Consider the following 144,179-nt stretch of genomic DNA (forward strand, 5'->3'; position numbering starts at 1 on the left):
GCCATCTGTTATCGAAAAATTACCACAAAATTGTCTTTAGTACGGCCTTAAATGAATGAATAATTGTTTGGAGGAAAAGGAGCGTACATATTTGAGAGAAAATCTTCATAATTTTTGCTGTTGGTTTATTATGATGTGGATTAATTTATTATGTAATGTATTTAAATAATATATGTTGTATATATATATGTATTAAAGAAACTTTGAATATGTACATACTTTAGTGTTAGCATGTTGCATATATGGACGGGTTAAAGTTACAGTGGTGTTAGTCACTTTGAAAAAAAAAAAGAAAGACAGACAGAAACCACATCGAGATAAGTCAATCTGTTAACAGAAAACGTGAACTAAGTCAGAGATTCATTCAAATGGCAACAGAATACAGTTGAAATTCTAGTGATAAAAGAAACAGCTGCTGTGTTGATCAGCAGAGTGCCGTGAGTCAGACTATTTGCTTTTTTAAAAAAGTGACTTACACCACTGTAACTTTAACCCTTCCATATGTATACATATATGTATTTTCTTATTTAACGTCGCTCCATATTGCACATGTGTAAATCAAATACATATTGTACATGAAAATGATACATGTAAAAAAATAATTATATTCGAAATACATTTTATCATGCATTTTACGTCTTTAAAAAAAAACATTACACACCGCTGGGTCTCCAAAATTTTAGTTACGACAGTGATTTTATGACATATTGTAGGACCGTAGTTTGTGAGGGAAGTGTGCTGGGCGCCGAAAGTTCGGAGGGGCGCCGTAATGGCTACCCGCTCCCTCCAAGAGAACGTCTTTTATCCGCCACTGTGTTAAACACACACAGATACGGCAGCAACACAACAGTTCGGCACAGTCACAATATGCAAGGGCAACTTCTCCCAACTAAAAGGAACACTGTTCAAAAGTCTGTAGCGGGAAAATGAACTTGCTCTCGATCTCGACGCAACCACAAGGGGGTCCCAGGAAGAACATGTCAATGTATGCACATTACGCTCATAATTTTATAACGCACATTAAACTCCTAAAAAGTAGAAGACTGGAAATAAGTGTAAATGAACTGTAGGAAGTTCCTGACTTCCTTCATGGAGGAATCGCCCCCGTCGTGAAGTGAAAAACGTAGTGAAATTGAAATTGAAGTAAACATAGTCATCATCTCCATGTTGAAATGTAGTTTAGTCTATCTTACCAATACATAGCAATATATGAAAATGAATTGATGATTATGGGCTGAAACTACCAGCACGAATTTCTACACATATATTTGTATGATTATTGTCCCTTTGAAATGATACACTGCTGGACAAAAAAACCCGGACAAGTGCATTTTTTGTGATAACGCATAAATTCTGATTCGAAGGCTAACTAAATTATTGGAAATATATTCAAAAGAAAGCAAACTTTAATAAGTTAAATTAGAACAAAAACGAAAGTTACAGAAAACTACCAAACTGAGAGCGTAATTCATAAGTAATTGCAATTCAGATGTCAAATATTAAGGTGTCCGGTTTTTTTGTCCAGCAGTATATTTGATATTCTAAATATTCGAGCATATCACGCTCGAGCGTGAGATTCAATCGAGTATTTTCGAGCGATGTGGTTCAATGCAGTGCTCTAGTCGTAGAACAGTGGGATCTATGAGTATTAGAGTGCAACTGACTATTTTCATTAATTTTTCTCTTACATCCAATATGATTTTAAGCGATGGATTTTTATGCATGCTGGTGCAGAGTTTTCAACAGTTTGTTTTGAGTATTCTTTTAGTTCTTGAAGCTCTGATTGTATCAAATAAAGTGCACGAACATGGAGACGGACAATTTGGACGGTGGTAATACTCATGAATCCCATTGTACATTGTGATGAGAAATGCGAGCGAAGCGAGCTAGAAAATTTTCAGGATATTTATTACGAAACTGGCAATAATACAATTTAATACGGAGTCAATATTTTCACAAGTCACTCCTTCCACTTTGCCTTGGCGATTGTGCCGCCCCCTTGCATTTACCCGTAGGCGTAGCTAATGCTGTGTCTAACCATCACTCATCCTCATTATCCTAAAGTGACAGAAGAGCGACGTAATGTAAATGTAACAAAAATACTTACCCGTGGACTTCAGTTTAGTAGTCGAAGCTATATTTGACATCAATGCATTTTCATGTATTCAATGTTAAGTTTTAGGAGTGAAGGAACAAAGGCGGATTGTTATGACACCCACCGCCTAAATTGTTTAGTTAGGCGTGTTAGGTTTAGTTCTCTTAGCATAAATAATACATTTCCAGTGTATTTATGCTAGGAGAAACAAATATAATATTACACGATAACACCTAAACCAACGTAGCCGTCCACTTCTGACGACGTCAGAGGTCAGAACACGAAGTTGGTATCTCGTTGTGCGATAAAAGAGACCTGCCCCTCCTGTTACCGGAAGTGTCGTCTGCTTCCCACAGGTGATTTCCGCTCTTGCACGCCGCTTGACCAAGAATGCAAGAATGCTTTTCTGTGGCTTTTGCTTTTGAGTTGGGTTGGTTGGCTACCATAAGTGAGACAGACCCGCAATTACTTGTTTCTCTTTAGAATAGATTATGGTATACCTGATTTGGCAACCCCAACCTGTCAGACATGGAGCGGAAAACTATGACTGTATGTAAATTAGAGCCTTCACTAGAATTTCTTAACAGCGAATGTTTGTTTCGCATATCTCCAAATCTGAGAACATTTTTCACTCGAATAAAAACACAAGAGTTATTGTTGTATGTATTTTCTTCTAACGACGTCATTTCATCAAGATCGTCACCTGTATTGAGATATAACAACGTTCACAAGTAAGTACAAGTATATATGGTATGAGTTTACTATATCGGAAACACATTAAAATCGAATATTTTGTGTTTCGAAGTACCTAATTTGGTACCAGTTAGATATGCCGGAGACACATTTAACTCTTTTATTTTCAAATGAAAATAATTTCTATTTACCTCATATGCATAGCGGAACATTTTTCAAGTTGGGATCACTTTTTTTTCCCATGAAAAACGTTATTTTTAACATTATAATTATTTATTTGTCGTTGCTAATTCGGCGGGCAAATCTTGACTCATGTTGTCTGTCGTCAGCTGATATGCAGTATCGTCAGCTGATGTGCAGTGTTTCCAAACCTATGAACCTATAAATGCCACACAAGCTATTCACAAAACGTTTTGAATCGAGAATTGTTCCACAAACCATTCACGGAAGGTTAGGTTAGGTTCAGTTAGGTTAGGAAAATTTAGAAAAATAATTTTAAACAAAAGAAGAAAAAAAAAACTTTCGTACATATATAGAGCCACTTCCCATCCCATGCAATGTGTAGCTTACATATACTAAGGTCTAAATCACAAACCCTGACACCTTCTGTAAACAAACGGTCTCACCGATTCGATGTATCACTCCGCGTCAGCTGATCCATGACCGCAATCATCTGCTGTTACACTCATAGTTCGCCGGACCTATTCATTTTATATAAGAGCCTCTGAATGTGAGAACCCGCTCTCAAAACATCAGACGAATATGCAGCCGCATACATTGTTACTCTCCCGGTCATTCTCTCTTTCATAACCCTTAAAACTGCAGACACTGACACACCACTGCACTGGGATACCAACTTAACCACTTCATTTACTGGTTTCTCAGGATACCACTGACAGAACGTTACATAAATATTGAGTAGAATTTGTTTCTCACCCCTTTTCAAAGGCTGTCCTTGCTGGTGTTTTGAAAACAAGCTCGGAGAACACTGAGACCTTCCCGCACGCACAGAACTCGGCATGTTATTTTTCTAAGGATAAGTCAGGCAATATTACTAAGTTGCACTACTTCCTTGCTGTTCATATGATTATTTTTAGAAAATAACCAATGTTATAAAATATCATTATGTACACAAATCTCTAAGCTCATTGAAAGTTACAATGCATATTACTACAAAATGTTCACACTTATCTTGCCTTGCCATGTCACCAAGTTATTTTACGAAGTGCACTATATTTGGCGGAACAAAAATCGTTATTAGGATGCTTGTCAAAGTTTCCAACCGCAATAAATTTACGAACTTTCTTTGTCATCATCATCAATATATTTATTGGACTTACAGCAATGCATATGGCTGTTTATGCCCATTATATATTTTAATAAGATACAATTTACATAAAATCTACAAACAAATTTCAAATACACTCCTATCTATATCATCCTTAGAAATATACATTACCATGTTATATCATTTTGTCTAAAGAAATGCAAGTAAAATATATTCAATTCGCATGCAAAGAAAGAAGCCAAATTTATGGGAAATGATTACTGGTGCAAAGAGTTAATCATAAATCAAAAATCATAATCATAAATTAAAAAAATCTCGTGGGTCTTCAATATCCGGGAACATTTTCACAACACAACCTTGACATGTCATCCTGTCAAACTACCGCATGGTTGCTACACTGACAGGGGGTTACATAACCGAATGCACGGAACATTTGATTCACGTACTCGATGGCAATGGTGGCATGAGCTATCATGCAACGGAGATGCATTAATGACGAAAAATACCTTATTTACAGGCCAAATAAGTTACACGATTCGAAAAAACAATTTCCCCGGCTTCAGAAAGTCCACAAGAACTCAATTCCGTAAGTACTTTCTCGTCTTTTCTCCTGTAAATTTCAAGAAATGTGTTTCCGGCTTATCTAATCATTACCAAATTTTTAACTATGTTTGCCTAACCTAACGGAACCTAACCTAACCTTACTGTGAATGGTTTTTGGGGCTATGCGTGAATGGTGTTTGGGGCTATGTGTGAATGGTTTGTGGAGCTATCAGTGATTGGTTTTTGGGGCTATCCGCTATTATTTTCGTTAGAAAAGTTTAATTCCACCCTAAAGAATGTTCCGCAATGCAGAATACATAAGTAGGAATGTTAAAAAGGATGAAATAAATGAGTTATAGGTGTTTTCACGAGATCGAAGTAGTACCCTAAGGTAACTAAACACCAATTACCTGCTGGTTTATGAGGAAGAATATGTACTTGGTATTTTTATTTTGTGTTGCTCGAACAGGAATCTTTAGTGTTCAAAACAATAGGTAACAAATGATTTCATTGTGAACTTTTAGGTGATTAGATTCGATTAGATTTATTTTCGTTTACGAATCACATGTTTACACATACATTGTGTGATATCTGACATTTCAAATGAACATTATAATGGAATACTAAGGATGGAGGATATTAAACAGAATTATAAAGGACAGGGATAGATTGTTGGATTGAAACAATTTTTTGATTGGAGGAATACGAGGGTAGTTCAGCATGCTCCACCCCTGACCCATTTCCATTGATAGTAGAGACCTGTAATTTTATATGTAACATTGTTCATTGTTTAGACTAATATCCACAAAGTTTCAAGAATTTACAACAATTTCTCTTTTTGTTACACGTTGATGATCAGTAAGAAGTGTAGCCACACGTGAAACAATGGAAAAATCTGAGGTCCGAGCAGTGATAAAATATTTACTCAAGAAAAATCTAACACCGAAAGACATCCATGCAGATATGGTGGGAACTCTTGGAGACTCTAGCCCCTCATATGATCCAGTGAAGAGATGGTGCCGTGAATTTAAATGTGGTCGGCAGACCTGTGAAGATGAGCATGTTGGTGGCTCATCTGCAACGGTGACCACAGCAGAAATGATTACAAAAGTGCATGACATGATTTAGGCATACCGGCGAGTGACTGTCCGCCATATAGCAGACACATGTGGCATCTCAACTGGCAGTGTGCATTCAATTATTCATCATCATTTGTTAATGAAAAACAATCTTTGCACATTGGGTCCCGAGAATGCTGACGGTCAACCAAAAGAGGACACGTCGTGTTACAAGTCAGAACCTGTTGCGGACAATAAAGGCTGACAAGCCAAAGTTTCTGAAGAGATTTGTTACAATGGATGAAACGTGGGTTCACCACTTCGATCCCGAAAGTAAACGCCAAAGCATGCAATGGAAACACCCCCATTCTCCACCCCCAAAGAAATTCAAGGTTCAACCATCAAAGGGCAGAGTGATGTCATCTGTGTTCTGGGATGCAGAAGGAATCCTTATGATAGATTATCTCCAACAGGGAAAGACAATCACAGGTGTTTATTTTGCAACCCTAATTGAAGAATTACGTACTGCCATCAAGGAGAAATGCCGCGGAATGTTCGCCCGTGGTGTGTTGTTCCATTGTGACAATGCTCCCGCCCACACCTCCGAAGTTGCGGTGGCTGCAATTCATGCAGCAGGGTTTGAAATTGTCCCTCATGCCCCTTATTCTCCAGATCTGGCCCCCAGTGACTTCCACCTGTTCCCGAACATGAAGAAACACCTTTGTGGAAAACATTTTGCCAGTGATTCCGGGGTTATGGATGTTGTGAATGCTTGGTTGCAGGACCAACCAAAATAATTTTTTTCTGCTGGGATTGAAGCACTGGAAGGCCGATTGGAAAAGTGTGTTAATGTTGCAGGGGACTATGTTGAAAAGTGACAGTGATTTGGTTTTCCTACAAGGGTTCCTTCTATGTCAGGGGCAGAGCATGCTGAACCACCCTCGTACAATGATGGGTTTTGTACAATGAAATTTAAATTCTCTAGCCAATATTTTGAATGAACCTAATATAGGAGCATTAATATAGGTATGTAATTAACTAAATTGAAACAAAAGTGCCCCTCCGTATAAAGATACCCCTAGACAAGTCAGAGCAGAGTACAGGATGCAGTGTTACTAAGCTGGTTAGACAGGTTAGTAATAGATATGATTATGACATGTAGTTTAACTTCAAATCATTGCAGATGTTCAGAATACATTTCGGTAATGGTTCCAGATGTTTAATGTTTTTTTTTTCTTCAAAATTTCATAGGAGAAAGACAAAGTAATTACCACTGTTTGGAGTTTGGAAAAGTGCAATTTATTGATGAAAAAAATTGTAAACGCAAGCATCAATGTTTCCCACTGACAAGGCATTTTTCATTCTTGGTGAAAAAAATCACAGAATAGTGATAATGATTGTGAAAGAAAATTAGAAGCTTCCTGAAAGTAATTAGCACTGTTTGTACTTTCGAAAAATCCTATTTATCAGTGAAAAGAAAATGCAAGATTTACCTCATGCAAACATTCCCATTTCCCATCGACAAGGCATTCTACAGACTGTTCGTATTTACTTGCTGCTTGCTCTCCACATGAGGCTTGATGAGGTGTCGAGCTTGAAACTCTTCTAACCTAACTATGAAAGCATTTAGGGATGTTATTTTGATGCTAAAAGCCCTTTACCTGACATGCCTAACCTAACTACGAAAGCATTGAGGAATGTTTTTGGCAATTGGAAACTACATAATAGCTCACCGAACTGTAAATGAACCAATTCAGAAAACCCTACACATATGACCTAGATGACAGCAGCAAGCCACAAGTAAGACGACAGAAAACGAATGGCTGGTGGAAACAAAAGTATTATATAGGACTATACAGAAGTGAAAATCAATTCTCAAGGAAACAAAAGTATTATATAGGACTATACAGAAGTGAAAAACAATTCTCACAGTAAGCTAATCACTAAAACTTTGAAGTGTATGTTAACAGAAATAAATAGATTTCAAACCGTGTAAAAAATGTGCACGTAGCATGATGAAATCACAAACAAAAGCCCCGTCTAGTTGGCTGCACTTTTTGACTCGATTTGACTCTGTTTGCACCGAAGCGTCTAGTTGGTTGCACGGTGCAACACAGAGTCGTCTAGTTCGTTGATTTGGAGCCATGTTGTATATTTGGTGTCTGCACTACCTTCTGGACCGGTGTATGTTTGGTGTATGGTCACGTGGTGCATGCTAACTAATCAAATGACCGTTTAAAACAGCAGACAGGCATTTGTTTAATATTCTGAACTTGAACACCGCTTTCCGTCTAGTTTTCATATCCTTGCACCAACCTGACACTGGATGCACCTGCACTGCACCGAGTTTTAAAAAGTGCAGCCAACTAGACGGTGCTAAAAGGAACTTGTTCCTACATTTCTATGCATAAAACATTTTTTTTCCCATGTTCAAATATTTAGTGCATGTCATGCAGCACAAATGGGAACTTATGTCAAAAAGAAAAGTCGAAAGTGAAGGATCAAATTCACCGTATAATGATAGAGCCAAGTGATTTGCAGATCACGAAGGCTTAAATGGGACTAGGGAGGCTGGGAATTATACCAGGAACATCTATCATGATTATACCTTACTCTGTTGTTTTCTATAAAATAAATTAATAAATAAACTGCAAACTAAATTTACTCTTGGAGGATTAATCTCGGTGGCCAAGGCTCCACCTCGTCTGCCGGTCACAAGAGGTTCCAAACACATCATGTGTCCAGGGATTGAAATATGATTTAGTAGGTTACACACTACCCTGAAGACGGAGGCAGAATCAGCCTCCTAAATGTTGGTGTTTTAAAATTAACACTGGTTAAAAGTCCAAAACCAAGAATAAACACCTCTATGTTTTTCTGGGAATAGTGCAGATAGATGACCTGGTACTTGCATGACCATTATTGCTCTGGTAAGGAAAATAATTCAAAATTTTTAAAAAGTCAGACGAAGGGTTAATGAGGATGGGGCAGAACCAGGCGCGGTTGGCCCTATAGCGCACAGGATCAGTGAACCCCCAGTAATATACGATAATCACCTCGAAAATGAACAATGAACAATGTCTTTAAATTTTCACATTATTTCGCTAAAAATTCTACACAATAAGTCATGTATTTGTGCCCGTAACACGGCGAACTCTCTTGCTGAGAAGAAGAAACCGCGAATCGGCCGCCCTGATACAGACCCTCAGTTGAACCCCCACAGGACAGCTCGTGCCATTGTGAAAGCTTCGTGCGGGAGCAGAAGCGCGAGGAGGGTATAGGACAAAATACATGGGAGATGAGATTCCAGAACCTATGTCTCTACCCAACGGTCATGCGCAGTTCGTTCTCTCGCAGAAGCCGCGGGACAAGGCTCCTTTCTCGCTGCTTCCTCCCTTCCAGTGTTGCTGCGTGCGGTTCAAGTTTGAAGCGCACACATTACATATTCAATCTTCTCTTGTATCATTTTTGCACCGAACTTCTTGGAATAAATGCAAGATTGTGTCAGAGATGGATGAGTGGAAACAAATAGAAGCTGGAATTAGATGCGATGAATTAAAATAAAGGAGATACATTACCAAAATACCTTGTGCATGCATTCAGAGGTTTTTCCTTAAAGGTGGAAACACTTCGGGTTCGCGAAAGAGAAAGAATGGCGGGAAGACGTGACTCGCTGTCGCTCGGTGTCAAAGTCTCAAGTTTTTTAGTTTTTGAAGTGCTTGGATACTTGTTGGAAAGTATTAAGTGATGCTGCGAGTGAAACGAGGGATGGACTTTACCTAGGTTATGTCATGTGATGCAGTGTAGGCGTTGCTGTCCGCGCAGGTAAGAAATGACCGATAGAAATGCACATAATTAACGTAAACAAACTTCCTTGTCCACTGAAAAAAAGCGTGTGCTGGTCGACCAGCCCCAAATTTGAACAAATAGAAATGCACATAATTAACGTAAACAAACTTCCTTGCCCACTGAAAAAAAGCGTGTGCTGGTCGACCAGCCCCGAATTTGAACAAACCTGTCGCGTATAAATGAAAGGGTCTCAGGTTCGATTTCTAGTATGCGCATGCCATTAGTTGCCATTTCCCTTTAACAAATGTAGGACCAGTTCTGATTAGTCAGCATGGACGTCCGGAAGGGGAAAAGGGGGCCGCCCCCCATGGAAATTGAATGTAAACCAAAAATTATATATTACACGCATATAATTTAATTTCAGTCACAGTAATTTTTGGTAATTATTATAAAAGCGTTGCAGTAACTTCAGACTGAAGGAGTGTTTTTTGCTCCTCGTGGGGAAAAAATATATTACTTGCCCCTACTTGAGGACGTCCATGATATTCCAACAAAACTCAACTTTTTTCATAAAGGCACAATTTATTGTAGTTTCAGCCCTAAATTTATTCGCACACCCCTACAACAAAACCTTATACTCCCAGATAAAAAGAATTCTTGACAAAGCTTTTAAACCCTCCCCCATCCTTTTGTTGGGCGAAGGAAGTATATTTTGCGGAAAGTGAATATATGTCACATCACTTCAGTGAACCCCCGGGTAAATAATGCACGAGCCGCGCCTGGGCAGAACAGAGCCCTGCATGATAACATAATGGCAAAAACTCCTACCTTGTAATCCTTGAGTCCCTTGTCCTGTTCCTAGTGGAGACACCCACTTTAAACTGTAGGTCTAGTCCCAATTAACATATCTAAGAATTAAAACAAACTTTGGCAAACTATTGATTCTCTACATTTAATTGGTTTAGATGCTACATGGGTTGGAAAGTGTGGTTACAAGTTTATCGTTTAATCATGGCATGTGTAATCTCTGTTATGTCCATTATGAACTTTTTTTTTTTTTTTTTTTCATGTAACTTGCATTACTTTGTATTTCAGTGCAATGTACTCAGAGGATGGCAAACTACTCTTCATAATATTGGAGTCACGGACTTTCCAAGTTCTTCAGCTTGAACAACAGAAACCTGAGGTGCAATTAGAAATTTCTTTGGCTTCACTTCAGGAATGTTTTTCTGGAAGTGGGATAGGTAAGTTAGTGCTTATGAGAATTAGATATATGTTAAAACATTGCCAGTGTATTTAGACATTTTGGTAATGATATACCACTTTCCCTGTCAATTTAGTTTTCAAAGTGGGAAACCCTGGGAGATAAAGGCAGTCAGGGGCGTGATGCTGATCACATCACCCCCACTCATGACCGGACCAAGAAAGTGTGGGGTGTTACCTCCACACCCCCTATATGCCTTCATGGCATGGTGCCCTTTTTTTTATCTTATTATTGCAGTGAAAGGTGCCTTCAACAAAACTTATTATAAACAATAGTCATCCCACTTGTTGATGGCGCAGTGATAGCGTCATCACCTTGTAATGAAGGAGTTCCGGGTTCGATACCTGGTAGAGGCACATAGTGGTTCGGATCCAGTGCCGATTAGCCTTATGTGCATAAAGTGGACTTAAAACAATTCAAAACATCAATCGTCCCACTTGTATCTAGGAAAGATCCAGAAAGAAACTTTCACCATGATAATATGCTTCAGAACACACTTTGACACGTGCCGGTCCCCATGCCGGAGTGATTAGAATATCGTGCTATGAAGCCAGGGGTCCTGGGTTCGAATCCCGGCCTGGGCATGGATGTTTGTGAGTGTTCATTCATCAATTTCATCATATCATTACTCATCCCCATCTTTGCAAATTAGCCAAAAGTGGCACAAAAAGTGAAGTAAAATAAACCAAATCGAACTGTGACATGCACCTCCACTGGTCCTCTAGGGCCTGTTACTGGTCGCAGCTGGGTCACCCCAAATCAGACTTCTCAGTTTGGCTAACTGGGTAACAGATGACCAGGTCCTTACTGGTCACTGGTGTCGCATTTATACCTTTCTTTAGTTTGGAATTAAAGGTTTTGGAAATTTCTTCCAATGAAGTTGTATTTGTTGTCTTTTTGTACAATTACAATGAAACTTAATAACTGGCAATCATGAATCAAGTTGACAGATGCAGATTCATTCCAGAATGTTGGAATCTCTTGCATGGCACAGATTAATGAATCCACAAATGCTGCAGTGCTGTTTTACAAATGTAAACATGACCAGATTAAACGGGAGTGACACAACTTCTCAGAAGCATGCATGCCTAACCTCTTATCTAAGTAGTTTTTAACCTGGGGAAAAAAATAAAAGACAAAGGAACAGAGTTCGGATTGAGGAATTCCAATATCATCATGCTACTCAAGTTTTCTTTATGATGGAATTCTATACATTGTATAATCACATACTGAGGATTTTTTATTTTGTGCATAGCATTTTTTTTTCCAATCCCCTCTTTGTAAACTTTAGGTTGTTAGGAAGATTACATTTGGTGCTCTTGGCTTTATAATTACACCCCTCTGTGATTATGGTGGTTACTATTTATTATTTAAGTGGGCTATTCTCCTTACAGTACACAATGTTATTCTTTCGAAAATAATAATTTTGACAGCTGTAAGATACAAGCTTGGTTCCTTCCACATCATACTTTTTTTTTACCTTATTTTGTCAAATTAATGCTTTCAGTGTGTAGAACTCACTTAAAACATTAGGGAAAGAAAGTTCAAAGGATAAATTTTGTTACAAACAAAGCTTAAGACGACTTGTATTGTACCATTAGCCCCCTCCCCTTTCACTTAGATAAAAATATTCATTTACTAGTTTTCTTCAAAGTGCCATACCACAAGTAAATGTTACTTTGAACAAGAGTTCTCGGGTTACCACTCTGGTTAATTTGGCATTAGAATGCAACGTTTCAAGCACATTGTTCTCATCATCAGGGAATGTTGATTGGAAACCAGAAGAAGGTTAAATATGTGTGTATGAAGCAGAGGAGCTTAGACTTTGTCCTTTGATTGGTTCACTCTGGATCCCAGTATTTTATTGGCCATTGTATGCTAACGCCAGATTAACCTGGCTGGTAACCTGAGAACCTTGTTGAAATCATGTTGCCAGGATACAATTCCTAAATGATTTTTATTATTATTTGTTTCAGGTTACAATGGAGAGTGCAGTATAGTACCATTAAAGCTCTCACAAAGGACATTAGCTCTGCTTATTAATCAGAAATGGCTGTCCATTTTGAGGTTACCTAATGGAAACAAAACAACACTTTCAAGTGCAATAGAGATTCCGCAGTTTGAATGCTTCTGTACATCGAAACATTTTTTGCATTGCTTAAATTCTGAAGGAAGACTGTGTATCCTTTTGTTCCATCAACATTTTTATGAATATTCTATTTTTCAAACCTTAACCTGGCATAAGTTCAAGGTCTGTTTGAAACTTTCAAAAATGCTTTCAAATACATATAAGTGTTCGCTTACTGTCAGTACCACAACATAAAACAGAAATCTAATTATAATAATCATAACACCATATTGTCATGTGAGAACCAGAGAGACGTAATTCCAATTTATCATATTTACAGGAGAGAGGAAATAATGTATTCTTAGGAATATGTCTGACACTTAAATTGGAGGTATGGGATTCCAGTTTACTGCTAAAGATTAGAAATGGAGATGTGTCGATCTTACTCCAAATAATGGTCTTCAGAGGAGTTTATTTAAATGAAACTCAGTTCTTCTGTTTCTCATATGACGATATTAGTCTGTTGGCATTTACATTTTGGTAAAACATTTTTTTTTCCTTTGTGAAAAGTTGGAAAAGAGATGAGTAGATAGCCAGTACCAGTACCCGTACCTCATCTTATCAATATGTGCACAGTGTAGCAATTTCTAATTACTCGGAGTACTTTTTAATGTAGAACTGTAAGTATTACATTGCGTGTATCAACCAAATGAAGGCTTTACTGCATAACTTATGTCATAATTAGAATATTAAAACTATGAGGGTCATTTTTCTTGAAGTGGCAACATATCTGGTATATAGCATATTGGTTACGTGCGTGTTACTCACTATCTATAAACAAAACAGTGATCCTATAAACAGTGAAAAAGTATTGTGTGAAATGTGGGACGAAAGCCCCTAGAAATATTGAAAAGCATTTCACAGATTATAAGAGGGGGGTAAAAATTCGAACAAAAAGGGGTTTATAGGATCGAGTGTGACTGCGGTATGAAATATATTGGACAAACTGGCAGGAACATGCATGTTAGATGGGGTGAACATGATAAGAATATCAATGAAAGGGATCTGAAAATGGGGCTTGCAGAGCATGTAATAGACAGTGGGCATAGAATAATAAAAAGGGATGTTATCAAAAGAAGTAACAGTAAAATGGATAGGAAAGTATACGAAACGGCACTTATTTGTGTGGGAAACGGAAATAAACTGAACTGGGACGACGTCAATTTGGATGATGTATGGATTAGCCTTTTTAAAAAGTGGGACAATATGAATGACAAAAGTGCCCCGATAGGCTTCCATGTCACCTCGGAGGTAAAGAAAGCAGCCGAAGTGGAACGCAAATTCTCCTTGGATTGGTGACAAAAAAAGGGGGGGAGGGACCTCTCATGGTAGGGGAAGTACCCCACAACTCCATAGCACGGCGCCAGCTGCTCGCACGCTTCACCTTGGCAGGGAACTAGGGCTTTCAACGGACACTCAAGTACACCATGGTGGTGATTTTAACATGTTTTTTCGTGTTTTAATTCTGTATATGTCAAGCACTATGAAGTGTTTTTAACCCAAACCTTTCACCTAGTATCCTCGCATGACACTTCTCCGACATGGCTTAATGTTCTGAGCCTAAAATACGACCACCTGAAGAAGGAAGCAGTAAAGCTTCCGAAACGTAGTTTACAACGAATACATACCCACTTACGTAAGTAGACGAAATTCAATACTCTAACGCATTTTGTTTATATCTGGTATATAAATAATATGACAATAACTGACCTGGTACAATTTTCTCATTTGTTTATCCATAATATTTGTTGTTAATCTATTAATATCAAAACCAATACACAAAATAGGTTTCCTTAATGAAACTACAGTTACATATTCTCTTGAAGATGCCAGAAAAGTTGCTGTGTATGATTTACAGTCAGTAATGCCAAGTATCACCAGCATGGGAACATGGAAGATGGTAGCTGCATCCGAAGACAATTCCATGGTGGCCATTATTGATGACAAAGACGTGGTATATTTCATCAATATAAAGGATATAAACATTAAAAAGTAAGTACTATATTCCAATTTCTGACACACAGGACTTAAAGTGAGCCAGAACTCCGTTCCGGCAAATCAGTTTGGTTCCGGTACTCAGTTTCTGCTGAAACATTGAACTAAAGAAGCAGCCAATATTATTTCACTTGTAAGGAATGTTATTTACAGATCCACTACTGTCTATAGTGTTGCTTATTTGAAACTGCATTAAAAATATACCAGTCTTTATCTTGTCCACAATGTCATTTGTCATGAGAATTAACATTCCTTTCACTAATGGAACAACAAACATGTTCCAATTGTAATATAACACATGGAAAACATGTGCTAATTTTAGTGTGCAGTTACACTTGCCCCTGTTGTAATTCTGTGCAAGGTATGATGTCAGATTCTACAAAACTTTGCCTGTATATGCATTTTAATCTGTCGAATGAGAGACAAAAAAATGTGATGTCTTCATTGTTTGTAAACTGGAAAGCAAATATTCACACATGAAGTAGATACTTGAGTGAAAGTATATTATTCAAAACAGCTGCTAATAGTTCTTTTAAAATACTTTTCAGACTTGATTTTGGAGACAGTACCATGTCTGCCAGTTCTGAAGTGTCTTATTCATCATTTCAAACCAGTATTACGATGAAAAGGTAAGACTCATTCGTTGGGAGGGTGGATAGACCAATATACGAAGTTCAAAATTGACTTACAAAATTTTTTATTTTTTGACACATTCAGATTTTATCTGTTCATTTGTACCATTTGGATTGCTTTACACCTTACGTATAATATTTATGTATATAATGTACATAATTTCATTTGTCTTTGTTGAAGTATCGAAATTGAAAAAAATAAAGATTATTTCTCATAGTAATAATTTTTAAAAAGAAAAAATGCATTATTTATTAGGTCATAATGTGCACACATTACCAGATCAGTATTGACATGCTCACTGTCACAAATAAATTTCACGAAACTTTTGTTTTTTGTAACCAAATGCAAAGAATTTCTGTGGAGTACTAAATTTGTTGTTAACAATATGTACACTATAAAAACATATTTGTTTTGTTCTTCCATTATATATTAGTGTCTTTTCCCCTAAACTATGCATTGTAAATAAAGTTGTAATAGTTCTTATTTTTATTTTAGCAGTTACATGGATTCAGTTTCTATTAGTGCAAGTTCATCTAAGCCTATTCAGAAACCAAAGCCTGTTACTTGCAAAACATTGTGGAACATGCAATTAGACAAGTTGCAAAATAGAATTCCTTGCAAAACAGACAGATCAGGTAAGACCATTATTTTAGTTTAATTTTTAAGAAAAATCTTTCATTTTTCTACACAGATACAGCAGTTGACCAAGAAACTAGAGCACCTCATGGATCCCACTTTAAACTGTAGGTCTAGTACCAATTAACCTATCTGATCACAGAATGGACTTAAACAATAAATAATGGAACACATCTGTTGTTAATGGACACAATTCAAATACTAATAAAATAACCAGAACTGCTTTTTAAAGACATGGAAACACCTGGCTGCTTCAAGATGAAACTCAATAATATTTTTTTTAAGTCAGGAGAGAGAGAGAGAGTATATGGGTTGAAAGAATTATAGACGGAAGACGAAATGTCAGTGATGAACAGCGAAGTCAGGCAGTGAAACAGCAAATCGATCAACCTATTCATCAACCTATTCATTAATTTAGTACACTCTCCCCTGACTTAAAGAATTGTTTCCATATTGAACCTTCATTCTGCTGTAGATTTCAGAAGGTTTCACTCCCTCTGACCACACAAAACGAGTAACACTTCATTTCTCTTCTACAGTGCAAGTCAACTGTGTAGTGGCCATGTTGTACAAGGTACTGTGCACATGCATACTGCTCGATCATCACGACACCTTTATGGTGTGTTGCTAAGGAACCTTTTTGAATACCAAAACACAAATTTTCGTTATGCATAGATCTCCATGAAATCTAGAATAAAATTCTTGTTATTTAATGACTTCTCCTTGTACATTTTTCAATTTGCTTACCTGATATTAAAAGTGATAAATTTTAGGCATTTTCATGTTATTTGTATCCTAAAAATTATAAAATAGACTAATATAAAGACCTCAACATCAACCACTCAGCATAGATTTGTGGTTTTAACATGGAAGTCAAGAAATTTAGCAAACTCCGCACACATTACAATACAAAAAAAAAAAATTACCACAGGAACCCATTGCCGTCCGATTATGAAATTTTGCATACTAATAGTTAATTGATATCTTCAAAACATATATTTAAAAACAAAAAAAAAAAATTGTGATTTTGAGATTTTCAAAAGAACTTCTTTTCAAGTCTTTTAAAAATTACATAATTCAAATTCCAGAGTCATGTTGCATTTTGAAATTAAAGGTCATTAAAAGCAGAAGAGAGTGACACCAATTTGAACTCTCTAGGTCAAATAGTTTTTGATCTACAGCTGTTTAAAGATTTCAAAGTATCGTAAAATTTTTGGGAATTTTGCTTTTTTAAAAGTCAATAACATACATAACAGGTTTTTTTTTATAATGTGATGTATTTTTTAATATTTCAAAAGAAAACACTGGTAAATTGATGCCTCTAATTGGAGTATAATACTCACCCACTAATATTAATCAATATTTTCAACAACTTTTAATTGTTTGCTTTTCTTTCAAGGCTATTTTAAGGAAGAATCCCACCGTAAGTCAAAATACAACAGGAGATTGGAATTCTCACCAGTTCAGATGATCAGTGCAAAGCAGGACCATTGTATTAGAAGCATTGTAATCTCACCGATGGGTGTGTCTGTGTGGTATTCACATTGTGAGAATCCTTCTTCTGCTGGTGGTTTGTATGCTGTTTTTGACCCTGGAACCGGCATGTGCATTGCAGAAGAAATCTTACCAGATGACAGTATAATGGTACTGGGAGGCTTCATGGGAATGATGGATGCCATTCTTTCGCCAACCAGCATCAAGCTTTTTCTGTGTAACATAACAAAGGATGTATTGGTGAACAAGGTAATTCATGTACCCTGTTTTAAGGTGATGGAAGTGTTAATTCTGTGGTTTTTGCATGTAATGGCAAGTACAATTTAAAATTGTAAATTGTAAAATTACTGGTAACTTTGTTAAAGGAAGTTACAAGAAGACGACTCCTTCAGAAATGACATAATTTTGTAGCCTTTGTAGAAATTGCAGCAAAAAATGCAGGCTCAACCAGGACTCGAACCCACTTCTCTAGCATACCGTTCCATTGCTCTACCAACTGAGCTACCGAGCCAGCCCTGGGTTTGCCTGATATTTCACTGTCGCTGTTTTACCTGTGTGGAATTGTCTCTGCCAGTATTACTGCGATGGGAGCTGTTGCTTTTGAAACACTGATGTCGACGTTTCCTTGTTTCTACCAGCATAGAAATGCACAGTAGATGTACTATGTAGAAATTTGATCCCACAGGTAAAACAGCTACAGTGAAAATTAAGGTAGGTCTGGCTCCGTAGCTCAGTTGGTAGAGTATCCCAGAGACCCCAGATTCAAGTCCTGGTCGATGCTGTATTTTTCGCTGAAATTTCTACATAGTACATCTCCTGTGTGTGCCTAATCTTAATGTAATTTTTAGACTTTGTGATGTGAGATGAAATATATTGTGGGATGTGAATTTTAGAGGAGTTGTTACTGGCTACTGCACATTAACAGATAAAACTCAGTCTATTCATATTCTGCAAAACTGAACTGCTAACCAGTACTGCAAATTGTCCACAACCGAGCCTAGAACATGACATGCATTATTCATCAAGTAATTATAGGCTACAAAATTTACACTGTGCTTGTAATAGCAGTTATTTTTATATAATGGTGCCAAGAGGGCTTATTCTCTGAAAATTATATTTTCATCTTTTACCACTCACACTCGCTCGCTCGCTCGCTCACTCACTCACTCACTCTCCCCCTCTCCCTCCCTCCCTCCCTCCCTCCCTCCCTCCATATGAAATACTGTGCGCAGTACAGTGCACAGAATTGTGTGTATGACTGCACCACAGACATCATAGAATCGTTATTCTATTGATGAACTTCAAAACAAGAACTCCATATATACTTGTGTGCAATCACTCCATTTCAACAATCTACTACTAGTTTATATTCACCTATTTTATAGTCCTGTAATCATTTTTTGTTATTTATAAACTTTTGAAAATAATTTTTTGCCAAATTAGAAGTATATTTCATATTTATGCATTATTAATGCCAAGAAACCTGAAGAAATGCTTGCCTTAATTTTAACATTACTAAACTATAAGACTTTGCAATTTTTATGTTAGAAAATAATTTAAAGATTTTCACATTTTGCAAATATGTTTCTATACAATCCTACTACAATGAAAGGTTGTTACTAAAATAAACTTTTTATATTTTTCCTAATCAAAATTTGCAATAAGAAGGAAACAATAATTGTTTTTTATTAGTATACATCTGTATCCATCAAAATTTAGTCTACCTCTATATTGCCCCATAACATGTTCTGGGATACCAACAGTAGCATATTCACGGTTTTTAAAGGTGGAGGAGAACTTACATATACTATTTTTTAGTAGTCAGCCTTCATTTTACCATCTTTTCCAGCCTTTGACATTATTTTCTCTTAGGAATACTGGACCAAAGGAGGAGGGGAGTGGGTTATGACCACCAACCCCATCTTGGACACTGCACTGAACGTCGTCAAGTCTTCTGCCTGACACATGCACTTTTTCTTTATCAAATCTTCACCACGATCAATCATAGCTTTCTGATCATTATTTTCATTTTGCCAAGCATTAATCCATTATCCTTAACACCCATGGGATAAACAAAGTTCCACATAAACCATGACACCAAGAAACTGCTATAGCCCGCTAGGCTTTGAGGCATCGCATTACAAAGTGCAAACACACCCTGAGCAGTAAGACACAACAAAAATTTCAATAGCAATAAATGGGTGTAAGGTTCCACGTAGTACACCCAGTTGTCAACCTCACTTCCACATAGTTCACCCTGGACTGCTGTTTGCAGGCTAACGAGGCACTTGTATCTGGACCTACAGCCAGTATAATCTTCGTAGGATTGTTTGTGTTGTCCTGTTATTTTGTCCTTATGTGTGCTGAGTGCCCCTTTACAGCCTCAGCTTTTAACTCAAGTGAGAATATTTTAAAATTTTATTAAACAACATTACAGTTATTTTAGTTATGGTAAGGGGCAGGACCCTGTATAAAGTGATGGGTGCAAAATAGCCTAAGTGCTGATGCACCCAAAGATTTAAATTCACTAAAACTCAAAAGCAATAAAAATGGTGGAAACTCACAATAGTCACAGTAAATACCAATGTAGATATTCTTATTGATCCATGTTGAGCCAAATATTGATACTAGAACATTGTAGAAACATACAATTGTTCAACATAGTTGGTGCTATAATTCTCACAAAATAGCTTTCTATTGCAGCTTCTGCAATGTGTAGGAACTGAACCAATTAGCCGTCTATTGAGAGGAGATGAACAGGGTGATTTAATGATTCCTCTTCCAGCTTTGATGGCTGGCTTACGACAACACCAGTTGGAAGTAGCACGGTTGGCTCTTCATTCTCAGGTGCAAGGTATGCAATTAGTATAATATGTATATTGATATTTGATATTCTCACATGTACTTAACACAGGAGTCATGGCATGCGGAAAGGTATTTTGGATCCAAAACTTCTCTTCCTGCCATTCCAGAACCACCTACATTTTCCATTCTATTTTGCTGACATTCTCTTATGGTCTTGCCAAGAGAAGAATATGATTTATGTGATGTTTTTGAGATTTAGAATGCGTAGAATAGAATTAAAAAGATATGCACTGATAAGTCATGGTTTTTCATTTGATGAGCATTGTTATTTAGCGTCGCTACAGCACCTTGAATAACGTAGTGTGGAAAACGATACAGTTCTGTGTGCTCTGGCTGGTTCCACTCGAAAATGATCCACTAGAGGTGCTGGTGTTGAACCCGGTGCTTGGTATTCGTCTGCTTATAATGGAAGTAAATGGCGTTTTCGCTGCAACGTTTGATTCTTTTACATGAAGCATTTCTATGAATATGATAATTGCTATGATATTTGGTACAGTGGTCGCGAAGAAATTAGCGAACATTCTAGACAGTCGACCACGTCCTGTTATCGTCATACTTTCGGTAATAATACAGGAGAAAAAAATACGCGTCAAATGCTCTTGGAAACTAAATTTTTGTGTATTAATTAGGTTCATTATTATTATCATCATCATCATTTCTTTTAAAGATATACACACTCAAGCATTTGTATTTTGGATATTTACTGTCTCTTTTCTTCCGCTTTAAACTAATCGCAGTGATGATGATAATGATGATTCCATGAAACGACAAAGGGAACCGCACAAAACTTTCTTAGTGGCATCGACATGAGTGTAAGGAAACTTTCAAACCAATGGGACAAGCGACATGGGATGTTCACACTGTCACACTAGTGACACACACTTCCAGACTGTAAAATAGCATTCATTGCACACGAGGGTCCAAACAGCAAACGACACGTTCATATGGCATATTCGCGTGCTACTTGTTACTTCGGTCGGAAAGCTCCTTACAGGAAGGGTGCTCAGACCGAAGCAACGTGCCACAGGGGGAGTTCCCAACTAAGTGACAAGCGACATGGTGCCTTCAGTCTATTGGCAAGCGTTCGCTGCTAATTGTGCGAACAACAGATAGGCGACATGAAAAACCGCACATTACAACAACAGATCTAGGCGACACGATAAGTCACACGTGTCGCTTTGTCGCTTGTGCGTCGCTCAAACTGGGCCATTTCATCAATAGCTTGCAACATGTTACCGTGGTTTGTTGTTCGCGCATGCGCGATGCAATGAGTGTCTTGCTTTAGGTAGATTGTGCACCAAAGCGACAAGGGGCACGCGACACTTGTCGCTTGAGGATTTCACCAACCGAATGCTGGCCTGTGCTTCCCATCATACCGCTACGATGTGAAATGTTGCTCTTGATTGGCTTGTTTCCAAGCAACATGTGTCGCTTCGGTGTGAAAGTTGCCTTGAACCAAAGGACCCGTGTCGCTTTTGTGTGAAATCCTCGTATCGTTTGTCGCGTGTCCGTTAGGTGTAAAATCTCCTTGAGGAAACTGTGCAGTCAGAGCTTGTGTTCCTACGGTTCGAAAGGCTGCATTGATTACGGACTGCTCGCTTCCAAGCGACATTTGTGGTTTGTCGCCTCGGTATGAAATATTTCTCAGGATACTATTTATATTCTAATAACATAGAAAAATAAACTCTAGTACACAATACAACACCTGACATCCGGAATCACTTTGTGATGTTTCTTCTTGTGTTACGCATGCTATTTATTTATTAATTTTATTTTACTTTTCTTTCCAAATTAATGTCATCTTGTGACTGCAAATCACTCCACAAATATAACTGTTTCCATCAATTCACTTACCGCCTTTCAAGACAAACAAATCTACATAATATATTCCAAAAACTAACAAAACCGCATTACTTTCATAAGAAAAATAGCACAGACATTGATCGCACTGCCATCTGTTTCTCATCCGTCTGGGGAACCAGTTTCTTGGGTCGTTTTCCACACTACGTTATTCAAGGTGCTGTAGCGTCTCTTTTCTTCTGCTGCCAGATTCAATTCTTCAACTGTGAAGAATTTTATAAAAAGTCGAAAATAAATTACTTCGTTCCCAAGGTTGTTCACAATGTTTCTGGATTACCTTTGTTCACAAAATCTTAAAGGTAACATACGTAAGAAGTAAAATCCACATGGTGGGCCTATCAGTCCCCCTCTTCCCCCTCTGAGATGTGTGTTCTGCCACGATACTCTTGCCCGTGACAGTGTACAATTAGTTGGTAATGATGGTGGCGCAGTGGTAGCGTCTTCACCTTGTAATCAAGGGGTCCCAGGTTCGATACCTGGTGGAGGCACAATAAAATTTTTTTTTTGTAATTATGTAATTATTATAATTGCTATATAACTGCACCTATATAAACAAAAAAAGAGCATTGATGCAAAATTATAAGGTTTTCTTGAGGTTTAGTGAATGATTTTTTTTATTGATTTGGTGTTTTAAGTCCACTTTATTCACAGTAAGGCTAATTCGGGACTGCACCTACAGTTTAAAGTGGAATCCAAACCAGTACGTGCCTCCACTGGGTATCGAACCCGGGATCCCTTGATTAGTTTAGTGAATGATAAAATGTGGGTGTGACACTTGTGCAATAATTGGTTCTTGTCTTTTATTAATAATGGTAATTTTTGTAATAATCATATAACCTTGATTTAACATTTTTTTCAGGGGACCAAATTGAAAAGATTTAAATGCAGGAAAATGTAAAATCTGATAAGTCCATGAAGATTGATAGTTTATTGGGGGAAAATGTAAAATCCAGTAACATAAGATAAGGGTTCCACTGTATGCATAATTGGAGTATTACCTTATTTGATAATTTAATTTTTGTGATCAATTTCAGCTTTCAAATCTGCCATTGTGAAGAACCTTTCTGAAGATATGAACATGTGGCATAGAAAAATAAATGAAGTTTGCATCGGAATGGATCAGTTATTCTCAACACTAATCCATGCAGTTCAGGATAACATGAACAATATCACATTTGCAGAACAGTTGGTTGTTCTAAGTCTAGACAGTACCTATGAAATTCTTCAGTGTCTTCATGACAGTGAGGTATATGCAAGTACATCAAGTACTGATGTGAGTGGACTTTACATAGACGAAATCACTTCTGCCACCAAGATCAAAGTCATGAACTTCATTGTTCAGTTGAGAAGTTACTTGTACCACCACCCAAGGGATACAACCACTGTTTTAAATTATGAACCTCTGTCATGTGTGGATACCTCATTAAAAGTCATGTGGAGTACGTGGGATCATATAAGTGAAGCAGAAGTTATCCAGGAAGCAATCTTGGCAAACACAGTTCCTTTTGCCCAAGTGTTTTTCACTACGTATAAAAACTGGTCAGAGAGTAAAGTGCAAGGATTCATACAGAAAGTTGTAGAAGACTGGACTCACGATTTACTCAGGAAGAGAAACATAGAGATGGTTCAAACTGTTTTGAAAAATGTGGTATGTGTAGATTATATCTTCAGTTAAAAATTAAGATATGACATGGGTTATAAAATACCAACCGTTTACAGGGTGACATTTTGTAGGTTATGCTATTCATTCGTAGCTCCTCAATTTCCTCATGATCGTTGGTCGCCACCAGCCCCATACACTGGCCGAAATCTCAGGAGAAAACTTGTTGCACTTTCCCCAGGAGGCTTGAACCTGCATGCATCCTATAGCCAGAGCCCAAAGCAAAACACCTTAGTCTGAATTGCAAAAAAATATAAAATTATGAAGAAATCACTACTTGCTATACATGTCTGTGTGTCAAATGCATAGCTGAAGGGACATAGTGGTTTGGATCCCCCTTTAAACTGTAGATCCAGTTCCGATTAACCTTACTGTGCATAAAGTGCATTTAAAAGAAAAACTCTAAACTTATAGCTATTTTGTATTATCTATTTAACATTCACAGGGATGCAGTCAGGACCAGATGATGTATTTTCAGATTTGCTGTTCAGATATTTTTTATTTTTATTATATTTTTTTTTGCACTTTGGTGGCTGAGCTCATTGAATACTAATTTTGCAACTAAAAACCTGGATCTAAGCATGTGTGTTCCTTCATTTTTCCCCTTTCATCAGTTTCATATAATCATCAGTCATCTTCATCACCACAATTAGCTATGTAAGGAAGTACAAAATATAAATACATTATTATCATGAGTTCACAGAATGGGTATTTTTTTAGCATATTTTTATGTTTCGTTTAACACTGAAGAAGACTGGCCTTATTGCTGTGAACATAATGCAGTAAATTCAATATTTCTTTCCTCTAAGTAGAAACTTTATTTTTTTTACAGTACTCATTTACATCAGCTCATTTACTTATTACCATGTTCATTTATCTTGTGGGATAATATCTAGATGTAAAGTACTTGTTTTAATCACATCCATATGAAATCAATGAAAGATCCCTTGTTCTCCAGTTTCTTCTTGATTTCATGGTGTTCAGAAGCAAAACGGGGGATTTATGTTTAAGGAAGAATCATAACACATGGAAGCACAGCATAGAAGAAGCAATTCAAATGTAGAGGTTAAAATAAGGATCAGTGTCTCTACAAGATCTTTCATTCTTTTTCTGTCATTAATTGAACACAGCGCAGCAATCATATTTGTTTTTCAGGGCTATAATTCATCTGAGAAGCTGAAAGAAATATGTCTCAACTCGGTGGATAAGGAACTCAGGGATTATTTGGTTCATTTTCTAATGGAAAATATGCTATTATCTGAAGAGGAACAGGATGCTTGGAAATTTCTACAGAAAATTGAGGATTTCTTACCGAGCATTAAAACGCTAGAACATAGGTAATGCTCACATTTGTTTGTGACGTTTCAAATATGCATGCTACAGGTGACACTGCTCTTTCTTCCATTTATAATGAACCTTTCTCTCCCTCTCCCCACACCACACATACAATTGTGATTCATGTTCATTTTACATACACACTCACTTGAAACACAATGAACCATGTGAATTTTTTTTAATCTGAAGCTGGCTATAGCCGTGTATGTTTCTTTCCCAACCTCTGAAGTGCTACACAAACATTAGAGAATAGATATTTCCAGCATTAAGAAAATGTAATTTAGATCAAATATCAAATTAAAATTTCTCTAACATATAATTATGCAGCAGAAATCACTTTTGGAAGACAGAAATGTGCTGATTGTAGTTTCATAGTTCCAATCTTTAAAACTAACCACTAAAATAGATAAAAGTCTAAGCGTTCCGTCATTTTTACAGTTGGTGCTAATATATATATATATGACACATTACAATGCCCAAATATAGACTAACAACCTATGAAATGTGAAACATGATTAAAATATAAAATATTCTTTATCATTCGCCGCTAGGAAAGCTTCAAGATTAAAATATTTTGTTCTGAGTGAAGCAATAGGCTTCACATAAGCTTTCTTTATATCCTGATATGGCAACACGTACAACAAACCAGGTTGTTGTACACAACACACTAGCAGATGATATTCCTGAGCCGAGACCCTACAGCAGTGGTTCTCAACCTTCATGAGCCTGCAGTCCAGTAAATACATTTTTTAAAAGTTAATGCCCCAACCCTAACAATTTTACTCTGAAATAGCTTTCTATTTTTTTAACTTTGTGCAATAATTTATATGTGCCCTTGAAATTTAATATTAATAAATAAATTTTGCCATATTCATAGAGAGTATTAATTCAATTACGGTATATCTAGGCTTGTTGACAAATATGAAATTTGTTTTCAATTAGTTTGCAACAACTGGATCTAATGGAATCTTCCTCTGGCCAATATCATTAAATTTATTTGGTAAGTGCTGATTTTGATTGACATGTTTCATTTAGGACACCAGAATATTATAATTAATCAGAGTATTTTCACTTCAATATACATATTTGTTAATAAAAATTGTTGTGCAAACTAAATTGACTGTGGTGCCCACCTGGCAACCTCCAAATTTGGAGGCAGGAAACAACATGCCTCCAGTTAGATCATTTGATGCCACATCGCCACTCTCACAAGAGCATTTTCTGTTATCGCAGTGGAAACCTGAACCAAAGGCCAGCTTTCCAATTGTTTGCCAGCTTGGGCTGCAAGGTGCTTCATTCTTCTGGCTCTAACTTGAGACAGACCCAACTGTTAAGATTCAAATTTGGAGGCTGCAAGGCAGACAGTACGCTTTCAGTGACTTTGATTTCTCACCAGCACTGGCAAGAAAGGATTTTTTGTTATCGGTGGTGAACCCCGATGTGTATGTTTTACCTGTTATGCATGTATATTGCAGTATTAATTTGCCACTACTATTTTACCAGGGGCAGTGGCCACTGAAATTAATAGAACAAAGTAAAAAAACAGCTTTGCGGAAAACATGAGTAATTCTGTGTAATTATTTACTACTGCCTCTCTCATTTCTCAAAATATGAATTAAATATTATATTCAAATCAAGTCAATAATCATTTTTTTATGTTATTGAACCACTATGTTGAAAAATCAATAATGACTTGATTCGAATGTACCCCAAATGGATATTTTTAAGCATATTATATTTTTAGAACAGTTTATTGGAATGCATATTTTTTTTTGTTTTATTCAAGGGAATTTTGTGGTACAGTCTTGGAATATCATACAGATGTTCCTCCTTATGAATTCCCAATTCCATGTGGAAAAGGAAAGATAAGCATTCAAACTATTCTGAGTCAGGCAACTGAATGGAAAGATAGAGTGTTTGTGGACTTGTTCTTTGCTGCAGGAGGTATGTATACTATGGGTTTTGAATAATTAATTTGCAGTGAAGAATGAAAATGTAGACAGCAGATATTATTTTGCTCATCATTTGCAGATATTATTTGATGAAGGATAAATTCACAGAACATGAACAGCAGCTATTACATTCGTTCATCTTGTTTATGAGCAGAAGTCTAAGTACCGCAAGTATTTAGAAGATTCTCTGACTTTAGAAAGTTCTTTCATAGGAAAGTTCCTTTCTCCCCTTTAGACAGAAATTTCTTCCACATCTGCATTAAAGGTCAATGGCTCCCAAGGTTTGTGAAGGAAGGTGAGTTTTATTGCTTCAGCTGAGGGTGGAATGTATGGTAGGCACTATAATGAATATTTGTGCTTTTTTCTTGTATGATATGAATATCTGTATTGTCAAAAGGTATAGAATGTGTAGTAAGGGTTGATGTCAGTAACAGTCAATTACTAGAGGCACATATTTTTGGTAAATAAAAAAGCAAAATTTTGGTTCAAAAACAGAGTCAATTTTGGGTTCAAAAGTGGTAAATAAAATGAAATTTTGCTGTTATAGTGGTGAAAAAGTGCCATATAAAATGACATTTTGGTTTTACAAAATGTGAATATAATCCCAAATTTGATTTAAAAACTGCACTATTACACAAAATAAACATATCCCTTCTAATAGCACATTAAATCATTACCAGAATGTTAAGTTTATTCCTGTATAAAGGAGTCCATTTTTGCTTCTCAAATATTTACATCAGAAATAATCAATTTTCCATGAATTGCATAACTCACAGGATACTTTAGACTTCAGAAAGTTCCGCGTTGGTATATAAACAGTAAATTTCATCTTTATGAGTCTATTTCGCATTTTTCCGTTCATTTCGCATCATTTCATGATAAAAGAGTGTGGGAAAATGCACCTCACACCTTTCAGAAACATGAAAAATTAACATTAGAATGTGTTATTTCACATTTCGTGTTTTCATCAAAAACGAAATATGCATGCCTCTATCAATTACACTTCTAAAAGATTTTCAGAAGACGTTGCAAAGACTGTAGTATTTGTATTATATTTCTAAATTTTATGATTTATATTAACTTAAGCCCCCCCCTCCTCCCTCTCACCCAAGACACACATAATTTACCTTAATTTAATACTGTTAAAGTTGTGGAAAAAGGACTTAGTTTACAAAGCTCCTTTCCATGATAACGAGTGAGCATTACCTGGAGATCAGTTCTAGCTACAGGTCTCGTAACCTACTCAAGCGAAATTGGGTTTGGCATCTTTTAGTATATTCTGAAGTGATAAAAGAAAAATGTATGAGATTTTATAAAATGAAACACCAGTATGACCTTTGAAAAATGGTATTTTTTAAACTTGAATCACTTGAGTGATTAAGAAATTGAAGCAAACACTATTTGTGTAGCTTCATAAAGAAGGTGCAGTCTTCTTGTCACAATTGCTAGCATTTAGATTTTCATAATGAATGTTGTAAATGTAATATGTATAAACTAGGGTAACCAGACATCCTGATTTTCGAAAAAGTTTTTTTAAAAAAAAATATTATTTTTTTATTTCTTAAATTTTTTTTAGTCATGTCCTACCATCTGCGATGATACTTCAAAAACCAAATATGTCCTGTTTCAACAGTCTCCTGCGAAATGTCCTGCAAATTGTTAACCTCAATAAAGTCCTCACTCTCATAAATATACTAAACTTTTTTATGTAAAGTGGTGGCATACATTCATGTTCACACACATGTGTGTGAGATCAGTTCATTTATACAAGTTCGTGTACACAAAGAAATAGTTGTATTTCTAAAAATGTTTCTCGTTTGCTACGCTCTCAACATTACTTATTCACGTTCGCTACTCTCGCGACATTACTTTTACCTTAGAAATAGATATTGCATTCGATTTGCTCATGACGAGACCCAAGTCATGACTAGAAGTATATGCATGGGCACTGTGAGAATTTAAGATGGTTTGATGTATTGATGAGGTGATTATGGAGCAATATACTATAGATGGAGCAAGAGACAAATATATATTCTCAGTATTGATTAATAATATTTTTGTATTATTTCACAATGCATGGAGGCCTCCCAGATGGCACAGTGATAGCATCGTTGCCTTCTAATCAAGAGGTCCCGGGTTCAATACCCGATGGAGGCACATAGTGCTTCTAATCTTACTTTAAACTGTAAGTCCAGTCTCAATTAGCCTTACTGTGCATAAAGTGGACTTAAAACACCAACTCAATCAATTACAATGCATGGATATTTTATGGGATCTTGAAGTTGTTTCAGCATGAATATTAAAAAAGACATGTAAGCTAGGCGAATTAAACTTGTTTTACTGAAGAGTAGGGGACTGAAATTGGGGGCAGAAATCTATCTGCATACACTACTTGCAAGTGATAATTTATAGGGTTTGAATTGTGTATTTTCAGTAATGAATAACATTTGTACAACAAAAAATCTAAGGTCGAAATCACAATTTTCATCGTGAAACAGAAATATAATGACTTTTTGTGATTGCATCAAAAAAACATTAGTTTAATTATTTATAACAATAAATAACTTCCAGTGCATCCAAAAATCCCTAAGACATGGAAGAAAATGAGTGAGATTGGGGGGGGGGGGGAGAAAGTAGGAACAAGAAAGTAAGTAAAGATCCACATAAAAAACATGTAGAGCAAGAGACATAGAAAGGCTGATCTCTAAAATGAACAAGTATAGCAAAAAGAGGAACTAAAAGAAGAAAAATAAATAGAAATGAATAGAAGGAAAATATATAAGAGAAGAAAACAGTAAAAAACATTACAGTTCTCTAATGGATTGAATTGACTAGAGCACCATCTTGTATATGTTATTTAGCCATGTTACTGACTTGTAAAGCAGAATGTTCAATATTACAAGCTACAAAGCCCAGGATTCTAGATTGAAATCAGTATCGATATAAAATTTACTGATAACCGATATTCTACAGATCCGATATAAAATTTCAAATGGTCCTTAAGGAACCTGAATGAAAATGTATGTTACAAGGTGATTGAAATGCAAAAGAAACTGCATGCTTGTAAGTACAGCATGGAGGTTAACTAACTAACTAACTCCCTAGCCTTCTTAAACCCGAAGGTTCATGGCTGCAGCAACACAGGCCTTCCTTCCATCTTTCCCTATCTTGAGCAAGATCTATATACTCTTTTCCATCCCTACCGATTTCCTTTAGGTCCATCTCAACGTTGTCCATCCATCTTTGTCTTGGCCTTCCTACAGGTCTCTTACCATCAGGTTTCCCAACAAGAATCCTGTAAACTCCTCTTTCCTTTCCCATTCGTGCCACATGTCCTGCCCACCTAAGTCTTCTTGATTTAATTATTCTAATAATATCTGGACATGAATACAAATTATGTAGTTCTAAATTATGTAACCTTCTCCACTCACCTGTTTCCTCATCCCTTTTAGGTCCAAAGATTTTCCTAAGGATTTTATTTTCAAATACTCTCAATTTATGTTCCTCTTTCAATGTAAGGTACCAAGTTTCACATCCATATAATACTACAGGCGAAATTACGGTTTTGTATATTTTAACTTTTAGTTTCTTAGATATTAAACGAGAAGACAAAAGTTTATGAAGAGAGAAGTAACATGCATTTCCTGAATTAAGCCTACTTTTTATTTCCTCTTTAATATAATTTTCATTTGTTAATATTACTCCTAAGTATTTGAATTTGGAAACTGGTTCAAACGAGTTGTTATCAATAATTAGATTTTGATTATTACCTAACACTTGGTTTCAGCCTGTAAGCATGGAGGTTATCCATAAATATTATAACAAAATGGCAGAATATTGCCCTAAATTATAAGATATTTATAGATATATCGGATCAGTAAAATTATCGGTAATTTTACCAATAAACCAATACAGCAATATGTCTATATCGGCTGATACCATTAGAGTAGCGATTAATCTGTCCCATCCCTATTGGAATTCTCATGTTGAACATACTGTAGAGTTTGAATATGAAGCAATAGGAAAGGGTTCCTATTTCCACGTTGCCTATTTTTTTTAATAACCTAGTAATTTTGGAGAACTACTGCCTCATCTACAGGACAATGGCTTCTTGAATGTTCGAGATTATTCAGAAAGATGCAACACAGAAAAATTAAACTTGTGTATCATATATTGTATTAGCAAATAATTCAACACTGTTTACTTCATTTAGTGAAATTGTTAGCACATGCATATTAAAAATTGTCCAGTTCAGATGTTTGCTTTGATTATTATTCTGCAGCTAACTTGGATCAAACTCTAAGAGAATTTACAAGTATATTTTGGAAAATACCAAACTTTGTCAAAGTTTATTTTAACTCCACTTGATGCTTGTGTATGCTACTTGGGACTGGACGTATAGTTTAAAGTGGAATCTAAACCACTGTAAAATATATCTGCACCAGGGATCTGTGCTGCAAGTGCAAAATGAATGGAATTTTCATGGCAGAAACATGGTTCAAGTTTGCTCTTGATTGCAAACATATTAATTTATTAATTACTTATCAGTTTTTTTGTGGTGGTATATCAGCATTCATATTCTTGTTTTTTTTTTAAACATAAGAGTGAAAAATTATAAATGTATTACTTTTATTAATATTTCAGAATCTGATTTGCAAACTGTACTGAAACCAGACGTAGTATGGAGGTACTTGTTGAAACACAACTCAGAAGAAATGTTATTCTTGTGGATTGACTCAAAATTTGCTCAGAAATCAGTATTGGAACTACCTCAGAATGATATGCAAGAAACTTCACTTGTTGAAAGTGATAGAGAAGTTGGAATGATAGTACCTATAAATTCTGCTGAATCCAGACTGTTGAATGTTAATATAAGGAATGTGTTTGCAGTGTGGCCCATATCCCAGGAGATGGTGGATGAAGTACATACTGCTGATTGCATGCAAAATACGAAAGATGCTGTTCTGGATCGTCTTTCATTGTGAGTGTGGATGTATCCATGTTGTGCTATCATCTATTTGATCATTCATCCTCATTATGATGGTTAACATAGAGAAGTGTAAAAGCAACGTAAAGTAACCAAAATATAAGGGTCATTTGGAAAGTAAAGAAAGTCACAGATATTTATTTTTAATATTGCAGAAACAGAATATACATGTTTTGCCACATACTTTATCTACTTCTCCACATAGTCATCTTTGACATTGAAGCACTTCTCGTACCTTGACACTAGTTTAACTACCCCCTCTTACCACGTTACCACCTGGCATCTTCGGAAACAAGGAAAAAGTCTGAAGCTGTGTTGATTCTCTTGAATGATGTCAAACTTTTATAATTTGCCCGATCCCCCCTGCAAAAATTTCTGGCAACGCCCATGGATGTGACCCACCTTTTGTTACAGTGCATGCGTGATGACAGAGGGTTGCCCTGATCACTCCAGGTCATAAACATCTCTTTGCCCATTCTTGAACATTATGCACCATTTCCAGACACTTGCCACGTTCATAACACCTTCGCCATAGATTGCAACAAGTCTCCAATGAATGTGATAGGTTAAAACGTTTTCCACGTGCAAAAAAACTAAAAATGCATCTTACAGTCGGTGGGATTTGCAATTGGCACTTTCATTGTGACAGCTTGTTACTCACCACGTGAACAGATCAGCGGCACCAACTGCACCAGGCAACTACCTACACCACACTGAACACAGTGAACAAATGACCTGCTGCAACGAAACAGTTGCATGTGTTGCATGCACAAAAAACGTTCTTTATTTTCCAAATGACCTACATAGAAAAAAATCTGTTAGTGATAAGTATAATTAGGTTTCTACTATTGTGGAGTTTGTTGTATCCTAATATTTTGATAATTATCAACCAAAGTAACATTACTTCAAAACAGCATCCCATAAAAAATATTTAGTAATATGTAAAGTTGACAAAGACAAGTTTGTTTTGTTTCAGTGTAAATTAATAATGGGGTAGTCATATGTTATGGACATTTCTGAAAAATTGCCAAGAAACATAGAGATTTGTAATGTAATCACGCAATTCCGCATTTTGTTCTTTTTATGAATATAGAAATATGAATATGAAATATATGCTATACCGATTTACAATTTATTCATACCAATAACTAATATGATTCTTATTCATTATAAATATTCTGTGAAGAACCTGATTGGGTCATTCACCTCGGCAATAATTGTATGTGACTAGATGACTCCGGTAGGTTTTCTTAAGAGAAAGATGCTGCAAATTTAGACATTTACTTAAAAAAAAAAATGGTATATGAATTACATATTTATATTCATAAAGTAACAAATTATGTACTAAATTACAAATTACCGGAGAAGATAAAAACCATTTCCACTAAGACTTTTTAAAAACTAATTTCTAAATATACAGTTTGCTTTTTCCATTATATATTTGTCATTTTATTGTTGCTTAATGCTGTCTGCCACATCCCTGTGACAGTAGAAAAATAAATAATTGTAATTGTTTTTCTCTACTCCAGGTATGGAGTGTTCAGTTCCAGGGAAAAAGAGAAAATATGGCTAATTCTCTTGAGAATTATGAGGACCAGAAATCTATCTGATTTGGAATCAGCATTTGTTCAATCTTCGTCAAACGTATCAAAAGACAAATTCTATGATTTGTTAACCAACTACTGTCTTCAGCACAATCTCTTTAATGTGCTGTTTCATTTTATTGAACAATGTGATTTTTCTAGTGAACTCTGTGCATCTCTGCAATCCAGTGTGAAGCAAGAGTTGTGCGAATTGTACAAGACATTCCAACATTTGTTGTCAAATCCTTCAGATAAGGTATTCCTTCAGAATGCCATTGTGAACAGTGCCAGGTACTTATCAAGAAAGCAGTACAGAGGAGACATAAAAGCATACATTAATGATCATCCTCTTCTAGTCTTAGCTGTGATATTGTTCAGCGAAACGTGCCTACAAGATATTCTTACAAGTGATCTTTCTCAGGATAAATTCTTAAACAAAGATGCACTTCAAAATGTTGTTTCTAGATTTCCTGTTTTAAGATTTGCATTTCAACATGAAAATGCTCAATCTACTCCACAATGTGATATTACTGTGTATGAACTTCTTGACGGATGCTCACCGTTTGATATCTCGAAGCTGTTTGGTTGGCAGGAGATGCATAGGTAAGCATGGAATTGGCAAATGGTTTTATTTGATATTATGCAGAGTTCGTTCAGAGAAGTTATTTAATCATATTTCAGTATTATATGGTGTGGCAATAAAGTTTCCAGATTGATTTACTTATTCACTTCAGGTCAGGTTGATAAAGAGCTGGGTAGGATACTGATCTGTGGACTATTCTCTGCCTGTGCACAAACTTTTACGCACATGCGTGGAACAGTCTGGCTGTAGCATTTGTTAGAAGCGGACTGTGCATCTGAGCTCTGTTGGAATCATGCTAAGTTCGAAAGTGGAACAACGTGTTAATGTCACAAAACTTTTGAAATCCGCCACGGAAACTTACAATTAGTTGAAAGAAATTTATGGGGATCAGTGTTTATTTCGCACACGAGTTTTCGAGTAGTTTTAGAAGTTTAAAGAGAATAGGGAAGGTGTCGGGGACGATCCACGATCAGGTCACCCTTGCTCTTAGAAAACTGAAGTCAGTATCAAAGTTGCTAAAATTGGTCGTTGATTGGGTACCTGGAGGTCAGACTGTCAATGAGTTGGATCATAAGAATGTTTTGGGTATCGTTCGTGGACGGGTGAGAAGGAGACCAGATATGTGGAAGAATGGCTCATGCATTCTTCATCAGGCCAACGTGCCAATTCATAACGTGCTATCTGTGAAGAAGTTTTTGGTAAAACACAACATTCCAGTGTTTGAATATCCACTGTACTTGCTGGACCTAGCCCCGTGCGACATTTTCTCTTCCAAAAAGTCAAGTCTGCACTAAAAGGAACCTGGTTCGAGTCTGTGGACGCAATGAAAGCATATCAGAAAATGACCTGCAACACTGCTTCTAGCAGTGGGAGATGCTCGTGGAGCAGGGTAGGGATCAGGGAGGGGATTACATTGAAGGATACAATATTTCGAATGTCTGATTTTTTCAATAAAAGAGTTACAGCTTGAGTCCGGAAACTTTATTGCCACACCTCGTATCTCTGGAAGATTCTTATTGTGTTAAACTGTGCGAGTGTTCCTTTATTTCTCCTGGTTAACCTATCTTAGAGCAGATGTCTTCCTTTTCTATATTTCAATTTGCTATATTTGTATCAATGTCTTAGTTGAGTTGCATGAGGATTTTATGCTCAATTCAGAGAAGATTTTTTGGTACTCAGTGTGTTATATTTATAACCACTTCTAACTGAATAGGAGAGTGATTTAACATAATGCTGTAGTGTTTGTTAGTACAAAATAATGAAATAATTTACTTAAAAGTGTCTCAGTTAGGGTTGAACTGTTACTCAAATGAATGCCAATTTCCGATCAAATTTCCACTGAAACTGATGCTCGAAAATGGTAACAATTAAAAGTTGTTGAAAATATTGATTAATATTAGTGAGCGAGTATTCCTATCCAATTATAAGCATCATTTTAGCAGGTTTTGCTTCAAAATATTCAAGAATTACATCAGAATATTAAATTATGTGTTATGGGATCACAAAATATAGTTTTTAACACAATATTGGTGCAAAATAAATGAAAACTTTGTATTTTGCATACTTTCCCGAATAGTTATACTCTGTGAAAGTATCGGGGATATAGGTATATAAATTCTAACTGATACCACTAGTATCGGCCAATACTGATACATAGATATCAGCTCAGCCCTAGTGTCTATGCTCTCTTCTTACATGTCATGTTTGTACTGTCTAATAATCACGAAAGTTTGAACTATGTAGTCTTTTGAACTTGTGAAAGCAGTCACACTATTTAGTTTTAATTTTTTTGGACTGAACTAACATATATTTCATATTTGGGGAATAAAATACATGGTAGTATAATAAAATGCTGTGCGACAGCTTTGCAGTCTAATTGTCCTGGAAGATATGTAAAATTCGAAGTTTTTTTGGTTTTCTACCAATATTTTGAGAGAAAAATGTATTTTGTGATTACATAACTGGTATTTTGATATTCTGATGTGATTTTTTAATATTTTAAAGCAAAACTCTGGTAAATTGATGCTTCTATTCGAGTGAAATACATACCCACAAATATCAATCAATATTTTGAACAACTTTTGTTACAATTTTAAAGCATCGGTATTGGTATCGGTGGAAATGGATAAGAGAGATTCATTATTGGTTCAAAATTGTATCAGCCCAGTCTTACTTTCAAGATATGTAATTTTCTGATCTGTTTGTTACTAAATTTATTTGTGTTCTTCTTGAAGGTTCGCATAACCACTTTTTGTACATGCAAAATAATCTAACACAGTTATTTTTAGTGGTTTTTATTGATTTTATCTGCGACGTTTTGTTCTGGTTTCCCAGAACTTTCTCAAGCTACACTAAGATATACATACAAAAAGGCAACCTCACATGGGTAGTCACTCTACACTTCTAAGGAAAGAAAGTGTGTCCTTATTTCCTCCTAGGTAAACTGGTTTTTCCTTGCAGGTGTTTCTTACAGCTGGCTGTTTCTCCCCTCCCCTCCATCCTGTAACCTACTCTTCTTGTCTTCCCTCCCCTCCTCCTTCTAGTGGCACTGACATTCCCTTTCTCCTTTAACTCATCTGGCAAGTTGAAATCTTCCATTTTTGTGCAGAAAATTGAAGGTGGCTCGGGAAATTTAACTAACTTAATTTCCACATGCTTTTTTATCAGTTCCACCCATTTGATACCAATTTCCCCTTCGTTTTTGTTTATTTTCTCTCCCCTGTTTATGCATATGTGCTTTGTCTCTGCTACTTTTCTCTCTATTTCATTTTCCCTCTTCTCCTATGTACTTGTTTGTACATCCACCACATTATACTTCATATACCCCTCCATTGCCAATTCATCACTCTCTTTCTCCTTTGTATTCATTAAACCATTTCTCAATGCTCTTTGCATAGATGTTTCTTATCTTTTTCTCCATCTTTTTTCTGGATGGCACGCTCACATACTTCTCTCCCTGTCCATTCTTATCCTCTTCTTCTTTTTCTTTATTCTTTGTCTCTTTTTGCATTTTCTTCTCTGTTCTTCTTATGACGTGAACTATATCCCCTGCTTTGTATCCATTTTCCTGTGCTGCCTCCATTATCCACTTCATTTCTCTATCATAGCTTGCTTTGTTGTTGCATAATCTCGTTGCTCTCCGTACAAAATTCTCCCAAAATGTTGTATTTGGTTCTCCTTTCATGTGCAGATTCCTTGTGGATATACTTTCTCCTGGTAACTTTTTATGGTACACCCCGGTTTCAATCCCTTTTAACTTTAATGGATATATCCAGGTAGTTAATTTTTCCATTGTCCAGTTCTTCTTTTGTGTACTTTATTTTTTCATGAATGAAGGTCAGAACGAAACATTGCAGATAAAATCAATAAAAAACACTAAAAATAACTGTATTAGATTATTTTGCATAAATTTATTTGGTCATGGTTTTCTTGTTTTTATGACAAATTGACAATAACTGACAAATATTCTTTTTTAAGGTTACTTATGTATAATTGTGGTTACATGCTACATTTCAGAAATAAAGGAGATGATACAATAAGAGAATTTCCACACTTTTCCCAAGAAATGCTTGTTGCCAAATATGGTCATAGAACTACAATGACGTACCTGGACTACTTGAAGCAAGGGAGACCTGTCTTTGCTGCAAATTTGTGCCTTATAGATCAATACAAATCACATGGAAGGCTTTCGAAAAAAATGTAAGTGTATACAAGTACACTCCTGTTCAGATAAAGTGGCACATACATAAAATGCCCAACCTTATAAAATGTGCCACTTTACATGAACAGGGGTGTACACAATTACGAGGTTAAAATAATTTTTTAAAATGTGTATGTTTAAAATCAAGCAGTTAATTTGTATTTTTCTTAACGTGTTATTCGATGTATACAAATATTTTGTTTTCTTTATTCAGGAGAAACCATGCATGCAATTGTGCTCATGGATTGGCTTTGCAAAAATTTGGAGATTCCAATATTACTGCAGCGTGCATTTCTTTCGTAGAGATGTTAGGAGGCAAGTCTGAAACCTTAAGAATTCATATATTAGCTGCGAACAAGATTTTGTCTTCCAAAGAAGGGAAGAAAATATGTGAGCGTAAAGTAGGTAAGTTAAATTGCATGCTCTTGTATAAATTTGTGAGATCTTCAATTCTATCTCCTTATCTTCGCTGCTGATATCCTTAGATGTACTTGGTGCAATTTCTTTCGTTGCATCATGCTCAGATTGTTATTGAGTCCTGTAGAACATTGGCATTGCATCGTTATGACTCAAATAATTGCACACATTTTGTGTAAAACTATTCACATTGTCCATCTAAGGTAGATGGAACCGCACTGACCTCATTTAGCTTACGAGTGATTTTATTTTTCCAATATACCTCTTTTGTGTGCGTCAAAGTACTTCATAGTGATATTTAAATTCCTGAAAAGTTAAACCTGTTTAAAATCTTCCCAGAACATCCAGAACAACCTTATGCTCATTTGCACCAACGTCGATTTACTTGTAAGAGTGAACTCACAGTTAACTCACGAATTGGTTGCACCAATGGAAACATCTGGTAAGTTGAGAGTAAAAGGAGGGTGAACTTTACCCTCCGAGATTGGCGAGTAAAAGTGGAGTTAACCCACGTGCAGTGCAGTAATGGCTGCCATTTGCAATTGGTATTGCATCACTTCAGAATTTCAAAACTAAACAAATGTTTTAAAGGAAGTAATAGACTCAAACTATGCATGTAAAAAGTGAGAAATATGTAGTATGTTACTATATACACACTTTGCGAGATATTTATTGTGCACATTCTGCAGTTCAGAGTTTGTAAAATTGCACGTACAATACAAACATAAACATACATCCAGAAACCTGTAGCTATGTAAATATTAGCTATAAAACGATCATGAATGCTACGTGGAGATACATGTATATATATCGAAATCTACCACAACTATAACTGTAACACTACTTACTATGATTACAAGCTGCTCTAATATATCAAAATTTATTCACATAAATATGTTTTCTCCCATCTATATTTAGTGCTTGAAATTTTCTCATGCCCGTTGCTTGTCACTGTTTAGGATATCAATGTTCCATTACTTCCATCCTTTCCTTGTTTCCTACCACACCACGTGTAGAATCGCGCCAACCACGTCTTCTCGAAAGAGGTAACCAATTGCACACTTCCATCTGTATGACGTTTAGGCACTTGCTTTGAGGCTAGCCACGCTCCTAGGGTTATTCCAGGGTTTCGTGACTCGCTATGTTCATGGCACCTTTCATGTTGGTGCAACAGAAGACGATCGTTACTTGAGGATTACCATGACCTACAGATCTCTTTACTCTCGACTTAGTGCAACGTTAGTGCAAATGGGCATTAATGTGGAATGCATGCACACACTATTTTTGGATAGTTCTAATAGTTTAGAAGTCCAATGGCATCAATAACTCCGGGATGTAAGGAGTGGCCTTTTGAGAAGGCACCCTAAAGTCAGCCTCATTTCCACGCAGTACACCCCAGTAACCGCTGTCTTGCAGGCCAAGAAGGCTCTGGCGTTTGGACTTATGGCCAGTATAATCCTCTGTAGAGTTGTCTTGTCCTGTGTTTTGTCCATATATGTGTTGAGTGCCCCTTTAGAGCCTCAGCTTTTAATTTGGCAAGTGTTGATTTTAGTTAAGTAAAGGACTGGGTAATTTGGGTTCAAAAGTAGTAAATAAAAGTAAATTTCAGTGTTATAACGGTGAAAAATTGGATCAAAAGCAATATATAAAATTACATTTTGGTTTTAAAATTATGACTAAAATCCTAAATTTGATTTAAAAACTGCACTTATTACACAAAATAAACATACCCCTTCTAATAGATGTAGTTACCATAGTATTAACTTTATTCCTGTTGTGAGGCAACCACCAGTTTAGTATTTCTTTTTCAATAATTATATACATATTATTTTTTTTGTATGTGTTTCGTGTGTAGTTTGCGCTCTTCTCTGGAGTGTAAGTGATCCAGTCAAGGAGGACTCTGGCGAGAAGGTGCGGGTAGAAATTTTGTATTTTAATTATATATGTTTTTCTTGGGTTTATATTAAATATTAATCTATTCCTATTCTCCTTGGATATTTGGGTTATAGTTAGGGATTAGTTGAGGTCCAGTACTACCAGTGTACCCTCATATACGGTCCATAACAGATTACGGGCAGCTAGATGTGGAATTTTAACATGTAGTGTAACAAAATACGCAAGAGGGCAGCACCTCGTGTGACTGACCAAAAAGGACTCTTGTTGGACACCCCCTCTGCCGGTCAGTCCAAGAACCACCCCAGGAGAGAGAAGGGGGAAGTTTTTTTTAATGTTTTTTTTCTCTCTCGTCGAGGAGAGAGTCTACAAAAGGAACAACAAAGATATAATATGGCGGAGTAGAAGGACATAGTAAAACAGCCTGTAGAGAGTGTGCGAGTGTGCATTGTGCAAATAGTGCGGATAAGGATTTTTTGACATGTGTAATATCGAAGCAAGGATCTTAGGAAAGGATTGGACACAGTGAAAGAATGAAGCCGCAGAAAGAAAGTGTGTAAAGAAGAGGACTGGACTAGCTTAGAAGGAATATGCAGGTGAGAGTGCAGTGAATAAGGGCCCCAACGAAAGGCGCCGGGACTTAGTTAGTGTGTGTGCATGGGGTAAACAAAACAAATAGTAGAGGCCTCTAATAACTAAGACGGAACTGTAAATACAACAAGAAGCAAAAGTATATACTTATAATGTTCACAATCATTTAATCATATTTTTTCAACAACGCAGAAATAATAAATTCAATATTTGTATAAATATTATTGTACTAATTGTTTTTTATGAACAAATTATAGTGCTCACGGCGGCGAGGTGGGGAAAGGGTTAACACCTACTTAAACTTTCATAAAGAGTCTCATGCCATCCCTTTCGCCTCTCCCCGTTGTGCGTCACACCTGTATAAAGGGGTTCATTTTTTCTTCTCAAATATTTACAGCAGAATTAATAAATTTTCAGAAAGTGTTGTGTTGGTAAATAAACTCTAAATTTTGTGTTTGAGTCTATTTCGCATTTTGCAGTATTTTGCATAATTTCGTGAAAAAACAGGGTAGGAAAATGCCTCACACCTTTCAGAAACACGAAAAATTAACATTACAATGTGTTATTTCACATTTTGTGTTTTCGTCAAAAACCAAATATGCATGCCTCTAATAATTGATAATTTTTCAGACACTGATCTAATCATAGTAAATATGAAACATGACACAATGTAGAGTACCACTAAGAAATTGTGCTGCTAATAATTTATTATATTTCACACAGGTAGTCTGATGTACGGTTTAGTTTCAAACAAACAAGATGCTGCAGAACAAGTACTTGCATATCTGGAAGAAGCTCTACCGAAAGAACTTCCAAAGTGCGACCTAGATTCAGTGGAAACAATTATGGAAATGCTGAAAGCATGGTGTGTAGCAGTGAAGTTTGCCAGGATTCATAACCTGAAATTGCCAGAGGTTTTCGTGAAGGAATGTGCCAGGAAAGACAATTGGTTTTTGTTCATAGTATTTTTGCAGCTGTATCAATATCCTTTGAAGCAGGTGTGTAACAATACTTATGAGTGTCTTTTGTTATCAGCAGATTCAGTTCTTTTGTTTGGAACAGAGTGGAACTTTGATTTTTATTCTTGTTCCCAAAGTCATCCCAAAATGAAACTTACTCCAAAGAGAGATTAAATTTAACTGATAACATACCTTTTTCCACCAAAATTGAAGATACATTCTTTTAGGTATTCAAGGTCAAAGGTCACATCATGTGTGCTTAAAATGAAAATTTCAATATTTTCATGTTAAAATTATTTTTTGCAAAAACTACGCTCCCTTAGCTTCGAAACAAGCCCAAGTTATACTGTAATTAGAAGAAAAGATATGATTTTTTTTTATCTTGCAAGCATATACAGTCAACTCTTGATTCTACGACCCCAGATATAACAACCCTCTCAAAGTAACGACCCTTTTCCCGGGAAACGTGAAAAATTTGGAAAAAAGTTGAAAACTTGAAGGAAATCGGCCGAAAAATAAGTTTTTTGCACTTGTTTTATTCACACTCATTCCCTTCACGAGTGCTCTACCACTCGCAAGTGGGTCTGATCTAAAAATAGATACCAGCACACCAAGCTTGAGTGATATCCAATAGCACTTGACCTCTATCCTCCCCTCCCCTAAGCATGCCAACGCCTGACGGCTGCTACCCAAAACACTAGGCTTGTTTTGCCTTTGTGATTTCGCTTGCTCTTGGATACGCGAGAAGAGATCAAATGTTTTTGGATGTTATTTTAAATCGACCTTGATTTGTTTCCTTGTCCTAAGAGCTGCTGACAACTGAATGGTGGGGGGAGGGGGAGAAATTAGAGATAAGATCGCAGGCATGTTCCAAAATTCAGATGCGTGGTGCCTGGAAGTCTGAACCGTCTGTCCAGTTCTGACCTAGACTTCAGTAGGTCTCTGAGTGAGCAACTCTTGGCCTTGTAGCCGACAACTTCCGGTAACCGTTTTCATTCAAAACACGTTCTTTGTACCCTGTAACACTTCATAAAAAAGCGAAACTGTTAGAGATAATCAAAGCCACATAGGCCAACTTAAGATTGTCAGGCCGCTTAATGATTTGTCATCCAAGCTTCCGCAAAAGTTTACTTCGATCTTACGTGCATCATAACTCTCGTTTTTCACTTCATACACAATTTACTAACTGTGCCAATGTCATAATATTTGCCAAAAAAGTGTTCCATTGGCTCTCTTTTTTCCTCTCAGCAAACGTGTAGGGGGAGGGGGAGGGGCAGCGATGACAATTGTTTCAGCCACAATTTTCTTGCTCGTGTCTGCACACGGGGTGATTTCAGGCAAGGGTGGAAGTGGACCGCTCTTCCTTTCCTTTGATGTCTAAAATGAAGCAACCAGTTCTGGATACATTCTTGAAAACGAACAAAAAACATAGGACAAGTATTAAAAAAGGCAGCCCCCATTCCCCTTCCCAGCTCATTCTTCGCCACTGGTGTGCAAGGGAATGTCAGAGAGGCAATGTTATAATTGCAGAATTCAGGTCCTATTTTTTCTTTTAATGCTATTTACTGCATAGGAAATATTGCCCGTATTATTGTCTGTTGCATAGTAAAACATAAAGCAAGGGTCATTTCTTTCTTCTTCACACTGCTGATAAAAGTTCCATCTTCGACAGTTGCGTTATCTTAAATTGCTGAGGATTTTTCTCTTCGGCCACCTGTTGCTCAAACTTCCAGCGGGTCTCCTTGTTTTTAGGCTGCAGCTGGCGCCAGTGTTTTGTCTAGCATCTGCAAGCTCTGGCTTGCTGATAACATTAATGACTCATCCAGTGGAAGCAAAAAGTCATTGTTTTGAATCTCGCAAAGCTGTTTTGATTTGAAGATAACTGAAATTTGATCTCTAGAAAAAGAAAACAACAGTTAATACAACTTCATGTTCTGCACCTTCTGATAAGCAAAACTGTAAATTTTATTTTACATCTGACAAGAATAAACTTCCTCAACACTCGAGCATGTTGGAAGGAAATGCGCACAATATAATCACCACTTTTCTTCAGAACCATTCATGTAGGAGAAAAAAAAATTGCTCAATGTAGGAATGGGCGCTGAGACCGATTTAAAGAAACATTATTCAAGGGGAAAAGTTTGGAGGATCGGTTGTTTGACATTGATAATATTCCTAAATCTTAACATTAAATCGTCGATTAACGTGCAAGTAAATAATGATCTCCCATTTTGATATCTAAAAATGCGCACGTTTCATAAAGCTTGTTTTGAGTTCATTTTATGCTGATGGGCTAATCGGGACTAAATATACAGTTTAAAGTGAAATCCAATTCCAAACCCGAATGATTATCGACTGCGACCCTGTTGCTGTTTAATGACTTGTCCTAAAATATGCATTGGGTGAAAACAGATCGCAAGTTGCATGTTTCCTTTTTCACGTTCGAGGAAGGAGTTTGGACTGTTCCCTTGAATGGGGTAGTGGGTGACTATGAAGTTGGTTGAAGCAAAAAAAACGTGACTTTTTTTTTTACGATGTATTTTACACAGCCGAACGAGAACTAAATTTAGAACCCCACCCCTTTTTTTTGTCTGGTGCCTAGAAAGGTTGTGTTGTTTCTCCCGAGAGATCTTATCTTACCAGTCAATCTTGTAACAGACAATGCTCCAGTAGACCCGTATAAAATCCAACATTCATTCTGCCCTATTTTCTCCCGACTTTTGCTGGCGCCAGTCTGACTGGTGTCAAGATTCTTCGAGTTTTGCTTGCAATAAGCGAGAGATTGTTTTCCTTTCCATAGGTCTCAGTGCAAATGGGTTTCTCATGAACTAGAATTGTAAGAATTTCCTGGAAGAGCAACAGCCATAGGTCTCAGTGCAAACTGGTTTCTTATGAACTAGAATTGTAAGAATTTCCTGGAAGACTTTTCTCGGGAACTGTGAAAGGTCGTTGTATTGAGAGTTGACTGTATTTGACATTTTTAAAAGTTGGCAACCCTGACGTGCCAAATTTTTACACATGTAAGTTACTTCATGTCATCTACCATCCTACCAAATGTCATGAAAATCCAAGATGGTTGAGTTCATTTTTTTGTGATGATTTGGCATGGAATGACCCAACATATGTTTTTCCTTTTAATCATTTTACTAATTATCGTATTGCATTAGAGAGCTATGGTGATTATTTAATGGGCCACCTGACTACCATGCAGGAGACCCAGGTTCAATTCTTGGGGTGGCTGATATCAGGTGGGGATTCTTTGGTCATCAGTGGATACTTGGGGAGGAAGCAAAGATGGTTGGAGCACAGATTCAATTATCAAGATTGAAATTGTGTGGAGCCCTAGTTCCCCCCTCCCCCTTGTACAATCTTTTTTATTTATAACAAAATATTATATTTGTTTCCACAAGAAGTGCTTTTATTGTACACATGCACTTCCTTCCTTTTCAGTCCATGTTGTGGAGCTTCAGAAACATAAGGTGCGGAAAAGGTTTTGGTCATAACTTAATTTTAAGAGAATTATTGGGGATATTTTGTAACATATTGCTTTCTTGCAACCAGAAAAGTTAAATAAATGAACAAAAATGTAAAAATCTGGTAACATTAAATCAATGTTGCAGTGCATTTGAATAATTCAGCATCACAATATGCCTAATTTATTTCTTTCTCTTGTTTTCTTAGGCTGTTGAGCTGGTGAAGGAATTCAAATCAAAAATTCTGGAACAACATCTAAGACATGCATTTATTCAGGACACTGAAGAGAGACAGAAACCAACCGAAGACCAAAAGCTTAAACCTAGAGACTACAGAAGAGTCCTGTATTCTACAATTAAAGTGAACATGGATGATGAAAGTATTGTATGTATTCAATGTGCATGTATACTTAACTTTAGTATAGGCCAAAATCTTTCTACCTAATGTCCATTCACTTACATATATAAGGATATGTTGTGTAGCTTTTGATGCAAACATTGAGTACGAAATTGCACGTTTTATGCAACTTCAAAGGTAGGAATCAGATATATTTACCACATTTGTGCAAAATATACCCACATTGAACTTGCCTTGCATCAGATAATTCAGCAAAGGCATGGGTAAAAAGCAGAACTGAGCCAATACCAATTTGACAGATGTCCATACTGATGCTTGAAAATTGTAATAATTAAAAGTTGTTCAAATTATTGATTAATATTTTAATATTGGTGAGTGAGTATTCCACATTAATTTATCGAGAGTTTTGCTTTAAAATATTCGTGAATTACAGCAGAATATTAAAATTATTGTTGTGTAATCACAAAATCCAGTTCTCCACACAAATAAAGTAAAAAAAAAAGTGAAGTGCTCCCCTGTCCTTAGCACCACGCCATGAAGGCGTATAGTGGGTGTGGGGGTAATGCTCCACACTTTCTTGATCCGGTCGTGAGTGGGGGTTATCTGATCAGCATCACGCCCCTGACACCTTTACCCCCCCAGGGTTTCCCCCAGGTACCCATTTCATTCGACGCTGAGTGGACGCCGGGGCCGCTTCCAACGTTAGGAAACTTCCCAGATTTGAACCGGCCGGGGATCGAACCTGGGACCTTTAGCATGGTAGTCAGACACGTTACCGACTGAGCCAGGTGCAAAATAAAAATAAACTTCAAATTTTGCCTAGTTTTCAGGATAATTGAACTCCACAAATGTGTCTTGTGCAATTTTTGAAGACAATGGGAAAGACTAAAACACCAGATAAGTATCAACTAGTTAATGGTAGAGGGACAATAGACTTCAACTTTGCCTGGTTCCTCCCAGCGTAGAGATGTTAATTATTGAAGACTAGCTGATTACCCAGCGTTGCCCAGGTATTTATTTATCCCAATCTTGTATTAGATAGGAAAATAATGAATTCTAACTATAATGTAAACTGTAACTAATTTTGAATGTGATCGTGAATGTCAGCAATTAGCTTAGCAACTCCAAAAACTATGGATTCGACACTAATCTAGGTCATTTGTGGCATTTTATTTTCACCCCCTCTCACCCCCTCTCACCCCCCATGTCATTGTGCGGATTGCATAGAGTCACGGATGTCTGTTTGTGCGGAATTTAATATCGGTGGTTCTCGATTATTTTTACATGTCACCCCTTCCCACCCCACCCCTAGGGGTGCCAGCAGTGTTTTACCCGAAAATATTATTTCCAGATTGCAAGTGTACCAAGTTTGGTTGAAATTGCTCCAGGCGTTCGAGAGTTATGCCGGAACAAACATGTATACACACCCACACCCACCCACACACACACACATACATACATTTTTATATATATAGATTAGGCACACACAGGAGATGTACTACGTAGACATTTTCAGCGAAAAATGCAGGCTCGGCCAGGACTCGAACTAAGGTCTCTGGCATACCATGGGAGGAACCAGGCAATGTCGAAGTCTACTGTGTTTCAAAGGCAACAGATCCCGTGGCAGAGACGATTCCTCGCAGGTAAAACAGTGATAGCGAAAAATCAGGCGAGGCCAGGCTGGCTCAGTAGTTCAATGGTTAGAGCAATGGCACGGTATGCCAGAGACCCGGGTTCGAGTCCTGGTCAAGCCTGCATTTTTCACTGAAAATGTCTACGTAGTACATCTCCTGTGTGTGCCTAATCTTCAATTATTTGTAAACGTTCTGTTAATGTAAATAACTTAAGCTTCGAGATCCCCAAGTAGATGGTGGCAGAGACCACCTAAATTAATAGAACATTTACAAGTAAGTTGCGTGGAAATCTTTTTAGTACCGTATCACGCCGCAGGCATGAATCGAACCTAGGACCTGGGCAATGATCTCCGATCTCCCTTAGCAATGAACGCTCGCCATTGCGATTGCTAATGGAGTATCCTTCAGCTGTGCATAAAGAATGCTAAGTGTCTTTTTTTCTGTTTCCTTAAGCCAACCAACATTTCGGTCAGTACTGTATGTCAAAAACACAAACTCGCAGTGTAACATCGGGAAACAGTTTTCTTTCAGACCGGCAGAAAGACTTAAACAATTTCAACATAAATTTCTGCCACTAATGTTAATCCTTTTTCAAATTATGTGTATCATATCAAAAGACAATGTTTTTTTGGGGAGCAAATCGCCCCATGTACATATATCAAATATTTCAATTTACTTTCTTTGTGTAGGGTATTTAAAGATTTCATTGGTTGTGAACCCTTCAGGTCTCTACTTTTATATTATTGCATGATTTTTTCTTGGGTCTTGATACCAAGTTTTTTTTTTAGGGTGATATAGACATCACTCCCCGTTAAAGGTGTATAAACAATCTCCATGTTTTCTGAACAATGCGCAATGGAACTATCCTTGCCCAGGAAGCGAGGATACCTTTTATCTTCAGTGTTACAGTCCTTTGGTGTGCTCCGTGTGTTAAGTGCTTCAGCGCGTGCCGAGTGAAATGTGATAAATAAGTTCGTCATCAGTGCTGACACGAGAGATTGCTCTGTCAGCGCCACCGGAGATTCATAAGATGCACGCCGTCAGTCTCGCGAACCACAAATCAGTTCAGTCTGTAACTCAGCGGTTTAGATTTAGGCTCTGCATGATTTTATGTTGTGTTTATTTTTTGGTTCTATACCCATTATTGCCTTTTTGTCTGTTCTCTGTTTTTTGTTCAAATATACTTTCTTCTATCCTTGACTAGACAGGATGGGTAACTGTGACAATTTTTTTTTAGGTAGCTGGTTTACAAGAAATTAACTTTCCTCCATGAATCTAATTTTTTGCTCCGGAGCAGTGTGCCGTATCACGCTGCAGGTGTGAATCGAACCTAGGACCCGGGCATCATAAATAAATAAGTTAATCAAGTTATAAAAAGGGTCCCGCTGAAGCATTGAAAAAGAGCTTCTTAAAAGCTCATCGTGACAGCAACCTTCAGTGAAGTTGGAAAAACTCCGCTGACATTGCATTAAAAAATGAATTCAGGAATCAGAGTTTACCCTCAGAATTGCCGTTGCCAAAGGACGCAATCGAGGCAACCGTCGTAACGGCCGATAGTTCGAATTTCATTTAAATAGGTCGCATGAGAAAATATCTTTCTTAGTTGTTTTCCGTTTTTCATCGAAGTCAGTAGTTGTGAAAGAACTCAGTCTTACAGTCGGGCCGCGATAACGAGCGGTGTGCAATCAGAACGCAGAATGGCAGAACGTGACCAAATTCTGTCTCCTTGTTGGCTGCCATGTGGCTGGGGTTTTCTGCATTGCCACGTTCGCACAAACAGGCAGATAGGTTAATCAGCTTTTGGCAAGCTCGGGAAAAAACGTCACGCGAAATTAAGCACGTACGTATCAGTATGCTAATATATGTTATTACCATCGTTAAGTGATAAATTAACGAATCTAGAAGATTGAATCTAAAGTTTCTTGTAGGTTAACGTTAACTTCCCGTGTGAATTTTACTTTCGGGCAAGCATGAAACATTTTATCTTCCTGCTCTACACAGCAACCGAAAACCTTCACTGAAAGAACCTCTGTTGTGTTTTTATTATGGTACATTGCAGGCATGATCTACCAGCATCTTTTTACTTGTGTTGTATCGTATCACAATTACCTACAAAAGAAAATGCGTCTTGTGTTATGAACAACTGTGGCAAATCGTTCTCCTTTGATTTCATGCCGCCTCTCTTTGCCTTTGTCACACCACGACGTTCGTCTTTTTTGCAACTCGATACCGACCGCAGCTATGCCAGCATATTGTTTTTGTATACGAAACTCACCCTTTGATATATAACGACATGGAATTTATTCTTCTGTGACATTGTTGAAGCTTCAGAACGTATGTATTTCTTGGAAATTATGTATAAACAAATTACGTACAACTTGGTTTCGTTAACACATTTGTAAATTATATTTTGCGGAACCTACAAAAATTTACCTCTGAAACAGAATTTCAGAGAAGTGAGTTACTGTATTACGGAGAATAATTTATGAAGAACAAATCAATTGTGTGTGATATTGAGTTGGTGTTCTAAAGTCCACTTTATGCACACTACGGCTAATCTGGGATGGACCTACAGTTGGAAGTGGGATCCTGTGTACCAATTACTTTCTTTCTTCTCTCCGACATTGCAGTACAATTTCTCCAAACAACTCTTACAAACACACACACGAACGCCCGCTCACGCACAAAAGTATTTAATACAGAAATCGGACTGAATATTAAGAAAAACTCACTTCGCTCAGCCAAAAGCTCTCCGCATATTAACGTTGTTCCTTCAAATATGAACAGAGTCAGAATGAGAACAATGAAAGTGTCCCGTTGTTGACTGTTTAACCAGATGTTTAATCCTACACATGTTTCTATGGGCTCGCGAAAATTCTGAAGGAGGTCAATCCGGCAATAGCACGTCGCTACCAGAGTGGGTGGTTCCACGCCGGTTGCTAGCGCGTACTGACTGTAGTTGCTTTCAGTTAACGCCAATTCAGTTATCGTGAGAGAGCTTCTTAGTTATTATTAATTAAGAAGGAGGAACGAACAATCGGAAAGTTGAAGAATATTATTCAGAACATCGGTATACGCGAGTCTAGAGTTTAGGAGCCCCAAGAAGCGCTCCTGCGTCCGTGTTTATTACAGGGTACGACCACATTGAAGCAAGGACCTCCAAGGACGAGAACCTCCAACGAATGTCAGGTAAACGAACATTCCTTATGTCTTTTCTCACCCAGTCTGTTCAGTCAAACATAGTGTTTTTACATAGATGTCCGTGTGTTCTTATTCCCCCTTACTTGGTTAAGTGTAGATGTAGCTCTTCAGAGCAATACTTGCTCTTACGATACACCTCTCGCAGATAATGAACTTCATATATCAGACTTCACATAGCCTATCAACTATCCCGAAAGATAAACAAACTCTTGTTTATACGGTACTCATTTAAAAAATAATAATCCGTTGCGCAACAGCCCATGAAGGGCCTAGGCATACCTACCGACTGCCGATCTCCCTCCCACGCTTTCCTTCGTCACCTCTAAGCGTGGAGATCTTCAACCGGTATTGGAATAGTCGGGGGGTCAGCCCGACGTATCCCCAGCCGTTATAGTAGGTCTCCGTGACCGGATTACGCTCACTCACTCGGAGCTCCCCAATTTCCTCACGATGGTGGGTTGCCACCGGCCCTATACGTAGGCCGAATAAATTCCGACCAGAGCCGGATTCGAACCTACGCCGTCCCGCAGCGAACGATCTCAAGACGAGTGAACGCCTTAACCCGCTCGACTACGGAGGAGGACACGGTACTCATTTAGGTCTTCTAAATATCAGCTAGTATCGGTACATAAATTTCAACCGTTACTTTCTGATACTGATACTTTGCTGATACTGGTACTAGGCGATATTGATACTTTGACATTAGTATCTGCTCAACCCTAGAAAAAATTTCAACCCTGGATTTGCAGGGTTTTTACCTGTGTTCATGCTGCCTTTTTGTTACCAGATGTTTATTCTGATTTCTACTTTCATATTTCCTTTGTTGTGATTTCTACTTATTTTCTTTGTTCTGATTTCTACTTATTTTCTTTCTTCTTATTTCTACTTTCTTATTTCCTTTGTTTTGATTTTTACTTTATTTTCTTCTGATTTCTACTTATTTCCTTTGTTCTGATATAAACTTTCTTACATTTTTTGTCTGGATTTCTACTTTATTATTTTCTTTGTTCTGATGTCAACATTCCTATTTTCTTTGTTCTGATTTATACTTCATTAGTTCCTTTGTTTTGATTTCTACATTCTTATTTTCTTTGTTCTGATTTCTACATTCTTATTTTCTTTGTTCTGATTTCTACATTCTTATTTTCCTTGTTCTGATTTCTATGGTCTTATTTTCTTTGTAGAGCTCCAGGAGTACCTCCAGCAGTTCTAGGACTGAGAGCTTAGCATCCTCCTTGATCAGCAGCAACAGCAGTGAGGATTCATTCCCTCAACTTCAAGCTACATCGTATAGCAGAGATGATTTTGCTGTCGATATGGAGCCACAGGATTTGTTCAGTACTCTCCTGACGTGTCATGGAAGCCAAGATCCACCACGTGCACTTCTATCTTCCTGCATTAGCTTGAGGAATCCTATATTTGCCGTTTTAGCTGCCTGTTATGAAGTGAGTTAGTTACAACACAAATTTAATTTCCAGTCAATCAGTGCTAAGTTTGAAGAGTTTTTTATGCTGGTCAGAATATGTAGAATAATCCATGAATTCATTGCATGATTAACTGTACCTTTTCCAGTTTTTTTTATTTGAAAGAATCATGAAATATGAATGCATCTCTCTCCCTGAGCGTTAACTGAAATATAAACATATGCTGTCTCCTTAGCTGAACTTTTCGTCCACAAAGAGGTTATGGATTACAAACTCATAATATGCTTTGTAGGGTTGGGATGGATTAGTTGCTCCATTATCAGTATGGACCAGGTAAGTATGTCAGTATACTGACAAAATTGTAGCTAATTTTACTGATAGCCCTTTACAAATAGCCTGTATTTGTATGCAATATATGATTTTATGATTGTTTTCATGCAAAAAGGCATGGTTCATATATCTCCTGGTTTTATAAAGCAAATTTCAAATTATATGGTTTATTTTTGTAAGCGGACCTCCCCAGTGGCATTGTGGTAACATTGTTGCCTTGTAATCAAGAAGTCCCAGATTTGATACCCAGTGGAGGCATATAGTGGTTCGTATCCCACATTAAACTTTAGTTCAGTCCAGATTAGCATTAAATGGACTAGAAAAAATCTTTGTAAGCAAAACCCTTTGCACTCACATAGTTACATGCCTTACGGAGGTGAATGAACCACTCAGGGTCTTGTGGAACATTTGTAATTTTACATCAGAATGGTAGAATATCATTTATTGGTATCAGTAAATTTTATATCGGCAGTTTTATCTGTATTGATTAAAATTCCATTCCAGTCCATTCCCAATGTTAAGCAGAGAAAATATATTGCAAGTTGAAGCTTGTCAGTTACTTTAATTATAAAATGATTTATTTTGCATTATAACTATCCAAAAGTACAGAATTTTAATTGCTGTGGCATGTAGTAATAAATTAGTGACCAGGATATAAAAGTAAACTTTAAATGCCTTGCTATAGCAAATTTTTGAAAAGTGATATTGTATGCCCTTTTCATTTGACTTGCAGTGAAATTTTACTACAAGAGAACCATTTCAAATTTTGTGTTTGCATAACACTAAAAGTAATGCTTCTGGTACATTAAAAATGTAATAGTAGCACTAATAACTACATTTAGCTGTGTTAGTTGATTTTTTGCGCAGAATAACTTAAAAATGTGGATAGAAACAAAGTTAGAAGGTTGATTCAAAAGAGAATGTAATCTGTTTAATTTCTTCGCAGCCATCATCAATTCTGTCCTGTTTTTGCACATGGCTGTTGACTTCTTTTGTTGAAAATGTACTTCATGATGCAACATCAAAAGTCCAAACAGCACTGCAGCAACAGTTGTGGTCAGCCAGAGACGTGGAATTCATTTTGAACGAAGCTCTGAGGACTGGGCATGTTACAACATTAGTTCGTGCATTCAGGATTTTTCTTCCAGTAAGTTACATTAAAGATTTTGTATCTAACAGGCTCAAGATAAATCTGATTTACATATTTTGTTATAAATTGCAGTATTTTTGCAATTATTCAAATAAATGAAGAAATATTGAAATGTGCATGTTGGTTGTGATTGTTGATGAAATATTCATCGATTAACCAAAATTTCATACATAGTTTATCATATCTGAGGGGAGCAGGGTTGGATTTAAAGAATTGTCGTGTCTAGACAAGTGTGCAAAATAATATATAATATTTTAAGCATTTTTTATTTTATTTTTCATTCGGTGTTTTATCCTGGTTTCCAACAACTTTTTCATGTCAATGTAACGACCCACACAACACACAATCTTACATGACTAGTCACACTACACTTCCAAGGAATATATTGTTTTCATCCTTGTTCCTTTCTAGGAAAAATTCATGCACCTTTAGGGTGCACCTCCCTGGGGAGGAGTAATGTATTTCAAACTATGTACATGAACATTTATAGTGGCTTATTCATATATTTTTTTTATTGAAGTCACATCTTGGGCATACCTGGACTAACTAGACCCATTTTACTTCAAGGTCACAATCACCCAATGGTGTTGACAGTGTTAAAAGCACCACACGACATGTACCACACATGTGCGATATTGGCTGCTAATGGCAACAAGGGGGTGCAATGAAATGTATCCGAATGCGAGCTGGATGTGCATCTATTAGACGTAGTCGAATTGCAAAATCAAAGCATGCAGCACAACAATGCTATAATGCTAGTAGTGTTGACATCAAAACAAAGCAAAGGCAGTCCTAAGCAAAGCAAGCATTGAATTATACCTACAGCAACATTTGCCAAAGCTGACATTTCAGCTGAAAGGGACGCAAGCAATTTCTGACAGTGAGAAGGAAGTGGCAGATGACATATTCAGTTGCATGCCATCACCTTCCATCAGTTCTCATCACCACGTTATACCAGTATCGTTGTCTGTGCATTCTGCAATAGTGGGTACACTAGCTGATCGTCCTGAATGCTTTACAACTCCAAGGAGTTCACCTTTGATCTTGCTGACGCAAACTTTCGTGATCACTGTGGCATGTCATTATTCATTCGTTGCTCATGGTGGAAGTTAATGGTGTGTTTTGAACATTTTGTGAATGTCGATGATGTCCATGTTGTGAAGTGTATTACATACATTCCGTAGAAGGTTGCTCTCTGCACCTCCAGTACGTTTACTATCCATCGTTCTCCTATGCACATGGTGAGTCATTAGCAGCTACGATTTTGCTGTCACCATGTTTCGTGCTAATGCTTTCGAATGGTCCTACTTAGATATTGCACTTGTGACCTTGAAGTCAAATAGGTTCCTTGTAAGTATAACTTTTAATGTTCAGTCATTGTTGTCATGATGCTTGTTTAATTTATCTAATAAAAGCTGTTTTATATTAGTTAAAGTATTATATATATTTATATTTTGAGCTGAAAGTATAAATTAGTGTGAAAATAAGTATATTATATACTAGGGCTGAGCCGATACCGATGTATTGGTATTGGTCAATACCAGGGGTATCGGTATCAGTAAGTATCGGTTCAATTTTTTTTGCCGATACACCAAAGATTGATTGATTGATTTGCTTTATTTTACTTCACTTTTTGAGCCACTTTCGGCTAATTTGCAAATATGGAAATGAGTGGTGATATGATGAAATTGATGAATGTACACTCACAATCATCCATGTCCAGGCTGGGATTCAAACCCGAGATCCCTGGCATCGTAGCACGATGTGCTAACCACTCCACCACGGGGGCGGTGGTGACACCAAAGATTTTGAGTGGCTAGAGCGGCCAAGAGAAACAACTCATTTGTCAAGATTGTCCTTTTCAAAGGTTCGTTCACCCTTGCTTGTGACAGGCTGGGGTCCCGCACAAGAATTCCATGCACATTTCCGAAAATGATGCACCCTCCTGGGAAGCAGATGACAAGATCAAATGGAGGACTAAAGTGAAAGCGCTGAACTCAAACGTGACATATGTGGAAATAATAGAAACCATTCATTGCCAATTCTTGCTTGCAAACTAGTGGGTTATGAACGTGATGTTTTCAAAACCAGCATTATTATAATGCTAGGCTCATTCCTGAGTTCCTGGGAAAGGGATGAATGTCGCTGTGGGAGGGAGAATTGTGGATTTTCTTCTTGTGCTCTACCCTTCTGTGTGACTACTGCCCGATGCCGACACTGCAGTGACTTGTTTTTCATTGCAAATGACAGAGAATAATGGACAGCAGGACATGTACAGAGCTGCCAAATGAGCATTAAATATATGTGTATTTGTGTATATTTTAACGTCGTTTTCTTCCGTCCCAGGTTAATCCAAACTATAAGAATGTTGTTTACATTTGTATTTATTTTTTGCATTCCTTGTGCAAGCTGTACGCTATATGCACTACATACATTTTATTTTACACACTATAATTTTCTATGCCAGGGACACTTATAATAATACACAGATTTTTTCTGTGTATCTGCAACACTTTAACAATTCTTGCAACATTTCAAAAACTTCGGCTTTTTTTGGCATCCACTGGGGGTAGAAAGAAGTTCACATAAAATGTCACAGGACATTTTAAGTGATATAATGTTATATGAGAATAATTTAGGAGTATTTGATATCATTAATGCTAATGTGATGTGATGAGTTTTGTGACTCAGTAACTAGCCTTTGTTATTGTACTGAAATTATACAAGTATCAGTATCGGCAATGGTATTGGTGGGTATCAGTCATGATATCAGTATCAGCATCGGTATCGACAAATGGTGGTATCGGCTCAGCCCTTTTATATACTTACATCATTGTTTGATATTGCAGCCTAAGCGTGTATGTTTAGTTTCTAAATTGCAATCTATATTAACTTTTTCTTTTGTCTTGTTCAAACCGTGTAACTGATAAATATTATTTTTCACAGGAAAATCCATTGTGTGCATTTACTGAATTTTTGGAAGGCTGTGTTGTGAAAAAACATTTTGAAGATAGTATATTGAAATTGAAGTTATTTAAGGCATCGTGCATCAATCTACCTGTTAACGTAAGTTGAGGTTGATAAATTTTTTTTTTTTTTTTTGCTTATATGACCATGTAGACTGTTGTACTATGTTGCAATATTTGTGATGTTGGCACTTGCATTCTACTCTCATGTTGACAGTGCCTGGAAAAGAACTAAGAAACAAATGCTTAGTGATGTCATTGGTAAACCAACATCATATAAATAGTTGCTACCATTCATTTGAAATGAATTTTTGTTTCACTTTAATATTAATTTCTTTCACTCAAAATAAGGAGTTAGGTACCACTTGTAAAGGGTGTCTAAAAAAAATGGGACATTTTGAAACAGAGGTATTGAGAAGAGAATAAATAGTTGAAAGAGATTTAATCATGGAAATAAATAGTGCAGAGGATGGCATTATGTAATTACATACATCTGAAGAGTTTGGTAGGATTATGACTTGATGATGACGTTCAGATTATCACCACCTTTTCTAAGTAACCATTCCTGAAGTTGTCGAGGGACATCCTGCATAGCTCGATGTAACATGATCTATTGGACATCGTCATCAAACCATAAACCTACCCATCTCTTCAGTAGTATGTAATGGCATCCTCTGCATTATTTATTTCCATGATTTAATCTGTTTCAAAATGTACAGTTTTTTTGAGACACCCTTTATTTTTAATTGGGGTTCCCATGTAGCCAAATGGTTAGCACTCTTGCCTTTGGTGTGAGTGGTCCCACGTTCGATTCCAGGTGGGAGTCCTCAAAATTTCGGCATTGACCCAGCATCGTGAGGACAATTGGGAAGCTACTTAAAAAGAAGAAGTAGCGGGCTCCGGTCACAAAGGCCAAAAAACAGTGGCGATGGGATCTGATGCGCTGACCACTCATCACCCAATGAAAAGCCACTGTGGCAGGCCCTGGCTCTTCGAGGGCTGTTGCGCCATGGAGTATTTTTTTGTTTGTTTAGTTTTATATTTAATCAGATGAACAAAAAAGATTAAAAAGTGCCATCAAGAATCAGCTTTACAGTATAATGAAAAGTAGTTTTGCAGGACACGATTCTCAATAAGTTGTCATGCTATGGGTTTAATGTAGTTAGTTGGTTGGTTAGTTAGTGTGTTTTGTGGATCGTGTATCTCTCTCTCCTTCCCTCCCTCAAGTGCAACATAATGAAGACGATAAGATGGAGGAGGTTTTCAAAAGAAAAAGTTATGTGCTGTGATCTAGAAAGGTACGAAAACAGTGATGGTGCAACAGGATGTCTACCAGTCAAAAATGTCAAGAAAGTGAAGTAAAAGTCAAGAAAGTTACGAAAATGTCAATAAATTATGCTTGGTCAAGAATGTTTGCTATTTTTTTACAGTATAGTGAATTTACATTGTTACATACCTGTGCTGGGATTTGATAAAATTGGATATTTGGAAATCTAAAATTGTATTTACTTGGGGTTAAGGTTTGTTCACTTAGTTTCTTAAGAATGACATTCTTGTATGATTGGAACTTTGTAAAAATATTAAATAAAATAAAGTGGCTATTCCCCATCTAGAATAATAATTAAAATAAATAGTGATAAAATAATTAAACTCTTGTTAAAGTGCAGCTTCAGTTTACATCTTAACTGGCCTTGTGATACGGATTTTTCATTGAATAAAACTAACTATTTTCTTAATATTCAACTAAACCTAAGTAGGGGATGATTATATAAATGTTAAGAAAAAGGAAACAAAGGTCATGAAAAATTTAAGAATTTTGGATTTGTTATTTTGGTAGACACGCTGTGTATATTGTGCTAACCATTCTTCGTCCAACATAAAACTTCTAGGGAGACCTTTGCCCATAAATTGCGATATAGTTGTCTGGACAGAATATTTTTGCAGCTGTGTTCTTTTTAGTTTTAGGCATGACGTACCACTTTTAGAGGTATTGCAAATTCAGTTTTTTTTGTTCAGCTCTCGAAAGTAATTATGTGCTCTAATGGTGATTTTATTTTTTTATTCTCAGCCTACAATAACAGATGTTGATGACAAAGAAGGGACCTTTTTGGCAAACCAGCATTGGATTGCAAGTATGGCAGTGAAACTTACTTGTTCAGCTGTGTCTAATTGTTTCTCATCATCATATCACCAGTTGAAGTTCCTAGAGGCCCTGCATCAAAGCGCTTTCAATGATCAGTTGCCAGGTGAGTGTTTCAAAATGCTCTTTTTGTCTTTGTTATTGCTCTTGTGTTTACTCTTTTAGTATTGATAGTTACCTGATGGTAAGAGACCAGTAGGAAGGCCAAGACAAAGATGAAGGGATAACGTTGAGATGGAGGACCTAAAGGAAATTAGTAAGGATGGAAAAAATTGGATTGATCTTGCCCACGATAGGAACAGATGGAAGACGTGTTGCTGCAGCCATAAACCTTCAGGTTTAAGAAGACTAGAAAGTTAGTTAGTATTGATAGTTTATGTTCTTAATAGGTCTGAGCTGATACTGATAACATCATATCACATATGAACCACATATTCATGATTAAAAAAAATATATATAAAAATTTCGGTACAAAAATGACACATTTTGGGATCAAAAGCGGAATATACAAATTTCGGTATTAAAATGGAAAGTAAAGTCGTAAATTTGATTTGAAAACTACCCTTATTACACAACATTTCCCTTCTAATAGCACATGTAAGTATTCCTGTCTAAGGAAGTTCATTTTTGCTCCTCAAATATTTACAGGAGAATTAATCAAATTTCTGCAATTTGCGTAACTCGCAGGATAATTCAGACTTCAGAAAGTGTTCTGTCGGGAAATAAAACTCAAATTTCGAGTTTATTTCACACCCTGCAGCTCATTTTGCATCATTTTGTGACAAAACATGGCAGGAAAATGCACCTTTTACGAGTACCTTTCAGAAACATGAGAAATAAACATTACAGTGTGTTATTTCACATTTCATGTTGCCGTCAAAACTAAATATGCATGCATCGGTGTTGGAAAGTATTGGTTGATATTTATTTATTGATACTGGCCAATATTTTCTGAGTCTGCAAATATTCCATACTACATTTTCGCAGTCAAATTATCCTGGAAATTATGCAAAATTCTAGGTTTTCATTTATTTTGCACCAGTATTGTGTGAAACACTGGACTTTGTGATTATGTAACAGAATATTCTGATGTAAATCTTGAATAATTTAAAGCAATTATCTGGTAAATGCATACATACATTTCAGCGGCGTATACTCTGGGTCATCTAGGTAATCGCAGATGACCCGGCTGTATTTATTTCTTTAAATATATATATATATACACATTTCTTCGCAATATTCTTCCAAACCAATTTCGATGCATACATTTCTTTGCTTCCAGCGCGCGAATGCTTCCAACCGTTTGCCGCTGAATGTCCGGGAACCTTCCTCCTGCTTCCTCCAGCCGGTGGAATGACTTCAGGCAATCTCACCCTGACGTCATTCCACCCGCTTCCCTTACAACCCTTGGCGACGAAGGAGAGAGGAAAGAGGGAGAGGAAACACTGCTTCTCAGGCGCGGTGATTCCGTGGCCAGGGTAAGCTCCTTCTTATGAGAGTCCACCGGTCGCACTCTCAACCTTCAGAGCCTCCCCGTTCCCTCCGCTGAACTAGGGAAAACATACCCGGTAGAGTGCGAAGAACAGGAAAATTGAATAACATGGGCAAACCAATTCTACGCTAATTTTCACTTTACATTTGCTTCTGTCTTGCTGATTTCTGTTACTTGAACATAAATTTATCAAAAGGAAAAAGCTTAAATATTGAAGATGAAGCAAACTAAATTAAAATTCAAAGCTTAAGCAATTAAAGCACCTACATGCTGACTCCCCCCTCCTTGTATTACAAAAATAGTGATTGTTTCTCCTCTCTAATCTTCAAAAGCAGCGAGAATACTTCTTTCACGGAACTGAATATTTTTTAAAGGGAAAGATATCAAAAATAAATTATATATATACTATTAGTTCATTTAAGTTGCTATATTCCGCCTCTATAGATTAATAGTGATGAAGATGAACGAATTAAACATAAATGGAAAAAACACATCAGGCACGTAGCCAGGTGGAGGACTCGGGGGGCTGAAACCCCCCTCCCTGAAATCCTACAAATATCTAATTTAAAAAGTGTATAGTGGTAATTAATTTTACTTCATTATCAGGATTAAACACCTTGCATAATACGTTGTAATAATCTGAAATTCATCTTCAGGACTTCTAACCCCACTGTTTCAACTTTATGTTTCGGCTGCTAATAAGAGATGATCCCCATCCCGAAATAAAATTCTGGCTCTGGCCTGCAATAATTCGAACTTTTAAAACCTGTCATTTCGAGCTCGGAAAGGGATTTTTTTTATCATTCATATTGAATTTCATTCTGAGCCAGGAACACAACAACAGAAGTTTGGCGCGTGAAACTGAATGCGTGTAGTCGTTGGCTTCATGCTGTGCTTCTTGTTTATTATTTATTTAGGTGTTAGTGTTTGTCGTGATAGTGCTGTGTTAAAGGGTAATGGATGTGATACGAGATTTGCTGGTGAAACCTTTTGGAACAAGATCTTTTCAGGAGAAGTTGCAAATTGTTAATACAGGTAGGCCAGTGCCATCGCTTGAACTTATTTCTACACACAAAGACAAAAATCGGGAATATGTGAGGCATTTTCGCAAGCAAATTATGACAAAACACCATGGTTGACAGGAAGTATAAGTGTTAATAAGCTTTGCTTTTTGTTGGTCGTGCTTACTTTTCGGGGCTGAAAAGAATGTATGGATGCGTGGCGGATACTGTAATCTAAACTATCTTTACAACGCTTGTGCCAAACATGAAAAATCCGAAAGTCACATAACTTCCTTTGTTAAGCTGCAATCTTTCGCACAGACACGTATTGACGTGCAACTGTACAAACAGTGTGCTTTGGATGTGGTACGGCACAAGTAATCTGGTCCTGGATTAAGTTGAATTTTTCACTTAAATTAATATTGCGGGTTTTTATTTCACTAGTGCACGTCTTTCATTTTATATTTTATAACCAACCAAAGGTTGGGTATACATCCCCAATACATACAGGCAGCACTCCACTCCAACCAAAGTACAAGGCCAATTCAATTCAGGTAAAATTAATAGGAATAGACATTCCCAGATATGTTAAGATTGACAGAAATTAGGCCTAATTAGTAAAAGTATGATATAACATCGAAATATTAAGTAATTAATAAGCCCCAGACCAAAATTCATTGGTTATCAAAGAAACAACCTTTGTTGATAGGTAGAATTCAGAGAGCACATGTTACTTTTCATGCAAATTTTTTATTAATACAGATATTTCCAGGATAATATTTGTGCAAGCACAAATTAACTTGCTTTCCCTGAAAATAACTCCAAGTCACAATTATATGTGCAAACAAACCACAAAAACATCAAAAAATCGATGTTTTTGGACAAAAGACAATCGGTCTCACAGCACCAGAGCCATCTGGTGAGAGTCAGTGGAACTAGCCCTGACTAGACTGCCATCTATTGGGCTTCTCAAGGTACTTGATGAAGGCAAGTAACCCAAGGTGCTGTGGACCAATCAGATGGCCTCATGGGCGTGGCTACCAGACAATGAGTCTGTGATAGCTTTTAACATGAGAGGAAGCCATCTTGATTTCACTTCTTGCTAACAGTTGGTACAGTTAACATCGCTCCAAGTTTTGGGCCAGAGTAGGCCAGTGGAGAGAGGACAATGGAGTCACCAGTGTGTGAAATATCCAATAAGGGCTTAGGAATAGTCCTGTAGTGTATAATATGAACGAATTACAGCACTGGAAGTGTCTTAAAGTGCATGGAACCAATATCCATGAAAATTCTGAAATTCTCAAAAGCACATGGTGAGGACAATGAGCCTCCAGGAAGCCATGATGCTTTGTATCCAAAGACATCCATAATTAATCGGCACATCCTTTGTGATATAGCTCCCTGAAACCGTTCATTTGCAAGACAATATCCATATGTCTTAAGATACCGCTATATTTTTCGTGTAAATTCACAGAAAATCTCCCCATTTATAGTTGGAGTGACAAGTGCAACAAGGCCCATGTGTGGTAAGGTGAATGCAGAATATGTAAGTACAGTGTTTTTATTACCCATTTTGTTGGTTCCAATTGTAAAAACAATCTTATAAGTTTGTGCAGTGCTTGTATATAGTTAAATGTATTAGTACCCCGAATATTAAATGTGTCTGTCCAACATCTTGATTTATCAATTCATATTTGGGCGGGTAAGTCCGGGAAGCGTACCCCTCGCTCCGGAATAACTAGGCTGAAAGTCCCTATGATACACCAGCAATCATTCCTCGGAATGGATGCTGGTCTACTGGGGACATCCTCCATGTTAATGGTCACTGGAGGACAGCGTAGAGCTGCATGGGGATGGGTGCGTCCAGGTTGCACAGCAGAGTAGTTTCATAGGTTCAATCAAGCCCAAAGTGGGTGAGTAGGTTAGGTTAACCTATCCTATTGTTCGGCAACGTAACCTGGAGGCACGTATCCCTGGACCAGCCGCGTAGACAAAGCCATTCAACTCCCGAATCCATCGTCTGTCTTTATGTCTTTGTCTTTGTCTCTTGCGCGGATCGCAAGATTATGAGACTCAATACCGGCACTCCCCAAATATGAATACCAGATCAAGGTCGTTGGAACGGCCAGCAGGTCGTGGGTTCCCACCCAACGGTAGTGCAAGTACCAGTAGTAACCCCCAACTTGACCTCATTGTGGCAATGCTCCAGGAGCAAGCGAAAGTCTCTGAAAATGTTAGTCAGAAACTTGAGGCACAGAGTCAGAAACTTGAGGCACAGGGTCAGAAACTTGAGGCGAAAATTGATGTTCAGGGCAGGGAATTTGCCAAGGCATCGGCCGAAGTAAATAAGAAACTTGAAGCCGTAAGGACGGAATTCCAGGCCAGACTGGACTCCATCCACAATGCCACCACGAAGACCTCAGAATTGTTAACTAAACAAGTAGCGACCAACACCAATAGAATTAACCAAATAGAGATGCAATGTAATGATCTAGAGGTAAGATTAGGTAGGGATTTTACACAAGTGTCAGGCCAGATTTCGCAACTGAGGGAACTCGTTAGCGAAGTGCAAGGCGGTGACAATCAGACCACCACAGCTCAGATTCTAGGGAGGTTAGATGCCCTAGAAAACATATGCAGAGAGCTCACTTGCAGTGACCACATGGTCACGATCGAGAACAGGGTTCTCGAGCAAGTGAGGAAGGAAATGCCGAACTGTCAGGCGGAAGGCCGCAGCTCGCATGTATGCATTTCCGAGGGCCAAGTCACTGAGCAGCGCACCTCCTCACAACAAAGGGTTGGTGAGGAGCAGCTGCCAGCAGAACAAAGGTCTGACGATGCAAGCCTGATGAGGATTCTTGCTTGCCTGGAAGGGATGGAGAGACGAATAACTCAGTCCGCCCTTCCACTTACGTCAGCCACCATGCCCGTCTCACCTGCACGGAATGTGTCTGTCTACCATGCCTTGCACAAAACCAAACGAAGACCTAAGGGTTACGAAAGCTCTGACCAGAGTAGTGGCTATGTGTCTCCCCCTAACAAGTACCACCCACTTGGTAACTCCCCGGAATCCAATTCCGAAAGCTCGGATGCCGAAGTCCGCAGCCAGAGGAAGAGGAAGAATCGGAGGAGGAACAAGAGCAAACCTAGGGTTAGGTTTGCTGATCTCAAACAGCTCCCAACCTTTAACGGGCAGGGGAACAGGCTGGCCTCAGATTTTGTGCAGGAGTTTGAGAGAGATCTCACTCTCCTGGAGGTAGATTTGGCGGATGCCCTCCAAATAATCTCGTTCTGTCTACGGGACGAGGCAGGGCAGTGGTACGAGAGGAACGAACGAAAGTTCAAGTCCTACTCGGATTTCAAAAGGCAGTTCCTCTCATATTTCCAAGGGGATGGGTGGAGAGCTTCTTCCCTTGCGAAGGCTCTCAACGAAAGGTATAACCCATCCCAGCACAGATCAGTGCACAAATATTTCTGGCGACAAGTCAAAATGATTAGGCTTGCGTTGCCAGAAATCGCCGACAACCAGGTTTTCACCCACGTTGTGCAACAGCTGCCGCGCAGCTTGAAGGACCAGTTAATCCTGGCTCCCTTCGTCTCTCTTCAGGAGGTGGCCAACTCCATACTTCGGTATGAGAGTGTGCAAGTGCCACAATATCCTGAGAGGGAAGTTGCAAGGCCAGCACGACCCAATTACGGGAAAACTACGACTCGCATTAACCGGACCTATGTGAGTCGTGGTCAGGGTGAAGCGAGCGGTTCATCCAAAAAGGAGGACGCTCACATGTGCAAATCTGCGAGGGGCTCCCGGCTTAAGGAGTACCCAAACAGAAAGGTAGACCGGAGAAAGGGTGGAACGTCCCAGCGTAAGAGTTCCACCAGCTCACACGGGTCTTCCGAGCATCTCGCTGAGGTGCATCCAAATGTGCACAACCAGGGAAACTAGGTAGGCAACGTCCTGACGTGGGGAAGGGCGATGCCAAACCTAAACCTGTCCCACAATGTTCAGATTCATGCAAGCACACTCCACTGATAAATCAATATCAGGCAGTGGGTGATTCAATGTTGTCACGTCTTGCGCAAAGAAAATTCGGGTATCCTGTCCAAAGAGACAGTGATGGTAATTACCACATCGGACTTTGCATATCTGGACAAACCTCAGCGCAGTTGCTCAGTGCTTTGAGAAGGGAAAAGTGTGTTCATAAAAATGTGTTATTAATGGTATCCACAAATGATATGCTCCGAGGGAAGGACACCAACCAGGTGTTCCGGAACCTCCAGGATATCATTTACACCCTAAAGAGGAAAGGTGCTCAGAAGGTCATTGTTCTGACTCCTCCACCAGTTCCCAGGTTAGCCAATGAGAACCGACACAGGTTCTGGGCCATGTATGACTCACTAATTGCAAAAATATTATCCCTTGATGATAATAGCAATGTAAGGGTTCTGGATTCCTCATCAAAATTTGTGCACAAGGGCCAAGAAATGAACATGTCGCTGTTCGAAGAAACCATGGGTTACGGTCAAAACATGAGACCCGACCTGGTTCACTTCAGCCCACGAGGTATGGTTGCCATACTCAATGCACTCGATGAGGTAAAATGGTTCACCAAACCAGGTCACACACCCAAGGGTAAACAAATGGAATCTCAACAGAGTGAGATGAATGCCATTCTGCCCTATGAGCAACCCTCGGGAAACTAGCCTGTGCTATTCTCGCAGGGGGTGATGGTGGCCAGGGTGTAACAATTCCTATTCGGTTAGTAAGCATGGAATTTAATAGTGAGGAAACTCATTGATATATGTTTTGTACATTTTTCACTTCCCCAAAGAATCATAGTAGACAATGGTCCCCAGTTAGGGCCAAACAATTCACTCAGGAACTCCGTTATGGAACACTTTCATATTCCGACAGGTGAACAAACCGAATGGGATCAGCAATTGTTCATGGCTGTATCCCGGACGGCCGAAAGGCGAAACAAAGCCAACAATAAGGTAAATGAATCACAGCAAAACAGGACTGTGATCAAAGTGTACGACTTAGTTTTTCTTAAATCCCATCTCCAAAGCAAAGCTCTAGAGGGACAGACCCACAAATTGTTCCACACCTTCTTCGGTCCATTAGTTTGTAGTGATCAGGTGACGGATAACATATTTAATCTTGTTCATTGTGTTAGCGGTAAGAGCCTACCCAACCAACATGTCAATAACATGAAGTTGTGGAGGTGTAGCTATAAGGTGTATAGTCATTACATTGAGAAGCTCAGACTACTACATCCGGTGTTAGCATCGAGAGTACCTCAAAGAAGTTAATTCAAGCCAAGGGGCCTCTGAATTCAACGAGGACTCAACCTCAATCCCGACGGGGTGCAGCCGTTTCCCTACGACTTGCTTAGTCTGTTGGTAAGACGAGTAACTGCGCACAAATGGCTCCACCCTCGTACCCTTGTGATACTTCCCCATGGAAACTGTAGATGTCTGCTCGTCAGCTCTACGTTTCTTCCTAAACCCGATATCAGTAGGACCTAGGAGAGAAGTACACGACGGTACGGCTCCTGCGCTATAGTATTAGTCGCATAAGAGGTATTGGTATCCCTCTAGCGCATCCAGGGTAAGACGCACGGATAGGAGTGTACAACAGGTACAAGATGAGGAGAAAAAGCTACACATTTTTCGAACACTAGTATTAATATATGTTAAAGGTCAGAGGTTTTGTGGATGAGGTTCTGTCTGGTCTGGGACATTCACCCATTTGTACATAGGGTAGAAATTTTTTTGTCAAGATCATGTGAGGGATTACTTTATCATTATATGCAAAAGTCAATTTCAGTGTTGTATACCAGAGTATTTCATTGTTATATACAAAAGCCTATTTCATTGTTGAGTGTAAGAGTCAATTTCATTGTTGTATACAAAAGTATTATTTCATTGTTGTATACAAAAGTATTACTTCAGTATTATATGCCAAGGCAATTTCATTGTGGTATAAAGGGTAATTTCATTGTTGTCTACCCAGACCATTTCTTTGTTGGACACAAAAGTGAGTCCAACCATCATATAGAGGTTTATTTCCCTATGAGTACAAATCTATGCTAGATCACTCACTACCAATCAAGCAAAATATTGCTTAGCAATCATTGGGTATTTGCACTACCGATGGGTTAGGTTCGACCAAACCAGGGTTAGCAGTAATGGAAATATGCGAGCATCCCCAAACATATAGGGTTGTTTATAAGGAACAACCCAAAAACCAACAAGGGTAAGGTCAAAGCCTGCGTGTGAAGTGGGGCCAGTGAGTACATCACTCCAACTCCCCCTCAGTGTCACCACGAAACCCCGGAGCAAACATACAAAAGTGCATGGTGTCATAGGCAGCAGCAGACCCCCAAGCATATTATACCAGGAACTAGAGACAATCTTTTCAGCGTTCCAACAATATGGGGAAGCAGGGAGTGTGTCAGGGGTTCGTAATCGAACAATGACATCCAGAAACGAACCACCATGACAATCCTACAGACTTCACAAAATGAGTGCATTCCACAAATTGTACACAATCCCAATGGACAGCCAGGTCGAAGCATTGTTCCGCTAAGCGAGCAACAAAAACAGTTGATGGCAACGCAAAGTGCACAAAGCCAGGCGACAGCTATCTCCACCTAAGGAGATATTGAAGAACAATTGTGAGGTGATCAAATGTGGACAACATACCAAGGCGTATGGTGAACATTTTTTGAAGGTACTGCACCCTCAAGTGAATGAGGGGCAGAGACATTAGATACGTACCTAAAAACTACTAAGCAGTTCGAATACAAAAACTGTATTCAGTGCGGCAATAAGCAGATATAACATGAATGACTAAAATCATTTATTGAAAACTTTTAAGTGTGTTATATTAACCATGTATATACCGTCTAGGAAATCGTTCGATATATCGGACAGAACAATATCTCAAACATAGATCCAAGTGACGGGCAAGAATAATTGCAAATTTATTTTCTTTCATGTATATGTTCTTTTCGGACCAGCGTGGTCTTAACAATTCAGTGTGTATATAAATATTTTGTGTATGTATTTGGGTATAGTGTAGTAAAGGGTAAAGAAAAATGATCCGCTTCACGTATCCTTTTTCTTTTCCCGAGGGCCCGGGATATGTATAACCAACCAAAGGTTGGGTATACATCCCCAATACATACAGGCAGCACTCCACTCCAACCAAAGTACAAGGCCAATTCAATTCAGGTAAAATTAATAGGAATAGACATTCCCAGATATGTTAAGATTGACAGAAATTAGGCCTAATTAGTAAAAGTATGATATAACATCGAAATATTAAGTAATTAATAAGCCCCAGACCAAAATTCATTGGTTATCAAAGAAACAACCTTTGTTGATAGGTAGAATTCAGAGAGCACATGTTACTTTTCATGCAATTTTTTTATTAATACAGATATTTCCAGGATAATATTTGTGCAAGCACAAATTAACTTGCTTTCCCTGAAAATAACTCCAAGTCACAATTATATGTGCAAACAAACCACAAAAACATCAAAAAATCGATGTTTTTGGACAAAAGACAATCGGTCTCACAGCACCAGAGCCATCTGGTGAGAGTCAGTGGAACTAGCCCTGACTAGACTGCCATCTATTGGGCTTCTCAAGGTACTTGATGAAGGCAAGTAACCCAAGGTGCTGTGGACCAATCAGATGGCCTCATGGGCGTGGCTACCAGACAATGAGTCTGTGATAGCTTTTAACATGAGAGGAAGCCATCTTGATTTCACTTCTTGCTAACAGTTGGTACAGTTAACATCGCTCCAAGTTTTGGGCCAGAGTAGGCCAGTGGAGAGAGGACAATGGAGTCACCAGTGTGTGAAATATCCAATAAGGGCTTAGGAATAGTCCTGTAGTGTATAATATGAACGAATTACAGCACTGGAAGTGTCTTAAAGTGCATGGAACCAATATCCATGAAAATTCTGAAATTCTCAAAAGCACATGGTGAGGACAATGAGCCTCCAGGAAGCCATGATGCTTTGTATCCAAAGACATCCATAATTAATCGGCACATCCTTTGTGATATAGCTCCCTGAAACCGTTCATTTGCAAGACAATATCCATATGTCTTAAGATACCGCTATATTTTTCATGTAAATTCACAGAAAATCTCCCCATTTATAGTTGGAGTGACAAGTGCAACAAGGCCCATGTGTGGTAAGGTGAATGCAGAATATGTAAGTACAGTGTTTTTATTACCCATTTTGTTGGTTCCAATTGTAAAAACAATCTTATAAGTTTGTGCAGTGCTTGTATATAGTTAAAATGTATTAGTACCCCGAATATTAAATGTGTCTTTCCAACATCTTGATTTATCAATTCATATTTGGGCGGGTAAGTCCGGGAAGCGTACCCCTCGCTCCGGAATAACTAGGCTGAAAGTCCCTATGATACACCAGCAATCATTCCTCGGAATGGATGCTGGTCTACTGGGGACATCCTCCATGTTAATGGTCACTGGAGGACAGCGTAGAGCTGCATGGGGATGGGTGCGTCCAGGTTGCACAGCAGAGTAGTTTCATAGGTTCAATCAAGCCCAAAGTGGGTGAGTAGGTTAGGTTAACCTATCCTATTGTTCAGCAACGTAACCTGGAGGCACGTATCCCTGGACCAGCCGCGTAGACAAAGCCATTCAACTCCCGAATCCATCGTCTGTCTTTATGTCTTTGTCTTTGTCTCTTGCGCGGATCGCAATTTCACAGGTTCTTTTTTATAGCTTTATAATACTGTCTTGTTTTATTATTTGAAATTCTACACGTATATTAAACTGCAATAACGAGAATTAATTGATTGTGGTCGTAGCAATAAGACAAACATTCCGACACAATATTCCTAAATCCAATATGGATCCTGACATAAATTGCACGGAAACTTTTGGAGTTTGAGGATCAATGGTCGGAGATTACCCACTCGTTAGAACCAGCATACGCCACTGATACATTTGGACTTGCACACCAATGTTAATCAGTGTTTTGAACAGCTGCGTCCATGCTGAACCATGCAATGTTAACATTGAGTATTTTCTTCCAGTGGATGCACCTGATTTCTACCGCATTTGCTTGCTGCAGGAGTGCCTCTCTGATACAGACGTCAAACTAAACTGTAGTATGTTACTAGAGGGAAAGAGCAGTGTGTGTGAAAGAGCTGAGCTCCGTCATTGTCTAAATCTATTGATACAGAAGAAGTGCTTTGAACAGGCACTCAAATTTGCCAATGCTGCAGGTCTACCCAAGGACAGTATTGTAGTTGCAAAGGTTAGTTAGCCATTTTTAATTAAGTGAATGTTGTGCAGTATCACCATACAGATTATTTTTTGTATCTGCTTCATAACAGGATGTCTACCAGTCAAGAAAGTCATGAAAGGAAAAAAAAAGTAATGAAATCAACAAGTAGACCAAGAAGTCAATAAAACGTCAAGAATTTTTGCTATCACAATAACTAATTAACCCCTTCCCTGTGAAGTTTTCTGACAAAATGGTTTCCCGTTCTGTGTATTTTTTTTTCTGAGTTTGCGTAGTAATATTTTTAAGTAGCTACTGCTTCAGCACAATTCATCCGAGTATCATGGTTCATACGTCTTTCTCTTCAGAATAGAACAGGATTTCAAATGGTACCACGCACATGTTTACATCAAGTATGAGGAAAGGAAAATCTGGGATAATTCGGGAAATTTCCCTTCGAAAAATCCCTTTTGGTAACTTTGGGGCTCTCTGGACCTGCCCTGGATATAGGTACCCCATTATAATCTACCTTGGTCTATACGTAATGCATCCACCAAGTTTCGTTGCAATATCTTCAATAGGTATGAAGGATGAGGGAAAAAAATGTTTCACAATCCTGTTTGACAATACTATTAGATACTATTAGAAACTCACAAACTCAAAAACCAAAAATAAATCACCAACAGTTCAAATAATGCAACACCAAAAAAAAATGTACATAAAGCAACTGACTAAACGTGCACACAAATGAACTCATGTTTGCACTTTGTCAGCATAACACAAAAACAGTTTACTTTCCTCTGAACTACTACTTCTTCTTTTTCATCTTCTTCTTTGTCGGCTCTAAAAATCGTGACTAAATAAAAGGTCGTTCTCTCTTCAATAGCAAAACATATGTTTCACCAACAAAAAACGTATTATTCCATTCAACACAGGTTACTTCAGTCAGAGATATTTGCGAGCGTAAGATTATGCCCAACACAGAATAAGCTATAGTGATCAAGGGCATAATATTACGCCGAACACAGGGAAGGGGTTAAATGATTTGACTTAAATTGCTTCACTTTCTGCCCATTTGGCTAATCATGAGGATGAATGGTGCTAAGATAAGATAAATGAAGGGACAATCACAAATATATAGGGACGACAACACAAGCCCCACATAAGATTATACAAGCTGTAAGTCCATATGCCAGAGCCCTGCTAGTCTGCCAAATGCCGTCCCGGATGCATAAATAGATAAAGCAGACTTGCTCTTTCTCTTGTCAAATACAGCTTCAGTTTTCATCTTATCTGGCCTTTTGGAAGGGGTTTTTCATTAAATAAATATTTATTTTCTAATTCTTAATTTCCAAATTTACCTAAGTAGGGGTCGTATAAGGAAAGGTTAAGATAAACAGTAAAAGAGGCCATGAAAATGTCAAGAATTTTGGATTTGTTATTTTGGTAGATACCCTCATAGGCAAGCTAAATAAGTCACTGATATTATGCTGTCACATATTCAAGAAATAATTCAAGTAGATGTAGACAAAAGTAAGATAATCCATTTATAATTTTCCTAATAAAGTGAAACTTGATTTTTGTCTCAGGTTATCATTACTGCAATCACATTCAACATGTGCCCTAGCATGTTTAGTGGCTGGCTCAGTGGGTGACTGCATTGAGTGGTTGACTTTCAGATTTGCCACCAAAGATTCCTGTCACTTTATCAGTTTCATCTAATAATCAATCCTCCTCATCTTGGCAATTAGCCAAAAGTGGCAGAAAAGTGATAAATATCAAAAATGCAATACAAGCTTGATTAGTTTTGGGCTTAATCTTGCCACCAGTGGTTCTAGATTTGAATCCTAGCCAGTGCATACATATTTTCAGTTCATTCTTTCATCCATATCTTGTAATTCTCATCTTTATTATTGGGATTAACCTAACGAGGCACAAAAGGATATTAAATTACCAATGCAAAATAATACAAAACAAATATGAAGTTACAAATGCACAAATATTAATACAATTACAAATAATGTTCAGTTGTCAAATTAATATCCTTTGCAGTTACCATTTTACAAAAAATTGTAAGTAATAGAGTTCAGCCCAGGATCTAGGAATGAAAATGTATTTTATTTTTCTTAAACCATGTTTTTATGCTTTATGCATTTAATAAATAACCCATAGTGTTAACAGCCTGTGAGGTCTAGTCAGTGGCATGCCTAAGGGGTTGTTGGTAGGGGTTATAACTCCCCTTCTTGACCCATTATTCATAAAAAATAGAATGCCAAAGGCAGGAAAATATGACAAAATGAGGGCTGACTACCAAGAAACCCCTTGTTTTCGAAAATCCTGAGCACGCCACTGGGTCCAGTGCCTATCTACCAACTGTAGGCCTCACTTCCACCAGAGGTGGGACATCCAACCAGTTGCAGGGTGATGTGTGGTCAGCATGACGAACCCCCCTGTCATTGTTGTAGGTTTTCATGACCGGGTTACACTACTTATTCGTAGCTCCCCAAATTCCTCACTATGGTGGGTGGCCACCGGTCCCATGCACAGACCGAAATCCCAGGAGAGATTGTTACGCATCCCCCATGAGACTCGAACCTGCATAGCCAGAGCCCAAAGCTTACACGTTAGACTGCACTAACATGGTGCTGGACATTTTTTTATACATTTCAACAATGTTGAATGAACTTTGTTGCTGTTTTTATACTGAGCTGGGAGGGAAAGGTGGGGAGGACCTCAGTCTGATTTAAGTCTGTGCTAAAAACCGTAAGACAGGTGATTCTTCCTGTGTGATTTACAGCTGTTCCTTAATGGGCATCAGCTGTTCTTTTCTGGAATGAGCTCCTTGTTGCAGATGCCATCATGCCTATTCTCTTCAAAGAAGTAGGACTTTGATTGGGATGAACATGTAGCAAGCACTTGTACAGCTTGGTCTGTTGTCAAATCAGTAAATGCCTTTCTCCTCCTTTTTCCCTCCAATTCTATCTTCGTTACTTCCTCTTTCTACCATTTTTTTCCTAACTATTTCATGTTGCTTTTCTGATACTTTTTAGTTAATTGTGACGACGAGAATGAGTGTTGATTAGATGGATTAGTGTAAGGATAATCACAAAGAACATCCTTGGCTGCGATTCGAACCTGGGAACTTCAGTGCCAAGCTTGAATGTTGACCACTTAACGTGCTTGGCCACTGAGCCAGTAGATAGACTTTGTAGTTTGACACTAGTTGCTTGTGACCACAGAATGATCTGAAAATGTTTCTTTCTTTTTTTCTTTATGAAACCTGAAAAGTTGGAGAATTTGTTTTGCCAAAATTAGAGGAATCCCTGATACCATTTTCAGTTCTACACAGGTTAAGAATGCTCAGATTCTTATGTATTAAATATTTGGCATTAGTGATGATAACAAACAGTGTGCACTATCAAAAAGAATTACAATTATATGATATGGCTCAGGGAGATCAAAGTCCTTCAAGAACTATCTCTGAGGAGTTAATGTGGAATAATATGATTAACAAGTATCTCTGAACTGAATTAAAGATTAAACAATATTTGTAATAATAGTAATTCTCATTATTGTTTTCTTTTAAAGTGGTCTTTTGACTTCCATAATGCATCTGATGAATTGAAATCGGAGAATTCTCGTGTTGAATTTTGGTATGCATGCGACAAGGCTTTCAGAGATGAAGACACTAAAGCAGATGTTGCTGCAGGATTCTTTCAGGATCATTCAAAGAAGATTCAGTTGTATAATGAAAGGTGAGATGTTTCTTCATGAGAAGTTCCATAGCATTGCATTCTTTTAAGTATTTAATTGCAGTCACCTTATACTATCTTGAAGGTAAGATAATCTAGATAATATGATATATCTAACAAAAAAATGGTTATATTTATGTAGACATATGTGATAGTCTATCTGGCAGGTATATTACTCTTTACATTGCAAAAATTTTGTAAGTTCTGTTCTTCAAATTTTTAAAGTTAAATATTTATGCACCCCATCCCCAAAAAACTTAGATTTTGTTATTCTACAGTTAACACATAATCACTTTTATTTGATGCATAACAGGAAAATGATGGTTCATCAAAATTTATCCTGTGTTACTCTAGAAGTTTGTTTGAAGTAAAAGAAGCATCAGGTCTTGGGAAATACAAAATCATAATTTCATCATGAATCACAAAGTAACTGTAATAGGAAAAAAAACCTTCTGGATATCCCAATAAGCTTCATTGTTATAACCATAAGAACATTATTGTTAAATAGGAAAGGCTCACAATGCAGGTGGGCAATTGGATAGGAATCTATTGTGTCAAAATTATACACATTTTCAACATTTGTTTCTTTTGTGTCTCCAGGTATCATGTCCTCAAACTTGCTCTTGAATGGCTGAGAAAATCAACAAATGATGATGATGATAAAAATCCATTCACAGAAGAAAGCACAGAATATAGGAGTAAACATTCTGAAGAAGAATCAATTGAATTAGAAATGTGGAAATGCCAGTTGAGGTTATCGACTGATGAAGAGGTAAGGAAGGTAAAAATCTTGACTAATTTAAGTCTGTATATTTTTGCATCATGCAGTATTCACATTCTTTGGATATTGATGGAGGATCAGTAATTTTTTTCTTTGCTCTGTATTTTGGATTCAACTTTTGTTTTATTTAGCCCAAATCCCAAATTCAGAGCCAGTCACAGTAATATGCTTTTGGTGAGGGTCAAAGTGCTATACATTTATTATTATAAACTGTTGGATAATGGTAGGTTTACAAATACCAAAAAAATGTTTTATAATCCCTGCTTGTTTCATTATATGTTATGTAATCTTACTGCTTCTACAAAGTCAAATTTTTGTTTGTTTTCTGTTAAGGAACTGAAATGGAAAATGGATAGAAAATTTGACCTTCCGTGATCTGTTGTGAAATAACATTTAGACATGCATATTTTGATGCATTTCATGACAGCAAATTTCTGTTTATATTAATATCATATTGTATCTTGCTAGTTGTAAACGTTAAGAGGAGGAAAACGTTGGATTGGATTGATTTGTTGTTTTAAGTCCACTTTATGCACAGTAAGGCTAATCAGGACTGGACGTACAGTTTAAAGTGGGATCCTAACCACTATGCGCCTTCACCGGGAATCGAACCCGGGATAAGAGGAGGAAAAGAAAAATAGAGAATTCTCTTCCTGAAATGCACTTATCAAATAATTATGAAAATATACATTAATAAATACAACCATTTTGAAAAGCTGTTAAAAGTTATTATGCTCCCTCAGAGGAATTGGACTGACAAAGTCCATTCAAGTTTCCATTCAACCTCTGTGTATGTTATGTCATGGTTGAACCACAACTTTGAGTTAGTTTGCTTTGTTCAAGTTGAAGAAAGTTAATTGCAACATCATGTGAGGGAAATAGGTATTATTGCATTGACTAAGAAAATAGTCGCAACAGATTCCTTTTTTTGGTTATCCAGATTTTTAGTTCGACCTCAATTCTTCCTTGGGACTAAAATATTTAAAGGAAAACATGATAAAAGGTCAAGGCATGAACAAAATGTGTTTAAGATTGGACTGAGGTGCAAAAGCTTGATCCAAGGTTGCATCGATGGAATGGTCAGCCATATCCTGATCTTGAAAATTTGTGAATAATTAACCAGTTTTGTTCATGTCATAACCGTTTATTGTATCTTGCTTTTAACGATCTTTAGTTACAGTTTGAAGTAAATGAAGTTTGTTTTAAGTCCACTTCATGCACAGATAGGCTAATCACGATTGGGCTTACAGTTCTTGTTCTTGTTCTGCTTGTTCTTAACCACTATGTGGCTCACTTGGGACCCCTTGATTACAAGGTGATATCTTTATCACTACTCAAGTGGAGAGGCAACCATTTCTAGTCCTGATAAATTACTCGAGGCCAGTCGAAAGTTTCGGTAACAAAAAAAGGTGTGCATTGTGACTTCTGCCTTGGTTTAATTTTATGATATTTACTACATGTTGCTGTAAACGTTTAATCGTACATGCAACATCTCTTTGTGAACCAGGGCCTGCCAAGTAGCTTTTTATTGGGTGGTGTGTTGTCAGTGCATCAACTTCTATCACCACTGTTTTCTGACTTCCTACCCTCTATTTCACTCTTACATTTGTATACAGGGTGGCTCAAAAAGTCACTTAACACCCTCGGTACAAGGCCACTGCAGCGCACAATGTGGAAATGGTGATGACCAATCGTTATCAGGCCAAGGGGGAACCACATTGACGCCACCCGCGTGGTCGGTGGCCATCTTGATGTCCGCCATCTTGAATTCAACTTCAGAATTTTAAATGGGAAGGGGGTGATATGATATATCAAATCAGGGCTAGAATTTCATGAGAAATGCAATGGTGAAGGTTTTTTCGACGTATCTTTAACCAGTAAAAAGCTAGGATGGAATTCTTGTACCAATTTGCTCCTTTTTTGGTGTTAGAAAAATGCCTTAAAATTTGTTTAGCGCATTGGTAATGCATCGAGATCAAAGTGATGTCTAGGGAGAGAAGTTCTCATGCCATTGCACACGATTTTAATCGGATACATCCACGGAGAGCTGCGCATTATGAATGGTTGTCGCAAACAATTTTCAGTGTGACGCTTCCATTGAATTAAAAGTCTTTGACAGTGACAAGGCTAATATTTATGTTCTTAAGGAAGTTCATAAACAGAATATGCGACCCTTGTCATCTGATAACTAACTTTGGACAGAAACTGCTTCCCAACGTTCCCATAGCGTTCTGGTGTTCCTCCCTATTGAAATAAACTCTGTAAAAAGTACCTTCTTCCATAAGCAAGGATGAAAAAACCTGTTTATTTAACAAATCCAAGTAGCCCTAAGCATTTAAGGTTCAGTTGATGGAAAATTGACTAACCAATCGTGTTCCACACAGCACGCCACAGCATTAACTTACCAGCACTAACCATTCAGCTTTGATCTGTCGAAAATGGGTTATCAGATAAAAAGCGTCGAATATTCTGTTTATGAACTTCCTTATGAACATAAACATTAGCCTTGTCACTGTGAAGGCCTTTTCATTTAATGGAAGCGTCACACTGGTAATTGTTCGCGACAACCATTCATAATGCGCATCTCTTCATGGATGTATCCAATTAAAGTCTTGTGCAATGGCATGCGAACTTCTCTCCCTAGATGTCACTTTGATCTCGATGCGTTACCGATGCGCTAGACAAATTTTAAGGCATTTTTCTAACACCAAAAAAGGAGCAAATTGGTACAAGAATTCAGTCCTAACTTTTTACTGGTTAAAGATACGTCGAAAAAACCTTCACCATTGCATTTCTCAAGGCAGTGGCCTTGTACCGAGGGTGTTAAGTGACTTTTTGAGCCACCGTGTAGAATTGGGGAATAACTAAATATTGTGGCCTTTCTTTTGGTGGTCACAGGATTACCACATCATGGTAGTTGCCCTATCTCTGTGCTCGGTAGGGTTGTGAGAGTCTCCTTTATGTTATGGCTGCAATGAGCCCTTTCAGGACATGTTGTTAAGAAAAAATAACTAACTTCTTGCCGTTGTAGAAGGTTTATTCAAGTCATATCACTTTAAACATTCACTGTAATATAATACCACTGTATGAGCGCTTACGCAATCACAATACAATAAGCTGCTTCTTTTCTTTTATCATCTTGTCCAACTCAAACAACTTTCCATCTTCTCACACACTGTTTTTCTGGCAACCGATTCAACAGAAATGTCTTCCGCTTCCGGTATTAAGTTTAATCAACATGTAGCCAAATACTATGAATTTAATAACAACACTAACAACAATATTAAAATGAACAAATAAATCAAACATATTACTGTGAAAATAACAAACAAATAAAACATATACATGGTAAAAATATACTAGGGGTAGCAATATCATCCTAAAATTTGCTGCATCAATTACTATTACAGTCTGTATGTAATATGTAACCTACTGGCTGGTTGATGAACTGTACAATATCAAAATAATGTACTTGTTTTCTTTTTCACTGTACAGGTAATCAGCAACATAAGTTCGCAGGACAAAATACTGTTAAAAAGTCTCAAGACAGAAGTTCTTGAAATGTCGGGAATAAAAAACCTACAAACTCATATTATCTTAAACAACGAGCAGGAAATTTCTAGACTCAACGCACTGATTGGTTCCTTGTTGGACAAAGGCCACTTATCTACTGCTGTTAGGTTAAAGGAGATGTTTTCTCATGAACAGCAGGTAAGTAAACAAAAATTACAGCTTACTCAATATAAGTCCTGCACAGTATGATTACAAAGCCTCCCTTATGACCTAGTGGTAAGGCGATTTTTTAAAAAAAATCAGTGATTTAAATCACTTTAAATAAATAATTTACAGAATAATGTACATAAGGAATTTGTAGATATCAGAATCACTTTTGGTGAAATTACATTAATCACATAATCATTTAGGGGTCCCAGGTTTGATACCCGGTGGAGGCACAAGTGGTTCGGATCCCACTTTAAACTGTAGGTCCAGTCCCGATTAGCCTTACTGTTCATAAGTGGACTTAAAAAACCAAATGAAATCATAATCATTTAATAGAAAGGAAAAGAAGCAAAATATATGTACTGATGAGGTGAAGCTTATACAAAAGGAAATGTAATATGTAAACTGTAAATTCTCTTGATTTAAAATTCAATGATTTTTATAGGCAAAAATAGCAAACATTTTGTGTAGAATAATATACAAAATGCATTCATGTTATACCATAAATAGTGTCATTATCATTAAACTGTAAATAAAATGGCACGTTGATATTTTGCATATCATTAAAACAATACCTAAATTTAGCTACAAAGACTGTAAAAATATATATTTTAAGTTACAATTATAGAATACATCCAGAATGTTTTATTTTCACTGGGAGAAATGTTAGTGAAAATTATAGTGTCATTAATAGTCTCAGAAACATAAAAATGTATATTTACATGTATCTTTTTATTTGCTTTAATGAAAGTATTCATATGTTTTACAGAGCCGTTTACTGGAAAATGCATTTCTGTAAAAAAAAAAAAAGAACATTTCTATATGTATGGTGGCAAAAACCATACCAGCAATTTTAAGCGTGTTTTTTTTAAAAATCGATTTATATAAAAAAAAATCATCAAAAATTATTTTTTAAATAAAAATCATGATTTTTATCCACACTGCGTAGTGGTATTGCTGTCGTATTGTAATCAAGTTCTGGGTTCGATCCCTGGTGGAGGCACATTTCATAGTGTTGTGGATCTCACTTTAAATTGCAGATCCAGCACTGATTAGGCTGAGAGTAAAGTGGATCTCAAGCAAACTTTTGGAAATATGATTGTAATACTTTAGTGCTTAAATTATTTTTGAATTAGGCAGCAATAAGAAGAAATGTATAAATGAGCAGCTCGGGAGTAAAACTTGATAACCCACAAAAGTATGAAATCGAGAAAAATGCAAGTGAAATTTCGTCCATTGCAGTGGCTTATGGTTTACCCTGCTGTTCCCGTTTTTTTTCTGGCTATCAACGGCTACTGAAGGAACTTCATTCACTATTGTACAGCAACTTTAGACTGTGCAGCAACTGCATCTGATGTTAACTCAATTTTGAACATAGTGTGGGTTATCAAGTGTTACTCCCAAGCCACTCATATGTAATATTCAGTAGTAGTGTTTATTATTTATGTAGAAAAATCAGTGTCTTTAGAATAATTGTATGTGTTGCAATAATGTGTAATTGTTCTTATTGGATTCCAGCATTATTTTCCTGTAGTTTACGGTTATTACAAGCATAAGAAAACAGTTTTTCGTTGTGACGTTTCAGGAGAACACACACTTCCTTCATCAGACATTTATTTTCATTTTGACTACTCTTTAATTAACCCATCTTTAGTCAAAATGAAAATAAATGTCTGATGAAGGGAGCGTGTGTTCTCCTGAAACGTCACAACGAAAAACTGTTTTCTTATGCTTGTAATAACCGTAAACTACAGGAAAATAATTCTACAATGCAAGCAATGCGTACATACAAGAAAAAACTAGGATTCCAGCATGGTTTAATACTTAATGCTCTTGCTTTGTTAGGAATAGCACAAGTTTTGATCGCCAGTGAGGTTCTCAGATGCCCTAAGGGAGATTTCTGACCAAAGTGCCACAAACTCCTTCAGTCTATGAGCAAGCAATCACTGTACATGCTCTACCAACAGACCTAGCACGATATTAATGGCATGTAGGAAAGGTTCCCGCGAGGTTCTTCCCTCTGCGGGGGCTTCAGAGCACCGTTGCCAACTTAGCTCTTTTGCAGCCAGATCTGGCTCTTTCATGCACTCGTTTAGCTGTGAACTGGGACACCTTACCCACTGCCCCGCTATATGCCTCACAGACTCCGGCCCACATAGACCAACTTTTGCCATGAGTATATATTTTACATGTGATATTGTTATAGTGGCTGTGTCAGCACAGCCTCTCTTACCTCCACGGCTACTTTTTATAGTATCATGGCTGACATGAAGATGATGTAATATTGCTATCCGGAAATCTTTTATTTTCAATTTCATAGAACCATCAGTGGATTATTGAGATGGGTGATGCTGCCAGATCTAAATGGTGAAAACTAAGAATAAATTGTCATCAGTTTAATGTTAATAGCAGCACCCCCCCCCCCTCCATCCCCAACACACACCTTTGTTAAAACCTAAAATTACCCTAGGAGGCACTTTATCCAGCCTTCGTAAATTTAAATCTTTGAAAGTCAACTTTAGCTCTATTTAAGGTGAAATTTAGCTCTTTTATGTGAATCATGTTTGACAACACTGCCAGGATGGCTATAAAAGGCAAGGAAAAATGTATTGCACTTATGGGAGCATTATTTTATTTGTTGTCTCGGGACTATCAAACATCCAATGGCATAGAAAAGTACATGGACGGAAAAAGGACATGTTGAACAATTTCTTGGTCGTCAGAAAACTTGAAACTCCTATTTGATTAGCCCTAACTTGAGGTTGAAGAAGTTTATTCCCCATAATGAATACATGGGATTCTGTAAATACTTATTCATCATATTTTTCAAACATCATGTCTAGCTTAATAATAAACTTAGAAAATTGCTTCGACTTGCAACATGGAGAGAAATTCATACTCTCTTGTCCAGCTGTTTTTTTTCTTAGTTTTTTTGTTTTTTTTTTAGTAAAAGTGCCCATTCTGACGATATTGAAATAAATGCACAACTGGTGTGAAACTGTCACTCTTCCTCTTAAGGAAATGGCCAGATCCAATCAACACTCAAGCAACAAGTGACACATGCAGCTTGTCGTGTCCAGTAGCATACGCAGGATTTTATCAAAGGGGGGTATTTTTAAAACTTTCTCCAAATTCACATTACCATTATTTTATTATATTTTAATTAAATAATAATACTCATAATTAATTAATAATACTTATAATTAATTAATTAACTGAATTACTACTAATAATACTACTAATACCACTACTACTATTAAGTAGTAGAGATATACATACTAAATATAGTATTTTTGAAAGAAATAGAACGAAATTACTACCAGTCATTCGATTTTTTTCAAATCCTGGGAGCATTTTTTTGTTTCTTTGGTACGAAATAATTGTCTGGTCAACGAAGTGAGACATTTTAAGGATGAAGAAAATCCAAAAAACAAGAAAATATATTAAAATAAATTGAAATAATCACAGTATGGAACTCATCCAAGGAGCTGCAGTGGTGTGGTCGGTAGAGCATCTGACAACAATGTGGGAGATCCGGGTTCGATTCCCGGAATTGGTTGAAATTTTTCCGGCTTCTTTCCTGCATAAATGTCCCCGATAATTCACATCTGGATTGTCTTGCTGTTCTTACCAACAAAACATTTTGCAATAGTTAAGCTTATTGTCGTTTGAATAATTGTCTAGTCAACATGGTGAGACATTTTAAAGAGAGACATTCAGAAATTCAAAAGTGCCACGGTAAACAATGGGAAGGCAGACTGGTGACTGTATTCTTGTCCGCCTCGCCTAGCTAGCCACTTAACGAACCAAGAACTTTATTTAGTTTATTCTCATTGTCATTGTTCACACAAAATATACATGTTCATTGAACATTGGCATACATAGAGGGTTGGCTGATGATGTTACAGCCCCTACCGAAGTTTTGAGAAAATCAGAATTTTCAAATCAAAATCAAAATGTGTAAATGCGAAACCTCTTTTAAAGTGAGTCCAGATTACCATTTTTGTCCTTGAATACAATTTTAATAGACTGAAAAGCTCCAACAATACGAAATAATGAATTATGCAGCCTGCCCTCCAAAACGAAGCCATGTGCTATCCACATTTACTATTCCAGCCCCTCCCGAAAAAGAATCCTGCATACGCCAGTGTATTGAACATTGTTGCAACTGAGATACAAAACAACTTTTTTCTCTTTAAATCATAGTTACCCTCATATTTTATTTTCAAGAATTTGTGTTTATTTTCAAGGCATCACTCGGAAAGATGATGGAATGATGTGCTTTTCTCCATGCTGCATCGAAATAATTATTCAAATTATTATTATTATTATTATTATTAGTGGTGGTGGTGGTGGCGGCGGCGTCGTCGTCGTCGTCGTCCCAGATCTTTGACTGTGATAAATTGGCAATTTAAATTTTTTTCCACAGCATTTTTCATAATATTTCACAAGCTCAAGGGGGGATTTAAACCTCGTAACCCGCCTTTGCTTAAGCCACTGGTCGTGTCACTGCAGTTTGGAAGAGTGCATTTATTACTGAGGGTTCGTTCCAATCAATGAGTGTTGGTTATCGCAGGTTCTTAAGGCACTAAATGATAGGCTAGTTTAGCTCCAGTGCCATTTATGCAAAAATGTCAATGGAAAAATTCCTATTTGAGAACTCCTACCTTGGAATTGAACCCTTGTCTCTTGCATGTCTGAGGGATCACCTGCCAACTGACTGGAGTATTTTTTAAGCACCGTACATAAAATAATGTGGTAGAAATGTGATGCAAAATAAAACAAATGCAACACAACATAAAGTAACACTTCACTTGCATTTATTTACAGGATCTGGAAATTTTATTGACATGCATGGCTTTAGCTGAAGAAGAAATCACTCCATATAAATTGACCACAAAGCACCGAGCCATGCTGGAATACAAGAAGTCACATGGCCGCTTTGTTAGAAGATTAAGCAGACCTTCTTTAAGGATTTCTACATCGTCAACAGGTAAATATTTATTAAACGTTTGGCATTTTAAACATTTCTTTATGCAAGTAGAATTTCTCAGATGTTCATTTTGACAAATTATCTCCACGTTTAAACTGGGCTAGACTCGCATGATTTCCCCTGTGAAGATTCTGGGTTTGATCATTTGGTCTATTGTTTGCTCTTCATCCTACATCACTGCAATAATTCAGAGATAGAAATAACCAACAGTAACTAAAACAAATGTAATATTAAAAAATTAACATATGAATGTAAACAATTTTACTCATCTTATATCAACAGAAAATATTAAAGTCTTCATGTTGAGGGGAATAAACCACACAGTTGATAATATAAGACGTAAGTGAGTTACTAAAGATATATCCACGAAACTTACTTGTAAATGTTCTATTAATTTCGGTGGCCTCTGTCACCAGTAAAGCATCGAGTTCCCAAGTGGATGGTGGCAGAGGCCACCGAAATTAATAGAACATTTACAAGTAAGTTTCACAGATATATCTTTAGTAACTCGCTTACGTCTTATATTAAAGTCTTGTAGGTACCTTAATCTATTTACATAATTTGTGTACACTTTGTGCCATGGGTCCTATTCTGCCAGTTCTGAATTTTTTTGTTCATTTATACTTGCAGTGATGTAATGTGTTTTAATTATTATTTTCAACTGATCCTAAGTGTAGTGTTGGTCAAAAGAATTATTGCAAGCCTAAAATCATCTTTACAAGATTTGCTATGTGTCACTAGAGGCCTAGATGTTTACAGATCATCTGTGTGGTCATGGTCATAGCAGAAATATTAAATTTTATATTTTAAGAATGTGTTTTCCCAATTGTTTTGACATGCTTATCATCAAGAATTAGAAAAGGATGCAGTGGGATGTGTAAAAATGTTGGGGAATATATAAAAAAGTGTTACTACCAGCAGTTACAATTTGCATTAATATTAATAGTGCTTGTGGTAGTAAAACAATTGAAGTGATTCACTGTACAGTGAATTAAAAAGGTTGCCTACAATGCTCAATTGCTAAAGAAAAGTTTCTACTCAGACAATTCCAGTTATAGAATTTTCTATGTGAAGTTTTCTGTCCTTTCTAGCATCACAGTTCAGTGCAGTAAGTTGGAATTTGCCAGCAGACTATGTGGAGATCCCTTCGCGGGAAAAGCAAGATGCCTTAATGACACTTGATAAGTTTGTAGATGTCTTAGAGCATGGAAAGGACATAGGGAAGAGAATTATTGTGAGCTTTCGGGTTAGCATGAACACAGACAAGACATACAAGGTAAGATACAACTTTATTATTTTTTGATACACTAACATAAAAGAAGCTTGTTACTATCGATACAATTTCTGAACAATAAAGAAGCTAGGATATATACTTGAATGCCTTTACATATAGTTCAATAGATGCAAGGAAGTTTACAACATTGAAAGTGACATTGTTAGTCAATAAATCATCATTTTATGTGTTTGCTTTTATATTTTTTTTGAGAAAACATACATTTTGCATTGTTTAAAATTCACAGTCAACTACAGTGATGATTGTTCTTCCTCTTTTTTTAGGAGATCATTACACACCCAGATCCTATAGAGCTGCTCAAAATATGTTTGAGAAATGACTGTATTAACAAATTTGATGTGGCTCAAGATTTGATGTGTGCTGCTCAAATAAGTGTAGATGATATAACAGAGTTGTTGTGTGAGGAAATTGTTGCGGCTGTGAGTAGGGGACATATGCAAGGTAAGTGATACACATCTTGATTGATTTGCTTTATTTTACTTCGCTTTTGTGCCACTTTTTGCTAATTTGCGATGATGGGGATGAGTGATGATATGATGAAATTGATGAATGGACACTCACAAACATCCATGTCCAGGCCAGGATTTGAACCTGGGACCCCTGCCATCGTAGCACAATGTGCTAACCACTCTGCCACGGCGGCCGACAAAGTAATACACATGTGCTTGGTTTAGTGATCAAATGTGATTCCCTGATCTTGAGTAAGTTGGCTGTGAACTATTTGAAAGCTCATGGTCCGTTTAAGGTAAAAATGGGGGAGGGAGAACAGGTATTCCTGTATATGTGCACACATACCATGAAGGCATATGGGGTGATGCAGATGTATAGAGCTCCACATATTCTTGATCTTGTCCATAGTTGGGATGATGTGATCAGCATCATACCCAGCTGCCTTTACCTCCCAGGGTTGTCACCAGGTACCCATTCTACAAGGCTGGGTGGGCCTCAGAGTCATGCAGAAGATTCCTGGTCCAGATCACCTGCCCTGGGATCCGAACCCGGGTCTTTCATGTGGTAGCCAGATACTCTACCAATTGAGCTACTGCAGCTCACAAAATCTTTGTTTGTAATCTTCATTCACATTTTTTGGGGTGTTAGCTTTGTTTCAGTTCACAGCAGAGTGCTGCATGGGACCACTTTCGCTCGCTCAAACTTATCCGAATCTCCCATTCGAGTGTACTGCACTCGTAGTAGAATGATTGGCAACATCCCGTATTTCAGTGCCTTGCAGCACTGTCAACCTAAAACCCATACATGGAAAGAAACCACTCTGTCCAATTACAATTCTAAATCATAATTCCGTATATTATTACAGAAGACTCAAATACAATACCTAAGAAAGTATGCGTAAAGTATTTTCTTAATGTTTCCTGTGCACAAGACAGGATGCAAGATTATTTTAATTATTGCTTTATTAATTAATTAATTTACACCCAGATAAAAGAAAGGGCCACTTTTTGAGTAACACATCCTTTGGCAAAAGGGAGATAAGTTGTAGAAATAGTGACATAACTGTGCTTACCGTATGAATAAAATTATCTAGTGTAACAGAATAATAAATACTATACATAATACAGCATAATACAGTGAAACCTCGATTTTATGTTTTTCGGGGGATCAAGCTGAAAACACTTAAAATATGGGAAAATGTAAAATCCAGAAACTTAACCTTTTGAATACCAAGCATCTTGGTTGAGATACCCAAATGTAACCGTCACGGTCCCAAGCGTCTCGATCGAGACGCTGTGTCAAGGTTGTAGTTTTTTAAAAAACAGTATTTTTCGGGGGATTTCCCCCCTTTCCCCCTCCATATGTATGCCGAATGTGCATAAATTATATATCGTCTGAATCTGTGATTCATTCTGCGTACAACGGTATAACTTTCATATCTCTAGGGCATTTAGTTTCTGAGCTATCGTTATTTCAATGGAACTCTGTATTTCGCTCAATTCCGAAGCTTGAGACAGTGGCGTACAAGCCTTTTGTTTCAGGGGTACAACTCGCATCACATTGGTCATATGACAATGATGCAAATATTTTTCTGTTTCTTACATGCCAGCGATAATTTCTATGTGCATTTTGAACTTTTCATGTCCTTTTTTCCTGGGGGGGGGGGAGAAACCACATTTCATTTTTAAAAAAAGTACTTTTGTGGGGTTTCCCCCCTTTCCCCCTCCATATTTTCGCCGAATGTGAATAAATTATATATCGTCTGGATCTGTGATCCATTCTGCGTACAACGGTATATCGTTCATATCTCCAGGGCAAATAGTCTGAGCTAAAGTCATTTCAAGGTACTGCTGCATTTTGAAGCTTGAATCAGTGGTGTGCCGACCATTCCTTTTGGGGGTACAACTCACGTTACATTGGTCATATGATAATAATGCAAATATTTTTGTGTTCCTTACATGTCAGCGATCATTTTCATGTGCATGTTGACACTGTCATGTACTTTTTTCTTGGGGGGAGGGGGAACCCCATTTTTTCCCGAAATTTTGGAATTTTGAGAGTTAGCCCCCTCTCCCCACCACATATACACCAAATTTGCATAAATTTCATATTGTCTGAAAATCTGGTTCATTCTGCATACAACGGTATATCACTCATCTCTCTAGGGCAATTAGCCTCCGATCTACACTCATTTAATTGAAACTCTGCATTTTGCTCAAAATCGGCTCGGGACCAAGGGGGTTACATGTGAAAATGGCCTTGGGACTCAAAAGGTTAAACAAGCTTAAATATAAATGTACAATGTGTATATAAATTACAATATATAGTATGTCTGTCTGATATATAGGTGTGATAGTACATGGTGACTTTTTTTTATTATTATTGCATAGGAAAGTCAGAATCACCTTCTTCATCAAGAGCCATTTTGTGGGGCTCTGACCTAGGAGCAAATTTCCACATTGTTCTGCAACTTGCTGAGGACCCATCTCTGCTAGGAAATAAACTGCTGTCTGTAGCAAACCGTTTCGGAGCCTCACATCCTGAAGGAATGAGGGAAGGTAAGAGATTCAGCAAATGTAAATTTGAAGTACCTCCCCTGTACTTTCTAAGAAAGTAAATGTTTTGATTTACCTCTATAGGAAGCATACAATGTAAAAATAAAATCAGTTGGAAATACTTCTGGCAAATACATGAATTTAATTGCTTGCAACCAGGGGCAGAAATTTGGCTACTGATTTTGCTCATGTAAAAATTTCATATTTCACATAAGGGACTTAGATTACTTATTACGAATTTATTGAGAAATCTGCATTGAAAGGCTCAACCACGTGCAAATTTTTTAAAAAAGACTGCCTTCAACTTCAGCTTCATTATCACAAAATTCTGAAATTGATAGTTTCTAATTTGATAAGAAATATGGACAAAATGTACACCAGTGTTCATCTATAAAAAAGCTTCTTATTAAAATGCCAAAATATATAAATGTGGGTGAAGACAAAGAATGCACTCCCATTTTCACGCTATTGTTTTCTTTTATAGAAATAATGAAAATATGTCTTACAATCACAGTATGGGGAGAAATATCTAATCTAGAATACCTCCTTGGAACTTTTTTGATATTTGCATATATTTTGACAATATTGAAATAAATAGTTTATATGCTCATATGTACATATGTAGAGTAGTAGAGTTACTGTAATTTGAACTTAGATATATGTTCGGTTCTATTGGTGAATGTAAACATCAGAACTGCGTACATTTTTTGTTTTCATTAGGTAAATACATCACTGTTAATTCATTTCAACATAAAAAGCAACAACTTTATTGCGTATACTGGGAGTGGAAAATCATCTGTGTTTAACAGAATAAATGTAAGAAATATGTTCTCTAGGAAGCTCAAGTTATTGTTCGAGCAAATGTAGTATGGATTTCTTTGGCATGAACAGAAACCTTTCTGCAAACAAAATCAAAAACGTATGATGGATTTATCTAGTTGTGGAAGTGTCTCTGTGTATGTTTTAGCCACTTTTTCTGAGTGAGTAGTACTCAAGTAAGAAGGAAGTTCATGTGTGACTTTCTGAAATTTCATGAGTCCCATAAAGATGATATCTTCAGATTCTTAACAAACAAGCTTACAGGCAGTGATCCATATGTGGACCAGATATCTGACAAAGGTTACATGTTAATTAGAAATTACTTTCTTGATATTGCAGTTCATGTTGTGGTGGTGGAACTTCTTATAAGAGCACATGATTGTTACACTGCAGATTGCAATATGGAAGGAATATCGCAGGTTTTAAAGAAGGCCCGTACTCTCATTACAAGTTTGACTCAAAATGAAGAATGGGGATTAATGGTGAGTAGAAACTCAAAGAAAATGTGTATTGCAAGTTCAGATTTTCTTGTCAATAGAAGCTGGTACTCTTTGTAATGAAGACATTTCATAAAGTAATTCAAAATTAAAATGTCAAGTGGACATATTTTTCTTCTTAATATTGTACAAATGAAATAGGTAATTAGTTTTTGTTATCAAAATTGTAACATTTCCATCATATTCATTCAATGACTATGTGCTAAAACATGTGCCATATCAAGAATTTACATAATATTGCAGGGCTTCTCCATTGGTGTAGTGTGAGCCTCCCTGATGGTGCAATGAAAACGTCATTGCCTTGTAATAAAGGGGTCCCAGGTTCGATACCTGGTGGAGACACAGAGTGGTTTGGATCCCACTATAAACTGTAGGTCCTGTTCCGATTAACCTTACTGTGCATAAAGTGGACTTAAAACACCAACTCAATCAATCAACCATTGGTGTAATGGTAATGTTGTCACCCTGTAATCAACAGATCACAGGTTTGATACCTGGTGGAGATGTATAGTGGTTCAAATCCCACTTTAAACTGTAGGTCCAGTCCCATTCAACGTATTTGTGCATAAAGTGGACCGACAAACAAAACTCAAATGTAATTTTAGATATACAGTATTGGAGAGTTAGGACACAGAGATCTGTAGCTCTATGATTACAAGTTCATTGTTTTCAGTTATACAGTTAGCTTTTTTGGCTCTTCAAAGAAATAGTTGCTTATTTTACCTGAAATTTGCCTTTTAATACATAATTATATTATTCTTACAGGTTCGTCTCTTAACAGGAGTTGGGAGATATACAGATATGAAATATGTATTCCAGATATTGAAAGAGCATGAACAGTTGGAATCCTTACTAGGAAAGGGAATGGATAAGGTAAGTATGCATATTTACACAGGCTTATCTCAATTCAAAAGTGTAAATAATGTAATGAAATTTTCTTTCTTTCCTCAGCTTTCAATATTTAGTGGTAATTAAAAAGATTATACATTTATATTTGTAAAAATAGTAACAAAATGGCACCAATGTGGTGGTCAATTTTCGATCTCAGAATTTACCCCGAGCCTAGGTATGGATATTTTTTGTGAGAGTCCCTTTATCACTTTTACCTAATCATCATTCATCCTCATCATCACAATTAACAAGCCAAAAGCAAGAGAAAGCAACCCTAAATAACAAAAATACAAATGCAAGTAACAAAATGCCAGAATTTCTCACAAAATTACAGGCTATTTATGGGTATGTCCTTCTCTGTGACCGTCTGGTCTAAGGTGCTGTGCTTTGGACTCTACCTGTGGGGACAGCATGAGTTTGAGTCGGCCTCAGTTCAGATCTCGGTCTGTGTATAGGACCGGTGGCAACCCATCATGGCTGAGGGTTCGACGTGCTGACCTCACATCACCCCATTACCGGTTGAAGATCTCGACAACTCTAGGTAGGATTGTGGGAGGGAGACTGGCAGTCGGGGGACAGCCTTACAGGGCTTTCATGCCATGGGCTATTATTATTTATTAATATATCTGTAATTTTATGGATACACAGATATGCTTCTGATCATACTGGTAGAGTATTGATTAATCTGTCTTATCTTTAATAAAAATACTAAAGAAATGGGTACTTACGTATTTGTTAACACTTTTTTGATACAACAGTTCCTCATATGCAAAAATAAGTTCTCAAAATGTGTTTTCATTTTTAACCCTTCCCAAGACTTCCATATTTCGTCTCTAAAAATATGATTGGAGTTAAAGAAATTTAAAACTGTAGTCTGAATATTTATTTTAAAGTAGGCAAAAAAATCGGAGGAATTTGTTTTAACAAAATGAATGTGAAGTCGCTTTTATCATACAGTAAACGAGAATAATAAGTATTCCAAAAAAATATTTAAAAAGAAAATATTTAAAAAATACTGAACCTGTTTTACGTATGATTAGTGAGTATGTAAAATTTCCAAACAATGTTTCAGGAATCAACTGTTCCTTCATCAGGTTCCTTCTTGACTAGCGAGATCACCTCATAGCCACGTCAAATTGAATTAAATACAAGGATAAAGGATATAGGAATAACTATGATATAAAGGAATCCTAAGAGTCTGTCCAATCCTGTTAAAACTTCCATACCCACTACTATCCCTAGGTAAAACCTCAAAAGTAAAAAAGACATTCTTAAAAGAACATTACGACTTGAAAAATTAAAAAACTCATGCCAATTCACTTTCGCGCGTGAGATATTCTGGATTGCCTTGTCACAGAATGCAGGAAGTTGTCGATTTCCACTCCCTGCTCACAAATTTCCCCTTACCTCCCCCTACCTGCTTATGTCACTTTGTACTCAGTCACGGGTTACCCGAGCCTCGCGAATTACGTCCGGGGTGACATGAAAACCTATTTTTTTTATAATCACGCTTTTCCCATCTTTTGAACATCCTAATCCAAATCTCATCAACCTTTCCATCATCCCTATTTAATTTATTGGTCCTATCTTTGCAAATGTGTGCAGCCTCGTAAACATTCCTGCTAATTTGTTTGTTTTCATTCCGAACAACCTCCCTTTTCTTAATATTATGCCCCTCCTCAATAAGACAGCCCTGATGTAGGAACTCCCTCCCTGATATCTTTATCATGCTCACTCCATCTTATATCCATACTTCTACCCGTTTGTCCGATATATTCCTTATTGCACACGAATCTGATACTATATACCCCTTTCCCCCCTCGTTTTCCCTAGCCTTTCCACCCTTTTTGCACTCAGTGAAATGTTTTTCTCGGAATCTTCATCCCACATTTGATTCCATAGTCCCTTGCTACTTTTTCAACCCTCTCGGAGACCCCTTTGAAGTATGGGATCCCTATATATCTATACTTCAATCTCTCCTCCTTCACTTCCATCTCAACCTCTTCCGTTTCCCTTTCCTTATTCTTTCCTCCAATCTCTCTTTCGGAAATTTTGCGAGCCCTCCTTAGATTCCTCCTCAACTCGAACTCCTTATATCCATTCCTTTTGCCCACTTCCATGATCCAATTCAATTCATCCTTGTGATTACATAACCTTATTGCCCTTATGAAAAAGTTTAGAAAAACATTGTTTTTAGTTCTCTTTGCGTGTGCAGATTCATTATTAATGTATAAATCCCCAGCTAAGGCTTTGTGGAAAACTCCCGTCCTATTGCCCATTCCATTGTTGATAATCCGAAGATCCAAAAATCTAATCACGTCATCTTTCATTTCTTCCTAGTAAATTTAATACGTTCCTCTTGTTCACCCAATATACTAAACATCTTGTTTAAACCCCTTTCCTCTCCTGTAATTAAAATGTCGTCAACATACCTCCCAAAATATTTAATATCACCTTTCATTTGGTTCATAGCCGCACTCTCGATGTAATGTAGGAAAATACTAGATACAATTCCAGAAATCGGGTTCCCCATGGTCAACCCTTCCTTTTGCACGTAAATCTTACCATTGAAACAAAAATAGTTATATCCTGTGCACAAGTGGAACCACCTTACATACTCCCATGCAATAAAGACATTTACCCCTTTTCCCATTAACCACCTTTGCAGGCAATCTGCTCGAATACAAGTTGACAACATCGAAGCTCATAATCTTATCCACGGTTGTGAATTTCGAGTTTTTCTATTTAATTTTTACTTCCATTTAGATTCCTTTTGTACCATAGTTATTCCTATATCCTCTATCCTGGTTTTTAATTCAATTTGACGTGGCTATGAGGCGATCTCGCTAGTCAAGAAGGAACCTGATAATGGGAACAGTTGATTCCTGAAACGTCGTTTGGAAATTTTACATACTCACTAATCGTAAGTAAAATAAGTTTAGTATTTTTTTAAATATTTTTTTGGAATACTTGTTATTCTGTAATTTTGAGTAATTCGCAGAAACACAAGATATGAGGTCATACAGTAAACCTTCCCCTATTGTTCTTATCTTTGTTCAGGTTCCGGGGTTAAAATTAGCCCTGTTGGAATTTCTCAAGCAACACCACCCAGACGACAGGGAGCTGTTCCGCATTGTGGCTCTCCACTTCCTCCTCTACTCCGAAGTAGCTCAGATATGGGAAGCCGAGGCCAAAACAGGGATTCATAGGTTGTTGGAAGTGACTCACTTGGAGCTTTCTTCATCAGAGTCATCAACCCAGACACATCCAGTCCTTGTCAACAGTGAGGATAGCAAGCTCTGTTTGAATCTAGCCATGCAGAATTTCGTTCATGCAGCAGAATATTATCTTGAGGTAAGTACTAGAGGTAATTTTTCTTGTATGTACATATTGCTTGCATTGTAGAATTACTTGCCTTGTAGTTTACAGTTCTTACAAGCACTTAAACACAATTTTTTAGGCAACTTTTCTGGAGAACACCTGCTCCCTTCATCAGACATTTATTCTAAGTCTTATAACAATGTGTAGAAGGCTTCGTTCATTGCAGAAGAATACTGGAAGAAATTTAATAATGAGAATGGCAATATAGACATTTTAAACAGCATATCTTTACATTGATTATATTGATTCATTACATTAATTTATCACTTGCTCTCATAATGCGTCAAATGCTGAAAAAATATAGGAGAGAGCTAGAGTATCATTTTGACATCTGCCGAGTTACAAAAGGTGCCCGCCCACATTGAACTTCATTGACCAGCATCAAAACTTGGTGACACTTCACATAATAATCAAAGAAATGTATGTGAGACGTATGTATTCATTTTTGGGTACTTTAAGCCTGGACACCTTTCATTAATGTAAATATTGAAAATAAAAATTCTCATTCTCAGTGTTTCAAATTAAAATAATAATTCTCATTCTCAATGTTTCAAACCAAGAGCTGTAGTTCTTGTTTAGATCTGCTTTGTTCAATAATTAAAGTACATATGTTAAATTGAAATGAAACTTCATAAACTTGTAGAATTCTACTAGAAAGGTTAGACAGGATACACCGACTCTGAAAAAACTTGCAAAACTTTCAGAATTTCAATTCCGTAAAAATATTTAAAAACCTAAAAAATGGAAATTCATTTGAATTTTTCATATATTTGTAAACCTTGCTTTGATGCAACAGATGTTTGTTATTGTTATTACCTGTGAAAAGAAATGCCTCAAAATTGCAGTATTTCTTGCAATTGGAGAAATTGTATTCATATTTCTGACAATTTTTTTTTTGTGCAAACAGGGCTAAAGCAAGTCAGGATGTTCTGGAAATGTATTTTTAAATATGGAGAAGTTAGGGAATGTGTTTAGGCAAATGGTGGGAATCGTGTTTGAGCATCATGAGTTCATCAGATATACAGTTACATTCAATTCAGAACTTGATTTCTTTTTGTCTTCAATCTTATTCAATATGAAACAGAATCAATAATAAACGTTAGTAGCATTTTTTAATATGATATTATTAAATATTAACAGGCTAACAAAGTGAAGAGAGCCCAGTCGTGTGCCCATCAAGCCGAACTGGTTGCACTTCAGCTTTCTTTCTTGAACACTGTCCAAAGTGGCCAAAGTGTGGAGTGTTTGCTGGAATTAAATACTCAGCAAGTAACATACCTTGTTACAAACAAACTGAGGTAAGAATTAACAAATGTAAGTTTCATTGAAATAAATTACCATGAACACATATGGTATTAGAGTTTCATAATTCCAAATTCACTATAGTACCTTTCATAATTGGGAAAAGAGAGACGCGGTAGTATATGCAAGGGTCGTTCAAGGTTGACCGGGATTTTCGTACGTAAAAAATCGATGAATAGCCGGATCATGATGAAACGTGCGGGTGACGTAATGTATTCCTTCGCGAGTAACTAGCGCCCGGCATGACGTATTTCGCGCATGCGCAGCAGTTGCAGCGAACATGGCGGCAAGCAGTGTGTCTGTGGCTGTGGAGCAGCGGTGTGTAATCAAATTTCTCGTGAAGGAGAAAGTGAAAGCAGCTGAGATTTTCAGACGATTGCAAGCACAGTATGGTGAACAAACGATGTCGCGGACAAGAGTGTACGAATGGTGTGAGCAGTTTCGCGAAGGACGGGAGCTGTGGACACATTCGCCTGACTGCAGTCACACCAGGGAATATCGCACGTGTTGAGCAAATGATTCTTGAGAACCAGCGAGTAACAGTGCGGGATATTGCTGCCGAGGTGAATATCAGTGTCGGGAGTGTTGAGACAATCATTCACGACCACTTACGCTTCCGCAAAATCTGTGCAAGGTGGGATCCCCGCCAGCTGACATTCGATCAGAAGTGGACATGCAGGACGGTCTGTGAACAGCTTCTGAATCGGTTTCGAGCAGAAGGTGATGAATTGTTGCAATCCATCATCACGTGTGATGAAATATGGTTGCACAATTCAACCCCAGAGACCAAAAGATGCAGCATGGAGTGGCGGCATAAAGAAAAGCAAAACGCAGCCGTCCGCTGGAAAGATCATGGCAAGTGTCTTCTGGGACATGAAGGGCGTTATCCATGTGGATTTTCTGGACAAAGGGAGCACGATTAATGCCCAGTATTACTCCACATTGTTGAGTGGTGCTGTACGAAAGTCCATTCGCAAGAAATGACTTGAGATGTTATCTGGAAATGTCATTCTTCTCCATGACAATGCCCGCCCTCACACGGCCAATGTGACAACAACAACTCTGGCCGACATGCGCTGGGAAGTTCTGCCCCATCCCCCGTACAGTCCGGATTTAGCCCCCAGTGATTATCATTTGTTTGCACCCCTTAAAGACCATCTGGGAGGGAAGAAATTCACGACAGACGAAGCACTGCGGAGCGATGTCTTCCAGTGGCTACGACAAAAACCAAGTTCTTTCTACGCCAAAGGAATTCGGGAGCTGCCAGAACGATGGCAACAGTGCCTCGGCGCGCATGGAGAATACTTTGAAAAACTGACATAGTTTGGTGTTTCTTCTGCTACCTATTTCCTCTGCAGAAATATAAGTCCCGGTCAACCTTGAACGACCCTTGTAAGTACGGAGAAACTAGTACTCACTTTTATCCGCGAAGCTGTTTTTTCTTCTTTTTCGATTAATTTCAGTGGCCACTGCCACCATCCTCGTTGGAACTTGCTGTACCGTTGCTTGGCGTGCATCTTTTGTTCGTAGTTTTCTGGTTGCCGCTAGGTGCATTGTGCATCTGGGTATGTCGTCTGCTATTTCCGGGCGAAAACTGCTGTAGTAGGGGAATCCAAGTGTGGTGCGCTTGCCCGCTATCGATGTTTAGTTCGTGCAGGAAGTGCATTATGGCGTGCGTTTCCTTGATTTTGGTGTCTACGAGCGTGTGGGCAGTGTGTTTGACTTTAACCTTTTGAATTTTATGGCTATTGTATTTGATATGTTTAGCAAGACCAGTAGTGGGTTGGGCTTTTTTCGCATCTGCTAGGTGCTGTTGGATTCTTTCATTGACAGATCTGATGGACCTGCCGATGTAATGAGCCTTGCATTCACACTCTGCATCGTATACACCTGGGTTGTCAAGGGGGAGAGGAAGTACCATTTGTGTTTGTTCAGTTTATCGGCTATTTTGGAATTGGGTTTGTGCGCTACTTTGATGCCATATGGGAGAAGGGCTTTGGCTAAGCGGTTGGAAGTGGTGGGATGGTAGGGGAAGGCAAACCATCGGGCAAGCGCACCACACTTGGATTCCCCTACTACAGCAGTTATCAACCGGAAATAGCGGACGACACAGTAGACGACGCACCCAGATGCACAATGCACCTAGCGGCAACCAGAAAACTACGAACAAAAGATGCACGCCAAGCAACGGTACAGCAAGTTCCAACGAAGATGGTGGCAGTGGCCACTGAAATTAATCGAAAAAGAAGAAAAAACAGCTTCGCGGATAAAAGTGAGTACTAGTTTCTCCGTATTTATAGTACCTTGTTGCTGAAAAAAAACATGTGTAAATGATATAATATTTGTAAATGCAGCACAGAAATTAAAATATTTTGTTTCCAATTTCTTGTTTGAACCCTCAAGGACTGAAGAAATTGCATCAGGTGATCAAATCCATTCCTTGGGGACAAGTCATCTTGGATAAGCACAAAGTGGGAACATTTTGAGAAAAAACATAATTATTGACAGGTCATCCATTTTGGATTGTTGTGTGTTTGAACAATACAAGACTTGCTTCATATTCATCACCTCCCCCACCATTCAAATCCCACTGCTGGCAGTTCACCCTTCAGCCGAATGTCACATACATCTCGTCCAATCTTGTATTACATTCTTATCTGCCAAATCTGTGGTGAATTCTACCTTGCTGAAACCTCTACTCCCCTGAACTTCAGAATCAATTCATACATTTTCTTCTATTATATTATTATTAACGAGGTATTCAATGGTTGTATTATATTTAGTAATAATAACTGAATAATGCTCTGTATTGAACGATGAGACTTGCTGAAGTACACAGACTCCTCTCAGGTACAGGGGTAGTGTTATGCAACGACAATATTTCACAACACAGAGGAATAACACCACATAACTGCCGTAGATGAAATGAAAGGTTTCATTATTTATTTATTTATTACAATTATAACACAAACATACTTTGAACGAATGCGAGGATTTCGCTTTATAGGTGTCTTGACTCAACTATAATACATAACCTCAATGCGTGGCTGTCGGTGTATCTATGGTTGCATAGGCCTAGCTTGCACCCCGAACTACCACACCAAGATGTATGTACAATACCGAGTAGTTTCTTTTGGTTTGAATTCTATCGACGATCTCCAGTGAATGTTAATTTATCATGCAAAATCCTCGCTTGTATACTTTTTCAAGATCACAGATCAAATACAGATGAACCACTTGCTAATTACAAAAAAATGTTACAAACGAAAGTGGCATCTACATGGGTTTCTATCACAGATTATATAAACACTTTATAAAACAGTTACCAAATGCACAATAAACATACAATACAATAAATATTAAACAAGAGATATACATTACAAGCAAGGTGCGATTTACATACAATGACAAAAATTACACTTTCTATCACAAGAGTATACCAGTGACATATGTTTTGTGGTGACATCGCATAAAAAAATGTGGATCATATCACAATAACCACCTTTCCTCAACCCAAAACTGACCTCACTGTGGCAATCCACACCAACAGCCATAACACTACCTTTAAGGACTGTTTCTGTGTGGCCACTACGTACTTGTTACCCCCATCCACAGACACCTCCTCCCGCAGGCGATGGTAAGAAGCCTACATATCGGGTGTGCATGCCACTAACCATCCTGGACTAAACCTAGCCACCCAATAATTGCTCCCCCTCTTTTTCCTTCCCAAACTTCACCTTTCACCAACCATGCAGTAAACACTGGCTAAAGTACTTTTCTCGTTGGGCTACATTGCTGCAAACATGCTGTCAGGCTGCAAAATATCAACTCCTTATTTTTGTGTTTGGTAAGTGTTTACAGTCTCCTACTCTACATATTTTTGTTATCCGCCCTTCCAGCTCATTTCCTCATTCTATCCCGTTATTTTGTGTATATATGTATATGTACACAGGGTGATTCATAAGTGATGCTTCAAACTGTGAGGGTGAAAAATATGCACTAGTACAAGAAAAAAGTCTCTGTATACATGGGTCCGCAAATAAAAATACATTCATACATTAGGAATGTACTGTTAGGATCTACCACTAGTGTGTTTTTCTTTAAAAAATACACAAAACAAATAAACAGCACGATAAAAAACACTTCGAAAATCTTTCCAAGCTTTCGACTCCATCTTGAAGTCATTATCAGGGCTGGTCGAGAAACAGCAAAGGTTTTTAACAAGAATGTTGCTGGCCCATGATGTAAGAAGTTTTTTGAATGTCACACTAACATGTTTGTTAATACAAGTGTTCATTGTGAGCTGTTCTCCTTGCACTTGTCTTCTAAGTATATACTAGGTGCTGTAGTGCAGAATGAAATATCAAAAACAAAACATACACCAATGACAAGTTTGTTGGAAGAACCCAAATGCATAGCAAATAAATAAATAGCACTCCTTGCTAAGAATTGTGTTAATTTAACATACGATTCCAAGTGCACAAGATTGTAGAAAGCAAGATATTACGTGTCACACTGTGTTACAGAAGGTATTCAAAGTGCTGTCCTTGCATTTGTATGCAACATTGTACTCTTCTCAGCATTGAGTTCCAAATTCTTTTGAACACACCCGGTTCATTTCTTAATTGGTAACAGGCTGATTGATTAATTTGATTTGCTTTTTTTTACTTCGCTTTTTGTGTCACTGTTGGCTAATTTGCGAAGATGGGGAGAGTGATGATATGATGAAATTGATGAATGGACGTTCACAAACATCCATGCCCAGGCCGGGATTCCAACCCAGGACCCCTGGCATCATAGTGCGATGTGCTAACCACTCCACCACGGGGTCTGGCTGAATTTGTAACAGGCAACCTCAATCTGGTGCTGGGATTGTGCAACTGCCTCAACAGGAGAGCTTTACACTATGCTTTTCACATGACCCCAGACACAAGAATCCAAAGAATTCAAGCCAGGTGATCTGGGAGACCAAGTTACAGCCTGTCATGCAGTTGACAGCAAAATGTGCCAGTGCACCATCATGCATAAACCAGATCAGTGGCGGATCCTAACAATACAAAGCTTTTCATTCTCACAGTTTTGAACATCATTTTTGAATCCTCCTTTGTGTGTATATGTATGTATTTCTGTGTTTATTTATTGTGTTGCAGTCTAATTAGGGATAGGAATTTTATGCAAGTGCATAGTTAATATGTTTGAAAAATTTATTCATGGCTCTTGTTAGTTTTCCACAGGCCTCCATCGTTACACGAGCATACAACCACCAGACAGACTGGAGTGCTGCCTTGTATCAACATTTTGTTGTACAGCATGAAGTCAGTTACTTCACAGATTTAACCCAAGTGATGATATTGTCATCAACAATGGTGGAAGATGCAGTTAGAAGGTTTGTGTCTTAAAATATGTTTACCGATCGGTTTAGAAACTTTTTGACATTTTCAAACAATGCATTACATTACAGATAATTTGTCCACCTTGAGTGGACAAAGCCTCATGCACATGTCCGGACAGGACTTTTCAAGCATGTGCTTTTCAAACTTGCTGCGATGTGCAAAAAAAAACGTAGCTTGAGATCTCATTGTCATAGAGAGATGAACTATTTTTCTTCTCTCTCAAAATGACAAGGCTTTTAGCAGAGGTGAAATTATTATGCTTCCCAATAATGAAAGTTAGAAGAAGAAGAAAAATAAATTTGAAATTTTACAAAAAAAAAAAAATGTTTTCGGCATGCCCCTGTTGCCGCCACAATAGACCAAAGTGAATTAAAAAGATGCAGTATGTAGCATTGGTACATACCTACAACTGTGTTAATTTAGCATTGAAAATAGACTGATATCTTGGGGGTGGAAAATAATAACAAATGTGTAAGAACAGCAGTGTTGCCAGCTTATGGAAACAATTTCAGAAAATCCCTTCTAGTATCAGCCTTATTTACACTGGATGGATCAAATTTACAGGGAAGCATGACAAAATACCACCCTTTGAGGACATGCAATGCCCACCCACTAATTTTGAAATAAAATGGATAAAGCAAAATTTTAGAGAACCATAATTTTCAGGAAGTTTTGAAAATTCGATATTTTCCTGCTAGGACCCCTAATTGTCGCATATTGTGAACATGTTCTTTTGTTTTCAGTTTTACAGAATAAAATATATCATCACAAAGCAGTGGTTGAAGAGAAATAGCCCATTTATAAATTCTATCCCATAATACTGCAAGGAAAACAAACATTTTAAAATTCTGTTTATTAATAATTGTAACAATGGCTATATTACGTACGTGAAGTTTTGTGTTTCCACATTGCACAATTGGATAGTTTTTTCCCCGATTAATTTTGAAGACTCGCTGCATTCATTCACTAAGGATACGGCATCTGAGGCAGAGATGGTACCAAAAGAAAAAATATCCAATATGGGCCACGCGGAAACACGAAACTTCATGTACGTAATACTTAAACTGCGTTTACTGCAGCCATCATGAATGGATATATTGTTTCTTGTGTTGTACATTCATATGTATACAAATGAACAAAAAAGACAGAGCTGAAATATCATGTGTAGTTTTGAAGAAATTACACTTTAATTGCTCAAGGTTGCTACGCATCTGGAAAACCTGGAAAACAGGGAAATGTCAGGGTATTTTGCAGGTCGTCTGGAATTTACATGCATTTTGGAGTCTGCAAGAGAAATGTTGCAAAATGAACAAGCAGTTCACTTCCACTTCCACTTCCACTTCTGGATTCGGTTCTTGTGATTCCACTCCCAAAAAAAAATTCAGTTTAGAAACTTGTTTCTTTCGTTCTTATGATTCTCAGTCTTGTGCAAAATTATGGTTCCTAGATATTAAAAAGAATATCAAAGTAAACCTTGCAGTCAAGATATCTGATTGATAACTAAAGTACATTGACAGCATGATCATTCATAATTATCGGAAAGGTTTGTGAAGATGAGGTTATCGCCTATTATTTTATTATGTCTTGTTGGCATTTCCTATAGAATTCCTATACGCAACAAAAATTTCTCCAGATGCTGTGTATTTATAAATGTAAGCAGAGAAGCAAAATTTTCTATGAAACTATAAATCTGCCAGAAAATGAAAAATTGTGTATGGTTTATGAAGATTGTATATGGTTTATGAACTTTTTCTGTTGTTTTTATATTGTGGAGATCTGTTATGATGAAATAATGTACCTCTGTTACGTTAGCCTGAAGGCTAGATGCACGTGATCTAATTTCATCTAATCATTGCTTGTAATTGCAAGTAACTACATGTGGTAGAAAAGTAATGTAAAAACAGGGGGACAATGAAACTGGGCATCAACAAGGCCTAGAAAGGTTAACAAACTTTCGAGAGTTAACATTGTCAACTCTTCAGGTATTGTTGAAAGTCACATGCTCTCAAAAACTTGTAAACATTTCCAGAATTCACCTGGTCGATTACTTCATCATGCATTATCACGTATATATTTTTCATTCGTATATATTTTCTTTAAAGAAATAGCCTTGTATTAGTTGTACATTTTTCTGATTTCAGGTTCCAGAGAGAGAAGAATATCTCACACGAAATGGTGGCACAGATGAAAATTTTGATAAACTCTCTTTCTTCAGTGGATGTGAAGTATCGACTTGCTAGTCAATTGTGTTTCAAAGATATCCTGGAGGTTATGCTTTCAGGCTTAGATCATCCTTATTTGAAGGATGTAGTGTGGAAAAGAGGTTACAATTGACAAGGAAGGAGTAATTAGAAAATAGATTATGATTTACAGATAATTTAATGAAAACTAAAAGTGGCTAAGTTTAGCCAGGAGATATGGAACTTACAAAGTCAATATTGCAGAATCAAATACAAATAGAGATGTGAAAAATCCGGGAGTCTTATAATTAGATACAGATTCAACTGTTTCTGGGGTGTCTATGCCAAATTTTTCTTATCAGGAATTTTCTCATGTGTTTTCATAGATCACAAATGCTACGCAGCCAAATTTGCAGCCTCAGACTTCACAGCCAAATATATTTTTCTACATCTGTAGTTATTAATATTATAACAATTGGATATTTTTTAATATTAAAATGATACGTCATTTGAAATATTTATCATTGTCATCAAGGGCACCCGCAGGGAGGGGCCAGGGGGGACACTTGCCTCCCACCAGAGATTCTGGAAAGAGTTAATGTAATTCAATGGTGAAATTGTAGATATATTTTATAACAAAAAAATATTGTTTTGTGTTACTTTCAGGCCATAAATTACAGCAACTATTACTACTACTATTATTATTATTTTACAGTACCCTTCGCCATGTAAAAATATGGAGCAGAGGTTCCATGAAGGACTGCAGATTAAGAGATCTCTGACTCTGACATAGGCGCCGACTCCATGGGGCTTGGGGGGGGGGCTCGAGCCCCCCCAATGTTAACGATGTGGGGGCAGAGCCCCCGAAATAACTTTGCTTAAGAGGATCTAATGTATTATTTTGCTTCTCTTGTAAAGTTTACTCTGAATTGTGCCACATGAACGTAACTTTAAATACACATTTGAAATGTTATAGACCATCAACTTTGGGGGCTGAGACCGCTAAACCACCAACTTTGTGGGGGGGGGGGGCTATGACCAGTGACAGCAAAACACGATGACTTATTACTATATACTAAGTATATAATTATGAGTATTGTTAACATTTTTACTAAGAAGAGTTTCAAAAGAAGATGTGCATGAACTAGGGTAGTGGATGGGACGTTCGGGCTACAAATGGCTCTCACATGACATTCAGAACGAGATAATTGATATATTAGAGAGATCTGTTTTGCGCTCCGTGGTAACAGATACTAAAAGTCGGGAATATTTTGCTATTATGGTTGGCGAAATTTGTGAAATATCCATCCGTGAACAATTGACATTTTGATTTCGAAATGTAAATAAAAATTTTAATATTTTTGAGGAATTCATGGGCATTTACGAGATTCCGAACACTAAGACCAAAACTAAAAAAGGGACGGAGTGAGTCATTCATTAATTTTTTTCAGTGATCAGAGGCCCCCCCCCCCAATAATTTTGACAAGTCGGCGCCCCTGGACTCTGATATCTGTTCATTGTGAAAAAGTACAAAAAGAAGAGCTGTTGATCAACAAAGTGATAGGCTAGATGTTTATTGAAATGAACATAGGGGAATCAAGTTCCTATCTAAGTAGTAGACTCGAGTCTGAACTTGTATACAACGCCAAATTATTTTCAAATTAAATTTGAATTTTATGATTTGTAAAGTAGTAGTAGTAATAACTAATAATAATAATCAAATAGTTCTATGACTGCCCCTCCTCCCCCGAGAAAAATCCTGCAGGCACCCTTGTTTGTCCTGGCTACATTTTCTTCTACAGTTTTGGTGTATTTTGCTTGTTCAGTAAATATCCTTAAGTACTTCCTTTCCCCTGTAGAGTACTTGATCAAGATATTCAGCATTTCTCAGTTGAAATGAAATATGGGTTTTAGATGCTTCCCATACCACCTCCTCTTGCGTTTGTTTCAAGATCGTAAGAACAGTACTTTGATTCCACATCTTCACTCTGCAAATTTAATTCTTGTCTCTGTAGCTGATGAACTACTACTTCTTCTTATGCTCAAAAAGTTGATATTTTGTTCAGTTACTACTACTAATTTATTTGTATATAATGATCTTAAATAATTTTGATAGTATTCAATGTAATAATGTTTTTCCATGTGGTAATGTATTGGTATAATATGGTATGCCATGAATTTATATTTTATGTAGTTATGTATGATCTTGTCTAGCACATTGTATTTGATATCGTGCTATCAAGTTTTCTTAATAATTGTAGGCAAGTAATATTAGTGTTGTCCTTACATGCTAATATGATACTGGAGAAAGCCTTCAGCTACTTTCAGCATTTAAAATAAAGCATTATCAGTAGATTGATTGAAATTGTGTTTCAAGAGAATATATTAGAAGATTGAAAATCCAGTGAAACTCTCAGCTTGACCACATTCTTTAGCCCTACTAACTGAGCTCCCAACAAGCTTCTGGCTTCCCAGGTTTAAATCAAGGCAAAAGTTTGACTTGAGTTTTCATGTATGTCATGATCTGTTATAACTAGTTGGTTTAATTGGAAGTACAGTAGAATGTTCTTTATCTGCACGTCAATTATCTGCACACTCAAAAAATAACACAGTACAGGTACAGTACTGTAACTTAGGCACGTACTGTACGTATATTACGAGTGTTTTCTCATTGTCTCATGTCTTTTGTTTTCTTGTACTGTATATGTATATAGTACTGTGTTATAACATATATATATAATATGTATAAAATAAACCTGTACTGTACTTGCTTTTCTTTGTTAAATAAACACATGTTTGATTATCCACAAAAATCGTTATCCGCATAATCTTTGGTCCCAATTAATGCGGATTAACGACGTTCTACTGTACATGGCAATAATCTGCACATGTTCACAGAAAAAACAACATGAATCTGTGCTGTGTGGTTGCATATACACAGGATAGGAAATAAAGTTTTACAAATGCTTGTAGTATCGAAACCATGCCTCAGTGAACAATATATTTCATGTACACACTGCAAAAGTTGGTACATTAATTAGCTCTCACAAGTTCCTTCTCTACAATCTGTCTGAGAAACCCTGAAGTAATTTACGTGGAAAATAATGTGTCTGAGAACAGCTTCACTTGCACCTGTCACAGTTATTCCCATCGCTTGGTTGGAAATGCAACAACCAAAGGCACAGCATCGATGTTCTTCTGAAGAGCAATAATTCAGTTAACATAAGTATGAGAAGCCTGTATGTTGCATTGTATCCCAGAACCATGGAAAAATTTGTCATTGCTGTTTGCAAATTTGGTGAAATGAGGGGCATTCTAAATCCTGTTAAAGCTGGAACCATCTTCAATCTAGCATTATTTTAAGGCACCTGGAACCTTGAATCACTGTGTTTACATTTGAAGTCATCTGTAATTCAGACAAAGAATTTTTGTCATGTGTTGGCAGTGGCCCCTGAAATTAATAATAATAGTGATAATAATAATAATAATCATATAAACTGGTTTCACAGATAAGTACATACTTCATTTTAACATATTATGTTGCTGGAATAATTATTATAATAATAATGTCAACAACAAAATGTTACATAAAATTTTTCTCAATTTTACATTTTCCCACATTTTAGGTTTTTTCAGCTTGGTACCCTGAAAAATATAAAATCGAGATTCCACTGTATATGTATACACATATTGCATTATTTGCATGTCACATTTAATCACACATGTTTCTAGGCTTTCAAATACATCTAATACCATCATCAAGTGATTGAATATTGCTCATTGGTTCAATGTGTTGGGCTGAAATTATTTGAGTTTACAAATAAGTAATAATTAATAATAATCCTAATAAAAAGTGGCGATTGGGTGCCAAAACTGGGGAGTCAAGGACAGTTTACTTTTCCTTGGTAGGCAAGGCATGGCATTAGCATTCAAGAAGCCCCCCATGTTTTCCCCCATTAGCCGCCACTGACTACTGGTGAAAACAAATCAAGTGCAATTGATGAAATCCTTGAGACAACTTAATACCACAGTAAGATACATAGAAGCTTCTTTCTGTTATGATTTTAAATAATAGTAATAATAATGCATTTTAAAATTTATCATGAACATGTTGGCAATAGAGGTATGAGATAAAAATAATTTCTACCTGTGTGTTTCATATCTTATTTTATAAATAAAATATTTAATGTGTCAAAGATTATCTGTGATAGTTACTTAATGACTTGATATTTTATACATGAATTCAGTGTTATTCAATATACATACTTGTAAAACAAAATGTTTATTTTTACTGTGATTTTTTGTGTATTGTTATATATGTAACATATTAATTCAGTGTGATTATTATTAAATATATGTTCAGTTGAATAATGAGGAAACTGTGCCTTATATATGATGCAAATATTAAATATTTTTATTGAATAAATTTGAGAGTTTAATTTCATATATGTGTGTGCCATTAACACTGTAGTATTGTCAAATATGAAGTGGGTTTAAGGTTTAGTGAGAACTATGTACCTGGAAATTTGGTTCATAGGACCAACACATCTCGAGAAAAATTTCCATAATCTGGCAACACTGCTGTTCTTATACATTATTTTTCCCCCCACAAAGTATCATCCTATTTTCAATGCAACTTTGCATGTTTGTAGTACTGTACTACTGCTACATATTCCGTCATAATCTTTCCTTTGAAAAACTGCTTTTGTAGTTTTTCCAACTATGTGACATTCACGGTAGCTACTGACATTAATTTTTTCTCTTGGCTAATCTACTAAAAGTGATGAGTTATGAAAACTGGAACATTCCAGCAGAGATGCCAGCAGCATTACATTGCTGGGCTTAACCCTTTTCCCATACATCTCTTAACTCATTTTGATATTGCCATGTGTTGCTTATTCTCTTAGCAGTTCTTGCATTGAAGAAAGACTGCTAAGTTTCAGTGAAGATTTAACGTGACTAGTACAATTAAACACTGAACGTTCCAGGTTTGAGTCCCTGCCTGAACATGAGTGTTCTTTATGAGTATCCTTACATCAATTTCGTCTAGTCATCATTGAACTTCAGTGTTGTGATCAAGCAGTAGTGGTGAAGAAGCTACGTAAAATAACAATAACATAAATACAAACATTACATTTAACACATTTACTTCTTAAAATTAACTAACTAACTAACTAACTCCCTAGCCTTCTTACACCCGAAGGTTCATGGCTGCAGCAACACAGGCCTTCCATCTTTCCCTATCCTGAGCAAGTTCTATATACTCTTTTCCATCCCTACCGATTTCCCTTAGGTACATCTCAACATTGTCCCTCCATCTTCGTCTTGGCCTTCCTACAGGTCTCTTACCATCAGGTTTCCCAACAAGAATCCTGTAAACTCCTCTTTCCTCTCTCATTCGTGCCACATGGCCTGCCCACCTAAGTCTTCTTGATTTAATTATTCTAATAATATCTGGACATGAATACAAATTATGTAGTTCTAAATTATGTAACATTCTCCACTCACCTGTCTCCTCATCCCTTTTAGGTCCAAATATTTTCCTAAGGATCTTATTTTCAAATACTCTCAATTTATGTTCCTCTTTCAATGTAAGGGACCAAGTTTCACATTCATATAATACTACAGGCAAAATTACTGTTTTGTATATTTTAACTTTTAGTTTCTTAGATATTAAACGAGAAGACAAAAGTTTATGAAGAGAGAAGTAACATGCATTTCCTGAATTAAGCCTACTTTTTATTTCCTCTTTAATATAATTTTCATTTGTTAATATTACTCCTAAGTATTTGAATTTGGAAACTTGTTCAAACGAGTTGTTATCAATAATTAGATTTTGATTATTACCTAACACTTGGTTTCGGCCTGTAAGCATATATTTAGTTTTCTCTTTGTTAACTTCCAAACCTATCTCTTTAGCAGTTTTGAAAAATATTTTAGCATTATTCTTTATTGTATTCACATCATCCCCCAGTAAGTCTACATCATCTGCATATGCTAACAACTGAGTCACACCATTTAATTTTAGTCCTTCGTTAGTTTCTTTTACCTTCCTAACAGCATATTCTAAGGCAAAATTAAAGAGCAATGGAGATAATGCATCTCCTTGTTTTAACCCATCATGAATTGTAAATTTGTGAGACATATTAATACCCACACGAATTTTACATTCTGTTTCACTGGTGCACACTTTTATCATACTAACAAGCTTCTTAGGTATTCCAAACTCTACTAATATATTATATAATTTATCTCTTTTGACCGAATCATATGCTTTTTTGAAATCAATGAATAGCTGATGGACATTTTGATTATATTCCCACTTTTTTTCAAGTGTCTGTCTGATGTGAAAAATCTGATCTGTAGTTGATCTGTTACGTTTAAATCCACATTGATAATCACCTATAATTTCATTAGCATATGGGGTTAGTCTTGTTAAAAGAATGTTAGATAATATTTTATATGTTGTTGAGAGTAGAGAAATTCCACGGTAATTATTGCAGTTCATTTTATCACCTTTTTTAAACACAGGAACAATTCTGGATTCTTTCCACTGTTGAGGGATTTCTTCTTTATTCCATATTAAACAAAGTAATTTATGAATTTGACATATTAATGAATTTCCACCATATTTAATTAACTCAGCTGGTATTAAATCAATGCCAGGTGCTTTGTTATTCTTTAGCCTTTTAATAGCATCTTTAACTTCAGTCAAGTTAGGTTCTGGAACTAAAGGTTCTGCTGTGTGTACTTCATTTACTTCTGATTTATCTCCTACATGGACATTTAAAAGGTCATTAAAGTAGTTCTTCCATCTATTTAGAATATCGCTTGGGTCAGCTAGAAAATCACCGTCTTTATCTTTTATCAAGTTTACTTTAGGTTGCCACCCCTTTCTAAACTCATTTACACCTTTATATAAATCTCTGATATTTTTATTTTTGCTGTTTGTTTCAATTTTGTTAATTTTGCTTTTCAAGTAATCTCTTTTTTTTACTTCTAAACGTGCAGTTAACTTCTCGCTTTATTCTATTATAATTGTTTAGATTTGTATAATCAGAGTTATTTAACCACCTAAGTCTAGCCTGATTTCTTATTTCTATTAGATTATGACATTCATTATCAAACCATGGCTTACTTTTTCTCGGTTTATGGTATCCTATACTTTCTTTAGCTGCTGATTCTATTGCATTACGTATTTGCTCCCAATTCTTATTTACGTCGGTTTCACTTATATTTTCATCATCATTTAAATCCTGCAAAACATCAAATCTATTTGACAGTTTAATTTGGTAATCTTCCTTAATTCTTTCATCAGTAAACTTTCCTGTATCAAATTTTATAACTTTTAGATTTTGTTGCTTATGATTTATCACTGAGAGTCTTTCTCTTAATTTAGCAATTACTAAATAATGGTCACTGGCACAGTCAGCACCTCTATGTGTACGAACGTCAATTATACTAGTATGCCTTCTCTTATCAATGAGAATATGATCTATCTGATTATGAGTTTTACCATCTGGAGAACACCAGGTATATTTATGGATATCTTTATGTTTAAAAGTGGTACTTTCCACAATTAAATTCTTTGAGGTTGCAAAAGTAATCAATCTTATACCATTATCATTACTTAATTCATGAAGACTTTCTTTACCAATCGTGGGTTTAAATGTCTCTTCTTTGCCAATCTGTGCATTACAGTCACCTAACAGAATTTTCATATCATACTGAGAAAATTTATCCAAGACCTGTTCTAACTCTGTATAAAAATCATCTTTAGTATTATCATCTTTATCTTCCGTTGGTGCATGTATGTTTATTAAAATAATTTTACACCACCTACCCTGTAAAACTGCATATCATATCCTATCATTAATAAATTCTACTGTTTTAAGAGCCGAGATAATTCTATTATTTATGAAAAAGCCTGTTCCAAAATTATGATTTTCAGTACCACCATAGAAAAAAGTATAATTTTTAGTTTTACAATTCCCTTCTCCTGGACAGCTACTATATCTAATTTATACTTAACTATCTCATTAACTGTACACTGAAATGCCCCAGGCCGGTAAAGGCTCAGAACATTCCAGGTGCCTAATTTAATATCCTTATTTCTAACGTAGATCTTATCCTTAGTCCAGGGACCTCCCAAAGTAGTCCCCACCCGGAGATCCGAACGGGGGACTATTTTACCTCCGGAATATTTTACCTTGGGAACATCCATGGCCTTATATTGCTGTTTCTTGACATTTTTTTTTATACAGTGCAGAGTTGTCAGCTCTACGCCTAACCCCCAATATGAATGGAGGAACTACTACACAAGACAAACACAAACACATTAGACAGCACAATTACTACATAAGACAAACACAAACATATTAGACAGCACAACTACTACACAAGACACACACAAACACATCACAACTATAACGCAAACACGCCACAACTACTACACAATATAAACATAAACAAACTACACACTACAACTACAACACAAGACACATACATACACATCACCGATACTACACAAGACAAACAGAAATAAATTAGACAGCATAACTACTACATAAGATAAACACAAACACACTAGACAGCACAACTACATTGGTTTTGAAAGTACTAATATTTTGTTTGATGTATACCAGACAGTCATAGATATACAAACAGGGTAATGTCAGTAAGCGGAAGTTACGGAAGAGATTTCTGCATGAATATTTCCCATTGACCCCTGCCACAATTCGAAGTCCTCTTCTTTGTAATTTAAACAGTATGGAGCTTTGTGCCTTGTTCCCCTGCTCATGATTCCATGTTTGCTACATACACGTTTAATATTTAATATAAGGTATTGGAGCTCAGTTAAACTCGATTTTATACACGAAACTCCTTTGCATGACCAGAAAATCGGTGTTTGGTGCGCAGTAAATGCATACAGAGTTATAGCGCCCATATTTTATGAAAATGCCATAAATGCACAGAGATACAGGGACGACATACTCAGACCATTCTTTGAACAACTATCTGATATTGAATGCCAGTCAGGGTTTTTCCAACAAGACTCTGCCACTTCACACGCACCTCAGGAGTGGTTGGATTTCATTCAGGAAATATTTGAAGACCGGGCTATTAGCAAAGGATTGTGGCCCCCACGGTCCCCTGATCTCACCATATGCGATTTTTATCTATGGGGGAAATTGAAAAATAAAGTTATGCAACAAACCCCCACGAACTGAAGAAGAATATTAGGAGAGAAACTGAAGCAATTTTAGAAGCTGAACTGTTCCGTGTAAATAAAAATTTCCTGAAAAGATGCCAGAAGGACACCATTTCCAGCATCTGGGAGCTTATTATTGAAACTCGTTACGGTAGCTAGCTGACGAGTTGGTGGCTGAAGTCGGTTGCAAGATAAACGACATCGTAAAAAAGGTAAAGTGCTCCCCTGTGCACAGCACCACACCACGAAGGTGTATTGGGGGCACGGGAGCAACGCCCCACACTTTCTTGATCCGGTCGACATCGAATATACTGTATTATTGAAACTCACTTGTTCACTGGCTCTCAAGTCGTTTCGTTCGCTAGCACTGGGCAGCTGATACCCAACCGAGATAACTCGTTCTGTTGAGTCAGTTGCCATAATTGTCGAAGATGGATGTATATTTATGTTTGCTTTTGGTACTCGAGACAAGGATAATGTGAGATGCAAGAGAATACTTACATTCCAGGCCATCTAAGGGTGAGATGTTACGATTTGTATTATTATAAACTTGCACATTAAAATAACAGTAATCAGCGATGTAAATATGCCGTTGTTAGTCAATGCATTTTTTTCGATTTCTTAAGGAAATATTGGTTTCCGCGTACACATGCTTGACTTTGTTGAAGACATATTTGTGAATGTATATTGTATTGCAGTACAAGGTGTAAATAAAAATATATATAAAAAATACAATAGTGTTTTCCAATGTTTTTCTAAGTTGCCTTCATGACACGGTACTATATCCACGGAAAACATTACATTTCACCTTTTCTTGTAAAAAATAATATGAAAGCACTTTAATGCTCATGGGGTAAGGTGTTAATATATGATTGTCTCATCATATATATGTCATAAGTTCACAGTTATTGTCGCGATTGATCCATATGGTAGAAAAGCGGCACAACAAAAATTAAATTGAAAATACAGAAGCACTTTAAAGGTCATTGAGAAATAGAACACTAGCAGCTAACCTGAATTATGTTTAACTGCAAGAACACTTTTCATGTTGATCAGAATTACAAAATGTATAGAGAAATTTGAAATAATGGAATGGATGTAAAATGCAAATGTATACACACTTACTACTGAGTACCATTAACGTAGTAATGTAGAACTAAATTCGAACATTTTTAGCATGTTTTAGTGATGTTTATATTTGCTTTTTTGCAACTGGCAGCTACTAGTTGGCAGTGGCAAGAGATTGCAGAATTACCATTTCCCAGGCCAGAGTCAGGAATTGCATCAAGCAAGACTTTCTCCCAAGAAGGGCAGAATACAGTGGAGAGGGTGAGTGTCTTTTTTAACACATTTATTCATGATTTCCAAAATTTAAGAAATGTTATTTTTGCAAAAGAAATGTAGGAAAAACTTATTTACCACACATGGAAGACCAACCTGATCCCTTAGCCTCGAATTCATCATGTTTCCTAATCAATTCACTAATAAGATTAGAATAAAAAACGTTCAAATTATTAATGTCTGCCAAATAAAGAACTTGGTTTTTCATTTTGTGAAAAAAATATTTCTTGTACCATTGGTTTTCTCATATTTACAGTTTAGATCAACATATACTTTTATGGAGTTGTTTTCCAGTTTATTTTTCAAAATATTTATGATAGATGTTTTAATTTCACTCAAAAAACTAGAAATATCACAGCCTGGTTTCGAAGAAAAAAGAAAATCCAGGAGTTGGTTGTTGAATGGAGATCTAATCGGCTTTTGGTCATTAGACATCTTAATTTGTTTGGAAGTAGAAGCTTCAGCTTCAGGATGATCAATTTTTCTTTTCAATGTTCCATGTCCGGTTGATGCCTTGCAAATTTTCATATGTTTACTTAAATGTGCAATGCTAATTATTTTACCGCATTGAGGACAAGGCTTAGTAGGTAACGAACAATTTATTTTCGAACCTGTTTCACCACATCTTGCCCTATGTTTGCAAATATTAGTTTTGGAAATTAATTTCCCACAAATAACACATTCGATGAAATTGGTAGATGACATTTTTTTAATATGCTTTAAGTAAATAACAATAAGGCGCACAATCAAGTCTAGGGTTACCAGACGTCCGGATTTTCCCGGACATGTCCTACATTTTAACCTTATGTCCGGCGTCCGGGAGGAATTTAAAAAATATCATAAATGTCCTACATTTTGAGCGTCACATAAAATTAATTAGGAAAATACGTAACAGAAAAAAATCATGCAAATTACAAGTCTATGGACTGCGCTTCCAAACTCAATAGTGAAATTTATTTTGATTCAGTCATTGCACAAAAAGAATAAAGTTTGTCCTGCTATTAAACAAACGGGAAAACGGAAGCAATTGATGAACGAAGTCTTGGGACCACTTTCTGATAACGTCACCGTTCAATGTCTGAGCGAATTTCTTGCCTTAGGGTTTATACTGATGGAACAAGGTGTTGCCCATTCTTATTCAATATTCAATATAATTTGATTGTAAAGCAGGGGTATAGAGAACAAAGTTATTCAGGGTGTCTGCCAGTCAAGAAAGTCATCGAAGTCAAGAAAAAGAAAATATATCAACAAGTAGGTCAAGAAGTCAGTAAAAAGGCAATACATTATTCTTGTGGTCAAGAATTTTTGCTATTGATTGGTTGATTTAGTTTATTTTACTTCACTTTTTTCTGTCCCATTGGCTAATCGCGAAGATGAGGATGAATGATGATAAGATAAGATGGATGAATGATGGTAAGATAAGATGGATGAATGGATAGTCATAAACATATAAGGACAACCGATACAAACCCCACATAAGATTATACTGGCTGTGAGTCCAGACGCTAAAGCCTCGCTTGTCTGCCAAACACAGTTCAGGATGCATTAATACGAAATAGCAGATCTAATTCTCTTCTTAAATCAGCTTCAGTTTTCATCTAAACTGGCCCTTTGGTTGGGATTTCATTAAATAAATATTTATTTTCTTAATTACTAGTTTCTAACTTTACCTAAGTAGGATCTAGAAAAGTCCAGAAAAAGTCAAGATTTCTGGATGTATTATTTTGGTAGACACCCTGTTATTGAACTAAAAACTATCCAAGATGAAACCATTTTAAATTACAGTAATTGCTGAATATTTGTTTGCCATTGCAGGTCATAATTCAAATGTTGAGAGAGTACTTTCATTACCATCAGCACAACAGACTCAGGAGAGAAATTATTTTTTCATAAAGTCTGTAAAACGTTTGGTACTGGTCCCTATAATTTCAACTAACATAATTATAGTTTGACTACACCTGAAATTTTGATAAAAATTGTCTCCTCTGAGAAGTACAACTTAAATCATGTAGTAAGAGATGCATTGATTATATGATTGCGAGTTTTGAAATTTTACATTAAAAAAATCATTGAGAACTCATTTTTGAAAAACGGAAAAGTGTCATTTTTCAACTACTTTTTAACGTGTTCTATAGAAATATGTATTATTTATTGAGAATGTGTTGCGTCCTACATTTTGACTTAATGTCCTACATTTTGGGACAGTCTGTCCTACATTTCCCTTACAGCGATCTGGTAACCCTAATCAAGTCAGAGTTCAATAAGATTCTATTTACTAGAAAAAAACAACACTTTTAAACTTACGATAATTGATAGAATGTAACTTAAAAAAACAATAGTTATAATTATATTTTTTCCAGCTCTGGTATTTATATATAAATTTTCTCGGGAAAAAATACAAAATTCAACACAAATACAAATTCATACAAATTCAATCTGTGTGAAAAACAACTTGAACCACCTTCAAAATAAAATAATTGTAGCTATTACTATAAAATTTTCAGCTATGTTATTTATACAGAATTTCCGGAGACAACAAGTAACATCTGATCACATCAAAACTCAATCTGATCAAAATTACTATGAAAAAAAATTACTTGATACACTTTTTTAAATTTAAAATAATAAATAGTATGTAGCTTTAAAATAAATTAAATACTTAATTTTTTTAAAAAATTATGAGGAGCACTGCAACAACACCTCCATACTCTTCAAACACTCTCACGATACTGACTGATCTCTAATGCGAAACCTAAGCGCAGACCGCGTTGAAAACATCCGAAACAGTGAGCCAATCAGAAGACAACACATCATCGCATTACGTCATAACCAACCAATCAGAAAACAACACGTTAGATACGGGTCATCATAATATTGCGTAATAACTTGTTGCATAACATGATGCAATAATTTACCCTTATAAAAAATACAATAAAAAAGCTTAATATGGGTCTTCACAATGTTACGTAATTTAACTCGAAAGAAAATTAGACAGTGTCTGCTGCCACGTTCTTTTTCTGCTGGAACCTCAAAAAAGATGCGCGTGGCAGTAGGCTCGGTATTTGTTTTATCATGATTTCATCATGCTATGTATGCAATTACGTCTGTAACACATACTGTAAAGTTGTAGCGATTACTTTCACAAAAATGTTTTAAGATTAGGTCCCTCAGCATTCTTCTAATAATAAACCTAAATGCTCTCGTAGTTAGGTTAAGTTCTATTAGCATTAAAATAATATCGCTAAATGCTTTCTAAAGAAAATGGTTCTAAATTACCTGTACATTCATTCCCACTAATGATAAACTTGCATTTCTCTCGTCTTAATCTGTTCTTAAGATTTGTAACATCCTCTTAGCAGACGAATTACGTGGCAGCAGCAAATTTGATGCTTATTCTTACTGCTGACACGTGCGTGGCAGCAGACTCGGCCAATAAATTATGACACTCCTACGAAATACGAGATGAAAAAAATCACAGAGTTGCAATACTATAAAATCGACAAAAACATCGTCAAAATAGGTTTACCACTGTGCTTAAATTAATAAAAATAGTAGGCCTCGTACCAAGTATGAAGTAAAAAATCACAAAGTTGCAAAAAAACGAGTGGATGCACGAGGACAACACATCCAACTTCCCCCGTGACAATCAACATGCTTATTTCGAATGTAACCGTAACTATAATGCTGAGAACTTGAAATCATTTCGAAGCTAGCGGCTTTCATAGCGGAGATATCGCACGGGATTTGGCGTCGGGGCGGCGTCAAGCGTTCCGCCGTCAAGGCGCTCAAGGCTGAACGGAGGATCCTGTATAAACGTAACTACAATAATATTTACAAAAGTTGGCCCAACGGTTCTGGTTACTTGGCATTTCCTCCGTATAAAAAATAGAAAAACTATAATTTGAGATGGAATTATGTGAGAAATACAATTTTAGATTGATTGACAGTCATTTTCCAGGGAAGACCCGTGGCCTCTTTGCCCTCTTCCCCAACGTCCATGGTTATTATGCAGGAGTTGGTGTCGCTATTATTATTCTATTCTTGTCACTTTAATTAACATATTAAATAGTTGGTTAAAATTTGACGCAACCGGGGACTGAACCTGCATCTTGCGCCAGCTTTTCAACAAGTTAATGCTTGTCCTCTGATTGTCGGAATAAATTGGCAGAACGGCTGGAAATATGGTTGAATTACTCTAATCCATCGCCGCCAGAAAAGTTGTCCGGTAAGGTTAGGTTAGGTAGGGTCACTATAGGTTACAATAGTGAAAAATTGGTTTCGAAAAAAATATGCGTATCCCCACACACCATTCTCGCATAGTCCCACGAACCATTGACGCATAGCCCCATGAACCATTGACACATAGCACCACGAACCATTGACACATAGCCTCACAAACCATTTGCGGAAACGTACCTTCTTCAGTTACAAAACCACGTGTTTGGAAACACTGACCGGGATTACGTCATCAGACATAGGCTACATTTACCTGGAAGTAAATGGATGCAAGAGCTTTCGTGCATCGCTCACACATTTATATCGAAAAATAGATGATTTACCGGCAAAATTCAACGAACGATGCGAGAAAACACTTCCCCGAACTTCCACAAGTCTAAAGAAACTGCATTCGGTAAGTAATTTCTCCTGTAAATTTGAAGAAATCCGTTTGTCCGATACGAGAAATTTACCGTTGTCCGGTACAAAGTAACTAGCCAGTCCATTTGAAACAAAACTCCAAACATGATGCTGACAAGACAATGACATCTCCTGCATCAGGCATCAGCACACGTAAGAATTCATCACCAAAACATGTAGGATGCAAGTAGGGGTGTGAAAGACAAGACAGACAATTTTGGTCGGCACCACGGTAATTTTTTTTAAATCGTGATTTCCGGGACGGAAAAATTTGCCATTTCCCGATTATCGGTACGTACATGAAGTGTCCGAAATTTCCTGTCACTACTAAAATTATTAAAACTCTGGAACCCCTCAAGTTGTTTTTTGCAATTCTGGAAAAAACTCTGTTAATTTCAAGAAATAATTTCAATACTTCTTAAAATATGACTAATAAACATAGAATGATGATAGAACAGAGATAGAAGGGTGGAGTTCTTTCCCTAGATTCACTCGAGTACACAATTATTTTTTTTTCAGAGGGGCTGGAATTGCAGAGACTAATATTCATAGCTACGTTCTAAGGGAGCAGGATACAATAAAATATTTACCATTTTTAGTTTTCTTTTAAAAGTTATTTGAAGAGAAAAATAATAAAGATAATTTCAAGGGAGGTTTAAATTTACCACTTCGGTTTTTTGTGGAGTTCCTTACTGCTTTCATTTGAAAATTTTGATTTTCTCAAATTTTCAGAGCAGGTTGTAGCCCCATCAACATCCACCCCTCTGCGTATACCAGTGTCTTGATATGAATGAATTTAGAATTCAGTGTCTACAGTCTGGAATACCTGGCAAAGTCAGGGAATTTACTACTTCTGGAAATGTCAGGGAAATTCACTGTATTTCTGGAAAAAAATCAATATTTTTGTGCTAAAAGCAGATTTTTGAACATAGATGAAAAGGACAATCAAGACATTTTAAATTTGTTGTGGTGCAAACTATACTTCTGTTTGATATACGAGTATTAATGGTAGTTATAGTAGAAATTGCATATTAAATACTTTAGGAAAAGGGGTCATGTTTTAAATTATTTTTAAGTAGAAGTGTACTACAGTAAGTGGCTATTCACATTGACCACTTCCTTGTTGTAATATTTTGGTCGTGTTTTGGTATTAGGATTAATTCATATATTATTAAATTATACTATAATTATACTGTAATTATGATTTTTTATGAAAAGGAATTCTTTGTTTACCATCAGTCAATACGTGACAAGTATTATGTAAAAGCTTGCCCCTAATGCTGCTATATGACAGTCACTTTCTGTTCGGTTTCACTTCTCATTATTGCTATTACCTTGGTTTAAGTGTGATTCTAAGCATGGTGTCAAACTAAAATGTAGTGACCTTCTCGCATGCATGTGTAAACATACATGAATTTCCATAATGATTTGGTCTGGAAAATTTTGGTTCTTGGTGTGGAAAACCTGGAAAACTCAGGGAATTTTGTTTTCTCGAAATTCTAGACCCCCTGCAATTGTGTAACCTAAGAAGAAAATCTAGATGCGAGAAATTTTCTGGCTCCCGTTTGCATCAAGTCAAACTCTTGCAACACTCGGGGAATGACCAATAGCTTAGTTATCTAATTTCAAGTCTACCCATAATGCTAACCTTTTACTCCAGCGGTGGCATGAGAGACTATTTTACGCAGGGTTTGGGAAAAACGAGCATCTTCGTGGGCTATGACGTAGTTGACCAGTTAAATTCATTGACAACTCAAAATTAACTAAACATATAAAGGTTTATTTCACCACAAACTTAAGCAAGAACCAGGGACGTCGTTAGGGGGGGGGCTGGGGGAGCTTTGGCCCCGGCAGTTGTAACTCTGGCCCCCGCAAACAAAATTTTGATCGATTAAAAATTATCCTAAATTAATACTACATATTATTTTCTGGTAAATTTGTAGCAGAGTTGGAAACACTGTTCCGAAGAAAATCTTCGGAAGCAAATGTAGGACAGCAAAATTCCACCCTTTCCTTGCTTACCAGATTATAACCAAGGTCATAAAATCTGCCTGCTTAGAGGTTATTACCCTTGACCTAAGTTCCTGGAAACCAGAGATCCGACCCTTTTGTTGCAAATGACCCTTCCAATACAGATGGAATCAAAGACTCCGCCGTGGCCGAGCGGTCAACAGTAGGTGGTCGAGCGACATAGGCTATGGAGAGAGTTCTCCAGTACTGACATTGTTCTGAGATTTAAAATTGCTCTATGCTTCAGCTTCAGAGCCACAGATTAGCTTTGTGTTCTTGCTTGCGAAGAAGGTCTGCTATTTTTCTTAGAGGAAGGCAAATTAATCAGGAAATATTTTCTCATTAAATATATATTGTAATTTGCAAACCAACAACAGTATTAGTTTTAATGTAAAATTTAGTTCAGAAACTGACAATATATATATTGATATTAATGTAACATTTACTTGAAATTGAAAGAAATGATTGCGTCAAATTCTGAGCAATGGCAAAATATGATCTAGAATATACTTATGAGGGTAAATTCTTTACATGGTCAGGAGTTAAATTAAAAACTCCCCCCCCATTTTAATTCGAACACTGGATGTACTTTGATTTTCGTCAAAGATATGCAACGGTGATACAAGAAATTAATGAATGGACAGTAACAAAAGACACGCCTGCCTGTCCAGGGGAGGACATCGCGTAGTGGTAATGTCGTCACCATATAATTCCATATATATCCTTGGTTCGATATCTAGTGGACGCACATAGTGGTTCTGATCAAACTTTAAACTGTACGTCCAGTCCCGATTGGCCTCCTATTTGTGCATGAAGAGGACATAGAACATTTGGGGACAAAATCGTAATTCGGGAGCTAACGTGCTCAGCCACTGAGGCGGCTAAAATTCGATAGGTTTCCATTTTGGCTATTTTACCTTTTTTCCTACCTCGTAGGTTAATTTTTACGACAAGTCGATGTGGATTGATGAATGATGGACGGATGGAAAAGTGATGGGAGCATAGACAAACAGAATGAGTCACCAATGGCTGGTGGAGGTTTGAACATGGGATCTCTGATTTCGTAGCCCTTTACGCTTACCACTCCGCCACGAACACTGGAATAAATTAAATAAGTAATGCCATGGTTTAGAATGAATGTCGGAGAGAGTGGAAGCCGAGATAATAACATGTACACTAATGCATTGTTGGCATTGCTAGCAGATGTTAACGGTCTACCGATACCTCGCAGAACGGAGAAATAATTTTTACCTATATTTGCATTGTTTTAAAAAATATATGCAGCATTGACGAACGAAGGAACAAAGCTAATCTCCAATGTCTAGAGCAGGGGTTCCCAAACATTTTCGTTTCACGGCGACCTTCGTGTTTCAAGATTTTTCCACAGCGCCTACGTCATGAATGTAGGCCTATCTAGTACTTGCTTTGATTGACTGAATTGATGTTTTAAGTCCATGCATAGTAAGGCTAATCGAGACTGGACCTACAGTTTAAAGTGGGATCCGAACCACTATGTGACTCCACCGGGTAACGAACCCGGGACCCCTTAATTACAAGGTGGCGAACTCTAACACTACGCCACCGGGGATGCCCTATCTAACACTTGTAACGCTCTGTTAGTGTGCTTACGTTGCTTGCCTTAAGTTAAAAAATAAACATATTTAAAATTCAGAAACATTTTTTATGTAACAAGTACAAAATAAGAACATGTATTTGGAACAATCATATCGATGACTGAATTTCATTGAAAATATTCGAACATCACGCGGCGGCCCCGTAAGCCTCCCAGGGCGCCGCAGCGCACACTTTGGGAACCACTGGTCTAGAGATTACAATTTCTGTAAAACTGAGTCCTAGGTTTGAATCCTGAAGGAGATATTATTTTCTTTCATTATTACAATAACTTGTCATCGTAATCAAAAATAGTTTAAAGTCCATTTTATGCTCAAATTAATTGGAACTGGATTTATAATGTCAATTGGACTCCGACCCATTGTGTAATGTGCCTCCACCGGAACTTGAACCTGGCACTCTTTGGTTATAAAGGAACATGGTAAACCACACCTGGGAGGCCCGCCGTGGTGAACGTGTCGTTATAAGAAATATGCAATATAAAGCAAAAATGTGAATTTATACTTGAGAATGTTAAAAAACAACAAGAAAAACCAGAATATTTGAGTCGCTAATAATATTCTGCATATTACATATAATTGTGATGGCCGTTTGCGAGTTTTCCTTCATTAATTGCCATTCATAATCGTCAACATTGCGATTAACTAAAAGTAACAAAAAAGCGGTACAAAATTTGAAAAATAAAATATACATAGAATAAAAGTAAATGGCAATTAATGAAGGAAAACTTACAAATGAACTGAAAAGAAAGGTAATAACAAGTTGATATTTACTACCTACTTTTGGGCTTTTTGAAGTTGTCATTTTTGGCGCCAATTTACCTGTCTATTAGCATGGTTTGTGGCTACTATAAACGCGCTCCCTACTGATAACACGAACTGAGACAGAAATAAATAAAGTGTGAAAATACCTAAGTCAGTGCCTTCATGACACTTGTCCAAACCACCAACGTCGTTTTGCGATAATGCAGGGTGCAAGTTTAGAGGTGCACAATTTTCGAAAGAAAAGTGGCACGTGTCCTATTTTTCCTATTACATCTCGAGGCATTGGTGTACACATGGGGGAGCTGATGAGGCTACAACTCTCCCGAAACTTTGAGAAAAACAAAATTTTGAAATGAAATCTGTAAAGAACTCGGGGAAAAAAACAAATTGGTAAGTGCAACCCTCACACCCCCTAAAATGACCCTAGATACCATTTCTCTCTTTGAACAACTTTAAAAAGGAATCCCAAAAGTGGTAATTAACAAATATTTTATATTGTCTCTCTCCACCTCCCCTCCGAAAGAAAATCCTGCGTCGTACGTTTGTGTCTGGAGGAGAGTTACAAATCACTCGCGTAATGTAAAGTGCTGCTTGCGATGGAATACTGCTAGAATTTAAATTTGAAAATAATTTCAATGTTAAAGGCGTCATCATTATTACTATTATTAATATGATTTTGTAACGTCCTATTATTGTTATCATTACGTCCCTGCCTAAATTCGCAGCCAGAAATACGATTGATTGATTGAGTTATTGTTTTAAGTCCACTTTATGCACAGTAAGGCTAATGGGGACTGGACCTACAGTTTAAAGTGGGGTCCGAACCACTATGTGCCTCCACCGGGTATCGAACCCGGGACCCCTTAATTACAAGGCAACGACGCTACCACTGCGCCATCGAGGAGGCCCAGAAATACGAATAAAACGCGATCTTCTATCTTCAGGAAAGCAACGTTTTGACAAGGGACAAGGCGGTCCTAAGACCAGCACAAAGCTTGAATGGAGACAATACAACAAGCTTGTTCAACAAATGGTGGCGCGAAGGTTGCGGACAACCAAAGGCGGCACTGCGTCCCAAATACTTTCTGAACTGCCTGTCATAAAATATTCCTGCGAGAGGACAGTCCTCACCTGTCGAACCTGACAAATTGCAAGGAACGGTCTTTCTTGCTTTAAGGGAACAAGGGAAAGATGAAGAAGATAAAGGGAAGGAAATGACAATCAAATGGTAGAGAAGACTTATCCCTGGGTTGTACCCCTGCTGTTTGAGAGCACAGTTTCTGAAAGGCAATACGCAAATATGGTTAAAATTTCCCTTCCCCAGTAAATCTTTGTTTCCGATTCATTTTGTTCATTCTGCTAGATTTTGCTTCTATCCAGGGTGCCAAATACCAGAACGGTCCAATGACCTCGGTGCCCTCGAGCAAGGAATAACTTGAGTGAGGAGGCAGGAGGGCTTTGGGGGAGGGAGGCGGGGCAGATGCAAGAGGACGAAGAAAATGTAGTAGTTTACTTACATGATGACTCGTGAAAGTAAAATTGTTATTGCTTGCTTGAAAGAATGAAAGATATGAAATTAGTAATAGGCCTATTTTTCTAGTTTGCTTCGCTCTCAATATAAGCGTTTCTAATAAGTAACAAATTATAATTGTTATTCCAAAAAACTGTGTATGTGTGTGTGCGTGTATGTAATATGTTTTGTTAATGATGACATACTGGATACCAAATAATGTAAAAAGTAAAGTGCTCCCCTGTGCTTTTCACCACGCCATGTAGGCGTATAGAGAGTGTGGAGTTTGGGCTCCATACTTTCTTGATCACGGCCGAAGGTGGCCGCCTTTACCCGCCAGAGTTCCCTCCATGTACCCACTTTATACGACGCTGGGTGGGCGCCCGTGTCGCTTGAACAGATGGGAAAAAATTCCGGTTCACCTCCGCCGGGGATCGAACCCGGGTCTTTCTCATGGTAGTCAGACGCCCTAACGATTGAGTTCTAGGACACCAAATAATGACTAAAACTATATGCGGGAGTGCTCTGAAAATACTAAATAGTTAAAATCTGAAAATGTTTTGTGCTTATTGATACATAGAAATTATTCTCAGTTGTAATTAATAATGGTAATTATGAAAATATTTCGTTGTGGAATTGTATTACAATTAAAGAACAGGTATAACAGTTTTTTCAGTGATTTTATAGTAAAAACAGTATGCTATTCAGCGCAGCTTTGTGTGAATTCACTGAAAACCGCAAGCCTTCGCACAGAAGTTTGATATCAAATATAACCAACATGAGATTGAGGTACTACAAAACTATGTTCGTAATATAAAACAAACAACCACACTAAACAGCATTTCTGACCTGCATTCATCTTTGCCGGAAACAATTTTTCCAATTACAGCAGAGCTGTTACAAGTAGCATTAACGTTACCAGTATCATCTTGTGCGTGTGAACGATCTTTTAGCGTGCACAAGAGATTAAAATCTTACCTCAGAAACAAATCAAACCAAGAGAGAACATCTGCTTTGGCAACCATAAACATAGAACAAGAAATTTCAACGTCATTAAATGTTGATCGTGTCATAGACTCGTTTGCATTACAAACGAAACGACGTCATTCTTTGATAGTTCCAAGAATGTAACTTCCGGTAATGGCCTCGGTCTCAAGATTAGCAATTGCTACGTAAGTAAGCACGAACACAAATGTGTCAACAGTCCACAGCTGCGACTCCTGTATATAGTTTAAAACTGTGTTTACAAGCTTCGTTGTACTGATTTTTGCATGTCTCAGCAGAGAGGAATTTTCAAAAACATCTCTCCTCTGAAAGTGCTAAGCAGATTTCGTAAATTCTGAAAAATGAATATGTGTAAGATTTCATCTGTAGGTTTGTTTGTTTGATTTGTTGTCTTCACTTTATGCACAGAAAGGCTAATCAGAACTGGACCTACAGTTTAAAGTGGGATCCGAACCACTGTGCCATTATCTCCACCGGATATCGAACCCGGGACCCCTTGATTACAAGGCGACGACCTTACCACTACACCATCGTCGAGGCCCTTTCACCTGTAGGTTTGGAAGAATCCTCATGATGGTTGCATTTGTAGCTGTGTTGAAAATAAATGTAGTAGTTTTGTCCTTCCGGAAACTTAATATCAAATATCTTGACAGACAATAATGCAATCCACAGGAGGATTCTCCAGAATAGCTAAATAGGAAAAATCCTGCACAGAATAATTTATCAGATGTCAAGAAATCAGCTTAGCACTTCCACAGTAGTTCCGATAAAAAAGAAGAAGTTGTCATTGAGACAGGCAGAAAGTAAAATACATTAAGAAAACTGTAAAGTAATAGTTTAATAGTAGTACTTTCATAAATTGATTTGCTTCCTGAAAATTCTTGAACTCTAATGTTTATTTGACCTCCAGTATTTACATATATATTATATACACTTCGTAGTAGTTTTATATACCAATGCACTAAATATGTAGCAATATTATAATGTAATATAATGTACATATAAAACATATATATATCTGTGTGTGTGTGTGTGTGTGTGTGTGTGTGTGTGTGTGTGGGTGTGTGTGTGTGTGTGCATGTGTGTGTGCATCACACAGAGTTGTTTAACTTTACTGTCAGGTAATATTTGCATAGGAACAAATTTTAGATTTGGCCCCCCCGAACTGATCAACCTAGCTACGTCCCTGGCAAGAACTGAACTTAGACCCTTTTAAAATAGGTTTATACATCCAACTTATAGTTTCACAGATACAGATATATATATATATATTCATATTTGGACCTCTATATAGTTACTACCTTTTCTATAAATCGGAAATGACTTCCGCTTCTGATATCAAGAGGTAATATACGTATATGTCATATTTCATAATCTTGTGTAGTAGTAGTTGTATGTTTGTTTTTCTTCTTGTGTAGTGGTTGTTATGTGTTTGTGTGTCTTGTCCAGTAATTGTGCTGTGTAGTGTGTGAGTTTGTCTTGTGTAGTAGCTGTGGTGTCTAGTGTGTTTTTGTTTGTCTTGTGTAGTAGATGTGGTGTGCTTCTATGTGGGTTTGTCTTGCGTAGTAGTTGTGCTGTCTAGTCTGTTTGTGTTTATCTTATGTAGTAGTTATGCTGTCTAATGTATTTATGTCTGTCTTGTGTAGTATCGGTAATGTGTATGTATGTATCTTGTGTTGCAGTTGTACTGTCTAGTATGTTTGTGTAGTAGTTGTGCTGTCTAGTATGTTTGTTTTGTCTTGCGTAGTAGTTATGCTGTCTAATTTGTTTGTGTTTGTCTTGTGTAGTAGTTGTGGTGTGTAGTTTGTTTATGTTTGTATTGTGTAGTAGTTGTGGTGTGTTTGTGTTTATATTGTGTTATAGTTGTGATGTGTTTGTGTGTGTCTTGGGTAGTAGTTGTGCTGTCTAATGTGTTTGTGTTCGTCTTGTGTAGTAATTGTGCTGTCTAATGTGTTTGTGTTTGTCTTGTGTAGTAGTTCCTCCATTCATATTAGGGGTTAGGCGTAGAGCTGACAACTCTGCACTGTAAAAAAAACAATGTCAAGAAACAGCAATATAAGGCCATGGATGTTCCCAAGATAAAATATTCCGGAGGTAAAATAGTCCCCCGTTCGGATCTCCGGGTGGGGACTACTTTGGGAGGTCCCTGGACTAAGGATAAGATCTACGTTAGAAATAAGGATATTAAATTAGGCACCTGGTGTGCTGTCTAGTATGTTTGTTTTGTCTTGCGTAGTAGTTATGCTGTCTAATTTGTTTGTGTTTGTCTTGTGTAGTAGTTGTGGTGTGTAGTTTGTTTATGTTTGTATTGTGTAGTAGTTGTGGTGTGTTTGTGTTTATATTGTGTTATAGTTGTGATGTGTTTGTGTGTGTCTTGGGTAGTAGTTGTGCTGTCTAATGTGTTTGTGTTCGTCTTGTGTAGTAATTGTGCTGTCTAATGTGTTTGTGTTTGTCTTGTGTAGTAGTTCCTCCATTCATATTAGGGGTTAGGCGTAGAGCTGACAACTCTGCACTGTAAAAAAACAATGTCAAGAAAAGCAATATAAGGCCATGGATGTTCCCAAGATAAAATATTCCGGAGGTAAAATAGTCCCCCGTTCGGATCTCCGGGTGGGGACTACTTTGGGAGGTCCCTGGACTAAGGATAAGATCTACGTTAGAAATAAGGATATTAAATTAGGCACCTGGAATGTTCTGAGCCTTTACCGGCCTGGGGCATTTCAGTGTACAGTTAATGAGATAGTTAAGTATAAATTAGATGTAGTAGCTGTCCAGGAAGTTAGGTGGCCAGGAGAAGGGAATTGTAAAACTAAAAATTATACTTTTTTCTATGGTGGTACTGAAAATCATAATTTTGGAACAGGCTTTTTCATAAATAATAGAATTATCTCGGCTCTTAAAACAGTAGAATTTATTAATGATAGGATATGATATGCAGTTTTACAGGGTAGGTGGTGTAAAATTATTTTAATAAACATACATGCACCAACGGAAGATAAAGATGATAATACTAAAGATGATTTTTATACAGAGTTAGAACAGGTCTTTGATAAATTTTCTCAGTATGATATGAAAATTCTGTTAGGTGACTGTAATGCACAGATTGGCAAAGAAGAGACATTTAAACCCACGATTGGTAAAGAAAGTCTTCATGAATTAAGTAATGATAATGGTATAAGATTGCAACCTCAAGGAATTTAATTGTGGAAAGTACCACTTTTAAACATAAAGATATCCATAAATATACCTGGTGTTCTCCAGATGGTAAAACTCATAATCAGATAGATCATATTCTCATTGATAAGAGAAGGCATACTTGTATACTTGATGTTCGTACGCATAGAGGTGCTGACTGTGCCAGTGACCATTATTTAGTAATTGCTAAATTAAGAGAAAGACTCTCAGTGATAAATCATAAGCAACAAAATCTAAAAGTTCTAAAATTTGATACAGGAAAGTTTACTGATGAAAGAATTAAGAAAGATTACCAAATTAAACTGTCAAATAGATTTGATGTTTTGCAGGATTTAAATGATGATGAAAATATAAATGAAACAGACGTAAATAAGAAATGGGAGCACATACGTAATGCAATAGAATCAGCAGCTAAAAAAGTATAGGATACCATAAACCGAGAAAAAGTAAGCCATGGTTTGATAATGAATGTCATAATCTAATAGAAATAAGAAGTCAGGCTAGACTTAGGTGGTTAAATAACTCTGATTATACAAATCTAAACAATTATAATAGAATAAAGCGAGAAGTTAACTGCACGCTTAGAAGTAAAAAAAGAGATTACTTGAAAAGCAAAATTAACGAAATTGAAACAAACAGCAAAAATAAAAATATCAGAGATTTATATAAAGGTGTAAATGAGTTTAGAAAGGGGTGGCAACCTAAAGTAAACTTGATAAAAGATAAAGACGGTGATTTTCTAGCTGACCCAAGCGATATTCTAAATAGATGGAAGAACTACTTTAATGACCTTTTAAATGTTCATGTAGGAGATAAATCAGAAGTAAATGAAGTACACACAGCAGAACCTTTAGTTCCAGAACCTAACTTGACTGAAGTTAAAGATGCTATTAAAAGACTAAAGAATAACAAAGCACCTGGCATTGATTTAATACCAGCTGAGTTAATTAAATATGGTGGAAATTCATTAATATGTTAAATTCATAAATTAATTTCTTTAATATGGAATAAAGAAGAAATCCCTCAACAGTGGAAAGAATCCATAATTGTTCCTGTGTTTAAAAAAGGTGATAAAATGAACTGCAATAATTACCGTGGAATTTCTCTACTCTCAACAACATATAAAATATTATCAAACATTCTTTTAACAAGACTAACCCCATATGCTAATGAAATTATAGGTGATTATCAATGTGGATTTAAACGTAACAGATCAACTACAGATCAAATTTTTCACATCAGACAGACACTTGAGAAAAAGTGGGAATATAATCAAAATGTCCATCAGCTATTCATTGATTTCAAAAAAGCATATGATTCGGTCAAAAGAGATAAATTATATAATATATTAGTAGAGTTTGGAATACCTAAGAAGCTTGTTAGTATGATAAAAATATGCACCAGTGAAACAGAAAGTAAAATTCGTGTGGGTATTAATATGTCTCACAAATTTACAATTCATGATGGGTTAAAACAAGGAGATGCATTATCTCCATTGCTCTTTAATTTTGCCTTAGAATATGCTGTTAGGAAGGTAAAAGAAACTAACGAAGGACTAAAATTAAATGGTGTGACTCAGTTGTTAGCATATGCAGATGATGTAGACTTACTGGGGGATGATGTGAATACAATAAAGAATAATGCTAAAATATTTTTCAAAACTGCTAAAGAGATAGGTTTGGAAGTTAACAAAGAGAAAACTAAATATATGCTTACAGGCCGAAACCAAGTGTTAGGTAATAATCAAAATCTAATTATTGATAACAACTCGTTTGAACAAGTTTCCAAATTCAAATACTTAGGAGTAATATTAACAAATGAAAATGATATTAAAGAGGAAATAAAAAGTAGGCTTAATTCAGGAAATGCATGTTACTTCTCTCTTCATAAACTTTTGTCTTCTCGTTTAATATCTAAGAAACTAAAAGTTAAAATATACAAAACAGTAATTTTGCCTGTAGTATTATATGGGTGTGAAACTTGGTCCCTTACATTGAAAGAGGAACATAAATTGAGAGTATTTGAAAATAAGATCCTTAGGAAAATCTTTGGACGTAAAAGGGATGAGGAGACAGATGAGTGGAGAAGGTTACATAATTCAGAACTACATCATTTGCATTCATGTCCAGATATTATTAGAATAATTAAATCAAGAAGACTTAGGTGGGCAGGCCATGTGGCACGAATGGGAGAGGAAAGAGGAGTTTACAGGATTCTTGTTGGGAAACCTGATGGTAAGAGACCTGTAGGAAGGCCAAGACGAAGATGGAGGGACAACGTTGAGATGGACCTAAGGGAAATCGGTATGGATGGAAAAGAGTATATAGAACTTGCTCAAGATAGGGAAAGATGGAAGGCCTGTGTTGCTGCAGCCATGAACCTTCGGGTTTAAGAAGGCTAGGGAGTTAGTTAGTTAGTTAGTTAGTAGTTGAACAATAAAACTTTTAACCCTTAAAGAAAAGGGAACAGGTAAACCCATACAACTTCGTATATGATACCTAGTACTCTTGTTAGAAAACAATCACAAAGGGTTTATAAACAAAGCATCTAAAAGAGAAAGATTAGTGTAACCTTGGAAACGGCTTTTTGTTTCCATGTAGGAGTAACAGGCCAAAAACAACGGAATAGATTCTAAGAAGCAAATTTCCCAACATTGAGGAGAAGGGGTTTCGCTGTTACCATCCCCAACGTTGAGATGACGGGGTTTTATGAAAGAAAAGGTCTGGTTACCTAAATATCTCTCGCTCGAAAGCAGAGTGGGTGTTTCTCACACTAAAGTGGAGTAAATTTCTCTCACCAGAAGGTGGAGTGGGATATCTTTTTCTCTCTCCTGTTAGGAGGCGTTAACCTCTTGCCCGTAGGCAGAGCCCTACTTCTCTCGTCCGCAGACGGAGCCAAACTGAGATGCTAGCCCCGCTCTCGCCTTTATATTGGGTCGGCGAAGCAAATGGAAGAAATATAAACTTTTAAAAGTATATTCTTACATTACATATTAAGTAAGTTTACCAAATTAGAGGTGTAACCTGTTTTTAAATTGATACATTTCTTATTACATATTTTTATCAGAAAGGTCACAAAAATGGAGGTGCGACACGTAAAAATTGTGAACGAGACGGGTTCGTTACCAGTGATGTGCGTCTACGCGTAAACAACGATAGTCTACATTCTACACGTAGACTATTTTATACACGTAAATTACGTAATCTACGTAAACAACATGGCGAAAGGTGATAACTTAGCAAAGGGTGCCGTGGAATTAAAATAAGATTATACTGCGGATCAGTTGCTGATGTGTAAGGATAACTTTTCATACTCTTTCTTCCAAATTCGAACAATTTCTCACCTACGAAGAAATCTAATATAGGAAATATTCTAGTGTTTTATGGGAAGAAGACCACTCTTGGCTCACGACTGCCATCTGTATTTTTTTTTGCATACTATTTATCTTCCATAGTTGATGATGGAAGAGAAGATAAATTTTGTTGTATATAGGATTCTTTTAAGTTCGTTAGGAACCAATATAGTTGAAAATGTCACTTTCCTTTCATGAAAGCCTTGAAAATTAATTTTAATGCAATTTAGATTGTCTACGTAGTCTATGTAAACTACAACCAAATGTAATCTACGCGTAGTGTGTGAAAGAGAACAGAACTCATGTGTCTTGGTTCGTACCTGGCTGTGAAGGCTAGGAATGCAAAACTTTTTGACATGTTATGAAGTGGTAGTAAAAATTGTTATGAACCAAGATGTGAAATATAATAATTTTTATTTTGCAGTGTAAACCAGTTTCCAAATTCAAATACTTAGGAGTAATACTAACAAATGAAAAGAATATTAAAAAGCAGGCTTAATTCAGGAAATGCATGTTACTTTTCTCTTCATAAACTTTTGTCTTCTCGTTTAATATCTAAGAAACTAAAAGTTAAAATATACAAAACAGTAATTTTGCCTGTAGTATTATATGGGTGTGAAACTTGGTCCCTTACATTGAAAGAGGAACATAAATTGAGAGTATTTGAAAATAAGATCCTTAGGAAAATATTTGGGCCTAAAAGGGATGAGGAGACAGGTGAGTGGAAAAGGTGACATAATTTAGAAGTACATAATTTGTATTCATGTCCAGATATTATTAGAATAATTAAATCAAGAAGACTTAGGTGGGCAGGCCATGTGGCACGAATGGGAGAGGAAAGAGGAGTTTACAGGATTCTTGTTGGGAAACCTGATGGTAAGAGACCAGTAGGATGACCAAGATGAAGATGGAGGGATAATGTTGAGATGGACCTAAAGGAAATCGGTAGGGATGGAAAAGGGCAAATAGATTTTGCTCAGGATAGGGACAGATGGAAGGCCTTTGTTGCTGCAGCCATGAACCTTCGGGTTCAAGAAGGCTAGAGAGTTAGTTATTTTGCAGTGTAAATTAAGGTTGGTGAGATTGTATCTCTTGCTCCTATTAATCTACTTATCCTTTTGAAATAACAGCTTCTGATGCAATGGTGATAGAGAGGACGAGAATGAGAATATATGAGATTGTTTATTTACTGGATTGTGCAACATATTGTGTGTGTAGATCCGTGGCTCCTTGCATCATAGTTGGTAGATCATATCTCAGAACTTCGCCTTGTAATCAAGGGGACCCGGGTTCGATACCTGATGGATACACATAGTGGTTTGGATCCCACTTTAAACTGTAGGTCCAGTCCTAATTAACCTTGCTGTGCATAAAGTAGACTTAAAACACCAACTCACTCACTCAATCAAAAATATCCCAGAACTATGGAAAAATTTGTCATTGCCATTTGCAACAAGTTAAGAACTTCATGTTTTCATATTCTACCACTTAATTAAATAATCTCGATTAGTGTAGGTGTTAACAAATTAACCAATATAAGTTAACTTTTGTTTCCATGAGATTTCAAGATTCCTAAAATATGTGAGAGGTAAGCTTCATGACTAAAACTTTTCTTCTAGTTTTGAAGATTTCTTCTTGAATGAGGTGCGAATGACTTGATAATAAACTAGAGTAAAGATGCATTTAATTATATTATCAATGTAAAATGTTAAAAGTAAAGAAAAAGAGCTGTGCCAATTTATCACTCATCTTATGGATCAAGTAGAAATCTCTTCCTGAGAATATAATGGTAATAATAAATTCGCAATAAACTAATAAATTGACAATAAATATAATAGCTTATTATTTTTAATAATATTATATGATTGCTATTATTTATACTATTCAATTTTATATCAATACAATGACTCCATCCTACAGGTTTGACCAATGCCTGTATGCATATTTTTTCCCCTTATGCTCGTATCTCTATTTTCAAAATTCATGGTTTGAATTCCGGCCTGTGCATGTATGTTCTTTGTAAGTGTCCCTTCATCAATTTCATCATATCTTCACTCATATCTTGCCGCCCCCGTGGCGGAGTGGTTAGCACATCGCGCTCTGACGCCAGGGATCCTGGGTTCGAATCTCGGCTGCGCATGGATGTTTGTGCGTATCCATTCATCAATTTTAACATCACTCATCCTCATCTTCGCAAATTAGCCAAAAGTGGCACAAATAGCGAAGTAAAGCAAAGCAAATCAATCAATCATCCCCATCTTTCAAAAGTGTCACAAAAGTGAAGTAAAATGAACCAATCAATCAAAATTCCTTGCTAAATGAAAGAGACGATGTAACAAACCTTTTTTTTGAAGCGGAAATGAAGTATACCTACGTACGTCATTTACACGTATATATCATGAGAACAAAAGGAAGAAAATTAAATGCCCTGTCCTTCCTGTATTTCCAAAACGACGAGACAGAGAATGTCAGTTTCTGTAGTCATTTCTAATAATGCCTTTAAAGCAGCCATAAGTTTTTTTAATTGCAGTTTTTGTACTCAGCATTGTCTAGGACAGAATCAATACACTTCTCGTAGGCATTATGCATTGATTTATTGCTCCACATTCCCCTAAAATCTAAAAATTTCAACAATTCACCGCCTAGTGGTGTCATCTTCCAGCAACCAATTCCTGTTCACTACGAATAATCGACTCACCTGTATGTATCTCTCTTGTTCGACAGGGATTGTGGGTAAGAAATTTTATTTCGTGAGAATGCAAGTCCGGACAAGCCTAGATGATGTAAGTAAAAATGAAGTTTTATTACCAATAACCTTTAGCTTAATAATTTTAGTGAATATGAAATGTAAAATTCGTGATTGATTACAGGTATTATATAACAAATCAGAAAACAGCAAAACATACAAATAAAATCATTATTTCAGAGTATCTCGTAACATTTTTCGTCGTAAAATTCTAATGGCTGTCCTATGAGCGAAATACCAGGTAACCAAGAAAGTTCATGCGGTTTTTACAACTGCCCGTAGTTTTTGTGGGGTAGTACGCAGTTCAGCAGCCAGGGGTACATGTATGTGTGATTGGCGGCAAGCTCATTCCTTGGCACGTCGGCTAACGTAGATAACAGGTCGCAGTCGATAGTTCGGGAGCAAGTATTCGCAGTGAACCATGGCTGTGTCGAATGCAGTAATCAGGGCGTGTTTACTGTATGAGTACAAGTTGGGCACAAAAGGAGCGGAAGCAGCAAGAAAAATATGTGCAGCGTTTGGAGAAGGTACAATTAGTGAACGGACAGCGCAAAAGTGGTTTCAGACCTTCTCGAGTGGCGATGAGACACTGGCAGACAAACCTCGATCGGGCAGACCGAAATCTCTCGATGTGGACCAACTGAAGGCAGCAATTGAACAGGATTCAAGTCAAACATGTCAAGAACTCGCTCAACGATTTGCGGTAAGTGCTGAAACAATTCGTGTGCACTTGCATGAGCTTGACAAATCATGAGTAAGTGGGTCCCGCACGAGCTGACTGCTGACTGCTGCTGACTGTTCCAACGACTGAACATTTGCGCTTCCTTGCTCACTAGGAAAAACAACTGTCCAATTTTGGACCGCATTTTGACGTGTGATGAAAAGTGGGTAATGTACGATAACAAGAAACGCTCATACCATTGGCTATCGTCAAATGACACCATACCTTTAACTGCAAAACCTGCTCTTCATCAGCGGAAGGTGCTGCTGTGTGTCTGGTGGACTACGGCTGGGATTGTGCATTATGAGTTCTTGGAAAGTGGTAAAACCATCAACAAAGAGGTGTACTCCACGCAATTGCAAAGAGTGGCCGAACAGCTTGCAAGAAAACAACCTGCATTAGTGAATAGGAAGCGTGTTCTTTTCCACCAAGACAACACTAAACCGCATACAGCAAAGATGACCCTGGAGGTGATTTCTTCTCTCGGCTGGGAACTTCTGCCACATCCAGCGTATTCACCCGACATCGCTCCATCAGACTACCATCTTTTTTGGTCTATGGACAACCATATGCGCAATCGACATTTCCAAACTCGCGAGGAGGTTGAAAACGCGGTGGTGCAGTTTTTTGCGGCCCTACACAAAGACTTTTTCAAACATGGCATCAACAGGCTTGTACAAAGATGGGAGAAGGTTGTAGAAGCGGATGGTGGATATTTTGCAGAATAAATATAAGGTAAACACATTTGTTTTGGACCTTTTCTTCTTTGTACTAAAACCGCATGAACTTTCTTGGTTACCTGGTAAATAAGATTCAATGACCTTCGACTTTTAAAAGGAACAAGTTTTTATGTACACTTCGCAACATCTTATTTTGACCGCCCCGAAAGAATTCGGTAACACTTTACTATACCAGAGACAGATTTCTTCAAATTTACAGGAGAAAGTACTTACGCAAATCATTTTCTGTAGCGTTGTTGATGTTCGGTAATGTAGTTTTGATCCATTTTAATGCAAATGCATGTGGTTTCCTACGAAAATCTCTTTCCGACGCGCTATTGCTGCTGCCGCCATTTGCTTTCTGCATGTGAGCACAATGTTCCATGTGTTTGATGACGTAAACGCCGTAGTCAGTGTTTCAACCCACGCCGTCTTTTCGCTATTAGATGACGTGTTGTTGTCCGTATATGCTAAATTGAATGAAAGGAGTGCTAATGGAACCTAACCTAACCTAGTAGGCATACCTCGTCCCCGTGATGGTTCGTGGGGCTATCGTGAATTTTTGGGCTAACGTCAATGGTTTTTGGGGCTAACGTCAATTGGTTTAATAATTACTATTTATGTCAAAAATTGAACTTTTTTTCGTGAAAAAATTTCGTGAAGTGTTTTTAATTTTTTTTTAAAAATTTAGTTATTTTTCGGTGAACAAGGTTGCAACACTGCATGCACACTCCAAATCGACAAAACACTGGCACAACGCACGATGAACGGGTAAGCTATCGCCATATTGTGTGGAAATAAGAAAGAACAGTAAGTACTCGTTAATGTAAGAAATAGACATTATTTTCGTTAGAAATTCATTATTTCACCTAAATAAATGTTCCGCAATGCAGAATAGTACGTTAGCAATGTAAAAAAGTGCGAAATAAATCATTGACAGGTGTCTCTGGTATAGTAAAGTAGTACCAAGAATTCTAAGTCCCGAATTCGTAAACTTAGCAACATTGTACTTCGGCTCCAAGTGAGAGTAGCCAACTTTGAGTTGGTCCTTCCACTAGACGAAAAACGCTGCGGTGAGAGGTTTTCAATTTCGCACTTTCCATGAACTTAGAAACTATAAACCGCTATTATAATACACCATCAAACAGAAATAATACATTGGAAAAAGAACCTTGAGGAATATTTACGATTCTGCTTGCTCGACTTGAAATTAGAGGGGTTTGAAACACTGAATAGAGTTTTTCTCCAACTGGAGGAAATCGCCATCAAGTTTGTGCAGAAAGAATCAAATTTGTGAGGAGTTTATGCGACATTTTATTTACAATAGCTTGCATAATATCGAACAGTTCTCAAAAAAATATATTTTTCACGACTTGTCGAGAAAATGTGCTTGGAACACAGGAAGGTGGGAGTCTTCATAAACGTCAACATGTTTTTAAAGTTAACGTAGAGCAGTTGGTTACACCCTGTTTTCCTTATTTTTCGTCAAGCGTGAAAGGTTGTGGGTTCAAATCCCACCCTCTCCTGGATTTCGATATACTAAAACAAACATATACAGTTATGTTAAGTAGTGATGTAGTGCATTACTGTAACGAAGAAGAGCGTTTAATGAGTTCAAATTGCTAAGATTGGTAATTTTATGTCCGTTCCTTCGTAATGACTGTTGTCAATCCCCTCACCACCATCTTACCATGCGTCTAAAAATAATAGTAAATCGCCAATTAACATAAGTAAATGGTTATTGCGACGGAGGCCGATTCGATAAGAAACTACTAATAAGTATTTATATAGTGAGTGGCAAACAAAAAATTCAAAACCTCATATTGATCGTTAATTCGTCATTGCCTTTGTATCTTAAATGTTTGTCTTTGAACAGAAAGTACGAGTATCAGATATAACAAACTTTCCCCACTAACTTTGCAATATTCGGTACCACCATTATAGACTTAGCTCTACGTAACTTGATTCTACGCATTCCACGTGGCATGCGACTTTCTCCTATCATCGAAACAACTTCCTCTTACTATTTCCTTTCACTTCGTGAAATACAGAGACCAATGTTAACTTCTTAGCATGGTGGATAAACTTTACATCCAACGATAAACTCCTGATAAAAATCCTGCCTAGATGGAGAATCGAACCTACGACCTCCCTCGAGAGAATCAAGCACGCTACCTTTCCTCCAGATAGGTCATGTTATGATTAGCTACCAGTTTGAAGAAACCAATTCACAATCATGGCAATTTTCATGGGGAAAGGAATTTAAAAAAATCTAGAAACGATGGAAGGGAAAGATGATGAACATAACATGTCTATTGGTGTTTTGTCATATTTTGTAAATTGTGTAAAAATTCCGTGTTTTGAACAAGTAATTGTTTAGTTATGAAGTCTTTTGTTATTTGTTTAAGGTAGGAACAGGAGAGCGAAAAGGAGTAATTTGAACCAAAACCCGGTTGCCAAGAAACTTCAGCTTTTTTCCAAAGACTGTATGAAAAGAGAGAGGAAAGGGATATTCAACGTATGAAATATAAAATATGTGTGAAAATAAAACAATGGAAACCATGCAAGATAATACTAACGAACTTCAAACTATGAAAACATATTCTCGTGGTGGAAAACTGCAAGTCATTTTCGAAATATGAACTTGATTTTTTTCTGCATTAGAAAGTGAAGATATGGGACGATACGATCCCTCAGCAAGAAAAATTTAAGTAACCCGACTCCTTCCCTCCAACTTTTTCAATGGTCATAATTAGTAATTAGGGTCCGGAAGTTGAGGTAAAAATCAACTTTTTTCTGCCTTAAAAACAATGCCAAACGTGATATCATGTCCGTTTCCCTTCAGTTAGAGCCTGAAAACACTTTCTATTTTACATTTATTTTGCATTTTTTCAGCATTTTTTGGCTTTTAGTTTATTTGTCAGTATTCTTAACAGTTTTTGTTGCATTTTTTACTTATTTTTGAGGTTTATTTTTCTCCTCCCCTGTTGTTTCGTGCCTTTTAAATGCATTTACTAGTAAAACTTACATATTTAGATTTCTTGACATGGTCCTTTTAGCAAATTCACTATGAATCGAAAATACGGTCAATGGAAAAGCATAATATGAAATGTTTGGCAATGGATTAAAATACTTTGTGTGAAGTCTACTTTGAGGTTCTTTTTCTGAACACTATTATAGTAGTGGTACTCATGCTACGGACAGGACCGGAAAGGAAGAGCTCCTCTCCAGCAGATTTGCTACACTTAAAACAAGCTCAACATGAGCATATGAGCTTTTTGCTCATGTGTGGAACTCTGCCTAATCCAAGATTTTTGTGAAAATGCCCTCAAATATTTTTCGGAAAGGAAGAGCTTTCTCGGAAAGGAAGAGCTCCCTGAGAAAGGAAAATATGCCCCTCTTGATGCCACACTTAAAACTAGGCCACCCATACACACCTACACCCACCCACACCCACCCACACCCACCCACACATATTTACTTCCGGTCCACTTCCGGTCCACTTCCGGTCCACTTCCGGTCTACTTCCGGTCCACTTCCGGTCCACTTCCGGTCCACTTCCGGTCCACTTCCGGTCCACTTCCGGTCTACTTCCGGTTTAAGTTCAATTGGACACCAGGCTCATCTTGCATATCTAGTACTAAGACAATGCAATATGCAGAGACCCTCTAGAATTGCTCCGTGACTCTTTCATTTCTTACATCATAAACATATGATTTTTCCCCTATGAGAATGACACTACAAATGGTGTCGTCGGGTAATGCCTCGTGGAATTCACAGATAATTTTAATGTTTGTTCTGTCATTAACTACAACTTGTTTCCTTTTTGAAGTGTTAATTACAAACATGGGTCTCCGTGCTTTGAATTCATCTGGTGCATAATATAGGTCACTACTGCCAGTAGTGACGCGCTTGAAAGCCGAAAAAGCTTCATATAACTTGAGAAAATCATCCTTGGAAATGTCTAAATTGTAATTTTCTCTAGGAAAAACCTCGTTTCTGCCATTTTTAAGATATATGTTCTTGATGTTGCAGTTATCAAATCTACTTGAATTTTTTTCCTGATTATTGTGTCTCCTAGTCTGAAACAGTACCACTACAAAATCGGGCATGTCAAATTGAATACTGGAGAATGAATTTGTGGCATCAAATTCATAATAAGTACCAGAGGCAACCTTCTGTACGCATTGATATGTGTAAAATTGCAGAGGAATCTGTGGATTTTTTAGGATATCAGCTTTGTATTTAAGAGCGTAACTGGCCTCATATTCAACAACAGGGATTCTTAGCTCCATAGTCTGAATAATGCATTTGCCTGCATCTGGTAGGGTATTAGGCAGAGCTTCCCCTGTAGTGTTTAATGTACTGTACCTCATCAATGTATTATTATCATTTGCAGCTCTTCTAAATGTAATTCTTAAACCGCCCTTCCACATAATTTCTTTGTAATCCGAGAAGAATCCTGGCAACAGGCGCATGGGGAACAGCACTGTGTGATTCTTAGATAATATCTTATCACCAGCTTCAAATCCCCCTATTTTGTAGTAAGAAGCCTCGGTTTTGGATAATTTTAGAGTGGCCAAAGCTGTGGAGGTAATGCCGGGATAATCTATTCTGTTTATAACAACACCATGCTTTCTGATCTCAATTTCAGAGAACAGATGCGGCACAAAATTATCTACAAGTCTTATATTTGCATTTGCCGGGTAATCTGTACCATCGAGCTTTACAACATCAAACTTGATGTATAGATCTGCTCTGTGGGGGTGTATAAAGCCGTCCCCTACATCAAGATCAACCTCGATTTCCGTGTTGGGTTGATTTAAATTTGCAAATGTCCTCCTGTTTGGGGGGAATGATTGTAGCTCATAACTCTCAATATTTTCCATTGTATGTATTTTTATTTAAATGTTAATCTCTATGATAGCAGTTGTTGTGGCTCCAGCAAAATCAACTAATTCTTCTTTTTCATTAGTGACCATCAATTCAATGTAATCTATTCTATTATGGCACACAGGAAAATATAATGTTGGGGATGGATTGTAGATGATGGGCTCCATGAATTCGGAATTAGGTTTGAATGTTGCAATGATGCCGGTTTGTTTGTGAGTGCCTATGCCATTTGATTTGGTGATCATACCCTCGGCCACATTACAGTGAATATTCAGAGTCTCTATGGCTAAGAATTTGGGTATATTCATAGCAGTGTGTTTGATGCCTGCTTCCAGTTTTGTGTTGTTCTCAAAGCCTAACAGCTCTCCTATAGTACTCAGATCCACTGTTTCTGTAGCAGATACAATCTCTACTCTGTGAGTGACAGAATTTTGACTTAACACTACACCTCTGGGTAATTGAGCATTTAGAGTGGACAGATTATATTGCCCTGGAGTGATGACAATTTTTTGATCCCCTACTGCAATTGTATTGTTGTGGTGTGTAATATTAGGGATCAGGTACATGCCATAAAATGCTCTGAGAGCTATTGTTTTGGGATACACTATGTCATCATGCAATTTGAGTTTCAATATTGAATTTTGGCTGGTGAGATGGAATACCCCCATGATGTTTTAAATACCACAAGGCTTTTTGAAAAATTTCAATTGATGGTTTATTTATTTGAGACATATATCTAAGAACAGATAAACACAAATGTCCGCAATTAACATCTTTGAAGTTTTGAACACGGGCATTATTGTAATAAAGATTAGGTGATTTTAAATATTTTACTAAATTTTCAGGTGGAACACCTCCAAATGAGTCAAACACAAATGCCTCATCTTTTAAATATTTAAGATAACAAATCCAGTGAGTGCCCTGATTTTTGTACTCATCCAAATTTACAATGCCACACTCTTTGTTGAGTGGTTGTTCTGGCAAAGAATCAGACATGTACACACCCCTAAAATGTTTGATGCCCAGTGGCTTGATCAAAGCTTCAATATCTTGGTTTGTAAGCGACTCTTGTTTTTTTTAAACTTATTCATGGCTCTCTTAACACCTTTGCCTTTTTTCTCCATTGCCAGGTTATGGCGCCTCTGCTCATCTAATTCTGCCCTATTCTTCTTGGCATCTATTACTGTTTTTGCTATGGCGGCTGATCCCCCAGCCAAGCTCCCAACAGCCCCAAGTGCTGCTAAGATGGCAGGGATGGTAAATATGAATCCCCCCACATGTGATTTTTTTCTGGATTGCTGTAATTTTTTTAATTGGGGGGTGCTAAGCAACAATTTCATACCATGTCCCTTTGCAAGACAAGAGCTTTTTTTCTTCCGCTGCTTTTTGGTTAAAAGACTATCAATAGTTTTAAGAGATTTGAGACCTGCATAAGGTATTTGATACATAACACCCTTGGCCTTCATTGTAGGTTTATTATATACATGTTCACAACCCCCACCCCAGTTTTTGTTTGGTGCTCATAGCTATGGTGGTTCCCAACGATGCTATTCTCTCACTCAAAGAAGCATCTTTGCTTACAAATCTACCAAATGCAGCCTCTTCTAATTTCTTGTCTGCAACATGTCTCTTGTCAAGATCAGAATGTGTGTTGTATGCTATGTCATGGTCTCTACAAGCAGCATCTAGAGGATTAACACCAGGATCCCCTCTGTTTAATCTATGATCCAGTTTTGTGCCTGGACCACAATACTGATAGCCTGGAATGTGTAGTTCAAATGGCAGCTTGTTTATAATGTCATTCACCAGGCCCCGACCCTCAGAAATATTCCAAAATTTGGGGGGTAGAGTATTAATAATTTTTATGAGATATCCAATCCCCTTAGGGTCATTCACTATAAAATTAGACAATTTTGTGCTTATCATGTCCATAATTCCAACCTTTTCATTGTAAAAATTGTGGTTGCCAGCATTTTCCTCCCCAGCTATCACCAATAACCTATCTACAAGTTTCCTGACATCATCAACCCACACAAATTCTTTAGGCAGGGTGTTGTATTGTTTGATTCCACTGCCAGTCTTGATCTGTGACCATATGGGCTTGATTAAATTATTGTATTTTGCTCCACTGCTAGACTTGACTCTTTTTTGTGTGGGATCATTGTTCTGGTATAGAGCATCTGATTTTATTAATATTTCTTTGTAATGCTCATAATCTTGATCTGTATAGCTGCCAGGCCTTTTCCTAGTCATCAGTTCCCACAACCCAGGTGTGCCGGTGTACTTAACAAAAGCACCTTTTTCTCCGAGACGAGATTCTGAATAAACTATAATATCATCCCCCATAAATGTTACTCTGAAATTGCCAATTCTATGTATGATGCTCCCATCAAGCTCTGTGTCAGCATATAAGCCAAACACCTCATCTTTATTGTCTTTAGGTGTGGTTAAATATTTTTGAGCAAGAAGACCCAATTCAATAGGATCCTGTGTAGCTTCAATTCTTCGAGGAGCAACAGGACTAGGTGTATGAATACTGGAAAGTGGGGTGAATGGATAATCTAATATGTTCCTAGCAGCTACAGGTACAAGCTCTGTGATCAAATCTTGATTTTGCTCTGTAACAGTTTTGATATTCTTACCTAAATTATTAATAGCATCAATTACAGGCTGTTCTGTTTGTTTGTGTTTTTCATAAATTCCACGGTTCTCTGATTTCCATCCCTTAAATCTTTTTACAAGATAATCTCTTAACTTAAGATCATCAATGACTGGTCGTTTCATGGTTATTTATATATGTTTCAACGTCTAGAAAATCGTTAATTTTGTTTCTGTATTTGCCAGTATTAGGTGTTCTTGTCATATCAATTGTGACAAACCCATAACTGTCCTGGTTCCAGCACCTACTGCAAAACTTGGAAAAATCATTGTAGCTCAAGTCCCCACCTACATATTCATCATGTATGTGTTTGAGGTTGGTATGATCTTGATGAAACACACATATAAAATTGCTGTTGTCTCGGATCAGCTGCTTCGGAATTTTAGAAAAAGTCTGTGCCAGGTAGAAGCAATCAATGTTTTTGTGCCGCCTTTGTGTAAAGAAATTTCTAACCTTGTTTTGATTATCCAGTATAATGTCATCAAACACAACAACAGAATTATCGAGACATTCGTGAAGTGGCTTAACATCTGGTTCAAAAGTAGCAATATCCAATCCATCATATAGCTTCATCAGCTGCTGATATTTTAATTGTTCCAAGCTCTTAGAGAAGACATACAAGTGCCTGTTTTTCCAGTCTAACCAGTTGGGGGCTAATAAAAAATTATCAACCATTAGTGTAGTTTTACCACAAGCAGATGGCCCGACAATAAGACACCTAATATTATCAGGCAGCAAGTTGCCATTTCTCTTATTCTGCTGTTCAGGTTCTGGCAGCCTTTTTATAACATCCCAGGTGCTCATATTATCACTTTGTCTGCATCGATCCAGCTGTTTTCCGGATGACCCAGCCATTTGACAAGTAACTTGTTGCCCTTCCTGCGGATGATTTTTTCTATGAGATATGTGTCAGGCTGTTTAGTTTTGCTGAGCTCTTGTTCATAGAACCTGCCTTTGAGAATTTCTCCTCGGTGATCCTTTATTATATATGTGTTAAGGGTCCCGGGTTTAATTTGAACCACTGTAAATAATTCAGTACTCCAGTTTCTTGTAAAGCCTCTCTTGAATAAGTGCTTATATTTGCTGATTCTTACTTGATCACCCACCCTGTATTTGGCCTTTCTTGTTGTTGGCTGGTATCTAGGATAATAAACAGTCCTGATCAATTTTTGCTCATCAGATGAAGTTACTTCAGAGGGTTTCATGTTGATTGTGGAATGGACCGAGTTGTTATATTTATGTAGAAGTTCTGGAAGGATTGTAAGCCATTTATAATTTCCTTGGAGGGTAAATTGTTTATACATAAGATTTTTTAAGGTTCTGTTGAATCTCT

General features: G+C 37.1%; 1 protein-coding gene and 2 pseudogenes across 1 annotated transcript; all 3 read left to right on the forward strand.

The window, feature by feature from the left end:
- Positions 1–2,479: 2,479 nt before the first annotated feature.
- On the forward strand, positions 2,480–103,288 carry LOC145994609 (spatacsin). Its single transcript, XM_083130660.1, has 35 exons — positions 2,480–2,826; positions 10,562–10,710; positions 12,707–12,910; positions 14,667–14,850; positions 15,402–15,482; positions 15,982–16,121; positions 17,522–17,865; positions 20,320–20,470; positions 23,376–23,989; positions 25,157–25,338; positions 27,123–27,280; positions 31,933–32,269; positions 33,805–34,461; positions 37,958–38,140; positions 38,356–38,546; positions 41,766–42,040; positions 45,683–45,859; positions 51,852–52,112; positions 53,368–53,568; positions 56,518–56,637; positions 58,606–58,783; positions 70,255–70,478; positions 74,034–74,200; positions 74,798–74,969; positions 78,474–78,689; positions 83,529–83,691; positions 84,783–84,967; positions 85,249–85,426; positions 87,826–87,993; positions 89,149–89,291; positions 90,072–90,179; positions 93,258–93,551; positions 94,719–94,876; positions 100,105–100,266; positions 102,415–103,288. Exons 1-35 carry the CDS (start codon positions 2,624–2,626, stop codon positions 102,605–102,607), a joined length of 7,521 nt encoding a protein of 2,506 aa, XP_082986786.1. The 5' UTR covers positions 2,480–2,623; the 3' UTR covers positions 102,608–103,288.
- A 30,987-nt stretch (positions 103,289–134,275) lies between these two features.
- Positions 134,276–134,608, forward strand: LOC145995362 (histone-lysine N-methyltransferase SETMAR pseudogene; annotated as a pseudogene).
- A 137-nt stretch (positions 134,609–134,745) lies between these two features.
- LOC145995363 (histone-lysine N-methyltransferase SETMAR pseudogene) lies at positions 134,746–135,303 on the forward strand (annotated as a pseudogene).
- Positions 135,304–144,179: the final 8,876 nt, after the last annotated feature.

This window comes from Lepisma saccharinum, chromosome 11, assembly GCF_977018435.1.
Source record: "Lepisma saccharinum chromosome 11, izLepSacc3.1, whole genome shotgun sequence".
NCBI classification, from domain to species: domain Eukaryota; kingdom Metazoa; phylum Arthropoda; class Insecta; order Zygentoma; family Lepismatidae; genus Lepisma; species Lepisma saccharinum.

Coding starts and splice junctions, on each gene's coding strand:
- LOC145994609 (XM_083130660.1), top strand. CDS start 2,624: ATGGAGCGGAAAACTATGACTGTATGTAAATTAGAGCCTTCACTAGAA. Junction 23,990..25,156: donor AAACTGTTTTGAAAAATGTG/GTATGTGTAGAT, acceptor TTTGTTTTTCAG/GGCTATAATTCATCTGAGAA. Junction 74,201..74,797: donor ATTCAGTTGTATAATGAAAG/GTGAGATGTTTC, acceptor TTGTGTCTCCAG/GTATCATGTCCTCAAACTTG.